Raw genomic sequence first — 144,179 nt, forward strand, 5'->3', positions numbered from 1 at the left:
GTATTAGAGTTAGGGCTAGGTTTAGGGTTAGTGTTAGACTTAGTTTTTTCTTACCGTTAGGTTAAGGGTAAAGCTCATGGATTTAGTGTTAGGGCTAGGTTGAGGGTTCAGGTTAGAATCAGAGCTAGGGATAAAGGTAGATTTAAAGTTATTAGAGCTAGGGTTAGCATTAGATTTAAAGTTATGGTTAGGGTAATTGATAGAGTTAGAGCTATGGTTTGGGCTATGGTTATGGTTAGGATCAGGGCTAGGATTAGGGTTAGGGTTTGGGCTATGGTTTGTTTACCATAAGAATTAGGGTTTGAGCTAGAGTTAGTGCAAGGGCTAAGTTTTAGGTTAGGTTCAGTGTTAGGTCTAGGGATAAGATTATGGTAGGTTTAGGGTTAGGGTTAGGGTTAGCGCTACATTTATCATTAGGGTTAGGATAAAGGTTAGGGTAATGGATATGGTTAGATGTAGGTTTAGGTTTAGGTTTAGGGTTAAATTTAGTTTTAGGGTTAAGGTTAAGGCTAAATCCTAAATCCTGTATGTTTCTACTACAGGATAGGGTTTGAGCTAGAGTTAGGGTTATGGCAAGTGTTAGGTTTAGTGTTAGGTCTAGGGTTACTAATCTGGTTAGGGTTAGGGTTAGGGTTAAGGTTATGTTCAGAGCTAGTTTTAGGGATAGGGTTAAGTTTATGGTTAAGGATAGGGTTAGTGTTATAGTTAGGTGTCGCGACCCCTCGCCGGCAAGGGAAACACGACACAGGATTCTTCTTTCAACAGTTTATTCAGGCCTTGAGTCATCTATCATCTTCTAGCGCCCGCCCGCGACACACCCAAGCACAGCTTAATAAAGCCCCCTGCATCCCAATCCCAAGCCGCCACGTGCAGCTCTCTCATAGGGTGGTAAGGGATTGCGCGCCAACTCTCCATAAAAGGAGTTGTTTATCACAGGCCACAGTGGAAGCCGGCGCCATCTTCTAATGGCGGCCACGGTTTATAAGAATGGCTTACCACAGTTAGGGATAAGTCTAAGTTTATATTTATGGCAAGAGTTAGGCATTGAGTAAATTTGGACTAAGGCTACAGTTAGGTTTCGGATTAGGGCTAGGGTTAGGGTGAGCGTTACACCTAGGGCTAGGTTTAGGCCTAGGATTCACTCTAGGTTTTGTTAGGTTAAGGTGTAGGGTTAGGGCTATGGGTAATGTAAGAGCTAGGATTATGATTAGGGCTAGTTGGAGGGTTAGGGTTATGGCTAGGTCTAGTGTTAGGTTTAGATTTTCAGTTAGGGTCAGGTTTAGAGTTAGCTTAGTGTTAAATGCAGGGTATGTGTTCAGGTTAGTGTTAGGGTTAAGGTTAAAGACAGAATTGGGACTAGGATTATGTCTAGGGGTAGAGTTAGACTTTGCATTAGGTTAAGGGTTATTGTTAGGGCTAGAGCTAGGTTTATGTTTAGGTCTAGGGCTAGAGTTAAGGCTACATTTAGGATTAGGTTTAGGTCTAGGGCTTGTGGTAGAGTCAGGTTTAGTATAAGTTTACTGGTAGGGCTAGTGTTAAGGTTTGGTCTAGGGTTAGAATCAGATTTATACCTAGGGTTAGTGTTATGGTCAGAATAAAGGTCAGGGTTAGGGTCAGGGTTTGGGATAGGTTAGAGCTAGAATGAGGGCTAGGTTTAGGACTATTAATAGGGTTAGGGTTTTGATTAGCCTAAGGATTAGGGATAGGTCTAGGATTACCATTAGGGTTAGGGTTTTGCTTAGGTTTAGGGATAGATTTAGAGCTAGTGTTAGGGGTAGGGTTAGGATTAGGGTTAGTGTTAAAGCTAGGTTTAGGGCTCAGATCATGCCTAGTTTTTGTATTAGCATTAGGGCTAGGGTTAGGGCAATGAATAATGTAAGAATCAGGATTACAATTTAGTCAGATTTAGGGTTAGTGTTTAAGATTAGTGTTTATGGTTAGGTTTAAGGTTAGGATGAATTTAGAGTTAGGGTTACTGTTAGGTAGGAGTCAGGTACAGGGTTAGTTTTAGGATGAGGACTCAAATTAGGGCTAGATTTACTGTTAGGGTTTGGTTTAAGTTAAGAGTGGTGTTTTAGAGCTAGGGTGAGTGTTAGGGTATAAGTCAGGGTCAGGGTTACTTTTAAGATGAGGGTTAGGACTCGAATTAGGTCTAGGATTTGTTCTAGGTGTAATTTAGGGTTTGTTTTAAGTTAAGGTTTAGGGTTATGTCTATTGCTCAGTTTTGTTTGAGTTCCAGGGCTAGGGTTAGCACTAGTTTTATGATGAGTATTAGGGTTATGTCTACTTTTAGTGTTAGGCTTAGGATTATGGTTACAGTTATATTTAGAATTAGGCTTAGATCTAGGGATAGACTAGGACTTAGGATAGTGCAAGGGTTAGGGATAAGGTTAGGGCTACGTTTAGAGTTACGGTAAGGTATAGGGTTAGAACTAGGACTAGGGCTAGTGTGAGAGTTAGAGTTTGTCTTAGGGCTAGGATTAGGGTTAGGGTTTGGATAAGGGTTAAGTTAAGGCCAGGATTAGGGCTAGAGTTAGTGTTCAGTTTAGGCCTAACAAAAGGGTATGGTTAGGTTTATGTTTAGGATAAGGGCTGGTGTTACAGCTAGGTTTATAGGTAGGGTTAGGGCTAGAGTAGGGATTGGGATAGGTGTAGAGTTAGGGTTATGATTCAGTCTAGGTTTAGGGCTAGGATGAGGGCTAGGTTTTTATTGTTTTTCTTTGTTGTTGTTTGTTTTATTAGGACTAGGATTAGGGCTAGGAATAATATCAGGGCTAGGGTTATGGTTAAAGATAATTTTAGGGTTAAGTTTAGGTCTACATCTAGTGTAAGGGTTAGGCTTAGTGTAAGGGTCAGGTTTAGAGCTAGGGAAAATTTTAAGGTTAGGGTCAAGGTTAAGGCTTTGCTTAAGTTAGGATTTAGGTTTAGGGCTCGAATTAGCATTAGGGTTAGAGTTAGGGTAATGAAAGAGTTTAGTTTAGGTTCAGGTTAGGTTTAGGGTAATTGATAGGGTTAGCATTAACAATAGGGTTAGGATTAGGCTTAGGGTTAGCATTAGGGTAAGAGTTATGGTTATGGTAGTGGGTCAGATTAGAGCTTAGGTTAGAACTAGGGTTAAGCTTAAGAATAGGTCTTGAGTTATGGTTAGGGTTAGGTTACCCTAAACCTAATGATAACCTTAGCTCTAACTTTAACTGTAAACCTAATCCTAGACCTAACCCTAAACCTAACCCCCAACATAGCCCTAACCCTTGGTCAAATCTTAAACTATACTCTAACTAAACCTAGCCCAAACCCTAACACTAACCCTAAACCTAAAACTATCCCTAACCCTAAATTCACATCTAATCCTATCCATTAACCTAACTTTAAAGGTAACCTTAGCCCTAACCCTGAAGCTGATCTTAAAAAACACCTAATTCTAAAGTTAATCCCTACCCTAAACCTAACCCTTATAAAAGACCTAGCCATGAAACTAACCCCATAACTACCCCTAGCCATAACCCTAAACCTGACATTATCCCTATCCCTAAAATTTGCCCTAAACCTAACAAAAGCCTTAGCCCTCATCCTAACACCAAATTCTAGTGTTAATCTTAACCCAATCCTAACCCTATCCCTAAACCTAATTCTAATCATCGCCCTAGCTCTAAACCTAGCTGTAACCTTATCTCTTCCCCTAAACCTAACCCTAAACATAGCCCTAAAATTAGGCCTAACCCTAACACTAATCCTAGACCTATTCCTAGGCCTTGTTTAGCCCTAACCCTAATTCTAACCCTAGCCTTAAGACTAAACCTAATTCTTGCCTAGCCCTATTTCTAGTTCTAACCCTATCCCTTACCATAACCTTAGCCTTAGCCCTAAAAAATAACCGAGCTATAGCACTAACCCTAATCCTTAACTTAAACCAAATCCTAACCCTACATTTAGTCCTAAGCCTACCCCTAATTCAAGTCCTATCCCTAACCGAAAACTAACCCTGAAACTGAATCTGAACCTAACACTAATTGTATCTCAAACCATCACTCTAAACTTAAACCTAATCCTAAAACTAGACTTAGTCCTAATTGTAATCCTAAAGTAAGCCACGATCATAACCCTAGTTCTTACATTAGCCATATCACTAACACTTGCCCTATGAAAACCCAAAACCTAGCCCTAATCTGGGCCAACACCCTAGATTTAACCCTATCTCTAACCCTAAATGTAGCTCTAACCCTTACCCTAAACCTAACCATAACGTAATTCCTTACACTAACCCTAAACCTAATCCTAACCAAAACCCTAGCCCTAACCCTACCTCTAATCCTATCCAATACCTTAATCGAAACCCTAACCCTAATGCTGACCCTCAGCCTAACCCTAACACATTCCCTAACCCTAACCTACCCATTATCCTAAACATAACCCTAACCCTGAAGCTAACCTAATACTAGACCTAGACATAACAATAACCCTAAAACTTGCCCCCATTGTAACCCTAGTTCTTACATTAGCCATATACCTAAACATAACACCAAACCTAGCCCTAATCTGAGCCTTAACACTACCTTTAACTCTAACCCAAGCCTAGCCCTAAACCTCACCCTAATCCTAGCCCTAACCCTAGCCCTAACCCTAGCACTAACCCTGTCCCTTACCCTAAGCCAAACTCTAACCCTAAATATACCTAGTTTTAACCTAATCCTTAGCCTAACCCAAAACCTAACCCTATTACTAGTCCTAACACTAGTTCTCAATCTAGCTCTATCCCTATCCAAAACCCTAAATCTAAACCTGACCCTTATTCTGACCCTAATACTAACCATAGGTCTAAACCTGACCCTAACCATAACTGACCCCTAACATTGGTGCTACCTGTAACCCTATACCTATACCTAACACTAACACTATACCTAGATCTACACCTAATTCTTCATCTAGCGATAACTTTAGCCCTAGCCCTAAACAAAAACCTAGCCCTAGCCCTAAAAATAACCCTAAACCTCACCCAAACACTAAATCTACCCCTAGATCTAACCCTAGTCCTAATGCTGGACCTAATCATAAACCTAACCCTAACCCAAACACTGATCCTTACCCTAACACAAACCCTAGCTCAAAACCTTTTTCTAACAGAAAACCTAACCCTAAACTAGACCTAGCCATATCACTAATGCTAAAACCAGACATAACCATAAGCCAAAGCCTACTTCTAACTCTATACATTACTCTAACCATAACCATAACCCTAATGCTAAACCTAGCCTTAACCCTAACCCTGACTCTAACCCTAAACCTTTGCCTAGTGTAAATCTTAGCTCAATCCTGAACCCTTAAATATAACTTATGCTAACACTAACCCTTGGCCTAAACCTAACCCTCACCTTAACCCTAGACCTAATCCTAACCTTAACCCTAGCCAAAACTCTAGCTCTAACCCTACCCATTACCCTAACCCTAAACCTAACCCTAATGATAACCCAAGCCCTAACCCTAAATCTACCCTAACCCTAACCCTAGACATAGCCAGACACCTAAACCTTGTCATAGACCTAACCCTAGCTCAGACCCTAAACATTAGACAAAACATAACACTGCACCTCTCCCTAACACTACCTTAAGCCAAAAACTAATACTAACCTTAACCCTAACCCAACATCAAACCCCTATCCAATACCCTAAACCTAATGATAACCCTAGCGCTAATCCTAACACTAACATTGACCCTAACCGTATCTATAACCTACACCTAACCCTAAACCTAACATTCTCCCTAGTGCTAACCCTAGCTCAAACCCTAAATCGTACCTTAAACCTAAACCTAATGCTATCCCTGGGTGTAACCCTAACCCTAACCCTAACCCTAATATTAACCATAACCCTTGCCCTAACCCTAGTTCTAACACTCTCCATTACCCTAAACATAACCCTTACTCTAATGCTAACCCTAGGCCTAAACATAACCATTTCACTAACTCTAACCCTATCTATTACCCTACACCTAACCTGAACCCTAAACCTAACCCTATCATACCATATCCCTAACCCTAATGCTAATTTGAGCCCTAATCCTAAACCCTAACCTAAATCAAAACCAAAACCTGATTCTAACCCTAATCATTCCCCCAGCTCTAAACCTAACCCTTATCCTAGACCTAGCCATAAATCTAACACTGAATCTTTCCCTAACTGTAACCCTAGACCTGACACTAGCCCTAGACCTAATTCTTGCCATAACCCTAAAACAAACCCTAACCCTCATTCTAGCCCTAAACCTATCCTTATTACTAACCCAAAACATAATCCTAGCCCTAACCATAATTCTAATCTTCGACCTAGCCCTAACACTAGCAATAACCCCATCCTTTCCCCTAAACCTAACTCTATCCCTAAACCTAAACCTAAGCCTATAACTAGGCCTAAACCTAGCACAAAGCCCAGATGTAATCTTAGCCCTAATTTAGCCCTAAACCTAACCTAACCCTAGTCCGAAGACTAACTCTAACTCTCACCCTAGTCCTATTCCTAGTTCAATCCACAACCCTTACAATAACCCTAAAGCTTGCCCAAAACCTTAGCCCTAACCAAAGCTCTAGCCCTAATCCTACATCTAATCCTAACTCTAAATGTAACTCTAAACCTAAGCCTAAATCTCTCACTAACACATGCTGTAACACTAACACGAATCCTAGAACTAGTCCTAACCTAACCCAAGCCCTACAACACAACAGAGCCATAGCCCTAACCCTAATATTTAACCTAAACCAAACCCTAAACCTATACCTAGCCCTAAACTTAGCTCTAATTTGAGTCCTATCCCTAACCCTAGAACTAACCCTGACCCTTACTCTGACCCTACACTAACTCTAGCGCTAATCATCACCCAAAACCTAAACCGAACCCAAACACTAGACTTAGCCCTAACCCTAACCCTAAAACTAGCCCTAATCGTAACCCTACTTCTTACATAAGCTGTAGCCCAAACCCTAGAAGTACCCTAACCCAAACCTATCCTAATCAGAGCCCTAACACTAGCTTTAACACTAACAATAACTGTAAACCTAGATCTAACACCCTAAATCTAATGCTAACCCTAACCCTTGAAATAACCCCAAACCTAACACTAACCCTACTTCTAATCCTAAATATAACCCCAGCCCTAAACCTAGCTCTAATCCTATCTTTACCTTAACCCTAACCCTAAACCTAATGCTAACCCTAGGATAACACTATTCCTAAGTCTAAACCTATCCATTACACTAAAACTAACCTGAACACTAAACCTAACCATATCCATAAACCTAATCCTAACCCTAACTCTAACGCTAATTTGAGCCCTAACCTTAAACATTAACCTAATCCAACCCGGAACCCTGTACCTTACCCTAATAATGCCCCTAGCTCTAAACCTTACCCTAAACCTTAACCTAACCCTTACACTATACCTAACCATAACCCTAACCCTCAAAGTATCTCTAACCATAATCCTAAAGTTAACCCCAGACATAACCCTAGCTCGAATCCTAACCATTAACCTAACCCTAAACTTTACCCTAATGATAACACTAGACCTAAAGCTAAACATACCTTAAACATAAACATAAACCTAACCCTAGATCTAGCAGTGAACCTAACCCTAAACCTAATCTAAGCTAGCTAAAATCCTAACCCTAACCCTGAACCTAACCAAAACTCTAACCTAAACATTTTCTTAACTCTAACCTGACATCTAAATCTATTACCCTAACCCTAATGATAACCCTAGACCTAACCCTAACCCTAACACTAACCATGACCATAACCCTAGCAGTAACCTTACCCTAGCACTAACCCTAGCTCAATTTCTAAACCATTTCCAAAACATAATCCTAACACTAACCCTCGCCCTAACCCTGAACCTAACCCTAACTCTAGCCCTAATCCTAACCATAAACCTAGCCCTAACCCTGGTTCTAACCCTATAAATTACCCTAAAGATAACATAATGCTAATGCTAAATCTAGTCCTAACCCTAAACCTATCACAAACCAAAACCATATCTATTACTCTAAACCTAACCTGAACCCTAATCTTAACCCTATCCATTACCCTAACCCTAACTCTAACATTAATGCTAATTGAGCCCTAAACCTAAACTTTATCCTAACCCAAACTCGAAGCCTGACCATGACCCTAATAATACACCTAGCTTTAAACCTGACCCTTTCCCTAAACGTAACACTTAAAGTTGACCTAGCCATAAACCTAACCCTGAGACTCTCCCTAACGGTAAACCTAGACCTGACATGAGCCATAACCCTAATTGTTGCCCTAAAACTAACACAAAACCTATCCCTAATCCTAGTGTTAAACCTAGCCTTAATCCTAACCCAAACCATAACCCTAGCCCTAACTCTAAAGCTAATCATAAAACTAGCCGTATCCCTAACCATAGCACTAAAACAAAACTGAGCAACATGCCTAACACTAAACCGTAACTTAAACCAAACACTAGAACTACACCTAGAACTAACCCTAGCCTTAATTCAAGTCCTAATCCTAACCTTAAAAATAACCTGGAACCTGACTCATATCCTAATACTCATCCTAGCTCTAAACAGCACCCTAAAATTAAACCAAACCCTAGCAGTAACCCTAGCCCTAATTTGAGTCCTAACCCTAACCGTAAAATTAACTCTGACCTGACTCATATCCTAACACTACCTCTAGCTATAAATATCAATCTAACTTTAAACATAACCCTAACACTGACCTATCCCTTACCTAACCCTAAAATTAACCCTAATTGTAACCCTAGTTCTTATATTTGTCATTACCCTAACCCCAGTCTTAAACCTCACACAAGAACTAGCCCTAATATGAGCCCTAAACCTAGCTTTAACTCTAACCATAACCATAAACCTAGCCATAAGCCTATTCCTTACCCTAAGCAAAACCCTAAACTTAATGGTAACCCTAGACCTATTCCTAATTCTTAGGCTAAACAAATATTAACCTTATTAATAGTCCTAACCCTAGATCTAATTCTAGCTCTAACCCTATCCGAAACCCTAAACCTAACCCTGACACTTTTTGTGATTATAACAAAATCCAGAGGTCTAAAACTGACCGTAACCCTAAACCAAATCCTAACACTAGCCCTACTGGTAACCTTATACCTAAACCTAACCCTACCATTATCCCTATATCTAAACCTAATTCAAAATTTAGCCTTAACTTTAGCTCTAGACCTAAACAAAAACGTAGCCTTAGCCCTCACAATAACCCATAAACTAACCCAAACACTACCTCTATCTTTAGACATAAACCTGATCTAATTCTGGCCATAATCTTAACCCAAACACTGCCCCTTTCTGTAACACAAATCCTAGCTCTAAATTTTATGCTAACCCGAAATCTAGCCATAACCCTAACAATAGACCTAGCCATAACCCTAACTCTAGGTCTTACATTACATATAGCCCTAATGTTAGCCCCAAACCTCACACAAAACCTAGTTCTAAGTGTAACATTAACCCTAACCCTAGACCTAACCCTAACCCTAACACTTGCCTTGACCCTAATCCTAGCTAAAACACTAACCCTTACCCAAATATAAATGTAGAACTAACCCTAATCCTAACCCTAACCCTAAACCTAGTCCTAATCCTAACCATAACCAAGGCCAAACCCTAGTTCTAACTCTATCCATTACTCTAAACATAACCCTAACCCTAAAGCTAAACCTAGCAATAAACTTAATCCTATCCCTAAACCTAGATGTCACACTAACCCTAACCATTGTCCTAGCCCTAACCATAGCTCAAACCCTAAAACTTACCCTAAACCTAACACTAACACTAACCCTAGGCTTAAACGTAACCCTAATCCTAGCCCTAATTCTAACCCTAACCCTAGCCCTAAACCTATCCATTACCCTAAACATAAGCCTAATCCAAATGGTAACCCTAGGTCTAACTCTAAACCTATCTCTAACACTAACCCTATCCATTTCCTAAACCTACCCTGACCACTAAACCTAACCTTATTAATTACTCTAACCCAATCCCTAACCCTAATGCTAAATCAAGCCCTAAACCTAAACCATAACCTAAACCAAACCCTAAACAAGACACTTACCCTAACAATACACCTAGGTTTTACCCAGACCCTTTCCCGAAACCTAACCCTTACAATAGACCTAGCCATAAATCTAACCTTAACACTAGCCCTAAGAGTAACCAAAACTGACATTAGCCATAGACCTAATTCTCGCCCAAAACCTAACACAAACCCAAGCCCTCAGCCTAGCTCTAAACCTAGCCTTCATCCTAACCTGAACCCTAACCCTAGCCCAATCCCTAATTTCAACCCTCGCCCTAGTTCTAAACCTAGGTTTAACCACATTACTTCCCCTAACCCTAACCCTAACCCTAATCCTAATCCAACACTGACACTAATGCTAACCCTAACCCTAACACTAACCCTAGATCTAATCCTAGCCCTGATTTAGTGCTAATTGTAACCCTAACTCTAACCCTACCTGTAAGACTAACTCTAGCTCTTGCCTAGACCTATTTCTAGTACTAACTCTATCTGTTACCATAACCCTAACACTAGCCCTAACCTAAACTCTAAACATAGCACAAATCCTAACCATAGATCTAACCATAATTCTAAGTAAAACACTAACCCTAAGCCTGAACCTCACCCTACCACTAGCTCTAACATTATCGCTAATCCTAAAACTAGTTCTAAACTAGCTGTAGTTCTAAAACAAAACTGAGCCCTAGCCCTAACCCTAATACTAACCTAACTGTAACCGGAGACCAGACATTAGACCTAGCCCTAATTCTTGCCATAACCCTAACACAAAACCTAACCCTACACCTACCCATAACTCTAGCCTTATTTCTAGAATTATCTCTAACCCTAAAACTAACACTGACCTTGACTCTGACCCTAACACTAACCCTATTTCAAATCATCACTCTAATCATAACCTAAACCTAACACTAGACCTATCCCTAACTCTATCCCTAAAACTAGCCTTAATAGTAACCCTAGTTCTTATATTAGCCATAGCCTTACCCTAACCCTAACCTAACATAAAACCTAGCCCTAACCCTAAACCTAACACCAGCTTTAACCCTAACCCAACTCTAAACCTAATCCTAACCGTAGCCTTAATCCTAACCATAACCCTAGCCCTAACTCTAGCTCTAATCCTAAAAATTACCTTAACCCTAACCCTAACCCTAATACTAATCCTAGGATAACCCTAACTCTATCCATAACCCTAATCCTCTTCATTACCATATACCTAACCTGAATCCTAAACGTAACCATATCCATTAACCTAACCCTAAACATAATCCTAACCTAATTTGAGCCCTAACCCTAAACCTTAACCTAAACAAACCCTAACTGTTACACTGAGCCTAATAACACCCCTATCTCCAATAGTGACCCTAACCCTCAACCTAAACCTTACATTATACATAGCCATAAACCTAATCCTGAAATATCCCTAACCATAACCTTAGACCAAACATTAGTACTAGCCCAAATGTTAGCCCTTATGCTAAAAAAAAAGCCCTAATCCTGGCCTAAAAGCTAGCCTTAATCCGAACCCTAACCTTATTTCTAGGCCTAACCCTAAAGTGAACCCTCACCCTAGCCCTTAACCTAGCTATAATATTATATCGTACCCTAACCCTAATTCTAACCCTAGCCCTAAACCAAGGCCTAGACCTAATACTAAACCTAGCTCTAATCCTAGACCTAATTTAGCCCTAAACTTAAATCTAATCATATCCCTAGCCATAAGACTAACTCTAACTCTTGCCCTAGCCCTAGCCCTAGTTCTAACATTATCCCTTACCATGACCCAAAGCCTAGCCCTAACCTTAACCCCAAACTTAGCCCTAGCCCCAAACCTAGATCTAACCCTCACTCTAAATCTAAACCTAACCTAAAACCTAAACCTCACCCTAACACTAGCCCTAATCCTAATGCTAATTTGAAAATTATCCCTCACCATAGACATAGCATTCAAGAAAAAACTGAGCTAGAGCTCTAATCTAATCCTAAACGTTAACCTAAACCAAAACCTAACACCACACCTAGCCCTTATCCTAGCCCTAATTTGAGTCCTAGTCCTAATCCTAACACAAAACCTAGCCTTCATCTGAATCTTAACCCTAGCTTTTGCCTAACCCTAACACTAACCCTAACCCTAACCCTAGCTCTAACCCTATCCCGTATCCTATGCCAACCCTCACCCTAATGCTACCCTAGTTCTAACCCTAATCCTTAGCCTACCCCAAACACTCACTCTATTACTACTCCTAACCCTAGGCCTCATTCTACCTCTAACCCTAATCCAAACCCTAAGCCAATCCCTAACCCTTATTCTGACCCTAACACTAACCCTAGGTCTAAGCCTGACCCTAACCCTAACCCTAACCCTAACACTAGCCCTACGGGTAAACCTATACCTAAACCTAACCATAACATTAACACTAGACCTAAACTTAATCCTAAATATAGCCATAAATCTAGCCATAGCCCTAAACATATACCTAGTTCCAGCACTAACCATAACCATTAGTCTAATGCAATAACTAACAATACCCCTAGAATTAACCCTAGTAAAATTGTGCTCCTAAAAGTAAATCCAATATAACCTGAACACTGACCCTTACCCTAACACAAACCCTAGCTCTAAACCTTATCCTAACCCAAAACCTACCATAACACTAGACCTATCTATAACACTAAACTTACAACTAGCCATAAACATAATACTAGTTCTTACATTACCCATAGTCCTAACACTAGCCATTAACCTCCTCCCAAAACCTAGCCATAGATGTAGTACTAAAACTAGCTGTAAGCCTAATCCTAACCTTAGCCCTAGCCCTAACTCTCACACTTGCCTAGCCCTAACCTTAGCTCAAACTGTAACTCTTACCCGAAATGTAAACCTAACCCTAATCCTAACCCTAACACTTGCCCTAATCTTAACTGTAACCATAGCACAACTCCTACCTCAAAATCTATCCATTACCTTAAATATAACCCTAACACTAATGCTCACCCTAGCCCTAACTCTAACCCTAATTCTAACCATAGCCCTGACTGTAATGCTAAACCTCACCCTAGCCTTAACCATAAACACTTAACCTAAACCTAACCCTAACACTAACCCTAGGCCTAACCCTAACACTAGTCCTAATCCTAACTTTAACCCAATCCCTAACACTAGCACTAACACTATCAATTACCCTACACATAAGCCTATCCCAAATGCTAAGCCTAGGCCTAAACCTAGCACTAACCCTAAAACTAACAATATACATTACTCTATACCTAACCTGAACCCTAAACCTAATCCTATTCATTACTCTAACACTAACCCTAATACTAATTTGAGCCCTAACCCTAATCCTTAACCTAAAGTAAACCCTAACCTGGAATTTGACCCTAATAATACACCCAGCTCTAAACCTGACCCTTACCCTAAACCTAACCCTTACACTAGACCTAGCCATAAACCTAACCCTAACCATAACCCTAGACCTGACATTAGTCCTAGCCCTAATTCTAGCCCTTACCCTAACACAAAACCTAGCCCTCATCCTACCCCTAAACCTAGCCTTAATCCTAATCCAAACCCTCACCCTGGCTCTATCCCTAATTTTAACGGTCGACTGAGCCCTGAACTTAACTATAAGCCCATCACATCCCCTAAAACTAACCCTAAAAATGACACAAACACTAACCCTAGCCTTAACCACAGGCCTAACAAACACTAACTCTAACGCTAATCTTAGCCCTAATTTAGCCCTAACCTAACCCTACCCCTAACCCTAGTCCTAAGACTAACTCACTCTCAACCTAGCCCTATTTTTATTTCTAACCCTATCCGTTACCTTAGCCCTAACCTTAGCCCTCATCATAGCCATAGACCTCACCCTAGATCTAACCATAACTCTAAATCTAAACCTAAACTTAAGCCTAAACCTTACCCTACCACTAGCCCTAATACCATTGCTAATCCTAAAACTAGCCCTAACCCTAGTCCTAGCCCTAAAACAAAATCAAGCCATTGCTCCAACAAAAACCTTAACCTAAACCAAACCCTAATCCTACAACTAGCAATAACCCTAGCTCTAATTCAAGTCCGAGGCCTAAAACTAATCATAGCTCTAAATATTGCCCTAACCCTAAAGCTAATGCTGGCACTAGACCAGCCCAAATCCCATCCCTAAAACTAACCCTAATCATAAACATAGTTCTTACATTGGCCTGAGCCCTAACTCTAGCCCTAACCCTAACACAAAATAGCCCTAATCTGAGCCCTAACATTAGATTTAACACTAACCCTAACCCTATCCTAAACCTAGCCCTAACCGTATCCCTTACCCTTAGCCAAACCATATCAATAATGCTAACCCTAGTCCTAATCCTAATCCTTAGCCTAACCCTATTTCTAGTCCTAACACAAGCACTCATTCTAGATCTAATTCTAACCCCAAACCTAACCCTAACCTTCACCCTTATTCTGACACTAACACTAATTATAGGTCTAAACCTGAACCTAACCCTAAACCAAACCCTGAAACAAGACTTATAGTAACCTTATACCTAAACCTCCCCTAACACTAGCACTAAACCTAAACCAAATCCTAAATCTAGCAATAACTCTAGCCCTAGACCTAAACAAATCTTAGTCCTAGCCCTAACAATAACCCTTAACCTAAAACAAACACTAACCCTACCCCTAAAACTAACCTTGTCCTAATTCTGGCTTTCACCCTAACCCTAACTCTAACCTGAACACTGACCTTGCCTTTAACAGTAAACCTATCTCTAAGCCTAACCAACATCTAAACCTAACACTAGACCTAGCCATAACTCTAACCCTAATACTAGCCCTAATCATAACCCTATCTCTTATATTACCCATAGCCTTAACCCTAGATCTAAACCTAACACAAAACCTAGATCTTATCCTAGGCCTTAACCTAGCCATAGGCATAACCCTAACACAAACCGTAGCCCTAACCCTACCCTAACCCTCGTCTTAGTTTGAACCCTGGCTCAAAACCTAATCCTTACCCTAAATATAAACCTACACCTATCCCTAAATCTAACTCTAACCCTAGCCCTAATCCTAACCTTAACTCTAGCACTAAACCTAGGTCTAAAGATACCCATTACCCTAAATATAACCCTAACTTTATTGATAACCCTAGGCCGAACCCTAATCCTAAACCTAACCAAAAAACTAATCCTAGACCTCACCCTAAACCTCACCCTTACTATAGACCTAACCCTAGCTCAAAACCTAACCCTTATCATAAAACTAACCATAACCTTAGCCCTAACCCTAAGCCTAAACCTCAATCTAACTCTAACCATAAACCTAAACCTACATCTAATACTATCCATTACCCTAACCCTAACACTACCCCTAAAAGATGACCATAGCCCTAATCCTAACCCTAACCCTAATCATACTGTAATCTTATCCCTAGATCTAACCCTAAACCTAACTCAAAACTCAACTCTTTCACTAAACATAACCCAAACCCTAACCCTGGATCTAACCCTAACCCTAACCCTAACTCAAGACTTATTTCTAACCATAAACCTAGCCCTAAGCTTATCTCTAACCCTATCCATTATCCTAACCATAACCCTGACCCTAATGCTAACTCTAACCTTATCAATTACCCTAAACCTAAACTGAACCCTTAACAAAAACCTATCATTACCTTAACCCTGACCCTAAAGCTAATTAGAGCCCTAACCCTAAACCCTAACCTCAAACAAACTCTAACCCTGAACCTTACCCTAATAATTCCCCTAGCTCTAAACCTGACCCTTACCCTAAACCTAACCATTACACTAGACCTAGCCATAAAACATTCTAAATCTATCCCCAACCGTAACTTTAGACCTGACATTAGCACTAGCCCTAATCCTAACTCTAACCCTAACACAAACCCCAGGACTTATTCTAGCCCTAAACCTAGCCTTAATCCTAACCCTGACCCTATCCTTAGGCCTAACTCTAACATTAACCCTAGCCCTAATCTTATCCCTAACCTAGCCCTAAGCTTACCCCTAATTTACACCTATCCCTAACCTTAGCCCTAACCCTAGACCTAAGACTAACTCTAACTCTCACCCTTGCCCTATCCCTAGTTTTAAACCTATAACTTACCGGGAATAATAATCCTAGCCCTAACCCTAGCCGTATCCTTAGTCCTAGCCCTAACATAAATCTAACTCTAACTCTAAATCTAACTTTAACCCTAAGCCTAAACCTAAACCTAAAACTAGCCTAACCTTAATGCTAATCCTAAAAGTAGGCCTAATCCTAGCCCTAGCCCTAAAACAAATCCCAGATATAGCACTAAATCTAACCTTTAACTTAAAGCAAACTCTAAGCCTAATCCTAAACTTGGCTCTAATTAGAGTTTTAAGCTGAACCAAAAACTAACCCTGACCCTGAATCCGACCATAACACTAACCCACCTCTAAAGATCACCCTAACCCTAAACCTAAACCTAACACTAGACCTAGCCCCAACTCTAAACCTAAATTTAGCTTTAAATGTAACCCTGGTACTTACAATAACTGTAACCTAAACCTAGCACTAACTTAACAAAAAACCTAGCCCTAGTTCAAGACCTAACCCAAACTTTTACCCTAACACTAACCCTAACCCTAGTCCTAATCAGAACCATAACCCTAGCCCTAACCCTAGCTCTAACCCTATCTATCGCCATAACTATAACCCTAACACTAATGATAACCTTAGGCCTAAACCTAACCCTATCCCTAATCCTAACCCTATCCATTACCCTAAACCAAACCTAAACCCTAAACCTCACCTATCATTAACCTAACCCTAATCTTAAGCTAATTCAAGCCCTAAATTCATACCATAGCCTATCCCAAACCCTAACCAAGGCCCTAATCCTAATAATACCCCTAGCTCTAAACCTTACCTAAAACTAAACATAGCCCTTACACTACCTATATCCATAAACCTCACCCTAATTCTATCTTTAACCATAACCCTAGACCTGATATTAGTCCTAGCCCTAATCCTAGCCCTACCCTGAAACAAAACCTAGCCCTCATCCTAGACCTAATACCAGCCTTAATCATAACCCTAACCCTAACCATAGGGCTAACCCTAATTCTAACCCTCACCCAACATCTAAACCTAGCTATAATGCCAATCCTTACCCTAAACTTAACCCTAACCCTAAACCTAATGCTAGGCCTAAGCTGAACAATAACCCTAGCCCTAATTCTAGCCCTAATTTATCCCTGTCCCTAACCCTAACCCTACCCTAAGACTAACTCTAAATTTCACACTAGCCCTATCCCTAGTTCTAACCCTATCTATTACCGTAACCATAAACCTAGCTCTAACCCTAGCCATAAACCTTGCCCTTTCCTTATTCCTAGCCATAACCCTAGATCTATCCCTAACTCTAAATCTAACACTAACCTTAAGCCTAAGCCTAACATAAACACTAGACCTAACCCTAACACTACTCATAAAACTAGCCCTAATCCTGACCCTAGAAGTAAATCAAAACCAAGCAATAGCCCTAATACTAAACCTTAACTGAAATCAAATCCTAATACTACACCTAGACTTAACCCTACCCCTAATTCGAGTCCAACCTTAACCTGAATACTAACCTTGACTCTGACTCATATCCTTACACTCACCCTAGCTCTAAACAGCATCCTAACCTTAAACCAAACACTTACAGAAATGCTAGCCATAATTTGAGTCCTAACCTTAACCTTAAAACTAACCCTGACCCTGACTACTAACCTAACACTACCACTAGCTCTAAATATCGCCCTAGCCTTAAACATAATCCTAACACTAGAGGTCTAACTCGTAACCATAACCCTAAAATTAACCCTAATTGTAACCCTAGTTCTTATATTAGCTGTTACTCTAACCCTAGCCTTAATCCAAACACAAAAACTAGCCCTACTCTGAGTTCTAAACCTAGCTTTCACCCTAACCCTAGCCCTAAACTTAGCTCTACCTCTATCCCTTACCCTAAACCAAACCCTAACTCTAATTCTAATCTTAATTCTAACCCTAACACTTAACCTAACCCCAAAATTACTCCTATTACTAGTCCTAACTCTAGCCCTCATTCTAGCTCTAACCATAACCCAAACCCTAACCCTAACCCTGAACCTTATTCTGACCCTAACACTAATCATAGGTCTAAACCTGAACCTAACCCTAAACCAAACTCTAACACTAGCCCTAGACCTAAACCTAATCCTAAATCTAGCCATAACTCTAGCCCTAGACCTAAAGAAAAACCTAGACCTGGCCCTAATAACAACCCTTAGCCTAAGTCAAACACTAACTCTTCCCCTAGACCTAACCCTAGTCCTAATTCTGGCTTTAATTCTAACCATAATCCTAATCTGAACACTGACCATGACATTAACCCTAGCTCTAAACATCACCCTAGCCCTGAAACTATACCTAGCCGTAACATTAACCCTAAAACTAGCCCTAACCATAACACGATCTTAATTTAGCCATAGCCCTAACCTATTGCAAAACTTAGCCCTAATTCAATCCCTACCCTATCTTTCTCTCTAAAGCTAACCCTAATGCTAATCATAGCCCTAACCCTAAGCCTAAGCCTAACCTTAGATCCAATCCTAAGCATAAACCTAGCCCTAACCCTAGCTCTAACCCTATGCATTTCCCTAAGGATAACCCTAACCCTTATGCTAACCCTAGGCCAAACCCTAATCCTATGCCCATCCCTAACCCTATCTATTACCCTACACCTAACTTGAACCCTAAACCTAAAACTATTGTTAACCTATCAGTAAACCTAATGTTAATTCAAGCCCTAAAAATAAACCATAACCTAACCTAAACCCTTACCCTGACCCTAATAATACCCCTAGCTCTAAACCTGACCCTAACCATAAACCTAACCCTTACAATAGACCTAGATATAAACCAACCCTAAAACTATCCCTAACTCTAACCGTAGACCTGATATTAGCCCTAGCTCTAATCCTAGTCCTAACCCTAACACAAACCTTAACCCACATCCTAGACATAATCCTCGCCTTCATCATAACCCTAACCCTAACCCTAACCCTAACCTTCACCCTACACTAAAACTAGGTATAAACTCATCCCTTATCCTAAACCTAACCTTAATCCAAACCCTAACACTAAACCTAGCCCTAACCCTAGGCCTAACTCTAACATTAACACTTGCCATAATCCCAGACCTAACTTAGCCCTATCCCTAACACTAAACATAACCCTAGCCCTAAGACTAACTATAACTCTTATTTTAGACTTATAGGGTAGTTCTAACATTTTCCCTTACCATTAGCCTAAACCTAGCCCTAATCTTAACCCTTAACCTAAACCAAACCCTAACCTTACAACTACCCTAACCCTATCCATAACCCTATCCCTAATTCTACTCCTAACCTGAAAACTAACCCTCACCCTGACTCTGACCCTAACATTAAACCTAGCTCTAAAATCATTGTAACTGTAAATCTAACCCTAACACTAGACCTAGCCTTAACCCTAACCTTATAACCAGTGCTAATCATAACCTTACTTTGTACATTAGCCATAGTCTTAACCCTAGCCCTAACCCTAACTGAAAACCTAGCCTTAATCAGAGTCCTTATCCTAGCTTTAACCCTTAACTTAAACCTAACACTAACCCAAACAAAATCCCTAATTCTATACATAACCCTAGACCTAAAGTTAGGTCTAACTCTATCCAATACCCTAATGATAAACCTAACCCTTATGCTAACCATAGGCCTAACCCTAACCCTACCCATTACACTAAACCACAACTAAACCCTAAACCTAACCCTGTCATTACCCTAACACTAAATCTAATGCTAATTTGAGCCCTAAACGTAAACACTAACCTAACCCAAACCCTAACCTTGATTCTGACCCTAATAATATCCTTAGCTCTAAAACTGACCCTTACCCTAAACCTAACCCTTACACTGAACCAAGCCATAAACCTAACACTAAATGTATCCCTAATTGCAACCCTAGACCTGACATTAGACCTAGACCTAATACTAGCCCTAAACATTATACAAACACTAGCCCTCATCCTAGCCGTAAACCCTAGCCTTTATCATAACCTTAACCATAACCCTGGGCCTAACCCTAACCCTAACCCAAGCCCTCAATATTGCTATAACCCATTCCTTTAAACTAAACATAACCCTAACTCTAACCCTAAACCTAGGCCTAAACCTAACACTAACACTAGCCCTAATTTAGCCCTATCCCTAACCATAACCCTAAACCTAGGATAAGATGAGCTAACTCTGACACTAGCCCTATCACTAGTTCTAACCCTATTGCTTACCATAAACATAATCCTAGCCCTAACCATTGTCCTAACAATTGCCCTATACTTAGCCCTAGCACTAACCTTAGATCAACACCTATCTCTAAATCTAACCCTAATCTGAAACCTAAGCCTAACCTAAACACTATCCCTAAGCCTAACACTAATCCTAAAACTAGCCCTAACCCTAGCCCTAGCCTAAAACAAAACTGAGCAATAGCTCTAACACTAATCCTTAAACTAAACGAAACCCTAACTATACACCTACCCCAACCCTAGACCTAATTTGAGTTTTAATCAAACCTTAAAACTAACTCTGACCCTGGCTCAGACACTAATATTAACCCTAGCTCTAAACATCACCCTGACCTTAAACCTAACCCTAACACTCAATCTAGCCCTAACCTTAACCGTAAAATTAGCCCTAAATGTAACTCTAGTACTTACATTAACCATAACCCTAATCCTAGCACTAACTTAACCTGAAACCTAGCTATAATCTGAGCCCTATCCTGAGCTTTAAACCTAACCCAAGCCCTAATCATAACCCTAGACCTAATCATAACCATAACCCTAGCCCCAACCCTAGTTTAACCCTATCCATTATCATAAACATAACCCTAACCCTAATGCTAACCCTAGGTCTAAACCTAAAGCTATCTCTAATCCTATTTCTATCCATAACTCTAAACCTAACCTGGGCCCTAATACTGACCCTATCATTACTCTCACCCTAAATCTAACGCTAATTCAATCCCTAACTTTAGACCTTAACCTATCCCAAACCTTAACCTAGACCTTGTCCATAAAAATACCCCTAGCCCTAATCCTGGCCCTACCCCTAAACCTAACCCCTACACTAGACGTAGCCATAATTCTAAACATAAAATTATCTTTAAACATAATTCTAGACCTGAAATTAGCCGTACCCCAAATCCTAGCCCTAAATCTAAACCAAACACTAGCCCTCATCCCAGCATTAAACCTAGCCTTAATCATAACCCTAACCATATCCCAAGTTCTAACCCTAATTCTAAATATCACCCTACCACTAAACCTAGCTATAACATTCTCTCTTTAACTAAACTTAATACTAACTCAGACCCTACTCTATATTTAAGCTGAACACTAATCATAGATCTAATCCTAGCCCTAATTTATCCATTTCCCTAACACAAGCCCTAAGACTAACTCTAAATCACACTAGCTCTATCCCTAGTTCTAATCCTATTACATACCATAATCTGACTCTAGCCCTAACCCTTGCCCTGACCTCAGTCCTAACCCTAAACCTACATGTAACCCTAACTCTAAATCTAACCTTAAACCTAAGCTTAAGCCTAACACTAACATTAGCCCTAACCATAACACTAATCATAAAATTAGCACTAACCCTAACCCTAGAAGTAAAACAAAACCAAGCAATAGCCCTAACCCTAAACATTAACATAAGACACAGTAACACTACATCTAGACCTAACCCTAGCCCTAAATTCGATTCCTAACCCATACCTTAAAAGTAACCCTGACACAGACTCATATCCTAATGCTCACCCTATCTCTAGACCCCATCCTAAACTTAAACAAAATCCTAACAGTAACCCTATCGCTAACTCGAGTCCTAAACCTAACCCTGACCATGATTCATATCCTAACACTAAACCTAGCTCTAAATATCATCCTAACCTTAAACCTAACCCTAACACTAGACCTACCCCTAAAACTAACCCTAATTGTAACCCTAGTTCTAACATTAGCAAATGCCCTAACCCTAGCCCTAACCCTTCCACAAAACAAGCCCTAATCCAAGCTTTAAACCTAGCTTTAACCCTAATCCTAACTGTAACCCTAACCCTAGCTCTAACCTTATCCCTTACCCTAAGCAAAACCCTAACCCTAATGGTAACCGTAGACCTATCCCTAATCCTTAGGCTAACTGAAATCATAACCCCATTAGTAGTTCTAAACTTAGGCCTCATTTTAGCTCTAATCCTATCCCAAACTCTAACGCTAACCCTGACACTTATTCTGACCCTAACGCTAAACTTAGGTCTAAACCTGACTCTAACCCTAGACCAAACTCTAACACTGGCACTACCGATAAACTTATTCCTAAACCTAACTCTACCACTAGCCTTAGATCTAAATCTAATCCTAAATCTAGCCTTAACTCTAGACCTAGACCTAAACAAAAACCTAGTCCTAGCCCTAACAATAACCCTTACCCTAACCCAAACACTACCCCTACACCTAGACCTAAACCTAGTCCTAATTCTGGCTATAACCCTAACTCTAACTCTAACTCTAACCTGAACACTGACCAGCCTTTAACAGTAAACCTACCTCTAAACCTGACCCTAACCAAAAATATAAACCTAACACTAGACCTAGCCATAACCCTAACCCTAAAACTAGCCCTACTCATATCCCTAGTTCTTACATTACTCACAGCCCTAACCCTAGGCCTAAACCTAACACAAAACCTACAGCTAATCCTAGGCCTTAACCTAGCCCTAAGCATAACCCTAACCCTAACCCTAGCCCTAATCCTAATTTAACCCTAGCCTTACTCCCAACCCGAGCTCAAAGCCTAACACTTACCATAAACATAAACCTAGAAATATCCATAAATCTAACCCTAACCCTAGCCCTAATCCTAACCTTAACCCTAGCCCTAACCCTGGCTCTAAATCTACAAAATACACTAAACCTAACCCTAAACCTATTGGTAACCCTAGCCTTAACCCTAACCATAACCCTAACCAGAAAACTAAACCTAGACCTAACCCTAAAACTAACACTCGCTATAACCCTAACCCTAGCTCAAAACCTAACCCTTACCATAAACCTAAACATAACCATAGCCCTAACCTTAAACCTAAACTTAAATCTAACCCTAACCCTAATGATAATCCTAGCCCTAACCCTAACTCTAACCCTAAAACTACCGTAATTCTATCCCAAAGCTGAAGCATTCAAAAACATATTTATCCGAAAGTACTGTTGGAGACAACAGGGAAATATACATGTACTGAACTACCTCCCCAAATTATTTGGTCAGATTTCTTTGATACTGCACAGGATTCATCTGTTAGCTTGCCTCACTAGGCTCACTTAATTTGGGACTTCTATGATAACAGTTTCTCTAAACAGATTAGGGTTTTTTTATGTTTAGGGTAAGGGCTATGTTTAAACCTAGCATTAGGGTTAGAGTCATGTATCTTTGATACTGGGCAGGATTTATATTTTACCTAGCCTCACAATGTTCCTTGGTTTGGGCCTTCTCGGTTCAATGGTTTGCTGTCAGGAACAGATTGTATTTTAAGGTTTCACTTAATTTTGAACTATTTTGTTGAAGAGAAACGGAGCATGAAATCAAACAGGGTTGGTGCTAGCTGCTTGAAACTGCACACAATCAATTCTCTATGGGCACTCTCTGGTTTGTTCCTTGTGAATGTTGCCCCCTTCAGCTGAAACATGCAAAGCAACTTTATTTCAGAGCACTTTGGGAGAAATAAAGGAAATATGCATATACTGAAACACTTCTCCCAATTATTTGCTTAGATTTCATTGATATTGTGAAGGATTCATCTGTTAGCTTGCCCCACTAGGCTCCATTAGTTTGGGACTTCTATGATCAAAGGTTCTCTAAACAGGCTAGGGTGAGCTGTAGGGTTAGGAATAAGGATAGATCTAGTGTTAGGTTTACAGTAGTTCAAATTTCTTTGATACTAGGCAGGATTTATCTTTTACCTATCCTTAATATCTTCCTCTGGTTTGGGCCTTCTATGTTCACTGGTTTGCTTCAGTATTTCAGTTTTTTTTTTTTTTTTTTAAGATTTCACTTCATTTTGACCTATATGAGTAAATGGAAATGGAGCTGGAAATCTAGTTTCAAGCTAGCTGCTTGAAACTTCACACCCTCAATCAGTTCTCTGTGAGGACACTCTGGTTTTATCCTTGTGAAAGTATCCCAACTATGAGGCATGCAAAAACAACACTATGCGAGGGCATTTTAGGAGACGAGAGGAAAAAATGCATGTACTGAACTACCTCCCACAATCATTTGGTCAGAATTCTTTCATACTGGGCAGGGTTCATCTGTTAGCTTGCCCCACTAGGCTCCTCATCTTTGAGACTTCTATGATCAAAGGTTCTCTAAAGAGGTTAGGTTAGAGTTAGGTCTAGTGTTAGGGTTTGAGTTTGTCTTGTTCAATCTTTTTTGATACTGGGCAGGATACATTTTTACCTAGCCTTACTTTGTTCCCCAGATTTCGGCCTTCTCAGTTCAATTCTTTGCTGACAGGAACAATTTGTATTTGTATAAAGTTAGGGTTAGGGATTGGGTTAGGGTTAGAGTTTAGTTTAGCCCTAAACTTTACCCTAACTCTAGCCAGAATTCTAACCATAACCCTAGCCCTATCACTAGCTGTAACCCTATCCATTACCCTAATTATAACCATAACTCTAATGGTAACCCTAGGCCTAACCCTAAACTTATCCCTAACCCTAACCAATTTCATTAACCAAAACCTAACCTGAATTCTAAACCTAACCCTATCATTGCCCCCTAACTCTAACCTTAATGCTAATTCAAGCCCTAACCCTAAACTTTAACCCAACCTAAATTCTAACTCTGCCCCTCCCCATGATAATATACCTAACTCCAATCCTGACCCTATCCCTAAACCTAACCCTTACACTATACGTAGCCATAAACCTAACCCTAAAACTATCCCTAGCCATAATCCTAGACCTGACATTTGCCCTAGCCATAATTCTAGCCATAAACTTAACACAAAACAAACCCATAACCCTAATCCTAACCCTAGCCATAATCCTATCCATACCCTAGACATAAATTTAGCTCTAACCCTATCAATTACCCTAAACATAACCCTAATTATAATGCTAACCCTAGGCCTAAATTTAACCCTATCCCTAACTGTAACCCTATCCATTATGCTAAATATAACCTGAACACTAAACCAAACCCTATCATTACCCTAATCCAAATCCTTCTAATTCGAAGTCTACCCTAAACCATAACCTAAACAAAACCTTAAACCTGACCTTGACCCTAATAATACACCTAGCTCTACATTTGACAACTATCTAAAAACCTAACACTTACACTAAACATAGCCATAAACCTAATCCTAAAACTATCTCTAACCATAACCCTAGACCTGACATTGACTCTAACACTAATCCTAGTACTAACCCTAACACAAACCCTATCCCTCATCCTAGCCCTAAACCTAGCCTTAATCATAACTCTAATGAACCCCTAGCCCTAAACCCTAGCCTTTATCATAACCTTAACCATAACCCTGGTCCTAACCCTAATACTAACCCAAGCCCTCAATCTTGCTATAACCCATTCCTTTAAACTAAACATAACCCTAACTCTAACCCTAAACCTAGGCCTAAACCTAACACTAACCCTAGCCCTGACACTTATTCTGACCCTAACACTAATCGCAGTTATAAACCTGACCCTAATCCAAAACCGAACCCTAACATTAGACCTACCAGTAATCATATACTTAATCCTAAACCTAACACTAGCCCTAGACTTAAACCTAATCCTTAATCTAGCCATATCTCTAGCCCTAGAGCTGAACACCAACCTAACAATATTGTTAGGCCTAACAATAACCCTTAACCTAACCCAAACACTAACCCTACACCTAGACCTAACCCTAGTCCTAATTCTGGCATTAAACCCAACACTAACTCTAACCTGAACACTGGCCCTGACCCTAACATAATCCTAGCTCCAAAGCTCACACTAAACAAAAATCTCACTCTAACACTAGACCTAGCCATAACCCTAACCCTAAAACTAGAGCTAATCATAACCCTAGCTCTTACATTACCCATGGCCCTAACCCTAGGCCTAAACTAACACAAAACCTAGACCGAATTTTAGGCCTGAACATAGCCCTAAGTGTAACCCTAAACCTAAGCCTAGCCCTAACCCTTACCCTAAGCCTCACTTTAGACACAACCCTAGCTCAAAGCCTCACCTTTATCCTTAACATAACCCTAGCCCTGTCCCAAAACCAAACCTAACACTAGGCCTAATCCTAAGATTAATCATAGCCCTAACCATAGCTCTAATTATATAAACTACCCTAATCCTAGCCCTAACCCTAATGTTAACCCTAGCCATAACCCTAGCTCTAATTCTATCCATTACCCTAACCATGATCCTAATCCTAATGCTAACCCTAGGCTTAACCCTAACCCTATCACAATCCCTAAACCATTCCATTGCCCTAAAACCAACTTGAACCCTAAACCTAAGCCTATTCATTACTCTAACCCTAACTCTAACCCTAATGCTAATTCAAGCCCTAAACCTAAACCTTAACCTAAACCAAACCTTAAGCTGTACAGTTACCCTATTAATACACATAGCTGTAAACTTGACCCTTACCCTAAATCTAACCATTAAACGAGACCTAATCATAAACCTAAACTGAAACGTATCTCTAACTGTAACCCTAGACCTGACATTAGCCCTAGCCCTAATCCTAGCCCTAACCCTAACATGAACACTAGCTCTCATCCTAGCCCAAAACCTAGCCTTAATCATATACCAAACCCTAATTCTAACCCTTTTCCTAGCCCTAAACCTAGTTATAACCCCATTGTTTACCCTAAACCTAACCCTAACCCTAACCCTAACACTAAACCTAGCCCTAACCTTAACCCTAGGACTAACCCTAACACAAAGCCTAGCTCAAATCCTAAACCTAACCCTAATCCTAGCTTTAAGACTAAGTATAACTGTTGCTCTAGACCTAACCCTAATTTTAACCCTGTCACTTACTGTAACCTTATTCTTAGACATAGCCTAGAATAACACTAGCCCTAAACTTACACCTTCCCCTAACCCTAGATCTAACCCTAACTGTAAATCTAACCCTAATTCTACATCTAAACCTAATACTAACACTAGCCCTAATCCTAACGCTAATCCTAAAACTAGCCCTAAACATAGGCTTAGCCCTAAAACAAACCTGAGCCATTACACTAACCCTAAACTTTTACCTAAACCAAGCCATAACCTTATATCTAGCCCTAAGCCTAGCCCTAATTTGAGTCCTAATCTTAACCCTAAATCTACTCCTAAACCTGTCTCTGACATTAACACTGACCCTACCTCTAAACATCACCTTAAAACTAAACCTTAACCTAACACTAGACCTGGTCATAACTCTAATTCTAAAATCAGTTCTAATCATAACCCTAGATCATATATTAGCCATAAACTTAAAACTAATGCTAACCAAAACTAGCCAAATTCTGATAACTAACCCTAGCTTTCACCCTAACCCTAACATAGTCATAACCCTAACCTGAACCCTAGCTCTAACCCTAGCTCTAACCTTATACATTTCCATAGTCAAACCCCAACCATAATGCTAACCCTAGTCCTAAAACTAATCCTTAGTCTAACCCAAACCCTAACCCTATAACTAGTCCTAACCCTAGCCCTCATTCTTGTTATAACCATAACCCAAATTCTAACCCCAACCCTCACCCTTATTCTGATCCTGAACCTAAACCAAACCCTAACACTAGCCCTACTATAACCGTATATCTAAACCTAACCCTAACACTAGCCCTAGAATAAACCTAATCATAAATCTAGCCATATCTTTAACCAAGACCTAAACACAAAACTAGCCCTAGCTCTAATGATAACCCTTAGCCAAAGCCAAACACTAACCTTACCTCTAGACCTAACCAATCCTAATTCTGGCTCTAGCCGTAACCCTAACCCTAATCCAAACACAGACCCTGACACTAACACTAACTCTAGCTATAAAACTGACCCTAACCAAAACCTAAACCTAACACTAGACCTAGCCATAACTGTAAACATAACCCTTACATTACCATAGCACTAAAAGTAGCTCTAAACCTAACACAAAACCTAGCCATAATCCTAGGCCTAAATCTAGCCCAAAGCGTAACCCTAACCCTAACCTAACCTTATCCCTTACCTTATGTCTAACTTTCAAGCTAACCTTAACCCTCGCCTTAAACCTAACCAAAGATAAAACCCAAAACCGAACCCTAAACATAACCCTAGCCTAGTCTTAAACCTAATGCTAACCCTAGCCCTAATCATAATGTTAACACTAGCACTCCTACTATCTCTAAAATTATCCATTACCCTAAACCGAACTTTAACCCTAATGATAACCCTAGCTCTAATCCTAATTGTAAACCTAATCCTAGACCTAACCCTAAAACTAACCCTCATCATAGCCTTAACCCTAGGTAAAACCCTAACCCTGTCTCTAACACTAACCCTAGCCCAAACCCTAACACTAACCCTAAACATAAAACTATTCTTTACCCTAACCTGACATCTAACCCTATATATTTCCCTAACTCAAAAGATAATCTTAGCCCTAACCTTAACACTAACCCTAAACCTAAAGCTACCACTAACCCTAATCCGACATCTAACCCTATCCATTAACCTAATTCTAAAGATAACCTTAGCTCTAACCCTAAAACTAACACTAACCTTAACCGTAAATCTAACCCCAGACATAATCCAAAACTTAACACTCACCCTAGCACTAACCCTAGCTCAAAACCTAACCTGTACCCTAAACCTAATCCAAACCCTAACCCTAGCCCTATCCCTAACTATAACTCTAGCCCTAATAGTATTCTAAATCCTAGCCCTAACACTAGCTCTAATGCTATTCATTACCCTAACAATATCCTTAACCTAAATGCTAACCCTAGGCCTAACCCTAATCCCACCAATTATTCTAATCTTACCCTGAATCCTAAACACAAACCTACCCATAAACCTAACCCTAATTCTAACCCTAACACTAATTTGAGCCTTAACCCTAATATTTAACCTAACACAAACCTGAAACCTGAACCTGCCCCTAAAAACACACCTTACTCTTAACCTGGGCCTTACCCTAAACCTAATATTAGACCTAGCCATGAACCTAACCCAATAACTATCCCTAGCTCTAACCCTAAACCTGACATTAACCCTATACCTAAAACTTGCCCTATCCCTAACACAAACCCTAGCCCTCATCCTAACCCCAAATCTAGCCTTAATTCTAACACAAACCTAACCCTAGACCTAAACCTAATTCTAATCATCACCCTAACCCTAAACCTAGCTATAACCCCATCCCTTCTCCTAAACTTATTAGTAAACCTAATCTTAAACATAGCCCTTACCCTAGGCCTAACCCTAACACCAATCCTAGACATATTCCTAGCCCTAATTTAGCCCTAAACTTAACACTAACCCTAGCCTTAATACTAACTCTAACTATCGCCCTAGCTCTATTACTACTTCTAACCCTATCCCTTACCATAACCCCAAAACTAGACATAACCTTAGCCCTAACCCTAGCCATAGCCCTAGCCCTAGAATTAACCATAACTCGAAATGTACCCCTAAGCCTATACTCACCATATCACTAGCAATAACACTAACATTAATCGTAAAACTACCCTTAACTTTAGCCTTAGCCCTAAAACATAATGAGCCATAGAACTAACCTTAAACCTTAACCTAAACCAAATCCTAACCCTACATTTAGCCCTAAGCCTACCCATATTTTTAGTCCTATCCCCAACCCTAAAACTAACCCTGACCCTGACTCTGAACCTAACACTAACCCTAGCTCAAAATATCACCCTGAACTTAAACCTAACCATAAAACTAGACTTAGCCAGAACCGTAACCCTAAAATTAGCCTTAATCATAACCCTAGTTCTTACATTAGCTGTATCCCTAACACTATCCCTAATGTAACCCAAAATCTAGCCCTAATGCGAGCCCAAACCCTAGCATTAACCCTAACTCTAAACCTCAACCAAGTCCTAATGCTTACCCTAAACCTAACCCTAACTTTAATCCTTGCAATAACCCTGAATCTAACACTAACCCTAACACTAACATTAACCATAAACCTAGCCCTAACCCTAGCTCTATCCCTATCCATTACCCTAACCCTAACCATAATCCTAACCCTAATTCTAACCCTCGGCCTAACCCTAACACATTCACTAATCCTAAACTATCCATTACCCTAAACATAACCCTAACACTAAACCTAACCAAACACTAAACCTAGATGAAACACTAACCCTAAAACTAGCCCTAATTGTAACCCTAGTTCTTACATTAGCCATAGCCCTAAAGCTAACACCAAACATAGCCTAGCCCTAATCCAAGCTCTAACCCTAGCTTTAACTCTAACCCTAAACCTAATCCTAGCCCTAACCCTAACCCTAACCTTAGCCCTAACACTAATGCTAACCCTATCCCTTACCCTAAGCCAAACTGTAACCCTAAAGCTACCATAGTCCTAAACCTAATTCTTAGCCTAACACAAAACCTAACTCTATTACTAGTTCTAACCCTAATCCTCAACCTAGCTATATCTCTATCCCAAACCCTAACCCTATCCCTGACACTTATTCTGACCATAACACTAACCACAGGTCTAAACCTGACCCTAACCCCAAACCGACCCCTAACATTGGCACTACCTGTAACCCTATAACTAAACCTTACCCTAACACTAGACCTAGACCTACAATTAATCCTTTATCTAGTGATAACTCGAGGCCTAGCCCTAAAAAAAAACTTAGTCCTAGACCTAATAATAACCCTTAACCTAACCCAAACACTAACCCTACCCCTAGACCAAACAATACACCTAACGCTGGCCCCAACAATAAACTTAACCCTATACTGAACACTGACACTTACCCTAACACAAACCCTAGCTCTAAAGCTTATCCTAACAAAATATGTAGCCCTAACACTATACCTAGGCATATCACTAACCCTGAAACTAGCCATCACCATAGGCCAAAACCTACCTCTAACTCTATCCATTACCCTAACCCTAACCCTCACCCTAATGCTAAACCTAGCCCTAACCCTCACACTAACTCTAAACCTAATCCTCGTCCTAGTCCAAACACTAGCTCAATCCCTAATCCTTAAACTTAATCTAACCCTAACACTAACCCATGACCTAAACCTAACCTAAACCCTAGCCCTAATATTTACCTTAACCCTATCCCTTACCCTAGCTCTAAGAGTACATATTACCATAATCTAACCCTAAACTTAATGATAACCCTAGCCTTAACCCTAGCTCTAACATACCCATTACCCTAACCCTAACCCTAACCCTGATGATAACCCTAGCCCTTACACTAAATCTACACTAACCCTAACTCTAGACATAACCATAAACCTAATACTTGCCATAGAGCTAACCCTTGCTCAAACCCTAACCATTACCCGAAACCTAACACTAAAGCTATTTCTAACCCTAACTTTACGCCTAAACCTAACCCTAACCCTAACATGACATCAAACTGTATCCAATACCCTAAACCTAATGATAACTCTAGCCCTAATCTTAACACTAACCTTGACACTAACCATAACTATAACCTAAACCTAACCCTAAACCTAACGCTTGCCCTAGTGCTAACCATAGCTCAAACTCTAAACCATACCCAAAACCTAAGCCTAACGCTAACCCTATGTCTAACCCTAACTCTAGCCCTAATAATAACCATAACGTTAGCCCTATCCCTATCCCTTACCCTAAGCACAACCATAACCCTAAGGCTAACCCTAGGCCTAACCCTAACCCTTTTGCTAACTCTAACCCTATCAATTACCCTATACCTAACATGAATCCTAAACCCAAACCTATCATTTCCCTAACCAAATCCTAATGCTAATTCAAGTATAAACTTAAACCCTAACCTAAACCAAACCTGAAACCTAATTGTAACCCTAATAATAACCCTAGCTCTAACATGACACTCACCCTAACCCAAACCCTTAAACTAATACTAGCCATAAATCTAACCCTCAATGAATCCCTAATGTAAGCCTAGACCTGACACTATCCCTAGCCCTAATTCTTGCCATAACCCTAAAACAAACCCTAGTCCTCATTCTAGCCCTAAACCTATCCTTATTACTAAATCAAACCATAACCCTAGTCCTAACAGAAATTGTAACCTTTGACCTAGCCCTAAAACTAGCTTTGAACCCATCCCTTCCCCTAATCCCAACCCTATCCTGAATCCTAAACCTAAGCCTAAACTAGGCCTAACCCTAATACAAACACTAGACCTAATCCTATCCCTAATTTAGCCCTAAACCTAACCTAACCATAGCCCTAAGACTACCTCTAACTCTCGTCGTAGCCCTGTTTCTAGTTCTAACCCTATCCCTTACCATAATCCTATCACTTGTCTTTACATTAGCCCTAAACGTAGCTCTAGCCCTAATCATATATCAAACGTAACTATAAATCTAACCCTAACCTTAAGTTAAACCTCTCACTAACACAGGCTGTAACACTAATGCTAGTGCTAAAACTAGCCCTAGCCCAAAAAACAACCCAGCTATAGCCCTAACCCTAACCTTTAACATAAACCAAACCCTAGGCCTACACCTAGCCCTCAACCTAGCTTTAATTCGAGTCCTATCCCTAACCCTAAAACAAACCCTGACCCTGACTCTGACCCTAACACTAACCCTAGCTCTAAACATCACTCAAAACATAAACCTAAACCTAACCCTAGACCTAGCCCTAACCCTAACCCTAAAACTAGTTCTAATCATAACCCTAGTTCTTACATTGGCTGTAACTTAAAACTTACCCTAACCTAAACCAAATCCTATCTGTAATTGGAGCCATAACACTACTTTTAACCCTAAACATAACCCTAATTCTAGCCCTAACCCTTACCCAAAATCTAACCCTAACCCTAACCCTAACCCCTGACATAACCCAAAACCTAACCCTAAACCTACCTTAATCCTAACCATAAACCCAGCCCTAACCCCAGCTATAACCCTAACCATTACCCTAATCCATACCCTAACCCTAGTGCTAACCCAAGATTAACCCTTAACCTATTCCTAACCCTAAACTTATACATTACCCTAAACCTACCCTGAACCCTAAACCTAATCATATCCATTAACCTAATCCTAACCCTAATGATCTTAACACTAAAACTATCTCTAACCATAACCCTAGACCTAACATTAGCCATAGCCCTAATGAAGCCCTAACCCAAAAACAAACTCTAGCCCTAATCCTAGCCATAATCTTAGCCTTATTGCTAAACCTAACCCTAACCATAGACCTAAAACTAATTTTAACCCTCGCCCTAGTTCTAAAGCTAGCTATAACATCATACCTAACCATAACCATAACCATAACCCTAGCCATTAACCTAGGCTCAGCCTTAATACTAAGCCTAGCTCTAATTCTAGCTCTAATTAAGCCCTAATTCTAACCCTAAATATAATACTTACACTAACTCTAACTCTTGCCCTATCCCTATCCCTACTTCTAACTCTATCCCTTATAATAACTCAAATCTTATCCCTAAACCTAGCCCTGACCTTCGCTCTTGCCTTAAACCTAGTTCTAACCCTAACTATAAATCTAACCCTAACTCTAAGCCTAAACCACACCCTAACACTAGCTCTAACCCAAATGCTAATTTGAAAACTAGCTCCAACCCAAGCCCTAGCTCTCAAGGAAAACCGAGCCATTTCACTGACCCTAAACCTTATCCTCAATGAAACCCTAATCTTACAACTCACCCTAACCCTATCCCTAATTCGAGTCCTAACCCTAACCCTAGAACTAATACTAACCCTGACTCTGACCTTAACACTAACCCTAGCTCTACAAATCACCCTAAACCTAATCCTAACACTAGACCTTGCCCTAAACCTAACCATAAAACTAGCCCTAATTGTAATGCCAGTTCTTAAATTAGCCATAGCCCTAAACCTAACACAAAACCTAGCCCTAATCCAAAGCCTAACCCTAGTTTTAACCCTAATCATAACCCTGGCCCTAACCCTAACCCTATCCCTAGTCCTAATCCTAGTTCTAACTCTATTTCTTACACCCTATTGCTACCCTAGTCCTAACCCTAATTCTATGCCTACCCCAAACCCTAACTCTATTACTAGTCCTAATCCTAATCGTCATTCTAGCTCTAAATTTAACCCAAACCCTAACACTAACGCTGACCCTTATTCTGACCCTAACACTAAACCTAGGTTTAAACCTGACCCTAACCCTTATCCATAAACTAACACTAGCCCTAACATTAACCCTACATTGAAACCTAACAATAACACTAGCCCTAAACCTAAACCTAATCCTAAATATAGCCATAACTCTAGCCTTAGCCATAACAATAAACCTTAACTTAAACCAAACACTAACTCTACCCCTAGACCTAACCCTAGTCCTCATTCTGGACCTAACCCTAAACCTAATCCTAACCTGAACCCTGACATTTACCCTAACAAAAACCCTAGCTCTAAACCTTATCTTATGCCAAAAACTAACCCTAACACTCCTAAAACAAACCCTGACCCTGACTATATAGCCATAACCATAACTCTAGGTCTTACATTACCCATATACCTAACAGTAGCCCTAAACCTCACACAAAACCCAGCCCTAATTACAGCCCTAAACCTAACCTTGAGCATAACTCTATCCCTAAACTTAGCCCTAACCCTAACACTAACCCTCATTCTAGCCTTAACCCTAGCTCAAACACTAAACCTTACCATAAAATAACCCTAGCCCAAATTCTAAACCTCACTCTAATTCTAGCCCTAATTCTAACTGTAACCATAGCCCAAACCCTAGCTCTAATTCTATCAATTATACTGACAATATTCCTAAAAATAATACTAACCCTAGCCCTAAACCTAACCATAAACCTACCCTAGCCCAGACTGTAAACCTAACCTTCATCCTAGCCCTAAATCTAGATCCATCACTAACCCTTACACTTAATCTAATCCTAACACTAACCCAAGGTCAAACCCTAAACCTAGCCCCAGGACTAATCCTAACCTTAACCCAAGCACTAATTCTAGCTTGAACCATACCCATTACTCTAACCCTAAGTTTAACCCTAATGATTACATTAGACCTTAAACTAAACCTACCCTAACCCTAAACATAAACCTAACCCTAGAACTAACAGTGAACCTAACCCTAACCCTAAACCAAAGCTAGGTCAAATGCTAACCCTAATCCTAAACCTAAACCTAACACTAACCTAAACCTAAAACTATCTTTAACCTGACATCTAATCCTATTACCCTAACCCTAATGATAACACTAGCCCTAATTGTTACACTAACCATGACCATAACCCTAGACCAAACCATAAATTAATCTTAGCCATAGCAAAAATCCTAGCCCAAACCCTAAACTGTACCCTAAATCTAATACTAAGTGTAACCCTCGTCTTAACCCTGACCCTAACGCTAACTCTAGCCCTAATCCTAACCATTATCATAGCCCTAAACCTAGGTCTAAACCTATAAATTACCCTAACGATAACTATAACCATAATGCTATCCCTAGGCCTAACCCTAAACCTATCACAAACCCTAACCATATCCATTACCTTAAACCAAACCTAACCCTAAACCTAACACTATCCATTACTCTAACCCTAATTCTAAACTTATTGCTAATTTGAGCCTTAACACTAAAACTTAACCTAACCCAATCCCACAGCCTGACCCTGACCCTAATAATACCTCAGCTCTTAATGTGACCCTTTCCCTAAACATAACACTTTAATTTGACCTTGCCATAAACATAACCTAAAATTAACACTAACTATAAACCTAGACCTGACATTATTCCTAGCCCTAATTGTTGCCCTAAACCTAACACAAAACCTAGCCTGCTGTAGCCCGGCTGGCTGGGCAAAATAACCGGAGGGTGATGAACAACTTGTGTACATTGATACAGCAGGAGTAGGAGCCGTTTATTGTAGGACAGGAGGAGTATTTATACATTCCACACAGCTTATCTAATTAACATAAACTCGATATAGCAGTCAACCAATAAGGAATCTCCACACTTAATGGCTTGCTTTTGTTACTTCACAAACCACTCGCTCTGGCATTTTGCCAGGCACTATCCTGACTTGTTTACAGACTCTAACACTAGCCCTAATCCTAGCTTTAAATCTAGACTTAATCCTAAACCTAACCATAGCACTAGACCTAACCCTAAAGCTAATCATAAAGCTAGCCCTAACTCTAATCATAGCACTAAAATAAAATCGAGCAACAGGACTAACACTAACCTTAAGTTAAACCAAACCCTAGCACTACACCTAGATCTAAACCTAGCCCTAATTCAAGTCCTAATCATAATCTTAAAAATAACCCTGTACCTGACTTATATCCTAACACTCATCCTAGTTCAAAACACCACCCTAACCCTAAACATAACATAATCCTATCCGTAGACTAACCCTAAAACTAGCCCTAACCCTAGCTCAAAAACCTAAACTTTATGCTAAACATAACCCTAATCCTAACCCTAAACCTAGTTCTAACAAACTCTAACCCTAACTCAAGGCATATTCCTAACCATAACTCTACTTCTAACCATATCAATTACCATAACCATAACCCTTACCCTAATGCTAACACTAAGCCTAACCCTAGCCCTATCTCTAACACTAACCCTATCAATTACCCTAAACCAAAACTGAACCTTAAAACAAACCCTAACTATATCCTAACCCTAACCCTAATGCTAATTTGAGCCATAAACTTAAATCCTTACCTAAGCCAAATCCTAATCCTAATAATTCCTCGAGCTCTAAACCTGACCCTTAGCCTAAACCTAACCCTCACACAAGACTTAGCCATAAGCCTAAACCTAAAAGTATTTTTAACCATAAGCCTAGACCTGATATTAGCCCTAGTACTAATCCTAGCCCTTAATCTAAATTGAACACTATCCCTCACCCTAGCCCTAAACCTAGCCTTAATCATTACCCTAACTCTAACCCTAGCCCTAACGCTAACTCTAACCCTCACCCTACATCTAAACCTAGCTATAACACCATTCTTTATCCTAAATTTAATCCTAACCCTATCCCTATCGCTAGGCCTTAGCTAAACACTAACCCTAGCCCTAATCCTAGCCCTAATTTAACACTATCCCAAACGCTAAGTCTAATTTTATCACTAACTCTAACTCTCACACTACCCATAACCCTGATGCTAATCCTAAAACCAGCCCTAACCCTACCCTAACCCTAAAACAAAACTGAACCATAGCCCTAACCCTAACCCTTAACCTAAACCAAACTCTAACCCTAAACCTAGCCCTAATTTGAGGTTTAATCTGAATACTAAAACTAACCCTGACCCTCACTCTGACCATAACACTAACCCTAGCTCTAAACATAACCCTAATCCTAAACCTAAGCCTAACACTATATATAGCCCAAACCCTAAACCTAAATTTAGCCCTATACATAACGCTGGTACTTACATTAGCCATAACCCTAACTCTTTCACTAACTTAACACAAAAAATAGCCCTAATCCGAGCCGTAACTCAAGTTTTAACCCTAATCCTACACTAACCATAGCCCTAATCATAAACATAACCCTAGCAATAACCCTAGCTCTAACCCTTTCCATTTCCATAAATGTAACTCTAAGTATAATGTAAACATAGTCCTAAGCATAACTCTATCCCTAATCCTAACAAATTCCATTACCCTAACCCAAACCTAGACTCTAAACTTCACCCTATCATTAACCTAACACTAAACCTAATGCTAATTTGAGCCCTAAATTTAAAACTTAACCTATCCCAAACCCTAACCCAGGCCCTGACTGTAAAAATAGTCCTAGCTCTAAACCTGACCCTAACCCTAAAACTAACCCTTACACTTCATGTAGCCATAAATCTAACACTAAAACTATCTTTAACCATAACCCAAGACCTGATTTTAGCCCTAGCCCTAATCCTAGCTTTAAACCTAAAACAAAACCTAGCACTCATCCTAGTGCTAAACCTAGCCCTAATCATAACCCTAACCTTAACCATAGCCCTAACCTAATTCTAACCCTCACCCTCCCACTAAACCTAGCTATAACATCATCCCTTACACTAAACTTAATCCTAACCCTAACCCTAACACTAGACTAAGCTGAACACTAACCCTAGCCCCAATCCTAGGCCTAGTTTAACCTTATCCCTAATTCTAACACTAACCATAGCCCTAAGACTAACTCTAACTCTCACATTCTCCCTATCCCTAGTTCTAACCATATCCCTTAACTTAACCCTAACCCTAGCCCTAAACATAGCCATAATCCTAGCCATAACACTTGCCTAATCCTTATTTCTAGTCCTAACCCTAGATCTAACTCTAACTCCAACTCTAACACTGACCCTAAGCCTAAGCCTAACATTAATACTAGCACTAACCCTAACACTATTCATGAAACTAGCCCAAACCCTAACCCTAGCAGTAAAACAAAACCGAGTAATAGCCCTATTACTAAACCTTAACTTAAAGCAAATCCGAATACTACACCTAGACCTAACTCTAGCCCTAATTCGAGTCCGAACCTTAACCTTAATACTAACCCTGACCCTCACTCATATCCTAACACTCACCCTAGCTCAGAACACCACTCTAACCTTAAACCAAACCCTTACAGTAACCCTAGCCTTATTTGGAGTCCTAACCCTAACTCTAAAACTAACTCTGACCCTGACTATTAACCTAACACTAAAACTTGCTCTAAATATCACCCTAACCTTAAACCTAATCCTAACACTAGAGGTTTAACCCCTAACCATGACCAAAAAATTCACCCTAATTGTAACCCTAGTTGCCTAGCCCTAAACCTAACACAAAACTAGCCCTACTCTGAGACCTAAACCCAGCTTTAACCTAACCATTGCCCTATTCCAAGCCCTAACCCTAGTTCTAAACCTATCCCTAACCCTAATGCTAACCCTAATCCTCAACCTAACACAAACCCTAACCCTATTACTAGTCCTAACACTAACACTCATTCTAGTTCTAACCATAACCCAAATCCTAACCCTAACCCTGACCCTTATTCTGACCCTAAAACTAATCATAGGTCTAAACCTGAACCTAACCCAATACTGAATCCTAACAGTAGCCCTTCAAGTAAACTTATACCTAAACCTAACCCTAACAGTAGCCCTAGACCTAAACCTAATCCTAAATCTAGCCATAACTCAAACCCTAGTCCTAATGAAAAACCTAGACATAGCCCTAACAATAACCCTTAGCCTAAGCCAAACACTAACTCTTCCCCTAGACCTAATTCTGGCTTTAATTCTAACCATAATACTAACCTGAACACTGACCCTGACACTAACAGTAACCCTAGCTCTAAACACCACCCCAACACTAAATCTAACCCTAAAACTACACCTAGCCATAATATTAACCCTAAAACTAGCCAGAATCATAACAAGTTCTTACATTAGCTGTACCCCTAACCTATTGCAAAACCTAGCCCTAATCCAAGGTCTACCCTAGCTTTAACCCTAAAGCTAAACCTAATCCTAACCATAGCCCTAACCCTAAGCCTAAGCCTAAGCCTAGACTTAATCCTTAGCATAACCCTAGCCCTAACCCTAGCTCTAAACTATCCATTATTCTAATGATAACCCTAACCCTTATGCTAACCCTAGGCCAAATCCTAATCCTATACCTAACCTTAATCCTATAAATTACCCTACACTTAACCTGAACCCTAAACCTAATACTATCATTACCCTATTTTTAACAATATTGCTAATTCGAGCCCTAAACCTTTACCTTAACCTAACAAAAACCCTAAACCTGACCCTAACCATAATAATAACCCTAGCTCGAAACTTGACCCTAACCATAAACCTAACTCTTAAAATACACATAGCTATAAACCTAACAATAAACTACCCCTTACTGTAACCCTAGACCTGACTTTTGCCCTAGCTCTAATCCTAATCCTAACCCTAACACAAACCTTAGCCCACATCCTATATATAAACTTCACCATAATCATAAACCTAACCCTTACACTAATTATAACCCTCACCCTAGCCATAAAACTAGCTGTAATCCCAACACTTATCCTAAACCTAACCCTAATCCTAAACCTAACATTAACCCTAGCCCTAACCCTAGGTCTAACCATAACACTAACCCTTGCCCTAAGACTAACTCTAACTCTCTCCCTAGCCCTATACCGAGTTCTAAACCAATCCTTACCATCACCCTAAACCTAGCCCTAAACTTAGCCCTAACCCTAGCCCTATCCTTCACCCTAGCTCAAACCCTAGATCTAAACCTAACTCTAAATCTAACCCTAAACCTAAGCCTAAACCTCACACTAACACTAGCCGTAACCCCAACACTAATCTTAAAACTAGCCCTAACCCTACCCCTAGCCCTAAAACAAAACCGAGTCATAGTCCTAATCCTAACCCTTCGCCTAAACCAAACCCTAACCTTACACCTAGCCCTACACCTATCTCTAATTCCAGTCCTAAATCTAACCTGAAAAGTAATATGGACACTGACTCTGACCCTAACACTAAATCTAGCTCTTAATATTGTCATAACCATAAACCTAACCCTAACACTAGACCCAGCCGTAACCCTAACCCTATAACTAGCGCTAATCATAACCCTTCTTCATACATTACCTGTAGCCTTAACCCTAGACCTAACCTAACCCAAAACCTAGCCTTAATCAGAGTCCTAAATCTAGCTTTAACCCTAAACTTAAACCTAACCCTAACCTAAAACAAAACAAAACAAAACAAAAACCCTAAATCCTATACATATCCCTAGCACTAATCTTAGGTCTAACCCTATCCACTAACCTAATGATAACCCTAACCCTTATGCTAAACATTAGGCCTAACCTTAACTCTATCCATTAAACTAAACCACATCTAAACCCTAAACCTAACAGTCATTAACCCTAACCCTAAACTTAATGCTAATTTGAGCCCTAAACCTCACCTCTAACATAAACCAAACCCTAAAATTGAACCTGACCCTAATAATAACCCTAGCTCTAAACGTAACCCTTACCCTAACCCTAACCCTTACTCTGGAACAAGCCATAAACCTAACACTAAATCTATCCCTAACTGTAACCCTGGACCGGGCATTAGCCCTAGCCCTAATACTAGCCCTAAACATAACACAAACACTAGCCTTCATTCTAGGCCTAAGCCTAGCCTTAATCATAACCCTAAACCTAACCCTAGCCTAACCCTAATACTAAACCTAGCCTTAGCCCAAAACCTACCTATAACCCACTCCCTTTCCCTACATGTAACCCTAATTTTAACCCTAACCTGAGGTCTAAACCTAACACTAAGCCTAGCCCTAATTTAGCCCTATCCCTAAACATAACACTAGCCCCAGCCCTACAATTAACTCTAACTCTCACACTAGCCTATCACTAGTTCTAACCCTATACTTTACCACAATCCTAACCCTAACCCTAAACCTAGTCCTAACCCTTGTCCTATCCTTAGTCCTAGCCCTAACCATAGATTAAATCCTAACTCTAAATCTAACCCTAACCTGAAGCCTAAGCCTAACCATTATACATACATTTATATTTAGATTCTATGTCTACAGATGTTGGCTTCAATTATTATTTAGAATATAGTCATTAGTTTCATAAAAGCCATACCATTTCTGATGGTGTATAGAGAACTGAGGGTCAGGGGTAGGATGCTATGTTAAGGCAGAAAAGAGTGAGGGTATGAGATTAATCTATCTTAGCAAATTGGAGGAGAACTGTAATGAATAGACAGGGGTAATTTATGGAAGAATGTATAAATTCAAATTCCTTATCTGTATTCATAAAATTACCCTATGTATAAATAGTAAAAGTTTGGAGGTTGCAAGTGGAATAGAGGGAAGAATAAAAAAGAAGAAAAAAAACAAGAAAGAAAAGAGGGAGAATGAAAATAATATAAAAATAAATGGGGGGTGAGATGGGCCTATGCAATTCCTCTATATTAAATAATTTTGGTGATTCAGTTCTTAAAGTCCAATTTCATGCAAAGTCCTTGGTTTCATGTATGTTGAGATTGTGATGGCAAGAGGGGGAAGGGTAGAGGAGAAGAGATGAGAAGAGGGAGAATAGAAAAGTCTCTCAGAACTCTGTTTTCTTCCAGTAGGTGGAGTTGTCTATTCCTAGCTTGAGTCTCTGTGCTAAGGGTGGTAGAGGTAGCCAGTTTGAGAGGGCTTGAGCTTCTACCTGGAGTCTCCCTACTCTTAGTCTCTGAGTTGGAAACCAGGTACCTGTACAGTTGATGTTCTGCATTGATAGCTACAACCTCCCAAAAATAAGATTGTGAGAAAAATCTTGAGTTATCACAGCTGGAGGTAGGGGAGTTGGAAACCAGGTACCTGAGCAGCTGCAGAACTGAGCTGGTAGCCACGGCCACTGATAGATGGTGAGCAAGGTTTTCCAAGAGGATTCCATCTGTTACCTGTGTAGGGTGTTTGGTGAGGTAGGTGGTTCTGGAGTGACCTTTGACCGTGTCCAGAGCTTGGCCTGGTGACCCACAAGCAAAGCCTCTGTGTTCTGTGCCACCTATCCTCTGTGCCGAGAGCGCCTCCATGGCCAAGACTTCTGAGCCAGGAGTGAAACCGCAGCCAAGACTTCCCTCTGCACCAAGAGGTCACACGCTGCTGAGTCTTCCGTCTGAGCTGAGAGCACATGCACAGCCGAGACTTCCATCTTTTCAGAGAGCTCATGCTCTGCCAAGACTTCCGACTTCCGACTGAGTGGAGAGCAACCACAAAGCCGAGACTTCCATCTGAATAGAGAGCTCCAGCGTGGCCCTAGTTTTCTTCAAATTTCTATGATATTGGGCAAGATTCATCTTTTACTTAGCCTTACTATGCTCCACAGGTTTGGGCCTTCTTGGTTCAGTGGTTCGCTGTCAGGAATAGTTTGTATTTTAAGATTGTCCTTCATTATAGCTTATTGATGTGAATGAAAATTGAGCTGGAAATCAAACAGGGTTGGTAATAGGTGCTTGAAACTTCACAAATCAGTTCTCAGTGGGCACACTCAATCAGTTCTCTATGGGCATTATCTGGTTTATTCTTTGTGAAAGTAGCCCTAAGTGGAAGCATGCAAAGCAACTTTATGTGAGAGCACTTTAGGAGAAAATGGAAATATACATGTGCTGGGGCTGGGGATGTGGCTCAAGTGGTAGCGCGCTCGCCTGGAATGTGTGCGGCCCGGGTTCGATCCTCAGCACCACATACAAACAAAGATGTTGTGTCCTCTGAAAACAGAAAAAAAAATCTTTAAATTCTCTCTCTCTCTCTCTCTCTCTCTCTCTCTCTCTCTCTCTCTCTCTCTTTAAAAAAAAGAAAGAAAAAGAAATATACATGTGCTGAACTACCTCCCCTATTATTTGGTCAGATTTCTTTGATACTGTGAAAGCTTCATCTGTTAGCCTGCCCCACTTGGCTCCACAAGTGTGGGACTTCTAGGATCAAAGGGACACTAAACAGGTTAAGGTTAGTGTTAGGGTTAGTGTTAGGACTAGAATTAGACCTAGTGTTAGGGTTAGAGGTAGTTTTGTTTTCAAATTTCTATGATACTGTGCAGGATTCATCTTTTTCCTATTTTGACTGTACTCCAAATGTTTGGGTCTCCTACATAAATGGTTTGCTTTCAGGAACAGTTTCATTTTTCATGTTTTTATTATTTTTGCCCTGTAGAGGTGAATGGAAATGAAGCTGGAAATCGAACAGGGTTTGGATTAGCTGCTTGAATCATCACACACTCAATCAGTTCTCAGTGAGGATTGTCTGGTTTGTTTCCTGTGAAGTATCCCTACGTTGAAGTACAAAGAAACAGCTTTATCTCTGAGTGATTTAGGAGCAAGATGAATACACATGTACTGAAAGAGCTTCAAATTTTTTTGGTCAGATTACTTTGATAATGTACCAGATTCATCCTTGACCCATCCTTAGTAGGCTCCCCAAGTTTGGGCCTTCAAGATTCAATGGTTCACTTTCAGGAACAGTTTCTATTTTAAGGTTTCACTTCATTTTGACCTAAATGGAATTGGAGCTAGAAATCAAACAGGGTTGGTGCTAGCTGCTTCAAACTTCACACACTCAATCAGTTCTCTGTGGGCACTCTCTGGTTTATTCTTTGTGAATATAGCTCTAAGCTGAAGTATGAAAAGCAAGTTTATCCGAGAGCACTTTAGGAGAAAGAGGGAAATATAAACATATTGAAATACCTTCCCCAATTATTTGGTAATATTTCTTTGATACTGTGGAGGATTCATCTACTAGCTTGACCCACTAGGGTCCCCAATTTTGGGACATCTATGATCATAAGTTTTCTAAACAGCTTAGCATTAGTGTTGGGGATAGAGTCAAATCTAGCATTAGAGTTACAGTTATATTTGTTCAAATTTATTTGATACTGGGCAATATTCATATTTTAATTACCCTTGTTAAGTTCCCCAGTTTTGGACCTTCTCAGTTCAAGTGTTCACTGTCAGGAACACTGTATATTTTAAGGGTTCACTTCATTTTGATCTCTATGGGTAAATGGAAATGGAGCTCAAAATCAAAAAGTGTTGGTGCTAGCTGTTTGACACTTCACATACTCAATCAATTCCCTATCGGTACTCTCTGATTCCTTCCTTGTGAAAGTATCCCAAAGCTGAAGCATGCAAAACAATAAAAATAAAAAAAAATCTTTATCTGAGAGCACTTTAGTAGACAACAGGAAAATATTCATGTACTGATCTACGTCCCCCAGTCATTTGGTTAGATTTCTTTCATACTTCATAGGATTCATCTGTTAGCTTGCCCCACTAGTCTCCACAAGTTTGGAACTTCTGTGATCAAAGGTTCTCTAATCAGGTTAGGGTTAGGGTTAGGGCTAGTGTTAGAGCAAGTGTTAGGGTTAGAGTTAGTTTTGTTCAAATTTCTTTGATATTGGGCAGGAGTCATCTTTTACCTAGCCTTACTATGTTCACCAGTTTGGGGCTTTCTTGGTTCAAGGCTCACTGTCAGGAACAGTTTGGGTTTTAAGGTTTTACTTCATTTGAACCTATACAGATAAATAGAAATGGAGCTAGAAATCAAACAGGGTTTGTGCTAGCTGCTTGAAACTTCACACACTCAATCTGTTCTCTGTGAGCACTCTGTGGTTTCTTCCTTGTATAAGTAGCTCTAAGAGCAGTATGCAAAAACAACTTTATCCAAGAGCACTTTATGAGAAATCAGGGAAATATGCTTGTCCTGAACTACCTCCCCCCAATTATTTGGTCAGATTTGTTAGATACTGCACAGGATTCATCTGCTAGCTTGCTGCCCTGGGTTCCCCAAGTTTGGGACTTGTATGATCAAAGCTCTATGAACAGGATAGGTTTAGGGTTAGTGTTAGATTTAGGACTAGAATGAGAACTAGTGTTATGGTTAGAGTTATTTTTGTTCAAATTTCTTTGATACTGGGTAGGATTTCTCTTTTACCTAGCCTTATTATGTCCTCCAATTTTGGGCCTTCTAATTTTAATTGTTCACTGTGAGGAACAGTTTGTATTTTAAAGTTTCATTTCAAGTTGTCCTATATGGGTAAATGGAAATGGAGCTGGTAATCAAACAGGGTTGGTGCTAGCTGCTTGAAATTTCACACACTCAATCAGTTCTCTGTGCGCACTCTCTGGTTTCTTCCTAGTGAAAGTTTCCTAAAGCCATGGCAATGAAAAGAACATTATCCAAGAGCACTTTAGGAAAAATACAGGGGAAATAGGCATGTACTGAAACACCTCCCCCAATTATTTTGTCAGATTTTTTTTTATTCTTGGCAGGATTCATCTGTTACCTTTCCCTACTAGGCACCCCAAGTTTGGGTCTTCTATGATCAAAGGTTCTCTAAACAGGTTAGGGTTAGAGTTAGGGTTAGGTTTAGGGCTAGGGTTAGAATTAGTATTGGGGTTAAAGTAAGTTTTGTTCAAATTTCTTTGATGCCAAAGAGTATTCTTCTTTTACCTAGCCTTACTCTATTCCCCATGTTTGGGCTTTCTCGGTTCATGGTTTGCTGTCAGAACAGTTTGTGATTTAAGGTTTCACTTCACCTTGACTTATATGTATAATTGGAAATGGAGCTGGATAACAAACAGGGTTGGTGTTAGCTCCTTGAAATTTCACACACTCAATCAGTTCTCTGTGTGCACTCTCTGATTTGTTTCTTGTGAATGTAGCGCTATGCTGAAGCATGCAAAGCATAGGTTTAGGGTGAGGGTGATGTATAGGGCTAGGTTTAGTGTTAGGGTCAGAGTCACTGTAAAGGTTAGTTTTAGAGTTAGGGCTAAAGTTAGGGCTAGGTGTAGGGTTAGGGTTTTGTTTAAGTTAAGTTTTAGAGTTTGGGCTATGGCTCGGTTTTGTTTTAGGGGTAGGGCTAGGGCTAGGCCTAGATTTTGGATTAGTGTTAGCATTAGGGCTAGTGTTAGGATGAGGCTTAGGATTAGGGTTAGGGTTAGATTTAGATTTAGGTTTATATCTAGGACTAGGGTTAGGGTTAGGTTAGCGTTCCAGAAGGGATTGGGTTATAACTAGGGATACGGCTAGGAAGAGAGTTAGTTTTAGACTTAGTACCAGGTTTAGGTTAGGGTTAGGTTTACAGCTAAATTATGGCTAGGATTAGGGCTAGGATTATTGTTAGTTTAGGCCTAGGGGTAGGGCTAGGTTTAGGGTTAGCTTTGGGGTCAAGGTTAAGTTTAGGGGAATGTGTGGTGTTATAGCTAGCTTTAGGTCTAGGATGAGGTTTAGAATTAGGATTAGGGTTAGGGTTAGTGTTCAGGGTAGGATTAAGGTAGTTTTAGGGCTAGAAGGATGGCTAGGGTTTCTGTTAGGTTTAGGGCTAGGGCTAGGGCTAGGACTAATGTCAGATCTAGGTTTATGATTAGGGATAGTTTTAGGATTAGGTTATGCCTAGTTCTAGTGAGTTAAGTTTAGTGTAAGGGTCAGGTTTAGAGCTAGGGATTTTATTAGGGTTAGAGTCAGGGTTGGCATTTGGTTTAGGTTAAAGTTTATGGTTAAGGCTTGAGCTAATGGTTGATTTAGGTTTAGGTTTAGGATAATGGATATGGTTAGGTTTAGGTTTCAGTTAAGGTTTAGGGTAAAGAATGGGTTAGGTTTATTGATAGGTTTAGGATTAGCATTAGGGTTAGGGTTATGTTTATTGTAATGTATAGGTTTAGAGCTCAGGTTAGGGCTTGGTTATGGTTTGGATTAAGTTTAGGATTAGGGATAGGGATAGGGTTTGATTTAGGATAAGTATTAAGGTTAGGGAAAGTGTTTGGGTTACGGCTAGGGTGATGGTTAGGTTAGAGTAAAGATTAGGGTTTGAGCTAAGGTTAGAGCCAGGGCGTGGGTTAGGTTTAAGTTTAACTGTAGGGTTATGTTTAAGGTTATGATTTGGTTTAGGGTTAGGGTTATGGCTAGGGTTTTATTTAGGGTTAGGGTTAAGTTTATGGTAGTGGATAATATTAGAAATAGGGTTAGGGTATGGGTTAGGGCTAGCGTTAGAATTAGGTTTAGTGTAAGGCTTAATGTTTCACCTAAGTTTAGGGCTATTGAAAACGTTAGGTTTCGCGTTAGGTCTAGGGTTACATTTATGTTTAAGGTTAGGTTTAGTGTTAGGGATAGGGTTATATTTAGGGTTAGTGTATGGGTAATGGATAGGGTTAGAGCTAAAGTTTGGGTTAGGATTAAAGTTAGGGTTCGAGGCATGGGATAGGTTAGGGTTAGTGGTAGGGCTATGATTAGGTTTAGGGTTATACTTAGGACTAAGTTTAGGCCTAGGATTAGGGCTAAGTTTTATGTTATTTTTTGGGATAGTGTGAGAACTATGGGTAACATAAGAGCTAGGGTTATGTTTAGGGCTAGTTTTAGGATTAGGGTTATGTCTGGGTCTAGTGTTAGGTCAAGGTTTTTTTTTGATAGGGTCAGGTTTTGAGCTAGATTTAGTGTTAGGGTAAGGGTCAGTGTTTGAGATAGGGTTAGGTTTAGGGTTATAGCCCAAATTAGGACTAGTTTTAGGTCTAGACGTAGGGTTAGTGTTTGGTTTAGGATAAAGGTTATTGTGAGGGCTGTAGCGAGGTTTTTGTTTAGGTCTAGGGCTAGAGTTATAGCTATTTTTTCAGATTAGCTTTAGGTCTACAGCTAGTGTTAGGGTTAAATATAGATATAGGGTTACAGGTAGGGCTAATGTTAGGGTTTGGTTTATGTGGTGAGCCGTTCTAATTAGACCGTGGTCGCCATTACAAGATGGTGCTGGCTCCGCTGTGGTCTGTATCAAACAACTCCTTATTTGGGAGAGTTGGCGCATGGTTTTTCACCACCCTATGAGAAAGCTCCACGTGGCAGCTTTGCATTGGGGCTTGAGATGCTTTATTAAGGCTGGGAGGGGCATCCGAGGGTTAGAAGAAGAAATATCAAGGACCTGAATAAACTGCTGAAAGAAGATTCCTGAGTTGCGTCTTCCTTGCGGGCAAGGGGTCGCGACAAGTGGTGCCGAAACCCGGGAATCAGAACTTTCAACAGTCAGGGGTGGTGCACCGGTTAGTCCCAGGTAAGTGGGATCCGCGATCAAAGCGGGGATAGTCCCTGGTAAGTGGGATCCGCGACCAAAGCGGGGATAGTCCCTGGTAAGTGGGATCCGCGACCAAAGCGGGGCAGCTCCTCTGTAAAGAAAGAGAGAGCCTTACATTATATTGCAGCTGCACTGTGTACTTTCGCTTTTGTTTTCTGTGTTTTTCTTGTTGTATTTTGCTTTTGTTTTTGTGCTTCTTTTGTTCTTGTGTCATGGGTGCCGCATCTTCAAGTCCGCTTCTCCTGGCCCTAGATGGCCTGTTATGTTCCAAGGGCCTGGAAGTGAAACATAGTACTTTACAGAGATTTTTACAGAAGATAGATATCGCTGCACCGTGGTTTGCATTTTCGGGCAGCCTCACTATACCTAGTTGGGATAAATTAGGCAAAAATCTTGACTTTGCTTCTGAGCAGGGCATATTAGAGGGTGGGGTGATACCCCTTTGGAAAATGGTCCGTAGTTGCCTTACAGATGGCAGATGTCAGGAAGCACTTACTAAAGGACAGGAAGTTCTAGAGCAATTACATGAGGAGAAATCAGAGACGGCAGGAAGTGAGGTGCCTCAGGAGGTTGGGAGTGTGCGGAGTGTGAAGCAGGGGAGGAGACGATTGTCTCCGGCAAGAAGTGAGATATCTCAGAAGGATGGGAGTGTGCAGAGCGTGAAGCAGGGGAGGAGACGATTGTATCCAGATCTTAGTACACTGCGCACACCCCCATGCGAAAGTGGGTCAGAGGAGGAGGTAGATGAGGAGGAAGAGCTCGGGAGGCTGTCTCGTCAGCTAGAGAGTTTGGCTGTAGGAGAAGGGTACAAAAACAAACAGGGGCTCAAGAAAAACGATCCCCCGGATCCACCGCCGTATGGTGGGGGTGTTTCGGGGAGAGCTTTCCATGCCCAAACATGGAGGGCTGTTAACACTGAGATGGGTCTTGCTTATCCAGTTTTTCAGGATAACAACAGGGGAAGATTCCATGAACCCTTAGATTTTAAAATTGTGAAGACCCTGGCGGAGTCCATGCGCACTTATGGGGTGGATGCCGCCTTCACACTAACTCAGGTGGAGAGTCTGTCTAGATACTGCATGACTCCCTCTGATTGGGCTAGCCTTGTTCGGGCTTGTGTTTCCCCGGGTAAATATTTGGACTGGAGAGCATTTGTGCTAGAGGGCACAATAGAGCAGGCCGCCCAAAACCATGCGGTGGGACACCCCCATTGGGACAAGGATATGCTTTTGGGGCAGGGTAGATTTGCAAATAAACAGACAGGATTTCCTCCTGAGGTATATGATCAAATTAACAGCATTTGCATTCGGGCATGGAAGTCACTTCCAAATAGAGGAGAGGTGTCTGGTAATTTGACCAAGATTCTACAAGGCCCTACAGAACCCTTTTTAGATTTTGTAGCAAGGATGGTGGATGCCGCTGGAAAGATTTTTGGGGATCCTGATAGAGCCATGCCCTTTATCAAGCAATTGGTTTTTGAGCAATGTACCAAGGAATGTAAAGCAGCAATCACTCCTTATAAAAATAAGGGCATAGAAGCATGGATGAAAGTGTGTAGGGAGATTGGAGGACCTTTAACTAATGCAGGTCTTGCAGCCGCTGTCCTTCGGATTGCAAAAGGGGGCAGTCCTGGTGCTGGAACATGCTTCCATTGTGGTCAACCCGGTCATTTCAGACGTGAATGTCCCCCAAAAGACAAGTTTACTAGACCTCCTTACGGTGGCCCTTCCAATGGCCCTCGTCAACCGGGGCTATGTCCAAAATGTAAAAAGGGGAGGCATTGGGCAAAAGAGTGTAGATCAGTGAAGGACATCCATGGACAGCCTATTTCAGCTGGGCCAAAAAACGGCCGAAGGGGCCCCCGACCCCAGGGCCCACAAATATATGGGGCAGTGGAGAATGTCACACCCGAACCCGAGACATGGCCATCTCTACGCCATCCCATGAGACGCAGAGAGCCACTACAGGTGCCGCAGGATTGGACCTCTGTTCCACCTCCAGACTCGTATTAACACCTAAGATGGGAGTCCAATTAGTGGAAACTGAGTTCAAAGGGCCTTTACCACCTGGCACTGTAGGTTTGCTGATTGGACGTGCATCCTCTATTTTACAAGGTCTTCATGTCTTTCCTGGAGTCATTAGCCCTGATACTGTAGGGGCAGTAAAGGTTATGGTGGAGGCTCCAAAGGGCATTGTGTCTATCTCCCCAGGGGATCGGATTGCTCAATTATTAATTTTGCCTAGTTTACATAATCACTTCCCTGCTGACTCAAGGTCACGGATGGGAAGTGAGATTGGAACCACCGGAGGGAATTGTGCCTATTTGTCACTAGATATGAGCAATCGCCCCACTTTGGAATTAAGCATAGAAGGTAAATCTATTGTGGGATTGCTGGATACAGGAGCAGACCATAGTATCATAGCCTTTAAGGACTGGTCTAAGGGACGGCCAGTGCAGACTTCTGATCAATCCCTGAGAGGACTTGGATATGCCCAAGCCCCTCAAATCAGCTGTAGACATCTATCTTGGAAGGACCCGGAAGGGCACAATGGCACCTTTCAACCTTATGTACTTGATTTACCTATCTCTTTATGGGGCCGTGATCTGATGAAAGACATGGGGTTCACTCTTAGTAATGACTATTCCCCAGTGTCTCAACAAATTATGCAAAATATGGGGTATAGGCCAGGTCTAGGACTAGGAAAACACTTCCAGGGGCGTAGGCATCCTGTGCAAGGTCATCAAAAGCTTAACAGATTTGGTCTGGGTTTTTCCTAGGGGCCACTGGGGCTCAAATACCCATAACATGGCTCACCGAGGAGCCTGTTTGGGTGCCTCAGTGGCCTCTTCCCTCGGTTAAATTGGCAGCAGCCCATAATTTAGTCAAAGAACAACTTGACTTGGGTCACATCCAACCTTCTACTTCTCCATGGAATACTCCCATATTTGTTATTAAGAAAAAATCAGGAAAGTGGCGCCTACTGCATGATTTACGAGCAGTTAATGCTCAAATGCAACTTATGGGGCCCATTCAAAGAGGGCTGCCTCTGCTCTCCTCTGTTCCTCAGGGCTGGCATATTATTGCTATTGACATTAAAGACTGTTTCTTTTCTATTCCTTTGCATCCTAAAGACTCACAGCGTTTTGCCTTCACCCTTCCCTCGTGTAACCACGAGGAACCAGATCTAAGGTTTGAGTGGGTAGTGTTGCCGCAGGGAATGGCTAATAGTCCCACGATGTGCCAGATGTATGTGGGGAAGGCACTCGCACCTCTCAGACATAAGTATTCCTCCATCAAGATCATTCATTATATGGATGATGTGTTATTGGCCGCTAAGCTAGAACAGACAGTTAATGAGGCCTATAAAGAATTAGTAAAGCTGTTAGCTCAATATGGGCTATATATTGCACCTGAAAAGGTTCAAACGGGGAATTCTATTGAGTATTTGGGAGCGATAATTGGGTATGACAAATTAAAACCACAAAAAATCACCATAAGAACTCAAGATCTCCAAACTCTAAATGATTTTCAAAAACTGCTGGGAGATATTAATTGGATAAGGGGATATTTACATATTCCTAATAGTGTGCTCCAGCCTTTGTATGCTACCCTTAAGGGTGATCCAGATCTTTCTTCTCCTCGTAGCCTCACTAAATAGGCTAGAGCGGCCCTTATAACAGTAGAAGAAGCCATACAACATGCTACTTTATGCAGGCTCCAGAGTGATAAACCTTTCCAGTTATGTGTGCTTGCCACTATGCGGCAGCCTACTGGAGTACTGTGGCAAGATGGGCCCTTATTATGGATCCACCCACATGTATCCCCAGGAAAATCCTTAGAATACTATCCTGATGCTGTTGCAGCGTTAGCACTTAAAGGGATTCAACAAAGCATTCAATTTTTCGGACAATCACCTTCTTCTCTTATTATACCCTATACTAAAGCTCAACTTAATGTTTTGTGTGCTACTCTTGACAACTGGGCTATTTTATATTGCTCGTTTCAAGGGGATATTGATAATCATTACCCTTCCCATCCATTACTCCATTTTGTTAAAGAACATCCCATCATTTTCCCTAAGGTAACTTCACCCGATCCAATTCCGGGGGCTGTTAATATTTTTACTGATGGTTCCAAGTCTGGAATGGGAGCTTATGTAATTAATGATTCTCCCCCTGTTCAGCATCAATTTGCTCCTGGAAATCCACAATGGGTGGAACTGCAAATTGTTATTGAGGTTTTTAAACAGTGTTCTTTTCCTTTTAATCTTATTTCAGACTCCATCTTTGTGGTACAAGCACTAAAAGTCCTGGAGGCCGTGGGAGCTATTAGTAATGCCCATAATGTATCTGCTTATTTTAATCAGCTTCAACAGCTTATCTGTAACCGCACTGCTCCTTTTTATCCAATGCACATCCGGGCTCATACCTCTCTTCCTGGTCCGTTATCACAGGGTAATGCCTGTGCGGACTCAGCCACTAGAGGTCAGTTGATATGCTTGGCTTCCTCCTTAGAGGGGGCTAAATTATTTCACCAGAATTTCCATGTTAATGCTTTAACGCTGCGCAGGCGTTTTTCTATTTCAAGAGCGGATGCTCGTCAGATAGTATTACAATGTCCCCATTGTGTCACATTTCTTCATCCCCCTACTTATGGAGTGAACCCACGGGGATTGAAGCCATTGGTTGTCTGGCAAATGGATGTGACGCACATACCTGACTTTGGTAACCTCAAGTATGTACATGTTTCTGTTGATACGTGCTCTGGAGTTATTCATGCTTCTGCTTTATCGGGAGAAAAGGCACGTAATGTTATTACTCATTGCCTAGAAGCATGGGCAGCATGGGGTGCTCCTGCATCCCTTAAGACTGATAATGGACCTGCTTATACTGGCAGACAATTTACATCCTTTTGCTCTACCATGGGAGTGCAACTTACTCATGGTCTGCCTTACAATCCTCAAGGACAAGGCATTGTTGAGCGTGCTCATCGCACCTTAAAGGAAACTTTACAAAAACAAAAAGGGGGAATAGGAGCTGAACACACTCCTAAAGAACGCCTGTCCTTAGCTCTCTTTACCATTAATTTTTTGAATTTGGATATTCATGGCCGCTCTGTGGCCGATAGACATGTGTCCCCTCAGCCCTCTGTGATTGGCTATGTTAAGTGGAAAGATGTTCTTACGGGCCAATGGAATGGCCCCGACCCCGTGCTGACATGGGCGCGAGGATCTGTATGTGTTTTTCCCCAGGATCGCACAGAACCGTTGTGGGTCCCTGAACGCCTGACAAGAAGAGTTTTGACATCAACCGACCAGCAACAAGAGATACCACAGCAATCCCGTGATGAGGATCTTCACTCTGCTACGTGCTCTGGTTCTGGTTCTGGTGCCGATGGCACAGACGACACCAATGCAGTGGTGGGCAGTGGCACGGGCTTGGCCAATGCCGATGCCGGTTCATAGTAATTCTAGTGTCCTCCCCACTCTTTTCTCTACCTCATGTGAGATGTCTGCTCCCTGTGCCTCTCCTAGAGGGGACATGGAGAGCATTTTTAATCAATCTCAAGTTAATCTCACAGGAGTTTTTTGTTTCAGCCTTGGAAACGCTAATTGCATCAGCCTTAAGACCAAAAATTTGACTAACTGGGAGGACCCATTGTGGTCCAGTCAGGTCTCAGGGAGCATTATCAGTGCTGTACTGAGCCAAGTAGTTTCGGGGAAGCAATCAGGCTCAGGGACCCCCGCAAATAGCTCTGCTTTAAACATAACTACCTTGGCTATTATCTCCAAGGTACTAATCCCAGTTCCTCCTTCTTCTAATAGTACTTACAATGCCACCCATTTCAAGGCCTCCCCTTACTGTACCCCTAATCTTGGTTTCCCCCCAACATTTATGCCTTGTCAGGATCATTCTTGGGAGAAACATCAAGTTGCTAAAGGTTTCTCCCTTTCCCCCTCTCTTAAGAGGCATGTTTATAACTTTAATAACAGTGCCAACTCCTCTACAGGAGTAGGTTGGTCCTGGTTTCAATGGCTGATTTCCAATGAGAAGGGGGCTTCAGCTGATATTTCTGCATTGGCTCAATTGCTGGGAGCCAAAAGCTGGCTAGCTAATGTTTCTGGTACTGTTAGGGAGAGTGATAGAGGTAATAGACTTACATCTGTTTCATTCAACTCTCTGCTATATAATGCCACATTGCCCCCTGCAATGGTCTGTGTCCAATCCCCGTTCTTGCTCCTTTTGGCTAATGACACTTCGTCGGGGATGCTGGATTGTTCTAATGTTACCTGTCTCTTATCTGAGTGTTGGAATGGTTCTTGGACTGTAGCAGTGGTTATGAAAATTCCAACTTTTGTCCCAATCCCAGTCACTGCGGACCCAGATAAATTCCCCATTGTTGAGCTACTTAGAGTCTGCAGGGATTTTGGAGTTATGGCAGCTATAGTGACAGCTGTGGCAGTGTCTGCTGCTGCAGCGGTCACGGCTGGAGTGGCCATGGCCAGTCAAGTACAAACTGCTGCCACCATTAATCAAGTTGTTCAACAAACTTCCACCATACTTGAATCCCAAAATACAATTAATCAACATATTTTGTCAGGGATTTTAGCTGCCAACCAAAGAATAGATTTACTCCAAGCTCAGGTAGAAGAATTGGCTGACTTGGTGCTTTTGGGTTGTGTTGACCAACGTGCACATTTATGCATAACCTCTGTCAGATTTAATGATTCCAGGAATGCCTCCCGCATCATTGGCGAATATTTGGCTGGAAATTGGTCCATGGCAGCGGAAGACTTGATCCAGTCTCAACTAACCCAGATAGCTGTCTTGAACAGTACCCGTGTCGATCCCGTGACTTTGGGTCAATTCACCGATTGGATATCTTCTGCTTTTTCCTTCTTCAAAGAGTGGGTGGGGGTAGGCATTTTTGGTGCAATGTGTTGCTTCGGTATGTTCCTCTGTTTGTGGTTTCTCTGTTGCCTTAAGGCCCGCAGTACTCACGATAAGGCTATGATCATACAAGCTCTTGCAGCTTTAGAAAATGGCAACTCACCTCAAGTCTGGCTTGCGCATCTTAAACAGTAAACCTTTGTCATGGTCGTTGCACCCCAAGTTATTATAACATTGCACTGGGATCGACATGACTTTCCTTGTTATTCTCTTAGGTTGGAAAGCCCTTGCACTCTGCCGGTTTTACTGCCATTGCACGTAGATGGGTTTTCACACTAGTGCTTTTCTATCGCCTTAAAGTCCGTGCCTTTCTTTCAGGGTGCTGTCAACTTGTTTGTTGTTATTAACAGCCACAGTTCGGCCTCAGCTACCCCCCTTCGTCCACCATCGTCACGATACAGGATGCGAGGCAAGGCACTGCACTTGAGTGATCCTTGACGTGGACCTCAAGGAGAGCATGTCCTATTGCATCCGGGTTAGACGCGTCCACGCCCCGCCCCATGAAAAAAGGCGTCGGCTGATATGGCCTCGGATCTGGGGAAGGGCCCTCCTTAGGACTGAGCCATACTATGCAGCCACTTCTGCACAGTGGGATAGGACCTCTACTCTCGCCTGTATTGTTTTAAGAAAACAGAAAGGGGGAACTGTGGTGAGCCGTTCTAATTAGACCGTGGTCGCCATTACAAGATGGCGCTGGCTCCGCTGTGGTCTGTAACAAACAACTCCTTATTTGGGAGAGTTGGCGCATGGTTTTTCACCACCCTATGAGAAAGCTCCACGTGGCAGCTTTGCATTGGGGCTTGAGATGCTTTATTAAGGCTGGGAGGGGCATCCGAGGGTTAGAAGAAGAAATATCAAGGACCTGAATAAACTGCTGAAAGAAGATTCCTGAGTTGCGTCTTCCTTGCGGGCAAGGGGTCGCGACAGGTTTAGGGATAGGGTCAGGTTTAGACCCAGGGTTAGTGTTAGGGTCGAAATAATGATCAGGGTTAGGGTTGGAGCAAGAATGAGGGCTAGGTTTAGGACTAGTAATATGGTTGAGTATAAGTTGGGCTAAGGATTAGGGTTAGTATTAGGTTTGCATTTTGGTTAGGGTTTGGCTTTGGGTAAGGGAAAGAGTTAGGCCTAGAGTTAGGGTAAGGGCTAGTATGAGGGTTCAGATTTGGGTTAAATCTAGGGTTAGGGCTTAAATTACGGGTAGGATTTGTGTTAGGGTTAGGAGTAGGGTTAGGATAATGAGTAATGTATGAACTAGGGTTATGATTAGGGCTAGTTTTATGGTTAGGGTTAAAGTTAGGTCTAGTGCTAGGCTAAATTTAAGGTTAGGGTAATATTTAGAGCTAGGATGAGTATTAGGGTCAGTGTCAGGTTCAGGGTAAGTTTTAGAGTTAGGGTTAGGGCTAATTGTAGGGTTAGATTTTGGTTTAGAACAAGGGTTAGTGTTAGGGCTATGGCTTGGTTTTGTTTTATGACTAGGGCTAGGCATAGTTCAAATTTTAGGATTAGCATTATTGTTAGGAGTATGTTAGAGGTTGGTTTAGGCTTTTGTTTGCAGTTAAATTTAGAGTTAGGTTTATATTTAGAGTTAGGATTAGGGCTAGGACTAAGGATAGAACTAGTGTTAGGGCTAGGACAAGAGTTAGTCTTAGGGCTAAGGCTAGGGTTTGGATAGGAATAAATTAGGGCTAGGATTAGTGCTAGGCTTAGTGTTATTGTAAGGCCTAGGGTTAGGGCGATTGGTTAGGTTTAGGCTTAGGGTAAGGGATGGGGTTATAGCTAGATTTAGGGCTAGGGCAAGGGTTAGAATTCGGGATAAAACTTGGGTTATGGTTTGAGTTAGGGCTAGGGCTAATTTCAAGTCCAGCATTATGGTTAAAGATAGTTTTAGGGTTAGGTTTATGGCTACATCTAGTGTAATGGTAGGTTTAAAGTTAGAGTCAGGTTTAGAGCTAAGAGTATTATTAGGGTCAGGGTCACTATTAGTGTTTGGGATAGGTTAAGGTTTTAAGTTAAGGCTCGAATTAGCATTAGGGTTAAAATTAGGGTAATGATAGGTTTAGGTTTAGGTTTCAAGTTAGGTTTAGGGTAATGAATAGGGTTATGAGTAGGGATAGGTTTAGGTTTAAGCCTAGGGTTAGCATTAGGTTTTTGGTTATGGTTAGGGTAATGGATAGGGTTAGAGCTAAGGTTATGGCTAGGTTTATGGTTACAATTAGTGGCAGTGTTATGGTTAAGGTTAGGGTTAGGGTTAAAGCTACAGTGAGGGCAGAGATTCTGGCTAGGTTTTGGGTTAAATTAAGGCTAGGGTTAGGGTTATGTCTAATATAAGTACTAGGGTCATGATTAAGGCTAGTTTTATGGTTAGGGTTAGGGCTAAGTCTAGTGTTAGATTTAGGGTTAGGGTTAGAGTGATGTTTAGAGCTAGGTTTAGGGTTAGGTCAGGGTCACGGATAGTTTTAGTTTTTGGTTTAAAACTCAAATTAGGGCTAAGGTTAGGGCTAGGTGTAGGGTTAAGGTTTGATTTAGGTTAAGGGTCAGAGTTAGGGCTATAGCTTGGTTTTGTATTAGGGCTAAGGATAGAGTTAGGACTGGTTTTAGGATTAGCATTGGGTTTAGCATTAGGGCTAGTGTTAGGTTTAGTTTTAGGCTTATGGTTAGGGTTAGATTTAGATTTAAAGTTACATCTAGGGTTAGGGCTAGGGCTAAGAAAAGGTGTAGGGTTAGGCCTAGGGTTAGAGCTAGGATTAGGGTTCTAGTAAGTGATAGGGTTAGAACTAGTTTTAAGGAAAGGGTGAGAGTTAGACTTAGTCTTAGGGCTAGGTTAGGATTAGGATTAGGGATATGGCTAAATTAGGGCTAAGATTAGGGCTAGGGTTAGTGTTAGGTTTAGGCCCAGGTTTAGGGTTAGGGTTATGATTAAGACTAGGTTTAGGGCTAAGAGCTAGGGTTTGTTCTATGGTTAGGGCTAGGAATATGGCTAGGGCTAATATCAGGTCTAGGGTTACCTTTAGGGATAATTTCAAGCTTAGATTTTTGGCTAGTTCTACTGTAAGTGTTAGGTTTAGGGAAAGGGTAAGTTTTAGAGCTAGGGGTATTATTAGGATCATGTTCAGAGTTAGAGTTTGGTTTAGGTTTGAGTTTAGGGTTAGTGATCGAATTGGCATTAGGGTTAGGTTTATTGTAATAATAGGGTTAGGATTAGGTTTCAGGTCAGGTTTAAGATAATTGATAGGGTTGGGGTTAGTGATAGGGTTAGTGTTAGGCGTAGGGTTAGCATTAGGGTAAGGTTATGTTTAGGGTAATGGATACAGTTAGAGTTTAGTTTAGGGCTAGGGTTATGGTTAGCATTAGGTCTTGAGTTTGGGTTAGGTTGAGGGTTAGAACTAGTTTTATGATTAGGGTTATGTTTAGCATAAGTGTTAGGTTATGAGCTATGGGTAGGGCTATAGCAAGGGTTAGGTTAAAGGTTAGGTGTAGGGATAGAATTACGGTAGTTTTAGGGTTAGAGTTAGGGTTAGGGCTAGGATTATCATTAGGGTTAGGGTTAGGTTTAGTGTAATGGATACGTTTTGATTTAGGTTTAGGTTTAGGGTTAGGGTAAGATTTAAGTTTAGGGTAAAGGTTATGGCTATGGCTATGTTTAGGTTTATGGTAAGGGTTAGGTTTTGAGCTAGGGTTAGGTTTATAGTGAGTGTTAGGTTTAGGGTTAGGTCTAGGTTTAATTTTCTGGTTAGGGTTAGGGTTAGGGTTAAGGCTAGGGTTACCAATAGGTTTAGGGTTAGGTTTATTGTATTTTGTAGGTTTACAGCTAGGGTTAGGGCTAGGGTTAAGGTACCGATTAGGGCTAGGGTTATGGTTAGATTTATGGATATTTCTAGGTTTATCTTTATGGTAAGTGTTAGGCTTTGAGTTAGGTTTGGGACTAAGGCTAGTGTTAAGTTAGGATTAGGGCAAGGGTTAGGGTTAGGGTTATGCTTAGGGCTATGTTAAGGCCTAGGATTAGCTCTAGATTTTGTGTTAGGTTTAGGCCTAGGGTTAGTGCTATGGGTAATGTAAGAACAAGGGATATGATTAGGGCTAGTTTGAGGGTTAGGGTTATGGTTAGGCCTAGTGTTAGGGTTATACTTTTGGTTAGGGTAAGGTTTAGAGTTAGGTTTACTTTTAAAGCCTGGTTAGTGTTCAGGTTAGAGTTAGAGTTAGGGTTATAGCCAGAATTAGGCCTAGGTTTATGTCTAGGGGTAGGGGTAGTGTTTGGGTTAGGTTAAGGGTTATCGTTAGGGTTAGGACTATGTTTTTTTTTTTTTTTTTGGCCTAGGGCTAGAGTTAAGGCTAGATTTCGAATTAGATTTAGGTCTAAGGCTAGTGGTAGAGTTAGGTTTAGGAATAAGTTTATTGGTAGTGCCAGTGTTAGAGTTTGGTCTAGGGTTAGGGTCAGGTTTAGACCTAAGTTGAGTGTTAGGGTCAGAATAAGGGTCAGGGTTAGCATTAGAGTTTGGGATAGGATTAGAGCTAAAATGAGGGCTAGGGTCAGAACTATTAATGGGGTTAGGATTTTGGTAGCCTAAGGATTAGGGATAGGTCTAGGGTTACCATTAGGGTTAGGGTTTTGCTTTGGGTAAGGGATAAGTTTAGAGCTAGAGGTAGGGTTAGAGTTAGGGTTAGGGTTTAAGCTAGGGTTAGAGCTTGGATTGGGGCTTGTTTTTGTTGTAGGGTTAGGGCTAGGGTTAGGGCATTGGCTAATGTTAGAAATAGGGTTACAATTAGGGTTAGTTTTAGGGTTAGGGTTAGGGGTAGGTCTAGTGTTAGGGTTAGGTTTAAGGTTAGGGTGATATTTAGAGCTAAGGTTAGTGTTAGGATATGAATCAGGGTCAGGGTTAGGGTTAGGATTCGAATTAGCAATAGGGTTACTGTTAGATTTTGGTTTAAGGTTAGGATGGGTTCTAGAGCTATGGTGAGCGTTAGGATATGAGTCTGTTTCAAGGTTTGATTTAAGGTTAGGGTTAGGAGTGGTATTTATGGCTAGGGTTATGTCTTGATGTAGTTTTAGAGTGGTTTAAGTTAAGGTTTATGGTTTAGGCCATTGCTCAGTTTTGTTTTACTTCTAGGGTTAGGGTTAGGTAGGGCTAGTTTTAGGATTAACATTAGAATTAAGGCTAGTGTTAGTGTTAGGTTTATTGTTAGATTTAGAGTTAGGGTTAGAAATAAGGTTAGGGCAAGCATTAGTGCTAGGTTTGGGGCTAGGTTTTGTGTTATGGTAAGGAATAGCATTAGAAATAGGGATAGGGCTAGTGTGAGAGTTAGAGTTAGTCTTGGTGCTAGGGTTATGGTTAGGTTTATTTATAAGGTTACCGGTAGGGCCAGTGTTAGGGTTTGCTCTATGCTTAGGTTCAGGTTTAGACTTGGGTTATTGTTTGTGTCAGAATAAGTGTCATTGTTAGCGTTAGGGTTTGGGATAAGATTAGAGCTAGAATGAGGGCTAATCATGACTATTAAAAGGGTTCCGATTTTGGTTAGCCTAATAATTAGGAATAGTTCTAGGGTTACTATTAGGGTTAGAGTTTTGCTTAGAATAAAGGATAGGGATAGAGCTAGGATTAGGTTTAGGTTTAGGGTTAAAGCTAGGTTTAGAGCTTTAATTAGGGCAAGTTTTGTTGTAGGGTTAGGGCAATGGCTAATGTAAGAACTAGGGTTACCATTAGGGTTAGATTTAGGGTTAGGGTTAAGAGTAGGTCTAGTTTTAGGGTTAGGTTAAAGGTTAGAGTGATATTTAGAGCTAGGGTTAGTGTTAGGATATGAATGAGTGTCAGAGTTAGGGTTAGGACTCGAATTAGGGATAGGGTTACTGATAGGTTTCTGTTTAAGATTAGGATGGTGTCTAGAGCTAGGGTGAGCTTTAGGATACAAGTCTCTGTCCGGTTTACTTTTAAGGTTAGGTTTAGGAGTCGAATTTAAATATAGGGTTAGGTCTAGATGTAGAGTTACTTTGGTTTAAGTTAAGGTTTACGGTTAGGGCTATTGCTTGGTTTGGTTTTAGATAAGATTAGGGTTAGTGCTAATTTTATGATTACCATTAGGGTTAGGGCTAGTGTAGTGTTAGGCTAAACCTTAGGTTTAGGGTTAGATTTAGATTTAAGGTTATATCTAAGTTTAGGGTTAGAACTGAGGATAGGGAAAGGGTAGGGATAGGGTTAGATTATGGTATGTAATAGGGTTAGAACTAGGGATAGAGCTAGTGTGAGTTAGAGTTAGTCTTAGGGCTTGGGTTAGGGAAATGGATAAATTAGGACTAGGATTAGGGCTATGGTTAGTGTTCAGCTTAAATATAGAGTAGGTTCTGAGTTAGTATTAAGTTTAGTTTAAGGGATAATGTTATTGCTACGTTTAGAGGTATGGTGATATTTAGAATTTGGGTTAGAGCTTTTTATGGTTAGGGTTATGAATAAGGCTATGTTTAGTGCTGGATGAGGGCTAGTGTTTGTTTTATGTTTAGGGCTAGAATTTGGTTTATGACTAATTTCAGGTCTAGAGTTATGTTTAAAGATAATTTTATGTTTAGGATTATGGCTATGTCTAGTGTAAGGGTGAGGTCTAGGGGTAGGGTCAGGCTTAGGTTTAGGGATATTTTTATGGACAAGGTCTGGGTTAAGGTTTGGCATACGTTAAGGTCTAAATTTAGGGATTAAATTAGCGTTAGGGTTAGGGTTAGAGTAATGATAGGGTTAGCATTAGGGCCCAGGTTAGGTTTAAGTTTATGGATAGAAATAGGGTTAGAGATAGCCTTAGGTTTAGACCTAGGGTTAGCATTAGGGTTAGGGTTATATTTATGGTAATTGATAGTTTTAAACTAGGGTTGGGGCTAGGGTTATGATTATGATTAGGGCTTGGGTTGTGATTAGGCTTGGGTTAGGTTTAAAGCTCAGGATAGGGCTCAGATTATGGCTTGGTTTCATGTTAAGTTAGTGCTATGATTAGGGTTATGGCTAATGTATGTACTAGAGTTTGATTTAGGGCTAATTTTAAGGTTAAGGTTAGGGCTAGGTTGAAGTTCGGGTTAGGTTTAAGGTCAGAGTGATGTTTAGACCTAGGGTTAATATTAGTGTCAGAGTCAGGATCAGAGTTGGTTTTAGGGTTCAGTTTAAAACTCGAATTATGTCTAGGGTTAGGGGTAGGTGTATGGTTAGGTTTTTGTTTAGTTTAAGGATTAGTATTAGAGCTATGGCTCAGTTTTGTTTTAGGCTAGGGCTAGGGTTAGGGCTAGTTTTAGGATTAGTGTTTGGCTTAGGGCTAGTGTTTGGGTTAGGCTTAGGCTTCAGATTAGGGTTAGATTTAGAGATAGGTGTTGATCTAATGTTAGTGCTATGGATAAGGATAAGGCAAGGGTTAGGACAATGGTTAGGACTAGGGTTATGTTAATGGTAAGGAATCGTATTAGAACTAGTTATAGAGCTAGTGTGAGAGTTAGAGTTCTTCTTATGGCTAGGTTTAGGGTTATGGTTAGGGATAGGGCTAAATTAGGGCTAGGGTTAGTGTTAGGTTTAGGCCTAGGTTTAGGGTAAGAGTTAGGGTTATGTTTAGTTTAAAGGAATGGGTTATAGCAAGATTCAGGGCTTGGTGAGATTTAGTATTAAGGTTAGGGCCAGGGTTACGAATAAGGTTATGATTAAGGGTAGGGTTTAGGGCTAGGATGAGGGCTAGTGTTTGTATTAGGTTTAGGGCTAGTATGAGGTCTAGGGTTAATGTCAGGTCTAGGTCTAGGGTTACAATTAGGGATACATTTAGTGTTAGGTTTATGGCTTGCTCCAGTGTAAGGGTAGGTTTAAGGTAAGGGTCAGTTATAGAGCTAGGGTTATTATTAGGGTCATAATAAATGTTAGGGTTTAGGTTAGGTTAGGGTTTAAGTTTACGGCTCAAATTACCATTAGATTTAAGTTTAGGGTAATGACAGGGCTAGGTTTAGAATTTAGTTGTGGTTTAGTGTAATGTAAGGGTTAGGGTTAGGCCTAGTGTTAGCATAAGGGTTAGGGTTATCATTAGAGTAATGGATAGAGTTAGACCTAAGATTAGGGCTAGGGTTATGTATAGAATTAAGGCTTTTGTTTGGGTTAGTGTTAGGTTTAAGTTAAGGGTTAAAGCTAGGATAAGGACTCTGATTAAGGCTAGGTTTTGGGTTAGGTTAGGGCTAGGGTTAAGACTATGGCTAATGTACAAAGTAAGTTTATGATTAGCGCTAGGTATAAGGTTAGGATTATTGCTAAGTCTAGTGTTAGGGTTAGATTTATGGTTACAATGATTTTAGAGCTAGGTTTAGTGTTAGGGTCAGAATCAGGGTCAGGGTTAGTTTTCAGGTTAGGACTAGAGCTAGGACTAAGGAAAAGGCAAGGTTTATGACTAGGTTTAAGGTTATGGTAATGGATAGGCTTAGAAGTAGGGACAAGGATAGTGTGAGAGTTAGAGTTAGTCTTAGGGATAGGGTTAGGGTTAGGTTTAAGTATAAGTTAGCAGTATGGCCAGTGTTAGGGTTTCCTCTAGGTTTAGGGTCAGTTTTAGAACTAGGGTTTGTGTTAGAGTCTGAATAAGGGTCAGGATTAGTGAAAGGGTTTGGGATAGGATTAGAGCTAGAATGAGGACTAGGGTCAGTACTATTAATAGTGTTAAAATTTGGTTAACCTAAGGATTAGGGATACATCTAGGTTAACAATTAGTGTTAGGGTTTCACTTAGGGTAAGGGATAGGTTTAGAGCTATGTTTAGGGCTAAAGTTAGGGTAGGGTTAGGGTTAAAGTTAGGTTTAGGTTTTGGATTAGGGCTTGTTTTGTGTTAGGGTTAGGACTAGGGTTAGGTCAATCGCTAATATAAGAACTAGGGTTACAATTAGGGTTAGTTTTAGGGTTAGAGGTAGGGGTAGGGGTAGGCTTAGTTTTAGTGTTAGGGTTAAGTTTAAGTTTAGGGTGATATTTAGAGCTAGGGTTAATTTTAGGATATGAGTCAGGGTCTGGTGTTAGGTTTAGGACTCAAATAAGGGCTAGGGTAACTGTTAAGTTTAGGTTTAAGTTTAGGATGGTGTTTCAAGCTAGGGTGAGTTTAGTATATGTGTCAGTGTCAGGTATACTTTTAAGGTTATGTTTAGTACTCGAATTAAGGCTATGGTTAGGTCTAGGTGTAGTGTTAGGGTTTGGTTTATGTTAGGTTTAGGGTTAGGACTATTGCTCATTTTTGTTTTACTGGTAGTGGTAGGGTTAGGGCTAGTTTTATGAATAGAGTTAGGGTTAGGGTTAATGTTAGTGTGAGGCTTAGGATTAGGGTTAGGGCTAGGACTAAGGATTGGGCAAGGGTTAGGGTTAGGGTTATGGTTATAAGAGGTAGGATTAGAACAAGTGATAGGGCTAGTATGAGAATTATTGTTAGTCTTAGGGCTAAGGTTAGGGTTAGGGATAGGGCTAAATTAGGGCTTGGATTAGGTCTATGGTTAGTATTCAGTTTAAGCATAGAACTAGGGTTAGTTTTAGGATTTAGTTTAGGGTGAGGGAAGGTTTTATGCTAGTTTTAGAGGTAGGGTGATGTTTAGAATAAGGGTTAGGATTAGGTTTATGATTAAGGCTAGGTTTAGGGCTAGGATGAGGTCTCAGGTTTGTTTTAGGGTTAAGGCTAGGATTAGGAGTATGGCTAATTTCATGTCTACAATTATGTTTAAAAATAGTTTTAGGGTTAGGATTATGGGTACGTCTAGTGTAAGGTTCAGGTTTAGGGTTAGGGTCAGGTTTAGGGCTAGGGGTATTATTAAGGTGAAGGTCTAGGTTAGGGTTTGGAATAGGTTCAGGCTTAAAAGTAGGGATTGAATTAGCATTAGGGTAAGGGTTAGGGTAATGAGAGGCTTAGAATTGGGGTTCATGTTTGGTTTAGGTTAATGGATAGGGATAGGATTAGTGATAGGGTTAGGTTTAGGCCTAGGGTTAGCATTAGGGTTAGGGTTATTGTTATGGTAATGTATAGGGTAAGGCTAGGGTTATGGTTATGATTAGGGCTAGGGCTAGGGTTAGGGTTAGGGTTAGGGTTAGGGTTAAAGCTCAGGTTAGGGCTCAGATTAGGGCTAGGATTTGGGCTAAGTTAGTGATAGGGTTAGGATTATGGCTAATGTAAGTACAAGGGTTATGATTAGGACTAATTTTAGGGTTAAGTTTAGGGCTATCTTTAGTGTTAGGGTTAGTGTTAGGATTAGGGTGATGTTTAGAGGTAGGATAAGTGTTAGTGTCAGAGTCAGTGTCAGGGTTAGTTTTAGGGTTCGGCTTAAAACTCGAATTAGGGCTAGGGTTAGGTGTAGGTGTATGATTAGGTTTTGGTTTAGTTTAAGGGTTAGGAATAGAGCTTATGGCTCAGGTTTGTTTTAGGGCTAGGGCTAGGGTTAGGGTTAGTTTTAGATTTAGTGTTAGGATTAGGGCTAGTTTTAGGGTTAGGCTTAGGCTTCCAGATAGGGTTAGATTTAGAGATAGATTATGATCTAATATTAGTGATTGGGCTATGGATAGGGCACGGGTTAGGACTAAGTTTAGAGCTAGGGTTAGGGTTACATTAAGGGATAGGGTTAGAACTAGTGATAGGGTTAGTGTGAGAGTTATATTTATTCTTAGATCTAGGGTTAGGGTTAGGTTTAAAGATGGGGTGAAATTAGGGCTAAGATTAGGGCTAGGGTTAGTATTGGTTGTAGAGCTAGGGTTAGGATTAGGGTTAAGATTAATCTAGGTTTAGGGCTAGGATAAGGGTTGGGGTTTTTGTTTAGGTTAGGGCTAGAATTAGGGCTAAGGCTAATATCAGGTGCGGGGTTACAGTTGGGGAGAGGACAGTTTTAGGATTAAGTTTATGGCTACATCTAATGTAAGGGTCAGGTTTAGGGCTAAGGGTCAGGTTTAGAGCTAAGGGAATTATTAGGGTCAGGATAAGGTTATAGTTTGGTTGTGGTTAGTGTTTAGTGTTAGGGCTCAAATAGGCATTAGGCAGGGTTAGGGTAATGATAGGTTTTTGTTTAGGGTTCAGGTTAGGTTTACGGTAATTGATAAGGTTAGTTTTAGCGATAGTGTTTTTGTTAGGCCTATGGTTAGCATTAGGGTAAGGGTGATCATTAGGGTAATGGATAGGGTTAGAGGTAAGTTTAGGGCTAGGGTTATGGTTAGGAATAGGTCTTGATTTAGGGTTAGGGTTATAACTAGGGTTAGTGTTAGGTTTATGTTTAGCATAAGGGATAGGTTTTGAGCTAGGGTTAGGGCTACAGCGAGGGTTAGATTTAGAGTTAGGTCTAGGGATAAGATTAGAGTATGATTATGGTTAGGGTTAGAGTAATGGATATGGTTAGATGTAAGCATAGGTTATCGTTAGTGATAGATTGAGGTTTAGGTTTAGGTTTAGGGCTATGGTTATGTTTAGGTTTATGGTAAGGGTTAGGGTTTGAGCTAGAGTTAGGTCTATGGTGATTGTGAGGTTTAGGGTTAGGTCTAGTTTTAGTTTTCTGGTTAGGTTTAGGGTTAGGGTTAGGCCTAGGGTTATCAATAGGTTTAGGGTTACTTTTATGGTAATGGGTAGGTTTTAGAGCAAGGTTTAGGACTAGGGTTAAGTTTAGGATTAGGGCTAGTGTTAGTGGTATATTTAGGGATAGGTGTAGGTTTATGTTTAGGATAAGGGTTAGGCTTTGAGCTATGGTTAGGACTAATCAAGTGTTAGGTTAGTGTTAGGGTTATGCTTAGGCTTAGGATTAGCTCTAGATTTTGTGTTAGGTTTAGGCCTAGGGTTAGAGCTGTGGATAATGTAAGAGCTAGGGTTAAGATTAGGGCTAGGTTTAGGGTTAGGATTTTGGCTAGGTCTAGTGTTAGGTTTAGATTTTTGTTAGGGTCAAGTTTAGAGGTAGGTTTACTCTTGAAGGCAGGGTTAGTGTTTGGGTTAGAATTAGAGTTAGGGTTACAGCCAGGTTTAGGTCTAGGGGTAGGGTTAGTGTTTGTGTTAAGTTAAGGGTTACTTTAAGGGCTAGGGATAGGTTTTTGTTTAAGTCTATGGCTAGAGTTAAGGATAGATTTAGGATTTGGTTTATGTCTGGGTTTAATGTTAGGGTTTGGTCTAGGGTTAGGGCCAGGTTTAGACCTAAGATTACTGTTAGGGTGAAAAAAATGGTCAAGGTTAACATTAGGGTTTGGAATAGGGTTAGAGCTAGAGTGAGGATAGGGTTATGACTATTAAAGGGTTAGGGTTTTGGTTAACTTAAGGATTAGGGATAGGTTTAGGGTTACCATTAAGGTTAGAGTTTCACTTTGGGTAAGGGATAGGTTTAGAGCTAGGGTTAGGGCTAGAGTTAGGGTTAGGGTTAGGGTTAAATCTAAGTTTAGGGCTCAGATTAGGGTTAATTTTTGTGTTAGGGTTAGGGCTAATGTTATGGCAATGGATAATATAAGAACTAGGGTTACAATTAGGGTTAGGGGTAGGTGTAGTTCTAGTGTTAGGGTTCAGTTTAATGTTAGGGTGATATTTATAGCTAGGTTAGTATTAGGATATGATTCAGAGACAGTGTTAGTATTAGCGTTAGTATTAGGACTCAAATAAGATCTAGGATTACTGTTAGGGTTCAGTTTAAGGTTAGGGTGGTCTTTAAAGCTAGGGTGACTGTTAGGATATGAGTCAGTGTCAAGGTTAGTTTTAAGGTTAGGGTTATGACTCAAATTAAGGCTAGGGTTCCTGTTAGGGTTCGGTTTAAGTTTAGGGTGGTGTTTAGACCTAGGGTGAGTGTTAGGATATGATTCGGTGTCAGGGTTAATTTAAGGTTATGGTAAGGTCTTGAATTAGGGCTTGGGTTAGGTCTACGTGTAGTGTTAGGGTTTGGATTATGTTAAGGTTTAAGGTTAGGAGTATTTTTCAGGTTTTTTTTTTTTTTTTTTTTTTTTTTTTTTTTTAGACAGAGAGAAAGAGAGAGAGAGGGAGAATTTTTTAATATTTTTATTTTTTTTAGTTTTTGGAGGACACAACATCTTTTTTTTTTAATTACATTTTTATTGTTGTTGAGGATCAAACCCAGCACCCCACGCATGCCAGGTGAATGTGCTACTGCTTGAGCCACATATTCAGCCTCTATTGCTCAGTTTTGTTTTAGTCCTAGGTTATATGATTAGCGTTAGTGTCAGGGCTAGTGTTTGTGTTAGGCTTAGGCTGAGGGTTATGTTAAGACTTGGAGTTAGGGTTAGATCTAGGGTTAGGGCTAGGTCTAATGATAGGGAAAGGGTTAGGGCTAGGTTTAGGGTTATGGTAAATGATAAGGATAGAACTAAGGACAAGGCTAGGGCGAGAGTTAGAGTTAGTCTTAGGGCTAGGGTTATGGTTAGTTTTAAGGATAAAGCTCAATCAGGGCAAGGATTAGAACTAGGGTTAGTGTTCAGCTTACTCCTAGCATTAGGAATAGGTTTAGGGATTAGCTTAAGGGATGTGTTGTAGCTAGGATTAGAGGTAGAGTGAGGATTAGAATTAGGATTAGGGCTAGGATTAAGGTTACAGTTGTGATTAAGTCTAGGTTTAGGACTAGGATGAGGGCTAGGGTTTGTTGTAGGGTGAGGTCTAGAATTAGGGCTAGGGATAATGTCAGGTTTAGTGTTACATTTAGGAGTAGATTTGGAATTAGGTCTATGTCTTAGTCTAAGTGTTAAGTTTAGCGTAAGGGTCAGTTTTAGATCTAGGGGTATTTTTAAGTTCAGGTTCAGGGTTACGGTTTGTATTAGGTTAAGATTTAGGGATAGGGCTCAAATAAGCATTAGGGTTAGAGTTAGGTTTAGGGTAATGAATATGGTTAGGTTTAGGGGTCAGGGTAGGTTTAGGGTAATGGAGAGATTAAAGGTTTGTGATAGGGTTAGGGTTAGGCCTAGGGTTAGCATTAGGAATAGGGTTATTATAAGGGTAATGTATAGGGTTAGGGTTAGAGTTAGGGTTAGGGTTAGATCTAGGGTTAGGGTTATTGTTAGGGATAAGGCTAGGGTTATGTTTAGGCCAAAGGTTAGGCTTTGAGCTATGCTTAGGTCTAAGGTGAGGTTTAGGCTTATGGTTAGGGTTCGGTTTAGGATTAAGTTTATGCTTAGGGTAGGTTTAGGCCTTGGATTAGGGCTAGGTTTGTCTTAGGTTTAGGTCTAATTTTAGTGCTATGGGTAATGTAAGATCTAGTGTTCTAATTAGGGATAGTTTTAGGGTTAGCGTTATGGCTAGGTCTAGTGTTAGGTTTAGATTTTGGTTGAGAGTCAGTTTTAGAGGTAGGTTTAGTATTAGTGTCAGGGTCAGTGTTCTGATTAGAGTTAGGGTGAAAGCCAGAATCAGGAGTAGTGTTAGGTCTAGGGGTAGTTTTATTGTTTGTTTTAAGTAAAGTGTTATTGTTAGGGTTAGGACTAAGTTTTTATTTAGGTCTAGGGCTAGAGTTATCAGTAGATTTAGGATTAGGTTTAGGTCTAGGGGTAGTGTTAGGGTTAGGTTTAGGTAAAATTTACTGGTAGGGCTATTTTCTGGTTTCAGTTTAGTGTTAGAGTCAGGTTTAGACCTATAAGTAATGTTATGGTCAGAATAAGGGTGAAGATTAGGGTTAGGTTTGGGGTTACGTTTAGAGATAGAATTAGAGCTAGGGTTTGGACTAGTAATAAAATTAGTGTTTGATTTAGGCTAAGAATTACTATTAGGACTAGGGTTAGCATTATGGATAGGTTTTGGCTTAGGATAAGGGATAGGGTTACAGCTAGGTTTAGATGTAGGGTTAGGGTTAGGTTGAGGGCTAGGGCTAGGGTTAGGTTTAAATCTAGTTTTAGGGCTCAGATTACTGCTATTTTTGATTTTGGGTTAGGCCTAGGGTTAGGACTATAGCTAATGTAAGAACTAGGATTATTATTAGGGTTAGTTTTAGGGTTAGGTTTTGGGCTAGGGATGGTGTTAGAATTTGCTTTATGGTTAGGGTGATATATAGAGCTAGGGTTAGTGTTTGGATATGAGTCATTTTACCAGTTAGTTTTAGTTCTAGGACACAAATTTGAGCTAGGGTTATGGCTAGTTGTAGGGTTAGGGTTTGGTTTAGGTTAGGTTTAGGGTTAGGGTAATGGCTCGGTTTTGTTTTAGGGCTAGGGCTAGGATTAGGGTTAGTTTTATGATTAGCGATAGTGTTCAGCTAGTGGTAGAGTGAGGTTTAGGCTTAAGGTTAGGGTTCGATTTAGAGTTATGGTTTGATTTAAGGTTAGGGCTAAGGTTAGGGCTAGTGTTAGGGTTATGGTAATGGACAGGTTTAGAAATAAAAAATAGGGCTAGGTTGAGAGTTAGAGGTATTCTTAAGGCTAGAGTTAGGGATTTGCTTAGGGTTCAAGCTAAATTAGGGCTAGATTAGCACTAGGTTTAGTGTTAGGGTTAGACTAGGGTTAGTGGTAGTGTTAGGGTTATGGTTAGTTTTAAGGGAAAGGATGAGGTTATGGCTAGGTTCAGGGCTATAGAGAGGGTTAAAATAAGGTATAGGAATAGGGTGAGTATTCAGGTTAGGATTAAGGCTAGGATGAGGGCTAGGGTTTATGTTAGGGTTAGAGCTAAGATTAGGGCTAGGGCTAATGTCAGGTCTAAGGTTATGGTTAGGAATAGTGTTAACGTTAGGTTTATGGCTAGGTCTAGTGGAAAGTTAAGTTAATAGCAAAGGTCAGGTTTAGAGCTAGGTGTATTATTATGGTCAGAGTCTGGTTTAGGGTTTGGTTTAAGATAAGGTTTAGGGTTAGGGCTCAAATTAGTATTAGGGATAGGGTTAAAGTAATGGATAGTGTTAGGTTTAGAGTTTAGGTTAGGTTTAGAGTAATAGGTAGGGTTAGTGTTAGTGATAGGATTAGGGTTAGGCCTAGGGTTAGCATTTAGTTTAGGTTTATGTTTTTAGGGTAAAGGATAGGGTTAGTGCTAGTGTTAGGGCTTGTGTTAACCTTAGGATTTTGGCTAGGTTTAGAGATAGGCCCAGAGTTAATGTTAGTGTTACGTTTAGCAGAAATGTTAGGGTTTTAGCTAGGGTTAGGGCTTGGGTAATGGTTAAGGTTAGATTCAGGGCTACAGTTAGGGTTAGGGTTAGGGTTATGGCTTGGATTAGCATTAGGGTTAGGGTTATGTTTAAGGTAATGGATAGAGTTTGTGCTAGGATTTGTGCTATTGTTACAGTTAGATTAGGGCTAGGTTTGAGAGTTGGGGCTATTTTTATGTTTAGGGTAAGGATTAGAGTTTGAGTAGGGTTAGGGCCAGAGCCAGTGTTAGGGTTAAGGTTAATGCTAGAGATAGGTTTAGGGTTATGCTTAGGTCTAGGTTTAGGGCAAGGTTTAGGGCTAGGTTTTGTGTGAGGTTTAGGGCTAGTGTTAGGTGTATGAGTAATGTAAGAGTTAGGGTTATGGTTACAGGTAGATTTAGCATTTGTCTAGTGTTAGGGTTAGTTTTTTGGTTAGGATAAGATTTAGAGCTATAGTTTGTCTTAGAGTAAGTGACTAGGGTTAAGTCTAGGGTTACGGTTAGGGTTAGATTTAGGGTTATGTTTATGGTTAGGTCTAGTGTAAGGGTTAGATTAAAGGTAAGGGTCAAGTTAAGAGCTAGATGTATTATTAAAGTCAGCATATGGCTTATGGTTCAGTTTAGGTTAAGGTTTAGGTTTAGGGCTTTAATTAGCATTAGGTTTAGGGTTAGGGTTAGGGTAATGAATAGGCTTAGGATTAGAGTACAGTTTAGTTGTAGCTTAATGGATAGGTTTAGGGACTGTTATAGGGTTAGGGTTAAGCTTAGGGTTAAAATTAGGGTAAGAATTATGGTTAGGGTACTGGATAGGATTAGAGCTAGGGTTAGGGCTAGGGTTATGGTTAGGATTAGGCTAGGGTTAGGGTACTGTATAGAATTAGAGCTATGGTTAGGATGATGGTTAAGGTTAGAATTAGGGCTAGGGTTAAGTTAGGGTTTGGGATAGGGCTAGGGTTATGTTTTGGATAAAGGTGAGGCTTTGAGCTAGGGTTAGGTCTAAGGGGACGGTTAGGGTTAAAGTTAGGGTTAGGGTTAGTATAGGGTTACACTTAGGGCTAGGTTTATGCCTAGGATTAGGGCTAGGTTTTGTGTTAATTTAGGCCTGGGGTTAGGGCCATTGGTAGTTAAGAGTTACGGTAATGATTAGAGCTAGTTTTAGGGTTAGGGTTATGGCTAGGTGTAGTGTTAGGATTAGGTTTTGAGTTAGGGTGAGTTTTGGAGCTAGGTATATGTTAGGGTCAGGGTCAGTGTTCAGGTTAGAGTGATTGTTGGGGTTAGTGCCAGAATGAGGACTAGGTTTAGGTCTAGAAGTAGGGTTAGTGTTTGGGTTATGTATTTTAAAGGTGATTGTTAAGGCTAGGGCAAGGTTGTTGTTCAGGTCTAGGGCTAGAGTTATATCTAGATTTAGGATTAGCTTTAGGACTAGGACTAGTGTTAGGTTTAGATTTCGGTAAAGGTTTACCAGTAGGGCTAATGTTAGGGTTTGGGTTCGCGTTAGGGTCAGGTTTAGACATATGGTTAGTGTTTGGGTCAGTATAAGTTTCCGGGTTAGGATTAGGGTTTGGGTTATGGTTAGAGCTAGAATGAGGGCTAAGGTTAGAACTAGTAATAGGTTTAGGCTTTGGGTTAGGCTATGGATTAGGGTTAGGACTAGGGTTAACATTAGGTTTAGGGTTTGGCTTAAGATAACAAATAGGATAAGAGCTAGTGTTAGGGAAGGGTTAGGGACTGGTTTATGGCTAGGATTAGTGTTAGAGTTAAAGCTAGGGTTAGCGCTCAGATTAGGGCCAGGTTTGGGGTTAGGTTAGGGCTTATGTTAGTGCTACAGCTAATATATAAACTAGGGTTATGATTAGGGCCAGTTTTTGGGTTAGTATTATGGCTAGGTCAAGTGTTAGGATTAGGATTAGTGTTAGTGTGATGTTTAGAGCTAGAGTTAGTTTTAGGGTCAGGATCAGTGTTCAGATTAGAGTTAGCTTTAGGGTTAAAGCCAGAATTATCACTAGGGTTAGGTCTAGGAGTAGGGTTAGTGTTTGGGTTAGGTTAAGGTTTATTATTAGGGCTAGGGCTAGGTTTTTGTTTATATCTAGGGATAGAGATATGGCTAGATTTAAGATTAGGTTTAGGTCTATGGCTAGTGTTAGGGTTAGGTTTAGGAATAGGTTTATATCTAGTGCTAGTGTTAGGGTTCAATATAGGCTTAGGGTCAGGTTTAGACCTACAGTTACCATTAGGGTAAGAATAAGTGTCAGGTTTGAGTTATGGTTAGAGCTAGAGTGATGGCTAGGGTTAGTACTAGTAATAGGATTAACTTTAGGACTAGGGTTAGCATTAGGGTTAGGTTTGGCTTAGGGTAAGGGATAGGGTTAGACCTAGGGTTATGGGTTACATTTCGGGTAGGGTTAGGGCTAGTGTTAGGATTAGGTTTAGGGTTAATGCTAGAGTTAGGTTTCCAAATAGGGCTAAATTTTGGTTAGAGTTAGGGCTAGGTTCAGAGTTATGGCCAATGTTTCCAGTAGAGTTATTATTTGGGCTAGTTATAAGATTGAGGTTAGGACTAATTCTAGTGTTAGGGTTAGGTTTAATATTAGCATGGTGTTTAGAGCTAGGGTTAATATTAGGGTCAAAATTAAGGTCAGGGGTATTTTTATGATTAGGGTTTGGACTCGAATTAGGGCTAGGGTGAGGGCTAGGTGTAGCGTTAGGTTTTGGTTTAGGTTAAGCTTTAAAGTTAGGGCTATCTCGGTTTTGTTTTAGAGCTAGGGCTATGGTTATGGCTAGTTTTAAGATTAGCATTAGGTTTAGGACTAGTGTTAGGGTTAGGTTTAGTCTTAGGTTTAGATTTAGATTTAGAGTTAGGGTTAGATCTAGGGTTAGGTCTAAGGCTAAGGATATGGGTAGCATTAGTTCTAGTTTTATAGCTGGGATTAGGGTTATGATAAAAATAGGATTAGAACTAGGGATAGAGCTAGGGCGAGAGTGAGAGTTCGTCTTAGGTCTAGGCTAAGGGTTTGGTTAGGTACAGGGCTTAATTAGGGCTAGGAGTAGGGCTAGGTTTCTATTTATGTTTAGGTCTAGGGTTACTTTTGGGCTTAGGGTTAGGTTTAGTGTAAATGATGGGGTTAGAACTAGGTTTAGGGCTAGGGCGAAGGTTAAAATTAGGGTTAGGGCTAGGGTTTCATTAGAGTTATGATTAAAGCTAGGTTAAGGGCTAGGACAAGGGTTAAGTTTTGTGTTTTGGATAGGGCTAAGATTAGTGTTAGGGAAAATGTCAGTTCTAGGGCTATGGTTAGGGATAGTTTTAGGGTTAGGTTTATGGTTATGTTCAGTGTAAGTGTTATAATTAGGGTAAAGGTTAAATTTAGAGCTAGGGGTATTATTAGGGTCAGAGTCATGTTTAGAGTTTTGTTTAGGTTAGGTTTTAGGGTTAGGGCTCAAATTAGCATTAGGGTTTGTGTTAGGGTAATGATAGGGTTAGATTTAGGGTTCAGGTTAGGTTTAGCATAATGGATAGGGTTATGGTTAGACACAGGGTTAGATTTAGGCCTATGTTTAGCATTATAATTAGGGCTATGTTTAGGGTAATTTATAGGGTTAGAGCTAAGTTTAGCTCTGAGGTTATGGATAGGATTTAGGCTAGGGTTATGGTTATGGTTAGGGTTAGGGTTATGGTTTGTGTTAAGTTTAGGGCTAGGATTACAGCTAGGGCAATTGTCAGGTCTATGGTTAAGTTAGAAATAGTTTTAGGGTTAGGTTTATGGCTAGGTCTAGTATAAGGTTAAGTTTAGGGGTAGGGTCAGGGTTAGAGCTAGGTATATTATTACGGGAATCATCAGAGTTAGGGTTTGGCTTAGGTTAAGTTTAGGATTAGGGCTCAAATTAGCATTAGCGTTAGGGTTAGGGTAATGATAGGGTTAGGTTTAGGGTTCAAGTTAGGTTTTGGTTAATGAATAAGGTTAGGGTTAGCAATAAGGTTAGAGTTAGGCCTAGGGTTAGTATTAGAGTTATGGTTAGGGTTAGGGTAATGGATAGGGTTAGAGCTACTTATAAGGTTAGGGTTATGTTTAGGATTCTGTCTAGGGTTAGGGTAGGGTTTAGGGCTAGGTTTTGGTTTAGGGTTAGGTTAAAACTAGGTTTAAGTCTCAAATAAGGGCTAGGTTTTGGTTTTGGTTAGGGCTAGGGTTAGGGCTATGGCTAAGTATGAACTAGTGTTACAATTTGTGTCAGTTTTAGAGGTAGGGTTAGGGTGATATTTTTAGCAAGGTTTATAGTTAGGGTCAGTATAAGGGTCAGGGTTAGATTTAGTGGTAGGTTTAGGACACGAATTAGGGCTAAAATTAGTGCTAGGTGTAGGGTTAGGTTTTGGTTTAGGTTAAGGGTTATGGTTAGGGCTATGGCTCAGTTTTGTTTTAGGGATAGGGCTAAGGTTAAGGCTAGATTTTGGATTAGCATCAGGGTTAGGGCTAGTTTTAGAGTGAGGTTTAGGCTTAGTTTTAGGGTTAGATTTAGAGTTAGGGTTGATACAAAGTAAGGGCTCATGCTAGGGTTAGGGTTATCATAAGAAATATGGTTATAACTAGGGATACGTCTAGGGTGAGAATTAGATTTTCTTCTGAGGAGTAGGCTTAGGGTGAGCGTTAGGGTTACTGCTAAATTAGTGCTAGGACTAGGACCTGGGTTAGTGTTAGGATTAAACCTAGGGGTTGTGCTAGGGGTAGGGTTAGCACTGGGGTTAGGGTTAAGTTTAGGGGAATGAGTGGGGTTATAGCTAGTTTTAGGGCTAGGGTGAGGGTTAGAATTAGGATTAGGCCTCGAGTTATGGTTCAGTTTAGGATTAAGGCTAGGATTAGGGCTAGAATAAGGGTTAGGTATTCTGATAGGATTAGGGCTAGGTCTCGGGCTAGGGATAATATCAGGAAAAGGGTTATTGTTAAGGATAGTTTTAGGGTTAGGTTATGGCTAATTCTATTGTAAGGGTTAGGCTTAGGTTAAAGGTCAACTTTAGAGCTATGGTTATTATTAGTGTCACGGTCAGGGTCAGGGTTAGCATTTGGTTTACGTTAAGGTTAAGGGGTTAGGGCTCGAATTAGTGTTAGGGTTATGTATAGAGTAAAGGTAATGGAAGGTTTTACTTTAGGTTTTAGTTAAGATTTAAGGTAACGGATGGGTTAGGTTTCAGCAATCGGGTTAGGGTTAACATTAGGGTTAGGGTTATGTTTAATGTAATGGATAGTTTTAGAGCTAGGGTTAGGGCTAGGTTATGGTTGGTATAAGTCTAGGATTAGGGTTAGGTTTAGAGGTAGGGCTAGGGTTTTGTTTAGGGTAAGTGTTGTGGTTAGGGTAAGTGTTAGTTTAGGGTTAAGGTTATGGTTAGGTTAGGATAATGGTTAGTGTTTGAGCTAGGGTTAGGTCTAGTGTGATGGTTAGGGTTAGGTTTAGTTCTAAGTTCAAATTATGGTTAGAATTAGGTTTAGTGTTAGGGATAGGGTTTTAATTAGGGTTAGGATTTGGGTTAGGGTAATGGATATGGTTACAGCTAAATTTCAGACTAGGGTTAGGTTAGGATTAGGGCTAGGGTTAGGATTAGTATTTAGGATAGGGCTAGGGTTATGTTTAGTGTAAGGGTTAGGCTTTGATCTAGGGTTAGGACTAAAGAGAGGGTTAGGTTTAGAGTTAGATTTTGGGTTAGGGATAGGCTTAGGTTTATGCTTAGAGCTAAGTTTAGGCCTAGGATTAGCTCTAGGTTTTGTGTTAGGTTTAGGTCTAGGGTTAGGACTATGGGTAATGTAAAAGATAGGGTAATATTTATGACTAGTGTTAGGTTTAAGGTTATATCTAGGTCTAGTGTTAGGTCTAGGTTTTGGGTTAGTGTCAGGGTTAAAACTAGTTTAAGTGTTAGGATCAGGGTCAGTGTTCAGGATAGGGTTAGGTTTAGGGTCAAAGCCAGAATTAGCACGAGGCGTAGGTCTAGGGATAGGGTAAGTGTTTGGTTTAGGTTAACGGTTATTATTAGGGCTAGTGCTAGGATTTTGTTTAGATCTAGGGCTAGATTTATAGCTATATTTAGGATTAGCTTTGGGTCTAGGTGTAGTGTTAGGCTTAGGCATAAGTATAGGGTTACTGGTAGGTCTAGTGATAGGTTTTGGTTTAGGTTTAGGGTCAGGTTTAGACCTAGGGTTGCTTTTAGGGTCTGATGAGGATCAGGGTTAGTTAGAGATACATTGAGGGAGAGGGTTAAGACGAGTAATATGGTTAGAGTTGAAGTTAGGCTAAGGATTAGTGTTAGGAATAGGATTAGCATTTGGGTTAGGGTTTGGCTTAGGGTAAGTGATAGGGTTAGAGCTAGGGTTAGGGCTAGGGTTAGGGTTAGGTTTAGGTCTAGTGTTAGAGTTAAGATTAAGGTTAAAGCTACGTTAAGGGCTTGGATCCAGGGTAGGATTTGTGTTAGTGTTAATGCTAGGGTAAGGACAATGACTAATGTAGGAACTAGGGTTACAATTAAGGCTAGTTTTAGTGTTACAGTTAAGGCTAAGTCTAGTATTAGGGTTAATTTAAGTTAGGGTGATGATTAGAGCTAGGATTAGTGTTAGGGTCTGCATCAGGGTCAGAGTAATTTTTAGAGTTAGGGTTAGGGCTAGATGTAAGTTTTGGGTTTGGTTTAGGTTAATGGTTTGTGTTAGGGATATGGCTTGGTTTTGTTTTATGGCTAGGGCTAAGGCAAGTTTTAGGATTAGCATTATGGTTAGGGGTAGTGTTAGGGTTTGGTCTGGCTTATGATTACAGTTAAATTTAGAGTTAGGTTTAGATTTAGAGTTAGGTTTAGATCTAGAGTTAGGATAGGGCTAAGGATAGAACTAGGACTAATGATAGGGCAAGAGTTCTAGTTAGTCTTAGGGCTAGGGTTAGGGTTAGGATAGGATTAAATTAGAGCTAGGATTAGCGCTAGGCTTAGTGTTGTATTAGGCCTAGGGTTAGGGCATGGCACTAGTCCTAATTCTGGTTCTAACTCTAACCCTTATCCTATCCAGAACACTGACCCTGACCCTAACATTAACCAAAAAGAAGAGAAACATGAAAATTGAAACTGTCCTGAGAGAAAAAAACCCTTTTACGTAGGAGGCCCAAACATTTGGAGTATAGTCAAAATAGGAAAAAGGTGAATCCTGCCCTGTATCAGAAAATTTTATAAAAAACTAACTCTAACCCTAACACCTGGTCTAAACCTAGTCCTAACACTAAGTCTAACCCTAAACCTAATCTGTTTAGAGAAACTTTAATCATAGAAGTTTCAAAATTGGGGAGTCTAGTGGGGCAAGCTTACAGATGAGTCATGGGCAGTTTCAAAGAAATCTGACAAAATAATTGGGTGAGCTATTTCAGTACATGGATATTTCCCTGGTTTCTCCTAAAGTGTTCTCAGATAAATTCATATTGCATTCTTCAGCTTATTACTCATTACACAAGGAACAAACCAGAGAGTGCCCACAGAGAACTGATTGAGTGTGCACAATTTCAAGCAGCTAGCACTAACCCTGTTTGATTGCCTGCTCCATTTCTCTTCAACAAAATAGTTTAAAATTAAGTGAAACCTTAAAATACAATCTGTTCCTGACAGCAAACCATTGAACCAAGAAGGCCCAAACCAAGAATATTGTGAGGCTAGGTAAAAGGTGAATCCTGCTCAGTATCAAAGATACCTGACACTAACCCTAACACTAGGTTTAAACCTAGTCATTACCCTAACCATAAACCTAACCCTAATCTATTTAGAACTGTTTATCATAGAAGTCACAGATTAAGGGAGCCTAGTGGGGCAAGCTAACAGATGAATCTTGTGCAGTATCAAAGAAATCTGACCAAATAATTTGGGGAGGTAGTTCAGTACATGTATATTTCCCTGTTGTCTCCAACATTAATTTCGGATATATATGTTTTTGAATGCTTCAGCTTTGGGATAGAATTATGGCAGTTTTAGGGTTAGAGTTAGGGTTAGGGCTAGGATTATCATTAGGGTTGGGGTTAGGTTTAGTGTAATGGATATGGTTAGATTTAGGTTTAGGTTTAGGGTTAGGGTTAGGGTTAGGGCTATTGTTATGTTTAGGTTTATGGTAAGGGTTAGGTTTTGAGCTAGGGTTAGGGTTATAGTGAGTGTTAGGCTTAGGGTTAGGTCTAGGTTTAGTTTTCTGGTTAGGGTTAGGGTTAGGGTTAGGGTTAAGGCTAGGGTTACCAATAGGTTTAGGTTTAGGATTAGTGTATTTTGTAGGTTTAGAGCTAGGGTTAGGGCTAGGGTTAAGGTTAGGATTAGGGCTAGGGTTAGGGTTAGATTTACAGATATTTCTAGGTTTATGTTAATGGTAAGTGTTAAACTTTGAGCTAGGGTTGGGACTAAGGCTAGAATTAAGTTAGGATTAGGGCTAGGGTTAGGGTTAGGGTTATGCTTAGGGATAGGTTAGGGTTAAAGTTAGTGTTAGGGTTAGATTTAGGGTTAGTGTTCGTATTTGATTACAGTTAAGTTAAGGTTTAGGGTTATGATTACTGTTAGTATCACTATTAGAGTTAGGGTTAATTTGAGTGTTAGGTTTAGAGTAAGATTTAGGGTTAAGTTTAGTGTTACGTTTAGTGTTAGTGTTATGGTTAGGGTTACGGTTATGATTAGGATTAGGGTTAGGTTTAGGTTTAGGGTTAGAGTTAGGATAGGATTAGAGTTAGGGTTTGGGGTAGTGTTAAGGTTAGGTTTAGATTGGGGTTATGGTTTGAATTAGGGTTAGGGTTGTTGTTCATGTTAGAGTAGGGTTAGGATTAATATTAGGTTTAGGTTTAGAGTTAGGGTTAGTGTTAGTGTTAGGGTTAGGTTTAGTGCTAGTGTTAGGGTTATGGGTAGGTTTAGGTTTAGTGTTAGCATTAGGGTTAGGTTTAGGATTATTTTAAAATTAGGGTGAGAATCAGGGATCAGGGCAGGGTTAGGGTTAGTTTAAGTGTTAGGATTAGGGTTTGGGTTTGGGTTAGGTTTAGTGTTAGGGTTAGTTTTAGGTTTAGGGTTATGGTTTGTGTTAGGTGGAGGGTTAGGGTTAGGGTTTGGGTTAGGGTTAGGTTTAGGGTTATGTTTGGATTAGGGTTAGAGTTAGGGTTAGTGTTAGGGTGAAGGGTAGGTTTAGGGTTAGTGTTAATGATAGGGTTAGGGTTAGGTTTAGGGTTATTATTAGGTAAGGGTTAGGATTAGGGTTAGGGTACAGTTTTGGGTTAGTTTCAGGTTTAGTTTTAGAATTAGGGTGAGGTTCAGGGATAGGGATCGAGTTAGGGTTAGTTTAAGAGTTAGGATTAGGGTTAGGGTTGTGGTTAGGTTTAGGGTTGGTGTTAGGTTGAGGCTTAGGGTTAGGGTTTGTGTTAGTGTTAGAGTTAGGGTTACATTAGGATTAGTTTTAGAGTTAGGTTAAAGTTAGAGTTAGTGTTAGTGATAAGGTTAAGAATAGGTTTAGGCTAAGGGTTAGAGTTAGGGTTAGGGTAAGGGTTTGGATTAGTGTTAGGGTAAGTGTTAGGGTTAGGGTTAGGGTAGGGTTAAGAGTAGGTTTAGTATTAGTTTTAATATAGGGTTAAAATTAGGGTTAGGGTTAGTGTTAGTGTTAGGTTTAGGGTTAGATTTAGAGTTAGGCTTACTGTTAATGTTAGAGTTAGGTTTACGTTTCAGGTTAGGAATAGTGTTAGGGTTAGGGATAGGTTTAGAGTTAGGGTTAGGGTTAGGGTTAAGTTTAGGTTTAGTGTTGTATTTAGGATTAAGGTTAGGGTTAGTGTTATGCTTAGGTTTAGTGTTAGGTTTAGTTTTATTATATGTGTTAGAGTTAGGGTTAGGTTTAAGGTTTGGGTTAGTGTTAAGGTTAGGGTTAGTTTTTGGTTAGGGTCATGATTAATGTTAGGGTTAGGGTTAGGTTTATGTTTTGTGTTAGGGTTAGGTTTAGGGTTTTTGTTAGGGTTAAGAATAGGGTTGAGGTTAGTGTTAGTGTTAGGGTTAGGTTTAGGGATAGTGTTAGTGTTAGTTTTAGTGTTAAGGTTAGTCTTAGGTTTAGGGTTAGGTTTAAGCTTAGGTTTAGAAATAGGGTTAGGGTTAGTGTTAGGGTTAGAATTAGTGTTAGAGTTAGGGTTAAGTTTAGGGTTAGTTTATGTCAGGGTTAGGGTTACAGTTAGGTTAGGGTTAGAGTTAGTGTTAGTGATAGTGTTATGGTTAGGGTTAGAGTTAGGGTTAGTGTTAGGGTTAGTGTTAAATTTAGGATTAGGGTTTGGTTTAGTGTTAAAGTTAGAATTAGGGTTAGTGTCAGGGTTAAGGTTAGGTTTTGGCTTAATGTTATTGTTATGGTTAGGGTTAGTGTCAGGTTTATGGTTTGGGTTGGTGTTAGGTTTAGGGTTAGGGTTTGTTTTAGGGTTATATTGAGGGTTATGGTGAGGGTTAGGGTTAGAATTATGGTTAGAGGTAGTGTTAAAAATAGTGTTTGGATAAGGGTTAGTGTTGAGTTTAGGCTTAGGGTTAGGTTTAGGGTTAGGGTTAGGGGAAGGGTGAGTTTTAAGTTTATGTTAGGGTTCGATTTATGGTTAGGATTACAGTTAAGGTAAAGATTAGGTTTAAGGTTGGGGTTAGGGTTAGGGGAAGGGTGAGTTTTAAGTTTATGTTAGGGTTCGATTTATGGTTAGGATTACAGTTAAGGTAAAGATTAGGTTTAAGGTTGGGGTTAGGGTTAGTGTTAGGGTACTGTTAGCGTTATGGTTAGGGTTATTGTTAGGGATAGGATTAGGTTTAGTTTTAGGTTTAGTGTTAGGGTTAGGGTTACGGTTAAGGTTAGGGTTAGTGTTAGGATCAGATTTATGGTTCATGTAAGGTTTAGGGTTAGTTAGTGTTAGGGTTATGGTTAGGTTTAGGGTTAGGATTCGTGTTAGCATTAGGGTTAGGGTTAGATTTAGGTTTAAGTTTACATTTCGTGTTAGTGTTTGGGTTAGGGTAGGAATATTGTTAGGTTTAGGTATAGGTTTAGGGTTAGTTTTAGGGTTAGGTCTAGGTTTAGGGCTAGGGTTAGTGTTACAGATAGGGTTAATGTTATCGTTCTTGTTCGTGTTAGGTTTAGGGTTAGGGTTATGGTTAGAGTTAGTTTTAGGAATAGTGTTAGGGTTATTGTTCAGGTTAGGGTTAGGGTCAGTTTTAGAGTTAGGGTTAGGGTTAGGGTTAGTGTTAGGATTAGTGTTAGGGTGAAGGATATGATTTTTGCTAGGGTAAGGGATAGGGTTAGGGTTTGTGTTAGGTTTAGTGATAGGGAAGGTTTATGGTTATGGTTAGTATTAGGGTTAAAGTTAGGCTTAGTGTTAGGTTTAGACTTAGGTTTAGGGTTACCCATAGGTTAGGGTTAGTGTTAGGGTTAGGGTTATGGTTAATTTTAGAGTAAGTGTTAGGTTTCAGGGTAGAGTTTGGTTTATGATTAGTGATAGGTTTGGGGTTGATCTTAGGATTAATGTTAGGATTGGGGTTAGGTTTAGCATTAGGGTTAGTGTTAGGGTTAGGTTAGGGTTTGGTTAGGGTTTGTGTTGGGGTATGGTTTGGGTTAGGATTAGGTTTATGTTAGGCTTAGGGTTAGCGTTACGTTTAGGTTTATTGTTAGGGTTATGGTTAGGTTTAGGGTTAGGGTTAGGTTTAAGGTTTGGGTTTGTGTTACAGTTAGGGTTAGGGTTAAGGTTTGTGGTAGGGTTAGTGTTAGGATTACTGTTAGGTCTGGTTTTATTTTTATGGTTAATATTAGGGTTAGTGTTAGGATTAGTTTTGGAGTTAAGATTTAGGTTCGTGTTAGGGTTAGGGTTAAGCTTAGTGTAAGGGTTAAGTTTAAATTTAGGGTTAGGCTTAGTGTTATTGTTAGGTTTATATTTAGGGTTAGATTTAGGAATACTGTTAGCGTTACGGATAGGTTTAGGTTTAGTGTTTGGATTATGGTTAAAGGTAAGCTTAGTGTTAAGTTTAGGGTTAGGGTTAGGGTTAGCATTATGGTTAGTATTAGGGTTAGAATTAGTGTTAAGGTTATGGTTAGTGTTAGGGTTAATTTTAGGGTTAGGATTAGGTTTAGGGTTAATGTTAGTGTTAGGGATAGTGTTAAGGTAAGTGTTAGGTTTAGGGTTAGGTTTAGGCTTCGGGTTAGTGATAGGGTTATGTTTAGGGTTAGTTAGTTTTAGGATTAGTGTTAGTGATACGGTTAGGGTTAGGGTTAGTTAGTGTTCGGGTTAGGGTTACATTAGGGTTAGGTAAGTGTTAGGGTTAAGGTTAGGTCAAAGTTAGTGTTAGATTAGGGTTAGGGTTAGTGTTAGAGTTAGGTTTAGGTTTAGGTTTTGTGTTAGGGTTAGGGTTATTTTAGGGTTACTGTTAGGGTTAGATTTAGGTTTAGGTGTTGTGTTAGGGTTAGGATTATTTTAGGGTTACTGTTAGGGTTAGGGATAGTTTTAGGATTAGTGTTAGGGTTAGGGTTAGGGTTAGTGTTAGGCTTTGGGTTAGGTTCAGGACTTGGCTTTGTGTTAGGTTTACATTTAGGGATAGTGTTAGGCTTAGTGTTATGGTTAGAGTTACAATTAATGTTAAGGTTAGGATTAGTGTTTGGTTAAGGGTTAGAGTTAGGTTTAGGGTTAGTGTTAGGGTTACAGTTAGGTTTAGTGTTAGGTTTAGGTTTAGGGTGAGTTTTAAAGTTAGGGTTAGGGTTAGGGTTAGTGTTATGGTTATGGTAAGGATTAGGGTTTGGGATAAGGTTAGGGTTAGGATAAGTGTTAGGTTAGTGTTAGGGTAGGGTTAATATTACCGCTGTTTTTTTTTTTTTTTTTTAGAGTTAGGGTTATTTTAAGGTTAGGGTTATGGTTCATGTTAGGGTTAAGTTTAGGGATAATGTTAGGTTTAAGTTAAGATTAGGATTAGGGTTACTCTTAGTTTTAGGGTTAGAGTTAGGATGAGAGTTAGGGTTAGGGTTCAGGTTAAAGTAAGGGTTATTTTCAGCTTTAGGGTTAATGTTATGCTTAGGTAAGGTTTAGAGTTGGTGTTAGGTTTAGGTTTGTGGTTGGGATTAGGGTTAGGGTTAGGATTAGAGTTAGGGTTAATTTTAGGTTTATGGTTAAGTTTAGGGTTAGTGATAGGGTTAGTTCAGGTTTAGGGTTATGGTTAGTGTGAGGGTTAGTGTTAGTATTACATTTAGGTTTAGGGTTAGTGTTAAGGTTAGGGTTAGGGTTAGGGTTAAGTTTGGGTTTAGTGTAAGGTTTAGGTTTAGGTTTCATGCAAGTGTTAGGGTTATGGTGAGTGTTGTGGTTAGGGTTAGGGGCAAGATTAGCATTAGTGTTAGGGTTAGGCCTAGTGATAGGTTCAGAGTTAATATTAGGGTTATATTTAGGGTTAGTTTTATGTTTAGGGTTAGGGTTATGTTGAGCTTTACGGTTACTGTAATGGTAAGGGTTAGAGTTAGTTTTAGTGTTAGGTATAGGGTTCATGTTAGTGTCTGTGTTAGGGTTAGTGTTACGGATAGGATTAGGTTTTGGGTTAGCTTTAGTGTTAGTGTTAGTGTTACGGTTAGGGATAGTGTTAGGGTTAGGAATAGGTTTAGGGTTAGAAATAGGGTTAGTGCTATGGTTAGGGTTAGGGATAGTGTTAGGGTTAGTTTTAGAGTTAGGATTAGGGTTATGGTTAGGGTTAGTTTTAGTGTTAAGGTTAGTGTTAGGGTTCGGGTTAGGTTTAGGGTTAGTTTTAGAGTTAGGTTTAAGGTTAAGGTTAGTGTTAATATTAGTGTTAGGTTCAGGTATATGTTTTGTGTTAGGGTAAGGGTTAGGTTTGGGGTTTCTGTTAGAGTTACTGATAGGGTTAGGGTTAGTTTTATGGTTATGATTAGAGTTAGATTGAGGCTTAAGATTAGGTTTAGGGTTAGTTTAGGGTTACAGGTAGGATAGGGTTTCTGTTAGTATTACGGTTAGTGTTAGGGTTATAGTTAGGGTTAGGCTTTTTTTAGGTTTAGGGTTAGTGTAAGGGTTTGGGTTCAGGTTAGCTTTAGTGTATGTGTTAGTATTAGTGTTAGGCTTAAATTTAGGGATATTGTTAGGGTTAGGTATCTGTTTATGGTTACTTTTACTGTTAGGCTTAGGGCTAGATTTAGTGTTATGGTAAGGTTGGGTTTGGTTAATGTTAGGGTTAGGGTTAGGGTTAACGTTAGTTTTAGGGTTAGGTTTATGGTCACTCTTCGGGTTAGGCTTAGGGTTAGATTTAGAATTAGTGACAATGTTAGGGATATGGTTAGTTTTAGAATAGTGTGAGGGTAAGAATTATGATTTGTGTTAGGGTAAGGTTTAGGTTTAGATTTTCTGTGTTAGGGTAAAAAGATAGGTTTAGTGTTAGTGTTAGGGTTAGGGTTAGTGTTATGTTTAGGATTATGGTTAGGTTTAGGATTAGTGTTTGGGTTAGTGTCATACTTAGTTTTAGTGTTAATGTTAGGGTTAGTGTTAGAGTTATGGTTAGGAAGATGATTAGAGTGAAGCCTAGGTTTAGGGATAGTTTTACAGTTACGGGTAGGATTGGTACAGTGTTAGGATTAGGGTTAGTATTAATGTTAGTTTTAGGGTTAGGGTAAGGGTTAGAGTTAGTGACAGGGTTAGTTTTGGGGTTAGGGTTAGTGTTAGATTAGGGTTAGGGTTAGTGTTAGGATTAGTGTTTGTGTTAGGTTTAGGGTTACAGTTAGGTAAGGGTTAGGGTTCGTGTTAGGTTATGGTTAGGGTTATGTTTTTCTACTTCGTTTGTTAAGTTTATGGTTAGGGTTAGGGATAGGGTAACATTATGTTTATTGTTAGGATTAGGGATAGGTTAGCATTAGAGTTAGGGTTAGGGTAAGTTTAGCTTTAGTCTTAAGATTATGGTTAGTTTTAGGGTTAGTGCTAGGGTTAGGGGTAGGGTTATTGTTAGTGTTAGGTTTAGGTTTAGGGTTAGGTTTACTGTTAGGTTTACGATTCTGGTTAGGATTCATGTTAAGGTTATGGTTAGGGTTAGTGTTTGTGTTAGGGTTAGGGTTAGTGTTACTTTTAGGGTTATGGTTAGGTTTAGGATTAGTTTTGGGGTTAGTGTTAGACGTAGATTTAGGGTTAGTGTAGGGTTACAGTTAGAGTTACTGTTATGGTTAGGGTTATGTTATGTTGAGGCTTAGGGTTAGTGTTAGGTTAGCGATAGGTTTAGGGTTATTGTAAGTGTTAGGTTTAGTTTTAGAGTTAGGTTTAGGGTTATTGTTGGGATTAGGTTTAGGTTTAGGTTTAGGATTAGGTTAGTGTTCTATTTAAAGATACTGTTAGGTATCTTTAAATATGGTTTGTGTTAGGGTTAGTTTTAGGGTTAAGATAAGGGTTAGTGTTAGGTTACGGCTAAGGTTAGTGTTAATGTTAGTCTTAGGTTTAGGGTTAGATTAAGGTAGGGGTTATTGTTAGGGTTAGGGTCAGGGTTGGGTTTAGTTTTAGGGATAGAATTAGGGTGAGTGTTAGTGATACATTAGGGATAGGGTTAGAGTTAGGGTTAGGGATAGGGTTAGGATTAGGGTTATGTTTACAGTTAGAGTTAGTGTTATGGTTAGGATCAGGCTTAGGGTTAGGATTAGGGTTAGTGTTAGGGTTAGGGTTAGGGTAAGGGTTAAGGTAAGGTTTCAAGTAAGGTTTAAGATAAGGTTTAGGTTTACTGTTACTGTAGGTTTAGGGTTAGTGTTAGTGTTAGGGTTAGTGTTAAGGTTAGGTTTAGGATTTGTCTTAGTGTTACGGTTAGGATTATGTTTAAGATTTCAGTTACGATTAGGATTAGGTTTAGGGATAGGGTTAGGTTTTGGTTAGTGCTAGGGTTCAAGATAGGCTTAGGGTTAGTGTTAGGGTTAGGTTTAGGGTTAGGTTTAGGTTAAGGTTAAGTTTAAGTTTAGGGTTCGTGTTAGGATTAAGGTTAGGGTTAGTGTTAGCTTCAGGTTTAAAGTTAAGGTAAGGGTTAGGGTTAGTGTTAGTGTTAGGGTTAAGGTTAGAGTTAGATGTAGGGTTAGTGTTAGGATTAAGGTTAGGTTTAGGGTTAGCTTATGGTTAGAATTAGGGTGTTGGTTAGAGTTAGGCTTAGGATTAGGGTTATTGTTATGGTTAGTAATAGGATTAGGGTTAGTGTTAGTGTTAGGGTTAGGATTAGGGTTAGGGTCACGGTTAGGGTTGCTGTTAGCATTAGGGTTAAGGTTAGGTTTTGTGTTAGGATTAGGGTTACGGTTTGTGTTAGGATTAAGGTTATGTTTAGTGTCACAGTTACAGTTAGGGTTAGGGTAAAATTTTAGTTTAGGATTAAGGTTAAGGTTAGAGTTAGTATTAGTTTTAGGGTTAGGGTTAAGGTTAATGTTAGGGTTACAGTTTAGGATAGTGTTAGCTTTGAGTTAGGGTTTGTGTTGGGGTTACGGTTAGGGTTATGGTTAGGGTTATGATAAAGGTTAGGATTAGGGTTAGAGTTAGGTTTAGGGTTAGGGTTATGTTAGGGTTAGGGTTAGGATTAGGGTTAATGTTAGGGTTAGGGTAAGGTTTGGCCTTAAGATTAGTGTTAGGGTTAGGGTTAGGGTTTTGGTTAAATTAGGGTTAGGGTTAGATTTATGGTTCATGTTAGGATTAAGGTAAGGATTCTTGTTAGCTTTAGGTTTAGGTTTAGGGTTAGGGTTAGTGTTAGGGTTAGGTTTAGAGTTAGGTTTATATATAGTGTTAGGATTAGGGTTAGGTTTAGAGGTAGAGTTAGTGTTAAGTGAGGGTTAGGGTTAGGATTAGGGTTAGTGTTATAGTGCAATGGTTAGGGTAAGGTTTACAGTTAAGATTAATGTTAGAGTTAGAGTTAGGGTTTGGTTTAAAGTAGGGTTAGGGTTAGATTTTTGGTTCGTGTTAGGATTACAGTTAGGGTTTTTGTTAGGTTTAGTTTTAGGGTAAGGGTTAGGTTTAGGATTAGGGTTAGGGTTAGTGTATGGGTTTGGGTTATATTTAGTGTTAGTGTTAGGGTTAGGGTTTGTGTTAGGATTAGGGTTACGATTAGGGTTAGTGTTAGTGTTATGGTTAGGATTAGGTTTAGGGTTAGGTTTAGTGTTTGGGTTAGAGTTAGTGTTAGGTTTAGGGTCGGGGTTAGGGTGAGGCTTATGGTTAGTGTCAGGGTGAGGGTTAGCTTTAGGGTTAGGATTAGGGTTTTGGTTAAGGTTAGGGTTTGGTTAATGTTAGTGTTGAGTTTAGCATTAGTGTTAGCGTTATGGTTAGGGTTAGTGTTATGAAGAGAGTTAGTGTTAAGGTTGTGTTTGGGTTAAGATAAGGGTTAGGTTTCTTGTTAGGCATCTGGTTAGGCTTAGTGTTAGGTTTTGGTTTAGGGTGAGGGTTAGAATAAGGATTAGGATAAGGGGTTAGTATTAGTGTTAGGAAAGAGTTGGGGTTACGGTTAGGGTTAGGATTAGGGTTAGGTTAAAATTTAGTGTTAGGGTTATGGTTAGGTTTAGGGTTAATGTTAGGGATAGTATTAAGGTTAGGTTTAGGGTTAGCTTTAGTGTTTGGGTTTTGGTTATACTTAGGTTTAGGTTTAGTGTTAGTGTTTGAATTAGGGTTAGTATTAGGTTTAGCATTAGGGGTAGGGAGCGGGTTAGCGTAAGGGTTTGGGTGAGATTTAGGGTTATGATTAGGTAAGGGGTATGTTTAGGGTTAGGTTAGGTCTAGGATTAGGGTTTGAGTTAGGGTTTGTGTTACAATTCATGTTAATGTTAGGGTTAACGTTACACTAGGGTCAGTGTTAGGGTAAGGGTGAGGGTTAGGGTTACTGTTAGGGTTAGGGTTAGGGTTATGTTCAGGAAATGGTTAGGTTTAGAGTTAGGGTTAAGGTTATGACCAGAGTTAGGTTTAAATTTGGGTTAGGGTTAGTCTAAGGGTTAGTTTTTGCATTAGAGTTATTGTTAGAATTAGTGTTAGCATTAGGGTTATCGTTTGTGATATCGTTAGGATTAGGTTTAGGGGTTTTTTTAGGTAAGGATTAGGGATAGTATTATGGTTAGTTAGGGTTATTGTGAGACTTAGGGTTAGTTTTAGTGTTAGGGTTAGTGTTAGGGTTAGTGTATAGTTAGGGTTAAGGTTACTGTTAGGTTTCGGGTTACAGGTAGTGTTAAGGTTAGTATAGGGTTAGGTTTGTTGTAAGGGTTAGTGTTAAGATTTGGGTTTAAATTAGTGTTAGGGTTAGGGTTAGGCTTAGGCTTATGCAAGGTTTAGGGTGAAGGTTAGGTTAGGGTTTGAATGATGGTTTGGGTTAGGGTTTTTGTTAGGGTTAGGATTAGGGTTACATTAGGGTTAGGGTTATAGTTAGGGTTAGGGTTAGTGGAAGGGTTAGAATTAGGGTTGATATTATGTTTAATGTTAGGTTATGGTTAGGTTTAGGGTTAGTGTTCTGTTAGTGTGGTAGTTTAAGGGTTAGGGTTAGGGTTAGGGTTGAGGTTAGTGTTAGGCTTAGGGTGAGGGATAAGTTTTGGGTTCGAGTTAGGGTTGGGCTTAATGTTCAGGATAGGTTAGGGGTACTTTTTGAGTAAGGGTTAGTGTTACGGTTAGAGTAACGTTTAGGGTTAGGTTTAAGTTTAGGTTTAGTTTTAGAATTACATTTAGGGTTATCCTTTGGGTTATTTTTTGGGTTAGAATTATAGTTAGAGATAGAATTCAGTTTATGTCTAGGGTTAGTTTTAAAGTTAGGGTTAGGATTAGGGTTAGGGTTAGTTTTAGGGTTAGTATTAGGGTTAGAGTTATGATTTGTGTTAGGGTAAGTGTTATGGTTAGGGTTTGTGTTAGGGTTAAAATTAGATTTAGGTTTTGGGATATGGATATTAAGAGAGGTTAAGTGAAGCATAGGGTTAGGGTTAGGATTAGTTTTATGGTTGTGGGTAGGGTAGGGGTTTTGTTAGGTTTAGGGTTAGGGTTAGTGTTACTGTTAGGGTTAAGGTTAGGGTTCGTGATAAGGATAAGGTAGAGGTTAGGGTTAGTGTTGGGATTAGGGTTAGGGTTAGTGTTAGGTTCAGTGTTAGGGTTAGAGTTAAGGTTAAAGTTAGGAAACAGGATTAGTGTTATGTTAGGGTTAGGTTTGTGTTAGGGTTACAGTTAGGGTTAGAGGTAGGGTTACTTTAGGCTTAGGGTTAGGGTACGGTTTAGGGTTAGTGTTAGGGTTAAATTTCGGGTTAAGGTTAGGGATAGGTTTAGTGTTAGGTTTATGGTTAGTTTTAGGGTTAGTGTTAGGGTTAGGGTAAGGTTTAGAGTTAGTGTTAGGGTTAGGGTAAGGTTTAGGGTTAGTGTTAGGGTTAAGTTTAGTGTTAGGGTTAGGATTATGGTTAGGGTAGGTGTTAGGGTTAGTGTTAGAGTTAGGTTTAGGTTTAGGTTTATGATTACAATTAGTGTTACATTTAGGGTTAGGTTTCGGTTTAGGATTAGTGTTTGGGTTAGTGTTAGAGTTAGGTTTAGACTAGTGTTAGAATTAGGCTTAGGGTTAGTGTTACAGTTAGGGTTATGATTAAGGTGAAACATAGTTAGTGATAGGGTAGGGTTAGGGTTAGAGTTAGTGTTAGGGTTAGGTTTAGGTTTAGGGTTTGGGTTTTGGTTAGCTTTACGGTTAGGATTAGGTTTTATTAATGTTTGGGTTAAGTTTAGGGTTAGGTTTAGTGTTAGAGTTAGGGATAGTTTTAGGGTTCGTATTATCATTAGGTTTAGGGTTATAGTTTTTCTTACTGTTTGAGTTAGGATTAGGGTATTATTAGGGTTATAGGGTTAGGGTTAGTTATAGGGATAGGGTAAGGGTTTGGGTTAATGTTAGGTTTAAGTAGGATAAGGTTTCAGTTATGGTTAGGGTTAGGGTTTGTGTTATGGTTAGGGTTAGTGTTAAGATTGGGGTTAGAATTTTGGATAGGGTTAGGGTTAGGGTTAATGTTAGGGTTAGGGTTAGGTTTAGTGTTAGGGTTAGGGTTAGAATTAGGGTCAGAGTGAGTTTTAGCATTAGGGTTAAGTTTATGGTTACAATTAGTGTTAGTTTTAGGGTTAGGGTTAGTGTTAGGTTTAGGGTTAGCGTTTGTGATGGGGTTATGGTTAGTGTTATAGTTTGGATTATGATAAGGGTTAGAATTAGGTTTAGAGTTAGGTTAGGATTAGGGTTAGGATTTGGATCAGGGTTAGTGTTAGGGTTAGGGATAGGGTTAGGTTTAGGATTAGTGTTTGTGTTAGGGTTAGTGTTAGGGTTAAATGAGGTTAAGGTTAGGGTTCATGTTTTGTTTAGCATTCATGTTAGGTTTAGGTTTAGGGTTCGGGTTAATGTTAGGTTTAGTATTAGGGTTAGGGTTAGGTTTAGGGTTAGGGTTAGTGTTTGGGTTAGGGTTATAGTTAGGTTGGGTTACTGTTAGTGTTATGGTTAGGGTTAGTTATAGGGTTAGGCTTAGGTTAAGGGCTAGTGTTAGGGTCAGGGTTATAGTTAGGGTTAGGGTTAGGGTTAAGGTTAGGATTAGTGTTGGAATTAGTGTTAGGATAGGGTTAGGGTGAGGGTTTGTGTTAGGTTTAGGCTTTGGTTTAGGGTTAGGGTTAGAGTAAGTGTTAGGGTTAGGGTTAAAGTTAAGCTTAGAGTTAGTGTTAGGGATAGGGTAAGGGTTAGTGTTAGGGATAGGGTTAGAATTAGAATTAGGGTTAGGGTTAGGGTTAAGTTAGTGTTAGGGTTAGAGTTAGGAAAGGTTTAGGGTTAGGGTGAGTTTTATTGTCAATGTTAGGGTTAGATTAGCTTTAGGGTTAGGTTAGTATTGGGGTTAGTGTTATGGTTAGGATTAGGTTAAGGTTAGTGTTTGGTTTAGGTTTTGTGTTAGTGATAGGGTTAGGGTTAGGGTTATGGTGAAGGTTAGTGTTAGGGTTATGTTTGGTTATGAATAGGGTTTGGGTTCATGTTAGGGTTTGGATTAGGGTTAGCATTAAATTTAGGTTTAGGGTGAGGGTTAGTGTTAGGGTTAGGGTGATTGTTAGTGTTAGATTAGTTTTATGATTAGTGTTACGGTTAGTCTTAGGGTTAAGGTTAGGGTTAGGTTTAGGTTTAGAGTTAGTGTTAGAGTTATGGTTAGGTTTAGGTTAGGGTTAGGTTAATGTTAGTGAGAGGGTGAGGGTTCCTGTTAGTGTAAGGGTTAGCATCAGTGTTATTATTAGGTTTAGTTTTAGGGTTAGAGTTAGTGTTAGTGTTAGTGTTAGGGTTAGGTTTAGCGTTGGACTTTGGGTTAGGGTTATAGTTAGGTTTAGGTTTAGTGTCAGGGTTTGAGTTAATGTTAGTGTTAGGTTTAGGGTTAAGGTTAGTGTAAGGGTTAGGGTTAGGGATTGGGTTAGGTTTAGGCTTAGGGTTATTGTTATTGTTACCATTAGGGATAGGGTTATGCTTAGGTAAGGTTTAGGTTTAATGTTAGGGTTACGGTATGGATTAGGGTTAGCTTTAGGGTTAGGGTTAGGGTTAGTCGTGGGTTTAGGTTTAGCGTTAGGTTTAGTGTTAAGGTTAGGGTTAAGTTTACAATTAGAATTAGTGTTATAGTGTGGCTTAGGTTTAGTGTTCGTGCCAGTTTTAGGTTTATGGTAAGGGTGAACATTATGGTTAGAGTTAGGGTTATGGTTAGTGGTAACGTTAGTGTTAGGTTTAGTATTAGGTTTAGGATTAGCGTTACTGATAGGGTTAGTGTTGGGGTAAGAGTTTAAACATTTTGGTTAGGGTTACTGTTAGGTTTAGTGTTAGGTTTAGGGTTAGGATTAGGTAAGTTTTAGGGTTAGCATTAGGTAAAATTTAGGGTTATGTTTTAGGTAAGGGTTTGTTTTAGGGTTACAGTTAGGGTTAGGGTTATGTTATGGTTAGGGTTAGGGTTAGTGTTAGGGTTAGGGTTAGGGTTAGGGTTAGGCTTAGGCTTAGTATTAGGTTTTTGTTAGGTTTATGGTTACTGTCAGATTAGAGTTAGTGTTAGTTTTAGGGTGAGGTTTAGGGTTAGGGTTAAGGTTAGTGTTAATGTTAGGTTTAGGGTTAGGTTTAGGGATAGGGTTTGTGTTAGGGTTACGGTTATGGTTATGGTTAGGTTTAGGGTTAGGGTTAGGGTTCGTGTTAGGGTTAGGGTTACGGTTACAGTTACAGTTAGTGTTAGGGTTAGGGTTAGGTTTAGGGTGAGGCTTAGGGTTAGTGTTAGGGTTAGGGTTAGGGTAAGTGTTAGGGTTACATTTAGTGTCAGAGTTAAGATTAGGGTTACTGTTAAGATTAGGGTTAGTGTTAAGATTAGAGTTAGGGTTATAGTTATTGTTATGGTTAGGGATAGGATTAGGGTTAGTGTTACGTTAGGGTTAAAGTTAGGGTTAGGTTAGTGTTTGTTTTAGGTTAGGGTTAGTGTTAGGTTTAGGTTAAGGTTGAGGGTTAGTTTTAGGGTGAGGGTTAGGGTTAAAATTAGGATAAGTGATAGGTATAGGTTTAGGGTTAGTATTAGTGTTAGGGTGAGGTTTAGTGTTAGGGATAGTGTTAGGATTAGGGTTAGGGTTAGTATTTGGTTTAGTTCTACGGTTAGGGTTAGTGTTACATTATGTGATAGGTTTATGTTAGTGTTAGGGTTAGGGTTAGTGTTAAAGATAGGGTGAAGGTTAGAGTTAGGGTTAGTGTGAGGGTTAGGTTTAGGTTTTGTGTTTGGGTTAGGGTTAGTGTTAGTGTTAGGGTTAGGGTTAGGTTTTGTGTTTGGGATAAGTTTAGGGTTAGGATAAGGGTTAGAGTTCGTGATAGGGTTAGGGTTAGGGTTAGTGTTACAGTTATGGTTAGGGTTAGGGTAGAGTTAGTGTTAGTGTTAGGGTTAGGGTTAAGATTAGTGATGAGGTTAGGTTTAGATTAAGTGTTAGTGTTAGTTTAGGGTTCAGGTTAGGGTTAGTGTTAGGTTATATTTCAGGTTTTGGTTAGGTTTGGGGTTTGTGTTACAGTTAGGATTAGGGTTAGGGTTAGTTTTAGGGTTAGGATTAAAGTTGGTGTTAGGGTTAGGGTTAGGTTAAGGTTTAAGTTTAGGTTTAGGGTTATGGTTAGAATTAGTGTTACTGTAAAGTTAGGGTTAGGGTTAGTGTTAGGGATAGGATTAGGGTTAGGCTAAGGGTTAGCATTAGTGTTTGGTTTAGGGTTATAATGAGGTTTAGGGTTAGTGTTAGGATTAGGGTTAGTATTAGGTTTAGGAATAGTGTTATGGTGAGGGTTAGGTTTAGGTTTATTGTTAGGGTTAGGATTACTTTTAGGGTTAGGCTTAGGTTTAAAGTTAGGGTTAGTTTTAGGGTTAGAGTTAAGGTTACACTTAGGGTTAGGGTTTGTGTTAGGGTTAGGGATAGGGTTAGGTTTACGGTTAAGGTTAGGTTTAGGGTTATGGTTTGGGTGAGGTTTAGGCTTAGTGGTGTGGTTAGGTTTAGGGTTCATGTTATTATAGGGGTTAGTGTTAGTGTTAGGGTTATTGTTAGTGTTAGGATGTGTGTTTGGTTAGGTAAGCATTAGCCTTAGGTTTAGGTAAAAGTTAGGTTTATGGTTTGGGTAAGGGTGGTTGTTAGGTTTAGGATTAAATTTAGGGTTAGTGTTAGGGTGAGGCTTAGGGTTATGTTTTGTGTTAGGGTTACCATTAGTTTTATGGTTAGGTTTACGGTTACAGTTAGTGTTAAGGTTCGAGTTAGGGTTAGGGATAGGATTACGTTAGGGTTTGGGTTATGGTTAGGGTTAGAGTTAGGTTAGGTTTAGTGTTAGTGTTAGGGTTAGGGTTAGGAATAGGGTTACTTTTAGTGTTTGGGTTAGGATTATAGTTAGGTTTAGTTTTAGTGTTAGCGTTAGGGTTAGGGTTATTGTTAGGGTTAGGGTGAGTGTTAGGGTTAGGGTGAGGGTTCCGGTTATGCTTAGGGTTATTTTAAGTTTATGGTTAGGATTATGGTTAGCGTTAGGGTTAGGGTTAGGGTTTGGGTTAAGCTTCGTGTTATGGTTAGGTTTAGGTTTAGGGTAAGTGTGAGGGTTAGGATTAGGGTTACGGTTAGAGTTAGTGTTATGGTTAGGATTAGGGTTAGTGTTAAGTTTAGGGTTAGGATTAGGCTTAGGGATAGTTTTAGGGTTTGGTTTAGGGATAGGGTTAGTGTTTGTATTAGGATTGTGTTTAGTGTTAGGTTAGGTTGAGGGTTAGAGTTAGATTACAGTCAGGATTAGGGTTGGGCTATGGTTTGTGTTAGGGTTAGAGATAGAGTTAATGTTAGTGTTAGTGTTAGTGTTAGGGTTAGGGTTAGGATTAGTGTTAGTGTTAAGGTTAGGATTTGTTTTAGAGTTAGTTTTAGTGTTAGGGTTAGGGTTTGGGTTAGTGTCGGGCTTAATGTAATGGTTAGGAATAGTGTTACATTTAGTGTTATGATTATGATTAGGGTTAGGTTTAGTGTTTGGATTAGGGCAAGGTTTAGGTTTAGGGTAAGTGTTAGGGTTAGGTTTAGTGTTAGGTTTATGTTTAGGGTTAGTGATAGGATTAGGGTATGGGTTAAGTTTAGGATTAGGTTTAGTGTTAGTGTTAGGATTAGTGTAAGTGTTAGGGTTTGTGTTAGCGTAAGTGTTAAGATTAGTGTTTAGGGATAGTGTTAGGGTTAGGGTTAGGATTAGGGTTAGAGTTAGTGTTACGGTTAGGGTTAGTGTTCGGATTAGGGTTAGGCTTAGGGTTATGGTTCATCTTAGGGTAAGGGTTAGGGTTAGTGTAATGGCTAGGGTTAGGATTAACATTAGAATTAGTGTTAGTGTTAGGGTTAGGGTAAGGTTTAGGGTTAGGGATCGTGTTAGGATTAGGAATAGGTATGGGTTAGTGTTAGGGTTAGAGTTGTGGTTAGGTTTAAGATTAGTGTTAGGGTTAGGGTTACGGTTAAGGTTATTAATAGGGTATAAGTTAGAATTAGAGTTAAGCATAATATTAGGCTGGTTTTAGGGTTATTTTTAGAATTGGAGTTAGGATTAGTGTTAGGGTTAGTGTTAGCATTAGGGTTGTGGTTAGGATTATGTTAGGATTAGGGTTAGGGTTAGGGTTAGGTTTACGATTAGTGTTAGGTTTAATATTAGGTTAGGGTTAGGGTTAAGTTTAGGGTTAGTGTTAGGGTTAAGGTAAGGTTAGGATTATAACTAATACAGTGTCAGAGTAAGTGTTAGGTTTAGGGTTAGTGTTAGGTTTAATATTAGGTTAGGGTTAAGTTTAGAGTTAGTGTTAGGGTTAATGTAAGGTTAGGATTAGTGGTAGGTTTAGTGTTAGGTTTAGAATTAGGGTTCTTGTTAAGATTAGGGTTAAGGTGTGTGTTAGGTTTAAGGTTAGATTTAGGGTTAGGGTTAGTGTTTGTTTTAGAGTTACAGTTAGGGTTAATTATACTGTTAGGGTTATGGATAGGTTTAGGGTTAGTGTTATGGTTACAGTTAGGTTTAGGGTTAGTGTTATGGCTAGGTTTAGGGTTTAGGTTAAGGTTAGTGATAGGGTTAGTTTTAGAGTTAAGGTTAGTGTTAGGATAAGGGTTAGGATTAGTGTTAGGGTTATGGTTAGGGTTTGAGATAGGATTATGTTTAGAATTATTGTTAGGGATAGGATTACAGTTAGTGTTAGGGTTAGGGTTAAGGTTAGGTTTCAGTTTAGGGTTACTGTTAGGTTTAAGGTAAGGTTTAGGATTAGGGTTAGGATTAATGTTAGTGTTCTAATTAGGGTTTGTGTTAGGATTCGGGTTAGGGTGAGTGTTAGTGTTAGGGTTAGGGTTAGGGTTAGGGTTAGTGTTATTTATAGGGTTAGGGTTAGGTTTATGGTTAGTGTTAGTGTTATGGTTAGTGTTATTGTTAGGGTAAAGTTTATGTTAAGTTTAGTGTTAGGGTTACTGTTAGGGTTTGGGTTGGTTTGGGTTAGGGTTAGTGTTAGGGTTATGGATAAGATTAGGGTAATAATTAGAGTTAGAATTAGGGTTCGGTTTAGTGTTTGGATTATGATTAGTTTTAGAGTTAGAGTTAATGTTCGTGTTAGGGTTATGGGTAGAGTTAGGTTGAGTGTTAGTATTAGGGTTAAGATTATGCTTAGGGTTAGTTTTAGTTTTAGGTTTGCGGTTATGTTTACCGTTAGAATTAGTGATAGGATTAGGTTTGTGTTTATTTTTATTGTTAGGGTTATGGTTAGGGTTAGGGTTAGTGTTATGGTTGGTGTTAGTGTTAGGGTTAGAGTTAGGGTTAGTGTTAGGGTTAATGTTAGTGTTAGGGTTAGACTTAGGGTTCGTGTTAGAGTTAGGGTTATGGTTTGGATTAGGGTTAGTGTTAGGGTTAGGGTTAGATTTAGGTTTTGGGTTGCGTTTAGGGTTATGTTTCAGGTTAGGGTTAGTTTTAGATTTAGGGTTAGCATTAAGTTTAAGGTTCTTATTAGGGTTAAGTTTAGTGTTAGGGCTAGTGTTAGGGTTAGATTTAGTGTTTGTGTTAGGATTAGTGTTAAGGTGAATGTTAGGGTTAGGTTTAGATTTAGTGTTTGTGTTACGGTTAGGGTTAATGTTTATTATACTCTTAGGATTAGGGAAAGGTTTACAGTTAGTTTTAGGTTTAGGTTTACGTTTACGGTTAGTGTTATAATTATTGTTAGGGATAGGGTTAAGATTAGTGATAGGGTTAGGTTTAGTTTAAGGTTAATTTAAGGTAAGGATTAGGGTTAGGATTAGGATTAGAGTTAGTTTTATGATTGTGGTTAATGTTAAGTTTAGTGTTAGTGTTAGAGTAAAGGTAAGGTTAGGGTTAGTCTTAGTGTTAGAGTTTGTGTTAGGCTTTGGGTTAGGGTTAGTGTTAGTGTTAAGTTTGTGTTAGGGTTAGGGTTAGGGTTAATTATACTGTTAGGGTTAGAGATAGTTTTAGAGTTAGTGTTAGGATTAGGGTTAGGGTTAGGGTTCTGGTTATATTTAGGGTTAGGTTTATGGTTAGGGTTAGTGTTAGAGTAAGTGTTAGGTTTAGGGTTAGTGTTAGGTTTAATATTAGGTTAGTGTTAGGGTTAAAGTTAGATAGAGTTAGGGTTAGGGTTAGGGTTACATTTAGGCTTAGGGTTATGGTTTGTGTTAGGTTAGGGTTAGGGTTAAAGTTACGGATAAGACAAGGGTTATATTCAGGGTTCTAATTAGGGTTAGGTTTAGTTTTAGGAGTATGATTAGGTTTAGAGATAGAGTTAATGTTAGTGTTAGGGTTAGGGGTAGAGTTAGGGTTAGTGTTAGAGTTAGGGTTAGCGTTATGTTTAGGATTAGGGTTAGTGATCATTTTGGGGATATGGTTAGGGTTAGGTTATTGTTAGGATTAGGGTTAGGGTTACAGTTAGTGTTAGTGTTAGGGTTAGGGTTAGGGTTAGGTTTAGGGTTAGGGTTAGACGTAGGGTTCTTGTTAGAGTTAAGGTTACGGTTTGGATTAGTGTTAGGGTTAGGGTTAGCAGTAGGTTTACCATTGGGTTTAGGGTTAGGGTTAGTGTTAGGGTTAGGGATAGGGTTAGGATTAGTTTTAGGGTTAAATTTAGGGTTAAGTTTAAGTTTTGTGTTAGGGTTAAGTTAAGGGTTAGGATTAGGGTTAGTTTAGTGATAGGGTTAGAATTAGTGTTTCTGTTAGTGTTAGGGTTATGGTGACTGTTAGGATTAGGGTGAAAGATAGAATTAAGGTTAGGTTTAGTATTAGTGTTTGTGTTAGGGGTAGGGTTAAGTCTTATTATAGTGTATGCTTTAGGGATACGTTTAGAGTTAGTGTTAGGCTTAGGGTTAGGTTTAGGGTTTGTGTTATGATTAGTGTTAGGGTTATGGTTAAAGTTAGTGATAGGATTAGGGTTAAGGTTAGTGTTAGATTAAGGGTCAGGGTTAGTGTTAGTGTTAGGGTTAGGGTTAGTGTTAGGGTTAAGTTTAGGTTTTGAGTTAGGATTTGGGTTAAGTTTATTGTTAGGGATAGGGATACAGTAAGGATTAGGATAGGGTTAGGGTTAATGTTAGTGTTAAATTTTGTGTTGGGTTTAGGGTTAAGTTTAGGTTTAGGGTTAGGGTTTGAATTAGGGTTAGAGTTAGGGTTAAGATTAGTTTTAGTGTTAAGGTTAAGGTAATAGTTAGGATAAGGTTTAGGATTAGTGTTAGGGTTAGAGATAGTGTTAGTGTTAGGGTTAAGGCTAGGGTGAGTATTAGGGATAGGATTAGGGTTAGGTTTATGTTTGTGTAAGTATTTATGTTAGGGTTAGTGTTAGGTTTAATTAGAATGTTAGGGTTAGGGATAGGTTTAGAGTTAGTGTTAGGGTTAGGATTAGGGTTAATGTTAGGGTAAGGGTTATATTTAGCGTTAGGTTTAGGGTTAGTTTTAAAGATAGTATTAGGATTAGGGTTAGGGTTTGTGATAGGATTAAGTTTAGGGGTAGGGTTTTGTTAGTGTTAGGTTTAGGGTTAGTGTTAGGATTACGAATAAAAATAGGGTTATATTTAGGGTTAGAATTAGGGTTAATTTTAGTGTTAGGGTTAGAGTAAGATTCAGAGTTAGAGTTAGTGTTAGTGTTAGGGTTGGGGAAGGGTTTTGGCTAGTGTTAGGGTTTGGGTTAGGGTTATTGTTAGGGTTAGGATTAGGGTTAGGCTTAGTGTTATGGTTAGTGTTACTGTTAGGGTAAAATTAAAGTTTAGTTTTAGGGTTAGGGTTAGACTAGGGTTCTTGTTAGGTTTAGGGTTACGTTTAGGATTAGGGTTAGTGTTATGGTTAGGGTTAGGTTCAGTGTTAGGGTTAGGGGTAGGGGTAGGGTTATGGTTAGGCTTAGGTTTAGTATTATGGTTAGAGTTAGGATTAGGGTTTGGTTTAGGGTTAGTGTTAATGTTAGTGATAGGGTTAGGTTTAGGGTTTGAATTAGGTTTAGGATTTGGTTTAGGATTAGGGCTACGGTTATGGTTAGGATTAGGGTTTGGGTCAGGGTTAGTGTTTGTGTTAAACTTTGCATTAGAATTAGTGTTAGGGTGAGTTGTAGAGTTAAGTTTATGGTTTCGGTTAGTGTTAGGCTTAGGGTTAGTGATAAGTTTAGGGTTAGTGTTACAATAAGGGTGAGGGTTTTGTTTATGGTTAGAATTAGAGTTAGGGTTAGGGTTTACCTTAAGGTTAGGTTTAGCATGAGTGTTAGGGTTAGGGTTAGGTTTAGGTTTGGCATTAGAGTTTGGGTTAGGGTTAAGGCTAGTGTTAAGGATAGTGTTAGTGTTAGTGATAGGTTTAGAATTAGTGTTAGGTTTAGGGTTATGGTTAGTGTTATGTTTAGGGATAGGGTTAGGTTTAGGGTTAGTGTTAGTGTTAGGTTTAGGGTTATGGTTAGCCTAAGGGTTAGGTTTAGGGTTAGGTTTAGGAATAGGGTTGGGATTAGGGTTAGGATTAGGGTTAGTTTTAAAGTTAAGGTTGGAAATCTGAGAGGGGAGAAGATGGCGGTGAGGGGAGTGCATTGCCCCCGTGTGCCGCATCACTGTGTGGGAGTATGATGAGTCAGGACGGCTAAAGGCTATCTTGTTAGGAATTTCCAGCAATAGTGGGGTGCTCCGGAACCTGGGGGAAGGATTTCCATCGCACGAGGATCGGCTACGGGGACTCAAATGCTAGAGATTTGTCGCACGGAGGGTAACACTGCTTATTCAGCAAATCGCCCCGCGGCTAGAGTCTGCAGAGCGTGCTGGGAAACGAGGAGGAGATAGTGGTGCAGGGATACAGCGCTATAGTTTCTGCCAGCCGTGCAAGCACCATACTCAGTGCTGAATTCTGGGTTCAAGACGGGGGAAGGAAGCGGTCCATTTCAGTTCTCCACACCTGTCAGACCACAGAGGAGGCCAGCGGCCACCATCTTGGAGAGCTGACATCACCATTCCTGTTTTTGAGTGAAGGCAGCTCATTCAGCCATAGAACAGGTAATTTCAGGCTGCCATTCGCCTGTGGCTTGCAGACAGATTACTCAGGCTCAGTGCCTGAGTGCTTCTTGGAGCCTGCTCTTATCAGAGCATACACCGAGCATGGAGTGGCCAAGTTCTGGCTCCCGGAACTGCCCTGGCCCAGGGATAAGGAGCCCGCAGAAACTGCTTCTTGGATCCTGCTCTTATCAGAGCATACACGGAGCATGGAGCGGCCGAGTTCCGGCTCCCAGAATTGCCCTGGCCCAGGGCTAAGGAGCCTGTGGAAACTGCTTCTTGGAGCCTGCTCTTATCAGAGCATACACCAAGCACGGAGCGGCCGAGTTCTGGCTCCTGGAACTGCTCTGGATCAGGGCTAAGTAGCCCGCAGAAACTGCTTCTCAGTCCGGGTCCTGCTGAGGGCCGGTCAGGACTCACTCGTTGCTTTGGTTACCCGGCAAAGGGAACGAAATGCTGCCATTCGCATAGGATACCAACATGGCAGAGATCTGATGTCATCAGAAAGCGACGGACGAGAGAACTTCATCAGTACCAGCGGTGACAGAAACAGTTGTTCTCCTGGTAGGGAGGGTGAGGCACAGACACTCGAGTTTCTCTCGATTTGTCATCGAGCCAGAGGGGAGGAGCCGGGCCGCCGCCTGCACCCAGAGCAGGCCCAGAGGCTCGCCATTGTGGTGATTGCGTGACCCCAATTGGAGAGGGGTCGGAGCCGAGCCGCCTGCCGTGCCCGCAAGGTGGGCAGACCCACGACAGACTGGCGGGTCAGGCCCAGCGGGGCCTGCCAGCATGGAACACGCATCACCCCAACTGGAGTAGGGGCAGAGCAGAGCCTTCACCCGCACCCGGATCAGGCCCCGCCGGTGGGGTGGTCACGTGACCCCAATTGGAGTGGGGGAGGAGCGGAACTGCCACCCATGTCCGTAGGGTGAGCAGACCTAAGACAAACCTGCAGATCAGGTCCAGTGGATGGCAGGTGTGGTAGGAGGGTAAGGGCAGAGCCACCGCCCGTGCCTGCAAGGTAGGCAGACCTGCGACAGACCGGCGGATCAGCCCCAGGAGCCTGCCAGCGTGGTACACACGTCACCCTAATTGGAGTAGGGGCAGAGCAGAGTCACCACCCGTGCCAGGAACAGGCCCAGCGACCTGCTGGCATGGTAGTCACGACAACCCAATTGGAGTAGGGGCAGAGCAGAGCCACCACCCGTGCCCGAAAGGTGGGCAGACCTGCAACCAACCAGCGGGACAGGCCCAGTGGCCTGCTGGCATGGTACACTCATCACCCCAATTGGAGTAGGGGCAGAACAGAGCCGCCGCCCATGCCCGGAACAGGCCCAGTGACCTGCCAGCGTGGTAGTCATGACACCCCAATTGGAGTAAGGAGAGAGCAGAGCCGCTGCCCGCACCTTCAAGGTAGGCAGACCACCACCCAACCCTGCAAGGGAGACTTTTCAACTATACAAGAGCTATATAAATATATAGGGGAAAAATCATTTCAAAAACACAACAGTTTCACCAAGCAGAAAGAAATGCAAGCAGTATGAAAAGACAAGGAAAGAAAGGACCACAGCAATGCAGGTCAACTCAACTTTAGAAGAGGTAACAGCTGCAGCAGATGGAATGTCAGATAAAGAATTCAGGATATACATGCTTCAGATGATCTGGAGTATCAAAGAAGACATTAGACAGCAAAATTAAACAATGAAAGATCACTTCGACAATGAATTACACAAACAAATCCAGGAAGCAAAAAATCAACTATACAGGGAGATAGAGGTTATAAAAAACAAACAGAAATCCTAGAAATGCAGGAAGCAATAAACCAACTTAAAAACTCAATGGAGAATACTACCAGCAGAGTAGAACACTTAGAAGATAGAACATCAGACAATGAAGACAAAGTATTTCAACTTGAAAAGAACATAGACAGCTCAGCAAGACTGTTAAGAAACCATGAGCAGAACATCCAAGAAATATGGGATAACATTAAGAGACCAAATTTAAGAGTCATTGGGATACAGGAAGGGACAGAGCTCCAAACCAAAGGAATGAGCAATCTATTCAATGAAATAATACGAGAAAACTTCCCAGACTTGAAGAATGAGACAGAATCCCAAATCCTAGAAGCCTACAGGACGCCGAATGTGCAAAATCATAAGAGATCCACACCTAGACATTATAATGAAGATGCCTAACATACAGAATAAGGAGAGAATTTTAAAAGCTACAAGAAAAGGAAGCAGATTACATTTAGGGGTAAGCCAATCAGGATAACAGCTGATCTTTCAACACAGACTCTGAAAGCTAGAAGATCCTGGAATAACATATATCAAACACTGAAAGAAAATGGGTTCCAACCAAGAATTGTGTATCCAGTGAAATTATGCTTCAGGATGGAAGATGAAATTAAAACCTTCCACGATAAACAAAAGTTTAAAGAATTTGCAGCTAGAAAACCATCTCTTCAAAACATCCTTGGCAAAACATTACAGGAAGAGGAAATGGAAAATAACAATGAAAACCAAAAGTGGGAGGTAGGACAGTAAAGGGGGGGAAATAATCAAAGAGGAAAATAAACCATGTTTAGTAACAGAAATAAACAAATATGGCTGGAAGAACAACCCATATCTCAATAATAACCCTAAAAGTTAATGGCTTAAACTCACCAATTAAGAGACAAAGGCTAGTAGAATGGATCACAAAACAAGACCCAACAATATGCTGCCTACAGGAGACACATTTGATAGGAAAAGACATACATAGGCTGAAGGTGAAAGGTTGGGAAAAATCATATCACTCATATGGACTTCGGAAACAAGCAGGAGTGTCCATACTCATATCAAATAAAATAGATTTCAAGCCAAAGTTAATCAAAAGGGATAAAGAGGGACACTACATAATGCTTAAGGGAACCATACACCAACAAGACATAATAATCATAAATATATATGCCCCAAACAATGGTGCAGCTATGTTCATCAAACAAACTCTTCTCAAGTTCAAGAGTCTAATAGACCACCATACAATAATCATGGGAGACTTCAACACACCTCTCTGGCCACTGGACAGATCTTCCAAACAAAAGTTGAATAAGGAAACTATAGAACTCAATAAGACAATAACCTAGACTTAATTGACATATATAGAATATACCACCCAACATCAAGCAGTTACACTTTTTTCTCAGCAGCACATGGATCCTTCTCAAAAATAGATCATATATTATGTCACAGGGCAACTCTTAGACAATATAAAGGAGTAGAGATAATACCATGCATCTTATCTGATCATAATGGAATGAAACTGAAAATCAACAATAAAAGAAGGAAGGAAAAAGCATACATCACTTGGAGAATGAACAATAGGTTACTGAATGATCAATGGGTTATAGAAGACATCAAGGAGGAAATTAAAAAATTCTTAAAGATTAATGAAAACACAGACACAACATATCGGAATCTATGGGACACATTGAAAGCAGTTCTAAGAGGAAAATTCATTGCTTGGAGTTCATTCCTTAAAAAAAGAAAAAAAAAAAACAACAAATAAATGATCTCATACTTCATCTCAAAATCCTAGAAAAAGAAGAGCAAAACAACAGCACAAGAAGTAGAAGGCAAGAAATAATTAAAATCAGAGCTGAAATTAATGAAATCGAAACAAAAGAAACAATTGAAAAAATTGACAAAACTAAAAGTTGGTTCTTTGAAAAAATAAACAAAATCGACAGACCTTAGCCATGCTAGCAAAGAGAAGAAGAGAGAGAACTCAAATTACTAGCATACTGGATGAAAAAGGCAATATCACAACAGACAATTCAGAAATACAGAAGATAATCAAAAATTATTTTGAATCCGTATACTCCAATAAATTAGAAGACAGTGAAGGCATCGATAAATTTCTTAAGTCATATGATCTGCCCAGATTGAGTCAGGAGGATATAGACAACCTAAACAGACCAATATCAATTGAGGAAATAGAAGAAACCATCAAAAGACTACCAACTAAGAAAAGTCCAAGACCGGATGGGTATACAGCAGAGTTTTACAAAATCTTTAAAGAGGAACTAATACCAATACTTTTCAAGCTACTTCAGGAAATAGAAAAAGAGGGAGAACTTCCAAATTCATTCTTCGAGGCCAACATCACCCTGATACCTAAACCAGACAAAGACACTTCAAAGAAAGAAAACTACAGACCAATATCTCTAATGAACCTAGGTGCAAAAATCCCGAATAAAATTCTGGCGAATCGGATACAAAAACATATAAAAAAAAATTGTGCACCATGATCAAGTAGGATTCATCCTTGGGATGCAAGGCTGGTTCAATATACGGAAATCAATAAATGTTATTCACCACATCAATAGACTTAAAAATAAGAACCATATGATCATCTCTATAGATGAGGAAAAAGCATTTGACAAAGTACAGCATCCCTTTATGTTCAAAACTCTAGAAAAACTAGGGATAACAGGAACATACCTCAATATTTTAAAAGCAATTTATGCTAAGCCTCAGGCTAGCATCAATCTGAATGGAGAAAAATTGAAGGCATTCCCTCTAAAATCTGGAAAAAGACAGGGATGCCCTCTCTCTCCACTTCTGTTCAACATAGTTCTCGAAACACTGGCCAGAGCAATTAGACAGACGAAAGAAATTAAAGGCATAAAAATAGGAAAAGAAGAACTTAAATTATCACTATTTGCAGGTGACATGATTCTATACCTAGCAGACCAAAAAGGGTCTACAAAGAAACTATTAGAGCTAATAAATGAATTCAGCAAAGTGGCAGGATATAAAATCAACACGCATAAATCAAAGGCATTCCTGTATATCAGCAACAAATCCTCTGAAATGGAAATGAGGACAACCACTCCATTCACAATATCTTCAAAAAAAATAAAATACTTGGGAATCAACCTAACAAAAGAGGTGAAAGACTTATAAAATGAAAACTACAGAACCCTAAAGAGAGAAATAGAAGAAGATCTTAGAAGATGGAAAAATATACAATGTTCATGGATAGGCAGAACTAACATCAACAAAATGGTGATATTACCAAAAGTTCTCTATAGGTTTAATGCAATGCCAATCAAAATCTCAAAGGCATTTCTTGTAGAAATAGAGAAAGCAATTATGAAATTCATATGGAAAAAAAAAAGACCCAGAATAGCAAAAACAATGCTAAGCAGGAAGTGTGAATCAGGCGGTATAGTGATACCAGACTTCAAACTATATTACAGAGCAATAGTAACAAAAACAGCATGGTACTGGTACCAAAACAGGTGGGTGGACCAATGGTACAGAATAGAGGACACAGAAACCAACCCACAAAAGTACAACTATCTTATATTTGATAAAGGGGCTAAAAGCATGCAATGGAGGAAGGATAGCATCTTCAACAAATGGTGCTGGGAAAACTGGAAATCCATATGCAACAAAATGAAACTGAATCCCTTTCTCTCGCCATGCACAAAAGTGAATTCAAAATGGATCAAGGAGCTTGATATCAAATCAGAGACACACCGTCTGATAGAAAAAAAGTTGGCTACGATCTACATTCGGTGGGGTCGGGCTCCAAATTCCTCAATAGGACACCCATAGCACAAAAGTTAATAACTAGAATCAACAAATGGGACTTACTCAAACTAAAAAGTTTTTTCTCAGCTAAAGAAACAATAAGAGAGGTAAATAGAGAGCCTACATCCTGGGAACAAATCTTTACTCCTCACACTTCAGATAGAGCCCTAATATCCAGAGTATACAAAGAACTCAAAAAAATTAGACAATAAGAAAACAAACAACCCAATCAACAAATGGGCCAAGGACCTGAACAGACACTTCTCAGAGGAGGACATACAGTCAATCAATAAGTATATGAAAAAATGCTCACCATCTCTAGCTGTCAGAGAAATGCAAATCAAAACCACCCTAAGATACCATCTCACTCCAGTAAGATTGGCAGCCATTATGAAGTCAAACAACAACAAGTGCTGGCGAGGATGTGGGGAAAAGGGTACACTTGTACATTGCTGGTGGGACTGCAAATTGGTGCAGACAATTTGGAAAGCAGTATGGAGATTTCTTGGAAAGCTGTGAATGGAGCCACCATTTGACCCAGCTATTCCCCTTCTCGGTCTATTCCCTAAAGACCTAAAAAGAGCATGCTACAGGGACACTGCTACATCGATGTTCATAGCAGCTCAATTCACAATAGCAAGACTGTGGAACCAACCTAGATGCCCTTCAATAGACGAATGGATAAAAAAAAATGTGGCATTTGTACACAATGGAGTATTACTCTGCATTAAAAAATGACAAAATCATAGAATTTGCAGGGAAATGGATGGTATTAGAGCAGATTATGCTAAGTGAAGCTAGCCAATCCCTAAAAAAACAAATGCCAAATGTCTTCTTTGATATAAGGAGAGTAACTAAGAACATAGTAGGGACGAAGAGCAGGAGAAGAAGATTAACATTAAACAGGGATGAGAGGTGGGAGGGAAAGGGAGAGAGAAGGGAAATTGCATGGAAATGGAAGGAGACCCTCAGGGTTATACAAAAGTACATACAAGAGGAAGTGAGGGTAAAGGGAAAAATAATACAAGAGGGAGAAATGAATGACAGTAGAGGGGGTAGAGAGTGAAGAGGGGAGGGGAGGGGAGGGGAGGGTAGGGGGGATAGTAGAGGATAGGAAAGGCAGCAGAACACAAAAGACACTAGTATGGCAATATGTAAATCAGTGGATGTGTAACTGATGTAATTCTGCAATCTGTATATGGGGTAAAAATGGGAGTTCATAACCCACTTGAATCAAAGTGTAAAGTATGATATATCAAGAAATTTGTAATGTTTTGAACAACCAACAATAAAAAAAAATTTAAAAAAATAAAGTTTAGGTTGTATTTATGTTTAGGGTTAGGGTTAAGTTTAGTGTTAGTGTTAAGGTTAGTGATTTTTTAGGGTCAGAGTTAGGATTTAAGTAAAGGATAGTGTTAGGGTTAGTGTTAGGTTTACAGATAGGATTAGGGTTAAATTTAGGGTTAGGGTTAGTTTTAGAGTCAGTGTCAGGTTTGGTTTAACTGTAGGATTAGGGTTAGTGTTAGGGTTAGTGGTAGTGTTAAGGTTTGCGTTAGGATTAGTGATAGGGTTAATTTGAGGGTTAGGGTAAGGGTTGGGTTAGGGTGAGTGTTAGGGTTAGGGTTTGGGTTTGTGTTAGGGTTAGTGTTAGGGTTATGGCTAGGTTTAAAATTAGGGTTTGGATTAGAGTTAGTGTTATATTTAGGGTTTGGATTAAGGACAGGGTTAGTGTTAGGGCTAGCTTTAGCACTAGGTTTAAGGTTCAAGTTAAGGTTAGCATTAGGCTTAGGGTTAGGGTTAGTTTTGGGTTTAGTGTTATGATTAGGGTTAATGTTGGTGTTAGGTTTATGATTAGGGTTAGTTTGGTGTTAGCATTAGGGTTATTGTTAGGTTTAGGGATAGGTTTATATTTCGCGTTAGGGTAAGGTATAGGGTTAGGTAAGATTTAGGGTTGGGTTAGGGTTAGGGTTATTGTTAGTGTTAGGCTTTGCATTAGAGTTAGGGTTAGGGTTAGTGATAGGGTTAGTGTTAGGGTTAGGGTTAGTAGTAGGGTTAGGGTTAGGGTTAGGATTAGTGTTAGGGTTAGTGTTAGGTTTAGAGTTAGGGTTAGCTTTAGTGTTAGGTTTAGGGTTACAGTTTGTGTTTGGGTTAGAGTTAGGGTTAGTGTTAGTGTTAGGGTTATGGTTAGGTTTAGAATTAGTGTTAGGTTTAGTGTTAGTGTTAGGCTTTGCATTGGGGTTTGTGTTAGGGTTAGGGTTAGTGTTAAGGTTAGTGTTAGATTTTGGGATAGGGTAAGTGTTAGTGTTAGTGTTAGATTTTGAGTTAGGGATAATGTTAGGTTTAGGGATATTTTTAAGTTAGTGTTAGGATTACGATTAGTGTTAAGGATGTTGTTACTTTTAGGGTTAGGGTTAGGGTTAGTGTTAGGGTAAGTGTTAGTGTTAGGGTTTAGTTTAGGGTTAGTGTTAGGATTTAGTTTAGGGTTAGTGTTAGGGTTGGTTTTAGGTTAGGGTTAGGTTTATAGTTCGTACTAGGGATAGGGTTAGAGTTATTCTTAGGGATAGGGTTAGGGTTAGAGTTAGGGTTAGGATTAGTGTTTGGGTTGGGTTAGGGTTACTGTTAGGGTAAGTGTTCAGTTAAGGGTTACGGTGACAGTTAGAGATAGTTTTACAGTTAGTCTTAGTGTTAGATTTATGTTTAGTATTAGGCTTACAATTAGTGTTAGGGTAAGGTTTAGGGTTTGTGTTTGTGTTAGGGTTCGGGTTTCGGTTAGGTTTAAAGTTACTGTTAGGATTTGGGTTAGGGTTAGTTTTAGGGTAGGGTAAGGTTAGGGTAAGGATTAGGGTTAGGGTTTGTATTAGATTTAGATTTAGGTTTAGGGTTAGGGTTAGGGTTCAGGTTAAGGTTATTTTTCAGGTTAGGGTTAAGTTAGTGTTAGGTTAGGATAAGGGTTGTGTTACGGTTATATTTAGGGTTAGGGTTAGGGTTAGGGTAAATGTTAGTGTTAGTGTTACAGTTAGGGTTAAGTTTAATTTTAGCATTAGGGTAGTGTTAGGTTTAGGTTAGGGATAGAGTAGGGTTAGGCTTAGGGATTGGATAGGGTTACGGTTATGGTTAGGGTTATGGTTTCTGTTAGGTTTAGGGTTACATTTAAGGTTAGGGTTAGGGTTATTGTTGTGATTAATATTAGGGTTAGTGTTCGGTTTAGGGTTTGTCTTACAGTTAGGGTTAGGGTTTGGATTAGAGTTAGAATTAGGATTAGGTTTAGGGTTAGGGTTTTTGTTAGGGTTAGGGTTAAGTTTAGGGTTAGGGTTTGTGTTACAATTAGTGTTAGAGTTAGGTTTAGGCTTATGGTTATGATTAGGGTTAAAGTTAAATTTAGGTTTAGGGTTTGGGTTAGTGTTAGGATTAGTGTTAGGTTTAGGGTTAGGGTTACAGTGAGTGTAAGGGTTAGGGTTATGTTTATTGAACGGTTAAGGTTTGAGTTTGGGTTAGGATTAGAGTTAGTCTTAGCATTAGGTTTAGTGTTAATGTTAGGTTAAAGGTTGGAGTAAGGGTTCTGGTTAGTGTTAGGGTTAGGGTTATTGTTAGGGTTAAGGATAGGGTTTGGGTTAGGGTTAGGTTTAGTTTTAGTTTTAGGTTTAGAGTAAGGGTTAGGTTTATGGTTAGTGTTCGGGTAAGAATTAGGGTTAGCATTATGGTTAGTGTAAGGTTTAGCATCAGGGTTAGTGTTAGCATTGGGGTTAGGGTTAGGGTTAGGATTATAGTTAGGGTTAGGGTTAGAGTTAGGGTTAGAATTAGTGTTATGATTAAGATTACATTTAGGTTTAGGGTTTGTATTAGTGTTTCAGATAGGGTTAGTGTTTAGGTTATGTTAGGATTCAGGTTACATTTCGGGTTAGGGTTAGGTTAGAGTTATGGTTATTGTTAGGGTTAGGGTTAGGGTTTGAGTTAGGGTTAGGGTTATGGTTTGGGATAGGTTAGTGTTACTTTTTGTGTTAGAATTAGGGATAGGGTTAGTGTTACATTTAGGCTTAGGGTTAAGTTTAGGGTTAGTTTTAGGATTACATTTAGGGTTATGTTTAGGGTTAGGGTTAGTGTGAGGGGCAGGGTTAGGTTTTGGGTTAGGTTTAGGTTTCGGGTTATTGTTACAGTTACAGGTAGGGATAGGGTTATGTTTAGGTAAGTTTTAGGTTTAGGGTTAGGGTTACAATTAGAATTAGGGTTAGGTTTAGTGTTAGGTTTTGGGTTAGTTGTGGGTTTAGGTTTAGCATTAGGTTTAGTGTTAGGGTTAGGGTTGCAGTTAGGATTAGGGTTATAGTGAGGCTTAGGGTTATTGTTAGGGTTAGTTTTAGCATTACATTTAGGGTTAGGGTTAGGGTTAGGTTTACGGATAGGGTTAGTGTTAGATTTAGAGTTAGGTTTAGGGTTAGGGTTAGTGATAAGGTTAGCGTTGGAGTACGAGTTAGTGTGAGGTTTAGGGTTAGTGTTAGGTTTAGTGTTAGGTTGATGTAAGGGTTGGGGTTAAGTTTAGGGAGAATCTTTGGGTTAGTGTTAGGGTTAGGGTTAGAGATAGTGTTAGGGTTGGTTTAGGGTTAGGGTTAGTGTTAGGGGTAGGTTTAGGGTTATAGTTAGTGTTAGGGTTAGGGTTAGCATAAGGATTAGGTTTTGAATTAGGGTTATGGTTACAATTTGTATTACTGTTAGGGTAAGGATTAAAGTTAGGTTTAGAGTTAGGGTTAGGGTAAGGGTTAGGGTTAGTGTTAGGGTTAGGGTTAGGTTTAGGGTTAGGTTTAGGGTTAGAGTTAGTGCTAGGGTTAGGTTTAGTTTTATGAATAGTGTTAGGGTTAGAGTTAGTTATAGGTTAGGGTTTGGATTAGGATTACGGTTACAAATTGTGTTAGATTTAGTGTTAGGGTTAGGATTAGGGTTAGTGTTAGGGTTATGTTTAGTGTTAGGGTTAAGGTTAGGGTTAGGGTTAGGGTTACAGTTAGAGTTATGGTTACGATTACAATTATGCTTAAAGTTCGGATTAGGGTTAGGGATAGGGTTAGGACTAGTGTTGCATTACTGTTAGTGTTATGGATAGGTTTAGTATTAGTTTTAGGTTAGGGTTAGTGTTAGGTTTAGGTTTAGGTTTAGGTTGAGGTTTGGTGTTAGGATTAGTGTTAGTGTTAGGGATAGGGTTAGGGTTAGGTTTAGGGTTAGGTTTAAAGTTTGTTTTAGAATTACGGTGAGGATCAGGATTAGGTATCAGGTTAGGGTTAGTGTTAGTTTAATAGATAGGGTTAGGGATGGGTTAGGGTTAGTGTTAGGGATACTGTTAGGGTTATAGTTATGGTTTGTGATAGGTAGAGGGTTTGAGTTAGGGTTACGGTTGGATTAGAGTTAGAGTTACAGTTAAGGTTAGGGTTAGGGTTAGGGTTAGGGTTAAAAATAGGATTAAGCTTATGGTTAGGGTTAGAGTTAGTATTAGGGTAAGGATTAGGGTTAGGGTTAGGAGTAGGTTTAGGATTAGTGTTACTGATATAGGCTTAGGTTTATGGTTAGGTTTAGGATTAGTTATAGGGTTAGGGTTCGTGTAAGTTTTAGGGTTCATTGTAGGTTTTGGGTTAGGGTTTGTGTTAGGGTTAGGGTCAGAGTTAGGATTGGGTTTTTGTTAGATTAAGGGTAAGGGTTAATACTAGTGTTAGTGTTACAGTTAGGGTTAGGGTTAGTGTTAGGGTGAGAATTAGGGTTAGGTTTAGGGTTAGTGTTAGTGTTAGTGTTAGTTATAGGATTAAGGATAGGTTTAGGGTTAGTGATAGGGTTAGAGTTAGTGTTACGGTTAGGGGTAGGGTTAAATTTAAGTTTAGTGTTAGGTTTAGGGTTAGGGTTAGTGTTAGGGTAAGGGTTAGGATTAGGGTTAGGTAAGAGAGTTAATGTTAGGTTTGGGTTAGGGTTGTGGTTTGGGTTATGATTTGTGTTAAGATTAGGCTTAGGTTTGTGTTAGGTTTAGGGTTAGGTTGTGCGTTTGTGTTAGAGTTACTGTTAGAATTAGTGTTAGGTTTTGTGTTAGGGTTAGGTTAGGGTTAGATTTAATGTTAGGTTTAGGTGTAAGTTTTTGGTTAGGGTTAGGGTTCGTGTAAGTTTTAGGGTTCATTGTAGTGTTTGGGTTAGGTTTTGTGTTAGGGTTGGGTTAGAGATAATGTTAGGGATAGGGTTAGAATTATGGTGAGTTTTAGATTAAAAGTTAGGGTTAGAGTTAATGTTAGGATTAGAGTTATGTTTATAGTGTTAGGATTAGGATTAGGTATAGGTTTGTGGTAAGGGTTAGGGTTAGTATTAGGGTTAGGTTAGAGTTAGGGTTCATGTTAGATTTAGGGTTAGAGTTAGGGTTATTGTTAGAATAAGGATTAGGGTTAGGGTAGTGTTAGGGTTTGGGTTTGGGTTAGGTATCCAGTTAGGGTTAGGTTTAGTGTCAGAGTTATGGTTAGGTTTAGTTTTAAGGATAGTGTTATAGTTAGTGTTAGGGTTAGGGTTTGTGTTAGGTTTAGGATTATGGTTAGGATTTGTGTTAAAGTTAGGTTTAAGGTTACGGTTGGATTATGGTTAGAGTTAGGGTTAGGGTTAGTTATAGTGTTAGGGTTACACTTAGTGTTAGTGTTAATGTTAAGGTTTGGGTTACAGTTAGTGTTAGTGTTAAAATTAGTGTTAGTGTTGGGTTTAGGGTTAGGGTTAGTGATACAGTTATGATTATTGTTAGGATTACAATTAGGGTTAGGGTTAGGTTTAGTGTTTGGGTTAGTATTAAATTTAGGGTTAGGATTAGGTAAGTTAGGGTTAGGTTAGGGTTGGGATTTTGGTTTGGGTTAGGGTTTGGGTTAGGGTTATGGTTAGGATTAGGGATAGGGTTAAGCTTGGTGTTAGGGTTACAGTTAGGGTTAGTGTTGGGTTCTTGTTAGGTTTAGAGATAGTTTTAGTGTAATGGATAGGGTTAGGGTTAGTGTTAAGCTTAGGGTTAGTGTTAGGGTTAAAATTAGTGTTTGGTTTATGGTTAGAATTAGGATTAGTGTTAGTGTTAAGGGTTAGGGTTAGTGCTATGGATAGTGTTAGCTTTAGGTTAGGGTTAGGGTTAGGGTTTGGTTTAGTTTTCAGTTTAGGGTAACGGTTGATGTTATGGTCAGGTGTAGGGTTACTGTTAGGGTTAGGTAAGGGTTGGGGTTAGTGTTAGGTTTAGTGATAAGTTTAGGATGAGGTTTAGGTTTAGGATTAGGATTATGGTTAGCATTATGTTTGGGGTTAGGTTTGGGGTTAGGGTTAGGTTTAGGTTTAGGCTTAGGGTAAGGGTTAGGGTTACTGTTAGGGTTAGAGTTAGAGTTCGTGTTAGAGTTAGGGTTAGGGTTTGTGTAAGATTCAGGGATAGGGTTAGGGTTAGTTTTAGGGTTAGAGTTAGTGTTTGGGTTAGGTTTAGAGTTAGGGTTATGGTTATAGTTAGGGTTATGGTTAGGATTAGGGTTAGTGTTAATTTTAAGGTAAGTTTGGGGTTAGGATTATGGTTAGGGTTTGTATTATGGTTTGAGTTAGGTTATGGTTAGGGTTAGTTTTAGGGTTAGTGTTAGGGTTAATGTTAGTGTTAGGGTTAAGGTTAAGTTAAGGTTTAAGGTTACAGTTAGGGTTATGATTAGATTTAGACTTTAAGGGTTAGGGTTGGGGTGAATGTTAGGTTTAAAGTTAGGGTTAGGGTTATGGTTAGTGTTAGTGTTATGATTAGGATTATGGTTAGGGTTTGGTTTAGGGTTAGGATTAAGATAGGTTACTTTTAGTTTTAGGTTTAGGGTTAGGTTTAGTGTTAGTGTTACTGTTCGGGTTAGGGTTAATTTAGGATTGGATTAGGTTATGGTTAGTGTTAGCGATAGGGTAAGTGTTATTGTTAGTGTTAGTGTTAGGATTATGTGCTTTGTGTTAGGATTAGGTTTAGGGTTAGTTTTAGGGTTAGGGTTAGGGTTAGGGATAGGTTACGTTTAGGCTTATTGTTAGTGTTAGTGTAAGAGTTAGGGTTAGGAATAGTGTTAGGGTTAGGGATAGGTTTAGGGATAGGGTTAGGGTTAAGGTTAGGGTTAGTGTTACATTTAGGATTAAGTTTAGGTTTAGTGTTATGGTTAGGTTTAGGTTTAGGTTTAACTCAAATGTAAGGGTTAGGGTTAGGTTTAGGGTTAGAGTTAGGGTTAGGGTTTGTGTTATTGTTAGGGTTAGGGTTAAGTTTCGGGTTAGGGTTAGGATTAGTGTTAGGGTTAGGTTTAGGGTTAGTGTTATGGCTAGTATTAGGATTAGAGTTAGTGTTAGTTTAGGGTTATTGTTAGGCTTAAGGTTAGGGTTGTGGTTAGTGTTAGGGTTAGGGTTAGTTTTAGGGTTAGGGTTAGTGTTAGGGTTAGGGTTAGGGTTAGGGCTAGGTTTAAGCTTAGGGTAAGAAATATGGTTAGGATTAGTGTTAGTGATAGGACTAAGTTTGGGGTTAGCTTTAGTGTTAGTGTTAGGGTTAGGGTTAGGGATAGTGTTAGGATTAGGCATAGGGTTAGGTTTATGGCTAGGGTTAGTTTTAGGGTTAGTGTTAGGGTTAGGGCTTGGTTTAGGATTAGAGTTAGATTTAGAGTTAGGTTAAGGGTTAAGGTTAGTGTTTATATTAGTGTTAGGTTCAGATATTTGCTTTGTGTTAAGGTAAGAGTTTTAAGGTTTCTGTTGGGGTTAGTGATAGGGTTAGTGTTAGATTTATGGTTATGATTAGTGTTAGAATGAGGCTTATGATTAGGTTTAGGGTTAGTTTTAGGGTTACAGGTAGAATAGGGTTAGTGTTAGTGTTATGTTAGTGTTAGGGTTATAGTTAGGGTTAGGGTTTTTGTTATGGTTAGGGTTAGTGTGAGGTTTAGGGTTAGAGTTAGGTTTAGTGTAGGTGTTAGTGTTAATGTTAGGGTTAAAGTTAGGAATAGTGTTAGGGTTAGGGATATGTTTAGGCTTGCTCTTACGGTTAGGATTAGGGCTATAATTAGTGTTACAGTAGGGTTAGGGTTTGGTTAATGTTAGGGTTAGTGTTAGAATTAGGGTTAAGGTTAGTTTTGGCGTTAGGATTAGGGTTAGGTTTAGTTTTAGAATTAGCGAGAGTGTTAGGGATATGGTTAGTGTTAGGTTAGTGTTAGGGTAAGAATTATAGTTTGTGTTAGGGTAAGGTTTAGATTTAGGTTTTCTGTTAGGGTTAAGGTTGAAAGATAGGTTTATTGTTAGGGTTAGGGTTAGCATTAGTGTTACTTTTAAGGTTATGTTTAAATTTAGGTTTAGTGTTTGGATTAGTGTTATACTTACATTTAGGATTAGTGTTAGGGTTAGAGTTAGGGTTTGTGTTACACTTAGGGTTATGGTTATTAAGAGAGATAGAGTGAGGTGTAGGGTTAAGTTTAGTTTTACAGTTACAGGTGGATAGGTATAGTGTTAGGGTTAGCGTTAGTGTTACTGTTAGTGTTAGGGTTATCCTTAGTGACAGCATTAGTGTTGGGGTTAGGGTTAGTGTTAAATTAGGTTTAGGGTTGGTTTTAGTGTGTTTGTGTTAGGGTTAGGGTTACAGTTAGTTAAGGGTTAGCATTAGTGTTAGGTTATGGTTAGGGTTATGTTTTGCTATACAGTTTGTGTTAGGTTTATGTTTAGGGTTAGGGTTAGGGTTACATTATGTTTATGGTTATGGTTATGGTTAGGGTTAGGATAGCATTAGGGTTACTGTTAGGGTTAGGGTTAGGGTTAGTTTTACTGTTAGGATTAAGGTTAGGGTTATGTTTACTGTTAGTGTTATGTTTAGAGTTAGGATTAGTGTTAGGTTTACAGTTATGGTTAGGATTTTGGTTAGGTTTAGGATTAGGTTTGGTGTTTGTGTTAGGCTTAGATTTAGGGTTACTCTAGGGTTACAGTCAGGGTTAGTGTTACGGTTAGGGTTACAGTTACAGTGAGGCTTAGGATTACTCTTAGGTTAGGGTTAGAGTAAGGTTTAGAGTTAGGTTTAGGGTTATTGTTAGGTTTAAAGTTAGGTTTAGGGTTATTGTTAGGATTAGGTTTAGGTTTAGGTTTAAGTTTAGGATTAGGGTTAGTGTTTGAGTTAAAGTTACTGTTAGGGTTAGGGTTTGTGTTAGAGTTAGTTATAGGATTTGTGTTAGGGTTAGGTTTAGGATTAGGGTTAGGTTAAGGTTAGAGTTATTGTTAGGGTGAGGTAAGGGTTGGGTTTAGGTTTAGTGATAGATTTAGGTTTAGTGTTAGTGATACATTAGGGATAGGATTAGAGTTAGGGTTAGGGATAGGGTTAGGATTAGGGTTAGGTTTACAGTTAGGGTTAGAGTTATAGTTAGGATTAGGTTTAGGGTTAGGATTATGGTTAGTGTTAGAGTTAGGGTTAGTGTAAGTGTTAAGGTAAGCTATAGGGTAAGGGTTAGAGTTAGGGCTAGGTTACATTTAAAATTAGTGTTAGTGTAGGTTTGGGTTTGGTTTACTGTTAGGGTTAATGTTAGGGATTAGGGTTAGGATTTGTCTTAGGGTTACAGTTAGGATTATGCTTAAGCTTCCGATTACAGTTAAAATTAGGGTGAAGGTTAGGGTTAGGGTTAGTTTAGTGTTAAGGTTCAAGTTAGGGTTAGGGTTAGTGTTAGGGTTAGGATTAGGGTTAGGGTTAGGTTTAGGTTAGGGTTAGGGTTAGGGTTAGGGTTCGTGTTAGGTTTAAGTTTAGGGTTAGTGTCAGCTTTAGGTTTAAAATTAGGGTTAGGGTTATAGCTAGGTTTAGGGTTAGTGTTAGGATTAGGGTTAGGTTTAGGGTTACCTCATGTTTAGAATTAGGGTGAGGGTTAGAGTTAGGCTTAGGATTAGGGTTATTGTTAGGTTTAGTGGTAGGCTTAGGGTTAGGGTTAGTTTTAGGGTAATGGTTAGGGTTAGAGTTAAAGTTTTTTTTTTTTAATTTTTTATTGTTGGCTGTTCAAAACATTACATAATTCTTGATATATCATATTTCACACTTTGATTCAAGTGGGTTATGAGCTCCCATTTTTACCCCAAATACAGATTGCAGAATCACATCAGTTACACATCCATTGATTTACATATTGCCATACTAGTGTCTGTTGTGTTCTGCTGCCTTTCCTATCCTCTACTATCCCCCTCCCCTCCCCTCCCCTCGCCTCTTCTCTCTCTGCCCCTTCTACTGACATTCATTTGTCCCCCTTGTATTATTTTTCCCTTTCCCCTCACTTCCTCTTGTATCTACTTTTGTATAACTCTGAGGGTCTCCTTCCATTTCCATGCAATTTCCCTTCTCTCTCCCTTTCCCTCCCATCTCTCATCCCTATTTAATGTTAATCTTCTTCTCATGCTCTTCGACCCTACTCTGTTCTTAGTTACTCTCCTTATATCAAAGAAGACATTTGGCATTTGTTTTTTAGGGATTGACTAGCTTCACTTAGCATAATCTGCTCTAATGCCATCCATTTCCCTGTAAATTCTATGATTTTGTCATTTTTTAATGCAGAGTAATACTCCATTGTGTATAAATGCCACATTTTTTTATCCATTCATCTATTGAAGGGCATCTAGGTAAAGTTATGGTTAGTGTTAGTGTTAGGGTTAGTGTTAGGGTAAGGGTTAGGGTTGCTGTTAGGGTTAGAGTTAGGGTTAGGGTTATGGTTTGTGTCAGGATTAGAGTTATGCTTAGTGTTAGGGTTATGGCTAGGGTTAGGGTTAGTGTTAGGGTTAAATTTTGGTTTAGGATTAGGGTTCAGTTTAAAGTTAGTATTAGTTTTAGGGTTAGGGTTAGTGTTAGTGTTAGAGTTAGGGCTAAATTCAGGCTAGGATTAGGTCTAGCATTTGTATTAGGGTTAGGCCTAGTTTTAGTTTTAGGAGTAGGTTTAGGGTTAGGGTTAGTTTTAGAGGAAGACATGGGGATAGAGCTTGTTTTGGGGCTAGGTCAAAGGTTAGAATTTGGTTAGGGCTAGTGTTATGATTTTGTTTATTAATAAATAAGGCTAGTTTTAGGTCTAGGGTGAGGGCTAGTGTTTGTTTTATGGTTATGGCAAGAATTAGTGCTAGGGCTAGTCTCAGCTCTAGGCTTATGTTAGGGATACATTGAGGGTTAGATTTATGGCTAGGTCTATTGTAAGGGTTCGGTTTAGGATAAGGGTCACTTTTAGAGCTAGGTGTATTATTAGGGTAAGAATTAGGTTTCAGGTTTGGTTTAGGTTAGTGTTTAGGTTTAGAGTTTGAATTAGCATTAGGGTTTGGTTAGGGTTATGATATGTTTTGGTTTAGGGTTCATGTGATGTGTAGGGTAATTGATAGGGTTAGAGTTAGCAAAAGGGTTAGGGTTAGGCCTAGGGTTAGCCTTAGGGTTATGGTTGTGCTTAGGATAATGGATAGGGTTATGGCTAGGGTTATGGTTTGTATTAGGGCTAGAGTTAGGGTTAGGTCTAGGGTTAGGTTTAGGTTCAGGTTTAGGATATGGTTTAGAGTTTGAGCTAGGGTTAGCTCTAGGGCAAGGGTTAGGTCTAGATTATAGTTACAGTTAGGGTCAAGGTAAGTGTTAAGGTTAGGGCTAGGGTTATCATTAGGTTTATTATATTGAATAGGGTTTGATTTCATGTTATCATTAGGTTTTGGCTTAAGTTTAGGATTAGGGATAGGCTTATGGTTAGGTTTAGGTAATGGTTAGGGTTTGAACAGGGGTTAGCTCTATGGCAAGGGTTAGGTTGGTGGCTATGTCTAGGGTTAGGGTTAGGGTAGATTTAGGGTAATGGCTAGGGTTATCATCAGGGTTAAGGTTAGGGTTAGGGTAATGGGTAGGGTTAGAGCTAGGGTTAGGGCCAGGGTTAATATTAAGGTTAGGGTTAGAGTTAGGGTAATATGTAGGCGTAGAGCTAGGGTTAGGGATAGCGTTAAGGTTAGGATTAGGGCTAGGGTTTAGGTTAGGCTTAGGTTTAGGCCATGGGTTAGTGTTAGGTTTAGGTTAAGTTTAAGGGTTAGGGATTGAGCCAATGTTTGGACTAGGATGAGGATTAGGGTTAGAGTCAGTGTGAGGGTTAGGGCTAGGGTTAGCAATAGCATTAGGGTTAGGGTTAGGGTAATGGATAGAGTTAGAGGTAGGTTTTGGCCTATGGTGATGTTTAGTTTCAGGGTAAGTGATATGACTAGGTCTAGTGTTAGGGTTATGTGTTTTGTTAGGATAAGGTTTAGAGCTAGGCTTTGTGTTAGGGTAAGGGTCAGTGTTCAGTTTAGTTTTAGGTTTATTGTTAGGGCCAACATTAGGAGTAGGGTTTGGTCTAGGGTTAGGTTTAGTGTTTGGGTTCGGTTAAGGATTATTATTAGGGCTAGGACTAAGTTTTTGTTTAGGGCTAGGCCTAGAGTTATCACTAGATAATAGATTAAGTGTAGGTCTAGGTCTAGTGTTAGTGTAAGTTTTAGTTATAGAAATAGAGGTAGTGCCAATGTTAAGACTCGGTTTAGAGTTAGGGTCAGGTTTAGACCTATTGTTAATTTTAGGGTCAAAATAAGGGTCAGGGTTAGTGTTAGGGTTTTGGATAGTGATAGAGCTAGATTGAGGATTAGGGTTAAGACTAGTAATAGAGTTAGGTTTGGGGTTTGGCTAAGAATAAAGTTTAGGACAATGGTAGCTTTAGGGTTAGAGTTTGGCTTAGGGTAAGGGATAGGTTTAGGATTAGTATTAGGGCTAGGTTTAGGGTTAGGGTTATGGCTAGGGTTAGAATTAGGATTAGGGTAAAAGCTAGGGTTAGAGCTTGGATTAAGGCAAGGGTAGGTTTTGTGTTAGCTTTAGGGCTATGGCGAATGTAAGAACTAGGATTTCAACTAGGGCCAATGTTAGTTTAGTGTTATGTCTAGGTTTAGTGTTTGGTTAGGTTTAGGGTTAGTGTTATGTTTAGGGTAATGGATAGGTTAGGGTTAGCGAATGTGTTAGGGTTAGGCCAAGTGTTAGCATTAGGTTTAGGATTAGGGTTAGGGTTAGGATTGCATTCTTCAGCTTATTACTCATTACACAAGGAACAAACCAGAGAGTTCCCACAGAGAACTGATTGAGTGTGTGAAATTTTAAGCAGTTAGCACCAACCTTGTTTGATTTCCAGTTCCATGTCTATTTACCCAGGTAGGTCAAAATGAAGTGAATCCATAAAATACAAATTGTTCCTGTCAGCAAAGAATTGAAGCGAGAAGGCTGAAATCTGGGGAACATAGTCAGGCTAGGTAAAAATGTATCCTGCTCAGTATCAAAGAAATTTGAACAAGACAAACTCTAACCCTAACGCTACACCTAACTCTAACCTAACCTGTTTAGAGAAACTTTGATCATAGAAGTCTCAAAGATGAGGAGCCTAGTGGGGCAAGCTAAGAGATGAACCCTGCCCAGTATGAAAGAAATCTGACTAACTGTTTGTGGAGGTAGTTCAGTACATGCATTTTTTCCTGTCATCTCCTAAAATGCCCTCACATAGTGTTGTTTTTGCATGCCTCATCTTTGGGATACTTTCACAAGGATAAAACCAGAGTGTCTTCACAGAGAACTGATTGAGTATGTGAAGTTTCAAACAGCTAGCAAAAACCCTGTTTGATTTCCTGCTCCATTTCCATTTACACATATAGGTCAAAATGAAGTGAAACCTAAAAATAAAAACTGAAATACTGACAGCAAACCAGTGAACCTAGAAGGCCCAAACCTGGGGAACATAGTAAGGCTAGGTAAATATAAATCTTGCCTAGTATCAAAGAAATTTGAACAAAACTACTCTAAACCTAATATTAGATCTATCCTTAATCCTAACCCTACAGCTCACCCTAGGCTATTTAGAGAACCTTTGATCATAGACGTCTCAAACTAAGGGAGCCTAGTGGGGCAAGCTAACATTGAATCCTTCACAATATCAAAGAAATCTGAGCAAATAATTAGGGGAAGTGTTTCAGTTTTATGCATATTTCCTTTATTTCTCCAAAAGTGCTCTGGGATAAAGTTGCTTTGCATGTTTCAGCTGAGGGCAACATTCACAAGGAACAAACCAGAGAGTGCCCACAGAGAACTGATTGAGTGTGTGCAGGTTCAAGCAGCTGGCACCAACCTGTTTGATTTCATGCTCCATTTCTCTTCAACAAAATAGTTCAAAATTAAGTGAAACCTTAAAATACAAACTTTTCCTGACATCAAACCATTGAACCGAGAAGGCCCAAACCAGGGAACATTGTGAGGCTAGGTAAAAGATGAATCCTGCCCAGTATCAAAGATACATGACTCTAACCCTAACACTAGGTTTAAACCTAGCCCTTACCCTAACCACAAACCTAATCCTAATCTGTTTAGAGAACTTTTATCATAGAAGTCCCAAATTAAGGGAGCCTAGTGGGGAAAGCTAATAGATGAATCTTGTACAGTATCAAAGAAATCTGACCAAATAATTTCGGGAGGTAGTTCAGTATATGTATATTTCCCTGTTGTCTCCAACAGTACTTTTGGATAAATATGTTTTTGAATGGTTCAGCTTTGGGATAGAATTATGGTAGTTTTAGGGTTAGAGTTAGGGTTAGAGCTAGGATTATCATTAGGGTTAGGGTTAGGTTTAGTGTAATGGATATGGTTACATTTAGGTTGAGGTTTAGGGGTAGGGTTTGATTTATGTTTAGGATTAAGGTTAGGGCTATGGTTATGTTTAATTTTATGGTAAGGGTTAGGATTTGAGCTAGGGTTAGGGTTATAGCGAGTGTTAGGTTTAAGGTTAGGTCTAGGTTTAGTTTTCTGGTTAGGGTTAGGGTTATGGTTAGCATTAAGGCTAGGGTGGCCAAAAAGTTTAGGTTTAGGTTTAGTGTATTTTGTAGGTTTAGAGCTAGGGTTAGGGCTAGGGTTAAGGTTAGGCTTAGGGCTAGGGTTAGGGTTAAGTTTACAGATATTGCAAGGTTGATGTTTATGGTAAGTGTTAGGCTTTGAGCTCAGGTTGGGAGTAAGGCTAGGGTTAAGTTAGGATTAGGGCTATGTTAGGGTTAGGGTTATGCTTAGGGCTGTGTTAAGGTCTAAAATTAGCTCTAGGTTTTGTGTTAGGTTTAGGCCTAGGGTTAGGGCTGTGGGTAATGTAAAAACTAGGGATATGAGTAGGGCTAGTTTGAAGGTTAGGGTTATGGCTAGGTCTAGTGTTAGGATTATATTTTCAGTTAGGGTCAGGTTTAGAGTTAGGTTTACTGTTAAAGGCTGGTCCTTGTTCAGGTTAAAGTTTGAGTTAGGGTTATAGCCAGAATTAGGACTAGGTTTAGGTCTAGTGGTAGGGGTAGTGTTTGGGTTAGGTTAAGGGTTATTGTTAGGGCTAGGACTAGGTTTTTGTTTAGGTCTAGGGCTAGAGTTAAGGTTAGATTTCGAATTAGATTTAGGTCTAAGGCTAGAGGTAGATTTAGGTTGAGGAATAAGTTTATCGGTAGTGCCAGTGTTAAAGTTTGGTCTAGGGTTAGGGTCAGGTTTATTCCTAAGTTGAGTGTTAGGGTCAGAATAAGGGTCAGGGTTAGCATTAGAGTTTGGGATAGGATTAGAGCTAAATTGAGGGCTAGGGTCAGAACTATTAAAGGGGTTAGGATTTTGGTCAGACTAAGGATTAGGGATAGGTCTAGGGTTACCATTAGGGTTAGGGTTTTGCTTCGGGTAAGGGATAAGTTTAGAGCTAGGGTTAGGGTTAGAGTTAGGGTTAGGGTTAAAGCTAGGTTTAAAGCTTGGATTGGGGCTTGTTTTGTGGTAGGGTTAGGGCTAGGGTTAGGGCATGGGCTAATGTTAGAACTAGGGTTACAATTAGGGTTAGTTTTAGGGTTAGGGTTAGGGGTAGGTCTTTTATAAGGTTTAGGTTTAAGGTAGAGTGATATTTAGAGCTAGGGTTAGTGTTAGGATATGAATCAGTGTCAGTTTAGGGTTAGGACTCAAATCAGCGATAGGGTTACTGTTAGGTTTTTGTTTAGGTTAGGAAGGGGTCTAGAGCTAGGGTGAGTGTTAGGATATGAGTTTGTTTCAGCGTTAGATTTAAGGATAGGGTTAGGAGTCTAATTTAGGGCTAGGGTTAGGTCTAGATGTAGTTTTCGCGTGTTTTAAGTTAAGATTTAGGGTTAGGGCCATTGCTCAGTTTTGTTTTACTTCTAGGGTTAGGGTTAGGACTAGTTTTATGATTAATATTAGAGTTAGGTCTAGTGTTAGTGTTAGGCTTAGGCTTAGGTTTAGGGTTAGATTTAGAGTTTGGGTTAGAAATAGGGTTAGGGCAAAGACTAAATATAGGGCAAGCATTAGTGCTAGTTTTACGGTTAGGTTTTGGGTTATGGTAAGGAATAAGGTTAGAACTCATTATCGGGCTAGTGTGACAGAGTTAGTCTTAGTGCTGGGTTAGGGTTAGGTTTAATTATAAGGTTACTGGTAGGGCCAGTGTTAGGGATTGCTCTATGCTTAGGTTCATGTTTAGACCTAGGGTTAATGTTTATATCACAATAAGTGTCAGGGTTAGCGTTAGGGTTTGGGATAAAATTAGAGCTAGAATGAGGGCTAGTCAGGACTATTGAAAGGGTACAGATTCTGGTTAGCCTAATGATTACGAATAGTTCTTGGGTTACCATTAGGATTAGTGTTTTGCTTAAGGTATACAATAGGGATAGAGCTAGGGTTACTGTTAGGTTCAGGGTTAAAGCTAGGTATAGTGCTTTAATTAGGGCAAGTTTTGCTGTAGGGTTAGGGCTAGGGTTAGGGCAATGTCTAATATAAGAACTAGGGTTACCGTTAGGGTTAGTTTTAGGATTAGGGTTAAGGGTAGGTCTAGTGTTAGGGTTAAGTTTAATTTAGACTGATATTTAGAGCTAGGGTTAGTGTTAGGATATGAATGAGGGTCAGAGTTAGAATTAGGAATCGAATTAAGGATAGGGTTTCTGGCAGGTTTCAGTTTAAGGTTAGGATGGGGTCTAGAACTAGCGTGAGATTTAGCCAACGAGTCTGTGTAAGGTTTACTTTTAAGGTTTGGGTTAGGAGTCAAATTTAGGGCTAGAGTTAAGTCTAGATATATTGTTACTGTGGTTTAAGTTAAGGTTTAGTGTTAGGGCTATTGCTTGGTTTGGTTTTACTGCTAGTGTTAGGATTATTGCTAATTTTATAATTAGCATTAGGGTTAGGGCTAGTGTTAGTGTTAGGCTTAAGCTTAGGTTTAGGGTTAGATTTAGATTGAGGGTTATATATAGGTTTAGGGTTAGGACTGAGCATAGGGAAAGTGTTAGGGCTAGGGTTAGATTATGGTATGTAATAGGGTTAGAACTAGGGATAGGGCTAGTTTGAGTTAGTCTCAGGGCTTGGGTTAGGGAAATGGATAAATTAGGGCTAGGATTAGGGCTATAGTTAGTGTTCAGATAAATATAGAGTAGGGTCTGAGTTACTATTAAGTTTGGGGATAATGTTATAGCTATGTTTAGAGGTAGGGTGATATTTAGAATTATGGTTAGAGCTTTGGTTATGGTTAGGGTTATGATTAAGGCTAGGTTTAGTGCTGGGATGAGGGCTAGTGTTTGTTTTAGGTTTAGGGCTAGGATTTGGGGTATGGCTAATTTCAGGTCTAGAATTATGTTTAAAGATAATTTTATGTTAGGATTATGGCTACATCTAGTGTAAGGGTTAGCTTTAGGGGTAGGGTCAGGTTTATGGCTAGGGGTGTTTTTATGGACAAGGTCTGGGTTAAGGTTTGGAATAGGTTAAGGTCTAAAGTTAGAGATTTAATTAGCATTAGGGTTAGGGTTAGAGTAATGATAGGGTTAGTATTAGCCCCCAGGTTAGGTTTAGGTTTATGGATAGAAATAGGTTTAGAAATCTCAATAGGTTTAGACTTAGTGTAAGCATTAGGGTTAGGGTTATGTTTATGGTAATGGATAGGGTTAAACTAGGGTTGGGCTTAGGGTTATGGTTATGATTAGGACTAGAGTTATGACTAGGGCTTGGGTTAGGTTTAAAGCTTAGGATAGGGCTCAGATTATGGCTAGGTTTCAGGTTAAGTTAGTGGTTTGTGCTATGGTTAGGGTTATGGCTAATGTAAGTACTAGAGTTACGTTTAGGGCTAATTTTAAGGTTAATGTTAGGGCTAGGTTGAAATTTCGGTTTAGATTTAAGTTCAGTGTGATGCTTAGAGCTAGGGTCAATATTAGTGTCATAGTCAGGGTTAGAGTTAGTTTTAGGGTTCAGCTTAAAACTCAAATTAGGTCTAGGGTTAGGGTAGGTGTATGGTTAGGGTTTCGTTTAGTTTAAGGATTAGTGTTAGAGGTATGGCTCATTTTGTTTTAGGCTAGGGCTAGGGTTAGGGCTAGTTTTAGGATTAGTGTTAGGCTTAGGGCTAGTGTTTGGGTTAGGCTTAGGCTTCATATTAGGGTTAGATTTAGAGATAGGTGTTGATCTAAGGTTAATGCTTGGGCTAAGGATAGGGCAAGGGTTAGGACAACGGTTAGGGCTAGGGTTATGTTTATGGTAAGCAATAGGGTTAGAACTAGTGATAGGGCTAGTGTCAGAGTTAGAGTTCGTCTTATGGCTAGGTTCAGGGTTATGGTTAGGGATAGGGCTAAATTAGGGCTATGGTTAGTGTTAGGTTTAGTTCTATGTTTAGGATAAGAATTAGGGTTAGGTTTAGTTTAAAGAAATGGGTTATAGCAAGATTCAGGGCTTGGCGAGGGTTAGTATTAGGATTAGGGCCAGGGTTAGTGTTCAGGTTATGATTAAGTCTAGGGTTTAGGGCTAGGATTAGGACTAGTGTTTGCATTAGGTTTAGGGCTAGCTTTAGGTCTAGGGCTAATGTCAAGTCTAGGGTTAAATTTAGGGATACATTTAGTGTTCGGTTTATGGCTTGGTCCAGTGTAAGGGTTAGGTTTAGGGTAAGGGTCAGTTTTAGAGCTAGGGTTATTATAGAGTCAGAATCAAGGTTAGGGTTTGGGTTAGGTTTATGATGAAGGCGAGAATTATGTCTAGGATGTGGGTTAAGCTTTGCATTAGGTTTAGGACTAGGATTAGATCTAGGGCTAATGTCAGGTCTAGGGTTAGAGTTAGGGATCGTTTTAGGGTTAGGTTTATATCTAGGTCTATTGTAAGGGTTAGGTTTATAGTTAGGGTCAGATTTAGAGCTAGGGGTATTATTAGTGTCAGGGTTAGGGTTTAGGTTAGGTTATGGTTTATGTTTAGTTCTCAAATTAGCATTAGGTTTAGTGATAGGTTAATGATAGTTTTAAGTTTAGGGTTCAAATTAGGTGTAGTATAATGGATAGGGTTAGGAATGGGCATAGGATTAGGATTTGATCTAGGATTAGCATAAGGTTTAGGGTTATAGTTAGTGTAGTGGATAGGGTTAGAGCTAGGGTTAGGGCCAGGGTTTTGCATAGGATTTGATCTAAGGTTACGCTTAGGCTTAGGGTTAGGGCTATGGTTAGTGTTAGGGTTAGCTTTAGGTTTAAAGATATTGTAGGGATTGGATTAGGGCAAAGTTTTGTAATAGGTTAGGGCTATGGCTAGATTAAGAACTTGTTATGATTAGGGCTAGTTTAGGGTTAATGTTAGGGCTAGGTATAGTTTTCAGGGTTAGGGTGATGTTTAGAGCTAGGGTTAATGTCAGGGTCAGTGTTCAGATTAGGATTATGGTTAGAATTAAAGCCAGAATTAGGAATAGGGTTAGGTGTCGGGGAAGAATTAGTGTCTGGCCTAGGCTAAGGGTTATTATTAGGGCTAGGTCTAGGTTTTTCTTTAGGTCTAGGGCTAGAGTTATGGCTAGATTTAGGATTAAGTTTAGGTGTAGGGCTAGTGTTAGAGTTTGGTTTAGGGTTAGGTTAAGGTTTAGACCTACGATTACTATTAGGGTCAGAGTAAGGTTCAGGGTTAGGGTTAGGGTTTGGGTTATGGTTAGAACTAGAATTAGGGCTAGAGTTAGGACTAGTAGTAGGATTAAGTTTTGGGTTAAGTTAAGGATTAGGGTTAGAATTAGGATTAAAATTAGTGTTAGGGTTTGGCTCAGGGTAAGGTATAGAGTTAGAGCTAGGGTTAGGGTTAGGTTTAAAGCTAGGTTTAGAGCTCAGATTAGGGCTAATTTTTGTATTAGGATTAGGGTTAGGGTAGAGTAACATGTAATGTAAGAACTAGGGTTACAATTAGGGTTAATTTTTGGGTTATGGTTAGGTGTTAGACCTCTAATGTTAGGATTAGGTTTAAGGCTGGGGTGATATTTAGAGCTAGTGTTAGTGTTAGGTTAGTAGTCAGGGTCAGGTTTAGTTTTAAGGTTAAGGTTGGGACTCAAATTACGGCTAGGGTTACTGTAAGTGTTTGGTTTAAGGTTAGGATGGTGTTTAGAGCTAGGGTGAGTGTTGGGATATGAGTCAGAGTCAGGGTTAGTATCAAGGTTAAGGTTAGGATTCAAATTAGGGCTAGGGTTAGGTCTAGGTGTAGTATTAGGATTTGGTTTAGGGTAAGGTTTAGTATTAGGGCTATTGCTTGGTTTGATTTACTTCTAGGGTCAGGGTTAGGGCTAGTTTTACGAGTAGTGTTAGGGTTAGGGCTAGTGTTTATGTTAGGCTTAGGCTAAGGGTTACTGTTAGATTTAGAGTTAGGGATAGATGTAGGATTAAGGCTAGGAAGGGCAAGGTTTATGGCTATGGTTAGGGCTAGGGTTAGGGTTACAGTAATGGATAGGGTTAGAACTAGGGATAGGGCTAGTGTGAATGTTAGAGTTAGTCTTAGAGCTAGGGTTAGGGATAGGGATATGGTTAAATTAGGGATAGAATTAGGGCTAGGGTTATTGTTCAGCTTAGGTCTAGCATTAGGTTTAGGTTTAGGGTTAAGTTTAGGGTAAGGATTGGCATAATAACTAGGTTTAGAGGTTGGGTGAGGGTTAGAATTAGGGTTAGGCCTATGGTTAGGGTTAGGGTTTTGACTAAGGCTGGTTTTAGGGCTAGGATGAGGGCTAGGGTTTGTTTTAGGGTAGGGCTAGGATTAGGGCTAGGAATAATATCAGGTCTAGGGTTATGGTTAAAGATAGAATTAGGGTTAGGTTTATGGATACAGGTAGTGTAAGGGTTATATTTAGTTTCAGGTCAGGTTTAGAGCTAGGGTTATTCTTAGGGTCAGGGCCTTTTTTAGGGTTTGGAATAGGCTATGGTTTAAATTTAGGGGTTGAATTAGCATGAAGATTAGTGTTAGGGTAATGATAGGGTGAGGTTTAGTGTTTAGGTTTGGTTTAGGGTAATGGATTAGTTAGGATTAGGCATGGGGTTAGGTTTAGGCCTAGGGTTAACATTAGTGTTAGGGTTATACTAATGGCAATAGATAGGTTTAGAGCTAGGGTTAGGGCTAGGGTTATGGTTGTGATTAGGACTAGGGTTAGGGTTAGTGTTAGGGTTAAAGCTTGGGTTAGGTCTTGAATTAGGGCTAGGTTTTGTGTTAAGTTAGTGCTAGGGTTAGGGTTATGGCTAATGTAAGTACCAGGGTTACATTTAAGACTAAATTTAGGTTTAGGGTTTGGGCTAGGTCTAGTGTTAGGTTTATGTTTAGGGTTAGGGTGATCTTTAGAGGTAGGGTTAGTGTTATTGTCGGATTCAGGGTCAGGATTAGTTTTTAACTCAAATTAGGGCTAAGTTTAGGGTTAGGCTTAGGGTTTGGTTTAGGTTTAGGGCTATGTCTGGGATTTGTTTTAGGGCTAGGGCTAGGATTAGGACTAGTTTAAGTATTAGCATTAAGGTTAGGTCTAGTGTTAGTTTTAGGTTTATGCTTAGGGTTAAAGTTCGATTTAGAGTTAGAGTTAGATCTAGGTTAGGGCTACGGCTAAGGATAGGGCTAAGGTTAGGGCTAGGATTGTTGTTCCAGTAAGGTATAGGGTTAGAACTAGGTATGGGGCAAGGGTGAGAGTTAGAGTAAGTCTTAGTGTTAGGGTTAGGACTAACGTTATGGATAGGTGTAAATTAGGGGTAAGATTAGGGCTAGGGTTAGGGCTAAGATTATGTCCAGGGTTAGTGTTAGGGTTAGGCCTAATGTTAGGGTTAGGGTTAGGATTAAGGCTAGGTTTAGGGCTAGCATAAGCCCTGGGTTTTGTGTTAGGGTTAGAGCTAGGATTAGGGCTAGTGCTAATGTCATGCTTAGGATTACAGTTGGGGATAGATTTAGAATGTTTTATGGCTAGGTCTAGTGTAATGGTTAGGTTTAGGGTAAAGGTCAGGTTTAGGGGTAAAGGAATTATTAGGATACGGTTCTAGGTTAGAGTTTGTTTGAGGTTAGGGTTTAGGGTTAGGGATCTTTAGCTTTAGGGTCAGGGTTATGGTAATGATAGTTTTTTGTTTAGGGTCCAGTTTAGGTTTAGGGTAATTTGTAAGTTTAGCATTAGCAATATGTCTAGAGTTAGCATTAGGGTCAGTGTTATGGTTAGGATAATGGATAGGGTTAGAGCTAAGCTTAGGGCTAGGTTTATGGTTAGAAATAGGCCTTGAGTTAGGGTTAGGGTTAGGGTGAGATCTAGGGTTAGGGTTAAAGTTATGTTTAGTGTAAGAGTTGGGTTTTGAGCTAGGTTTAGGGCTAGGGCGAAGGTTAGGTTTAGGGTTAGGTCTAGGGATAAGATTACAGTACGGTTAGGGTTAGGGTTAGGGCTATGGTCATCATTAGGGGTAGTGTTAGGGTTAGGGTAATGGATACGATTAGATGTAGGTTTAGGTTTATGGTTAGAGTTAGATTGAGGTTTAGGCTTAGGGTTAGGGATAAGGTTATGGTTAGGTTTACGATAAGGGTTAGGGTTTGAGCTAGGGTTTGTTCTATGCTGAGTTTGAGGTTTAGGGTAGGTCTAGGATTAATTTTCTTGTTAGGTTTAGAGTAAGTGTTAGGCCTAGGTTTATCAATAGAGTTATGGTTATGTTTAGGGTCATGGGTATCTTTAGAGCTAGGTTTAGTGCTAGAGTTAAGGTTAGGATTAGGGCTAGGTTTAGGGTAAGATTTAGGGTAAGGGTTAGGTTTTGAGCCAGGGTTAGGAGTAACCTGAGTGTTAGGGTAGGGTTAGGGCTATGGTTTATGTTAGGGTTACGCCTAAGGCTAGGTTAAGGCCTAGGATAAGATCTAGGTTTTGTGTTAGGTTTAGAAATAGGGTTAGGGCTATGGATAATATAAGAGCTAGGGTCAGAATTAGGGCTAGTATTAGGGTTAGAGTTTTGGCTAGGTCTAGTGTTAGGTTTAGATGTTGGTTAGGCTCAGGTTTAGAGATAGGTGTACTCTTAAAGGCAAGGTCACTGTTCAGGTCCTAACTCTAGATAGGGTTAGGGTGAAAGCCAGAATTAGGACAAGGTTAGGTTTAGGGGTAGGGTTAGTGTTTGTTTTAAGTTAAGGGTTATTGATAGGGCTAGGACTAAGTTTTGTTTAGGTCTAGGGCTAGAGTTATTGCTAGATTTAGGATTTGGTTTAGGTTTAGGGCTAGTGTTAGGGTGAGGTTTAGGTATAAGGTTACTATAAGTCTTGTTTCAGAGTTCAGTTTAGGGTTAGGTTCAGGTTTAGACCTATAATTAGTGTTAGTGTTAGAATAAGGGTGAAGGTTAGGGTTAGGTTTGGGGTTCAAATTAGAGCTAGAATGAGTGCTTGTGTTAGGACTAGAAATAGGGTTAGGCTAAGGATTAGGATTAGGACTAGGGTTAGCATTATGGATAGGGTTTGGCTTAGAGTAAGGGATAAGGTTAGGGCTAGAGTTAGGGTTAGGTTTAGGACTAGGGTTAGGGTTAAGGTTAAATCTAGTGTTAGGGCTCAGATTAGGGCTATTTTTGTGTTAGGGTTAAGACTAGAGTTAGGGCTAAGGCCAATGTAAGAACTATGTTTACGATTCGGGTTAGTTTTAGGGATGGGATTTGGGCTGGTCTAGTGTCAGCATTAGCTTTAGAGTTAGGGTGATATTTAGAGCTATTGTTAGTTTTAGGCCTAGGACTTGAATTAGAGCTAGGGTTATGGCTAGTTGTAGGATTAGGGTTTGGTTTAGGTTAAGGTTTATTGTTAGAGCAATGGCTCGGTTTTGTTTTAGGGCTAGGACTAGGTTTATGGCTAGTTTTAGGATTAGCAATGGTATTAAGGCTAGTGGTAGGGTGAGGTTTAGACTTAAGTTTAGGGTTAGATTTAGAGTTATGGTTATATCTAGGGTGAAGGCTAATGCTACGTTGAGGGCTAAGGTTAGGGCTAAGGTAATGGATAGAGTTAGAAATAAAAATAGGGCTAGGGTGAGTGTTAGTCTTAGGACTAGGGTTAGGGTTGGGTTAGGGTTAGGGCTAAATTAGGGCTAGGGTTAGTGGTAGAGTTAGTGTTAGTGTAAGGCCTATGGTTAAGGCTAGGGTTAGTGTTTGTATAAGTGTTAGAGTTAGGGTTAGATTTAGGGGATGTTATGGGCTTATATTTAGGTTCAGGGCTCAATCGAGTGTTAAAATTAGTGATAGAGCCAGGTTGAGGGTTTGGATTAGGATTAAGGCTAGGTTTAGGGCTAGGATGAAGGCTAGGTTTTGTGTTAGGGTAAGGGCTAGAATTAGGGCTAGGACTAATGTCAGATCTAGGGTTATGGTAGGGTTAGGTTTATGGCTAGGTCTAGTGTAAAGGTTAGGTTTAGGGTAAGGGTCAGGTTTAGAGCTGGGTGTATGATTAGGGTCAAATTCCAGGTTAGGGTTTACTTTAGGTTAAGGTTTAGGGTTAGGGCTCAAATTAGCATTAGGGTTAAAGTTAGAGTAATGAATAGGATTAGGTTTAGGGTTCAGTTTAGGTATAGAGTAATGTATAGGGTTAGTTTTAGGGATAGTGCTAGGTTTAGGCCTAGGGTGAGCATTTGGGATAGGCTTATGTGTAGGGTAATGGATAGAGTTAGTGCTAGTGTTAGGGATTGGGTTAAAGTTAGGATTAGGACTAGGGTTAGGGTTAGGCCTAGGGTTAGTGTTAGGGTTAGGTTTAGGTTATTTGTTTATGGTTAGGGCGAGGGCAAGTTTTAGAGTTACATTCAGGGCTATTGTTAGAATTAGAATTAGAGTTAGGGCTAGGGTTAGCATTAGGGGTACTATTTAAGGTAATGGATAGAATTTGAGGTAGGATTTGTGCTATGGTTACAGTTAGGATTAGGGCAAGGGTTAGGGTTAGGTTAGGGTAAGGGTTACATTTAGGGTAAGAGTTAGAGTTTGAGCTAAGTTTAGGGCTAGGCAATTGTGAGGGTTAGGGCTAGGGCTAAAGTTAGGATTAGGTTGAAACCTAGTTTTAGTGCTACGTTTAGGGCTAAGTTTTGGAGGGAGGTTTATGGCTATTTTTAGGACTATGTGTAACGTAAGAACTAGGATTATGGTTATGGCTAGTTTTAATGTTAGGGTTATTGATAGGTCTTCTGTAAGGGTATGTTTTGGGTTAGGATAAGGTTTAGAGCTAGGGTTTGTGTTAGGGTAACTGTCAGTGTTCAGGTTAGCATTGGATTTATGGTTATGAGCACAATTTTACTAGGGTTAGTACTAGGGGTATTGTTAGTCATTGCATTAAACTAATGATTATTTTTAGTGCTGGAGCTAGGTTTTTGTTTAGGGCTATGGCTAGAGTTATGGCTATATTTAGGAATAAGTTTAGTTCTAATGTTAATGTTATGATTAAGTTTAGGTATAGGTTTACTTATAGGGCTAGTGTTAGTATTTGGTTTAGGGTTAGGTTCAGGCTTAGACCTAGGGTTAGTGTTAGGGTCAGAATAAGGGTCAGGGATAGGCTTAGGGTTTGGGTTAGGGTTAGAGATAGAATGAGGCCTAGGGTTAGAACTAGTAATAGAGTTAGGGTTTGGGGTAGGCTAAGGATAAGGGTTAGGTCTAGGGTAGCATTAGGATGAGGGTTGGCATAGGGTAAGGGATGGGGTTAGAGCTAGGGTTAGGGTTAGTGTTAGCATTAGGGTTCTAGCTAGGGTTAGGGTTCAGATTAAGGCTAGGTTTTGTGTTAGGGTTAGGGCTATTGCTAATGTTAGACCTGGCATTACGATTAGGGCTAGTTTTAGGATTAGGGTTAGGGCTAGGTTCTGTGTTCACATTAGGTTTAGGGTTAGGGTGATGTTTAGAGCTAAGGTTAGTTTTAAAATCAGTGTCAGGGTTATTTTTAGTTTTACGGTTAGGTTTAGGACACAAATTAGGGCTAGGGTAAGGGCTGGGCATAGTGTTAGTTTTTGGTTTAGGTTAAGGTTTAGGATTAGAGCTGTAACTCAGTTTTGCTTGAATGCTATGGCTATGGTGAGGGATAGTTTTCAAATTAGCATTAGAATTAGGGCTAGTGTTAGGTTGAGGTTTAGGTTTTAGGTTAGGGTTAGATTTAGAGTGAGGGCTAGATCTAGGTTTAGGGCTATGGCTAAGTTTGAGGCTAGGGTTAGGGCTAGGCTTTGGGTCATGCTAAGGGATAATGCTAGAACTAGGGTTAGGTCTAGGGCAAGAGTTTGAGTTAGTCTTAGGGCTAGGGATATGATTACATTTAGTGTTAGGGCTAAATTAGGTTTAGGATTAGAGCTAGGTTTAGTATGAGGGCTAGGCCTTGGTTTAGGCAAGGTTAGAATTAGGGTTAGGGTACGGTATGATATTATAGCTAGGTTAAGGGCTAGGGTGAGGTTCACTTTAGGGATAGGCCTAGTATTAGGGTTAGGGTTCAGATTAAGGCTAGTTTTAGGGCCAGGATTAGGGCTATTTTTTTTTAAGCATAAGGGCTAACATTAGGGCTAGGGCTAACATTAGGGTGTGGGCTAATGTTAGGTCTAGGGTTATGGTTAGGGATACTTTCAGGGTTAGGTTTATGGCTATGTATAGTGTAAGGTTTCGGTTGAGGGTTAGGGTCACTTTTGGAGATAAGAGTATTATTATGGTCAGGCTAATGGTTAGGGTTTGTTTAAGTTAAGGTTTAGGGTTAGGGCTCAAATTAGGTTAGGATTATGTTTAGGGTTAGGATAATGGATATGGTTAGGTTTAGGGTTCAGTTTAGGTTTATGGTAATGAATAGGGTTAGGGTTATGGATAGAGTTAGGGTTATCCTAGGATTAGCATTAGGGTTACACTTAGGATTAAGGTTATATATAGGATTAGAGCTAGGGTTATGGTTAGGATTAAGGCTAGGGTTAGGATTAGGTTTAGAGTTAGGTTAGCTTTAAAGCTAGTGTTAGTGTTAGGGTTAGGGTTAGGTTTTAGATTAGGTTAAGGTTAGGGTAGGGTTATGGCTAATATAAGAACTGGGTTAAGTTATGGCTAGTTTTAGGGTTAGGGTTAGGGCTAGGTCTAGTGTTAGGGTTAGGTTATGATTAGAGTGATGATTTGAAATAAGGTTAGTGTTAGGGTCAGAGTCAAGGTCAGTGTTAGTTTTAGGGTTAGGGATAACACTAAAAATAAGGCTAGAGTTTTGGGGAGGTTAGGGATAGGTTTTGTGTTAGGGTTAGGGCAAGAATTAGGGCTAGGTCTAATGTCAGGTCTGAGGTTACAGTTAGCTTAGTGTTAGGGTTAGGGCTAGGGCTCAGTTTTGTTTTAGAGCTACAGCTAGGTTTAGAACTAGTTTTAGGATTAGGGATAGTGTTAGGGCTAGTGGTAGGGTGAGGTTCAGGCTTAGGTTTAGGGTTATATTTAGAGTTATGTTTAGATCTAGGGTTATGACTTGGGCTAGGTTTAGGGGTTAGGTTAGGGCTAGTGTTAGGGTTATGGTAACAGATAGAGTTAGTACTAGAAATAGATGTAGGGCAAAAGTTAGAGTGAGTGTTAGGGGTACGGTTAGAGTTAGGGTTACAATTAGCACAAAATTAGGGCTAGGATTAGAGCTAGGGTTAGTTTTAGGGCTAGGGTTAGGGTTAGCGTTAGTGTTAGTGTTGGATTAGGGTTAGGGGCAGGGATGTGGTTATACATAGGTTCAGAACTAGGGTGAGGGTTGAAATTAGGGATTGGGTTAGGGTTAGGGTTCAGGTTAGGATTAAGGCTAGGTTTTAGGGCTAGGATGAGGGCTTGGGTTCGTGTTAGGTTTGGGGCAAGAATTAGGTCTATGGCTAATGTCAGTTATGGTTACGCTTAGGGATAGTGTTAAGGTTAGGTTTATGGCTAGGTCTATTGTCAGGTTAGTTTCAGGAAAGGGTCCAGTTTAAAGCTATGTGTAATGTTAGGGCAAGTGTCTTGTTTAGGGTTTGGTTTAGGTTATGGTTTAGGTTTAGGGCTTGACTTAGCATTAGGGTTAGGGATTGTGTTAGAGTAATTAATAAGGTTAGCTTTAGTGTTCAGGTTAGTTTTAGGAAATGGATAGGGTTTGTTTTAGAGATAGGTTTAGAGTTAGGCCTAATGTTAGCATTTGGATTAGGCTTACATTTAGGGTAATGGATAGGTTTAGGGCTAGAGTTATGGTTGGGATTAAAGCTAGGGTTAGGTTTAGGGTTAAGCCTAGGGTTAGTGTTAGGGTAAGTGTTAGGGTTTGAGCTATGGTTAGGGCTAGTGAAATGGTTAGGGTTAGTGTGACATCTAGGTTTAAGGTCAGGGTTAAGTTTAGAGCTAGGTTTAGCATTAGGGTTAGGGTTATGTTTAGGGTAATGGATAGAGTTAGAACCAGAGTTTGACCTTGGTTATGGTTAGGATTAGGACTAGGGTTAGGGTTAGGGTTAGGTGTAGATTTATATTTGGGCATGGGTTATTGTTTGAGCTAGTGTTAGGGTTAAGGCAAGGGTTAGGGTTAGGTTTAGGTCTAGGGTTAGGTTTAGGTTTATGCTTAGAGATAGGTTTTGTGTGATGTTTGGGTCCTATATTAGGGCTATATATAATATAAGACCTATAGGTTGATGGCTAGGTCTATTTTTAGGGTTATGGCTAGATTTTGGTTTAGCCTAAAATTTAGAGCTAGGATTTGTGTTACAGAAAGGGACAGTGTTTGGGTTAGGGTTATGGCCAGAATTAGGACTAGGTTGAGGTCTAGAGGTAGAGGTAGTGTTTGGGTTAGGTTAAGGGTTATTGTGAGGGCTAAGGCTAGGTTTTTGTTTAGGTCTAGAGCTAAAGTTAAGCCTAGATTTTGAATTAGGTTTATATCTATTGATAATGGTAGGGTTAGGTTTAGGTATAAGGTTACCATATAAGTAAGGTTACCATATAAGTATAAGTAGGGCTAGTGTTAGGGTTTGGTTTAGGGTTAGGATCAGGTTTAGACCTCTGGTTTATGTTATGGTCAGAATAAGGGTCAGGGTTAGGTTTAAGGTTTTGGATAGGGTTAGAGCTAGAATTAGATCTAGGGTTAGGACAATTAACAGGGTTAATATTTGTTTAGCCTAAGAATTAGGAATAGGTCTTGGGTTACCATTAAAATTAGGGTTTTGCTTAGGGTAAGGGATAGGTTTAGACATAGGTTTAGGGCTAGGGTTAGGGTTATGGTTAGGGTTAAAGCTAGGTTTAGGGCTCAGATTAGGGCTAGTTTTTGTGTGAGGATTAAGACTAGGGTTAGGACAATGACAAATATAAGAACTAAGGTTACAATTAGGGTTAGTTTTAGGGTTAGGTTAGAGGTAGGTCAGTGCTAGGGTTAGGTTAAAAGTTAGATAGATATTTATAGCTAGAGATAGTATTAGGATATGAGTCAGGTCAGGGTTCGTTTTATGGTTAGGGTTACGACTCAAATTAGGGCTAAGGTTACTGTTAGTGTATGGTTTAAGTTTAGGGTGCTGTTTCAAGCTAGGGTGAGTGTTCGGATATGAGTCAGGTTCCGGGTTATTTTTAAGGTTAGGATTAGGAATTGAATTAATAATTTAGGGCTAGGGTTAGTTCTAGGTGTAGTGCTAGTGTTTGGTTTAAGTTAAGGTTTAGTGTTAGGCCTGTTGCTCAGTTTTGTTTTAGTGCTATGGTTAGTATTAGGGCTAGTTTTATGATTAGCTTTAGTGTTAGGGCTAGGGTTATGATTTGGGTTAGGATTAAGGCTGGGTTAGGTTAGGGTTATGCCTTCAGTTAGAGTTATGGTTTGCTTAAGTTTAAAGGTTAGGACTTGAGGTAGGGTTAGGGATGGACTGAGGGTTAGGGTTACAGTCAGGGCTAGGGTAGGGTTAGGATTAAGGTTAGGGCTAGGGTTAGCATTAGGTTTAGTATTATGGTTAAGGTAGTGGATAGAGTTAGAACTAGGGTTTGTGCTATGGTTAAGGTTAGGATTAGGTCTAGGTTTGGGTGAGATTTTGGGTTTGGGCTAGGGTTATGTTAATGGTACGGTTAAGGGTTTGAGCTCTGGTTAGAGCTAGGACGAGGGTTAGGTTTAGATTTAGGGCTAGGTTTAGTGTTAGAGTTATGCTAAGGGTTAGCTTTAGGGCTACAATTAGGGCTAGGTTTTGTGTGAGGTTTAGGGCTAGTGTTAGGTGTATTAGTAATTTAAGAGCTAGAGTTATGGTTATGGCTAGATTTAGGGTTTTTCTAGTGTTAGGGTTAGATTTGGGGTAGGATAAGGTTTTGAGGTAGGGTTTTTGTTAGGGTAAGTGTCAGGGTTCAGGTTAGGATTAGGTTTAGGGTTAGGTCCAGAAGGTGGACTTGGGATAGTTCTAGGGGTAGCATTAGTGTTTGTTTTAGGTTAAGGGTTATTGTTAGAGCTAAGGCTAGGGTTATGGCTATATTTAGAATCGGGTTTAGGTCTAGGGCTAGTGTTGGTGTTAAGTTTAGGTATAGGGTTACTGGTAGGGCTAATGTTATGTTTTGGATAAGGGTCAGGGTCAGTTTTAAACCTAGCTTTTGTTTTAGAGTCAGAATAAGGGTCAGGGTTAGGGTTAGGGATTGGGTTAAGTTTAGAGCTAGAATGAGGGCTAGGTTTAGGTCTAGTAATAAAGTTAGGGTTTGGAGTGGGGTTAAAATTAGGGTTAGGACTAGAGTAGCAATAGGGTGAGGGTTTGTCTTAGGGTAAGGGATAGGGTTAGAGCTAGGGTTAATACTAGGGGTAGGGTTAGGGTTAGGGCTAGGGTTAGGGCTAAAGCTAGGGTTAGGCCTTGGATTAGGGCTAGGTTTTGTGTTAGGTTTAGGGGTATGGCTAATGTAAGAACTGGCATTACAATTAGGGCTAGTTTAGGGTTAGGTTTAGGGCTAGGTGTAGTGTTAGGATTAGGTTTAGGGATAGGGTGATGTATAGAGCTAGGGTCAGTGTTAGGGTCAGAGTCGGGGTTAGTATTAGTTCTAAGGTTAGGGTTAGGACTTGAATTAGGGCTAGTGTTAGGGCTAAGTGTAGGTTTAGGCTATGGTTTAGGTTAAGTGTTAGTGTCAGTACTATGGCTCGGTTTTGCTTGAGCACTAGGGCTAGGGTTAGGGCTTGTTTTCAAATTAGCATTAGGATTAAAGCTAGTGATAGGGTATGGTTTAGGCTTATGGTTAGAGTTAGATTTAGAGTTAGGGTTAAGTCTAGGTTACGGCTAGGGTTTGGGCTAGGGTTTGGGTAATCATAAGGGATAGGATTGGATCTATTGATAGGGCTAGGGCGAGAGTTAGAGTTTGTCTTAGGGTTAGGGTTTGGTGGGGATAGGGTTAGGGCATTATTAGGGCTAGGTTTAGAGCTAGGGTTAGTATTAAGGCTAAGCTTAGGTTTACAGCTAATGTTAGGGTTATGGTTATGGTTAGGCATGGTGTTATCACTAGGTTTAGAACTAGGGTGAGGGTTAAATTTAGGGTTAGGTCTGGTGTTAGGGTTAGGGTTAGGATTAAAGCTAAGTTTATGGCTAGGATTAGGGCTAGGGTTTGTGTTAGGTTTAGGGCTTCATTAGTGCTAGGGCTAATGTCAGGTCTAGGATTATGGTTAGAGATAGTTTTAGGGTTAAGGTTATGCTAGGTAAAGCGTAAGGGTTAGGTTAAGATTTAGGCTAAGGTTTAGAGCTAGGGGCATTATTACGGTAAGGTACAGGGTTCCGGGTGGTATTAGGTTAATGGTTAAGGTTAGGGCTCAAATTAGCATTAGAGTTAGGGTTAGGATTAGGTTTATGGATATGGTTAGGTTTAGGGTTCAGGTTAGTTTTAGTGTAATGGATAGGTTTAGGGTTAGGAATAGGGTTAGGGTTATCCTAGGGTTAGCAATAGGGTTAGGATTAGGGTTAAAGTAATGATAGGATTAGAGCTAGGTTTATGGCTAGGGTTAGTGTTAGGATTAGGGCTAGGGTTAGTGTTAGGTTTTGGGTTAATTCAAGGTTTAGGGTTAGCATTAGATTTAGGGTAAGTGTTAGATCTAGGGTTACAGTTATTGTTAGTGTTAAAGCTAGTGTTAGGGCTCTGATTAGGATAGGTTTTGGCTTAGGGTACTGCTAGGGTTAGGGCTACAGCTAATGTAAGAACTAGGGTTACAATTAGGGCTAGTTTTAGGGTTAGGGTTAGGGCTAGGTCTAGTGTTTGGGTTCGGCTTAGTTTTGGGTTGATGATTAGATCTAGAGTTAGTGTAGGGTCAGAGTAAGGTCAGGGTTAGTTTTAGGCTTAGGGAGAAACTCAAATTAGAGCTAGGTTTAGGGCTAGGTGTAGGCTTAGGGTTTGGTTTAGGTTAAATGTTAGGGTTAGGGCATTGGCTCTGTTTTGTTGTAGGGCTTGGGCTAGGTTAGGGCTAGTTTTAGGATTAGTGTTAGTGCTACAGCCTGTGTTAGTGAGAGATTTAGGCTCAGGTTTAGGGTTACATTTAGAGTTAGGATTAGATGTAGGATTAGGGCTAGGGCTTGGGTTAGGGCTAAGGTATGGACAAGTTTTAGGGTTATGGTAAGTGTTGGGGATAGAACTAGGAATAGGACTAGGTTGAGAGTTAGCGTTAGTCTTAAGGCTAGGGTTAGGTTAGATTTAGAGCTAAATTAGTGCTAGGATTAGGTCTAGGGTTTGTGCGAGGTTTAGGCCTAGTTTTAGGCTTAGGTTTAGGTTTAGGGATAGGGTTAGGTTTAGGGTAAGGGATGGGGTTATAGCTAGTGTTAGGGCTAGGTTGAAGGTTAGAATTATGGTTAGGGCTAGGATTATGTTTTGGGTTAGTAATAAGGCTAGGTTTAGGGCTAGAATGAGGGTTAGGGTTTGTTTTAGGGTTATGGCAAGAATTAGGGCTAGGGCTAGTGTCAGGTCTAAGGTTACGGTTAGGGGTAGATTGAGGGTTAGATTTATGGCAAGGTCTAGGATAAGGGTTAGATTTAGAGCTGGTGGTATGATTAGGATTAGAATCAGGTTTCGGTTTTGGCTTAGGTTAGGGTTTAGGATTAAGGCTCACATTAGCATTAGGATTAGGGATACGGTATGATAGGGTTAGGTTTAGGGTTCAGGTTAGTTGTAGGGTAATAGATAGTGTTAGAGGTAGTGAAAGTGTTAGGTTTAGCTTAGGGTTAGCATTAGAGTAAGGGTTATGTTTAGGGTAATGGAGAGGGTTAGACCTAGGCTTAGGGCAAGGGTTATGGTTAGTATTAGGACTTGAGGTAAGTTTAGGATTAGGGTTAGTCCCAGGGATAGCGTTAGGTTTAGGTTTAGGGTACAGTTTAGGGTTTGAGCTAGGGTTAGCACTAGGGAGAATGTTAGGTATAGGGTTAGGCCTAGGATATAGTTACGGTTAGGTTCAAGGTTAGTGTTAGGATTAGGGCTAGGTTTATCATTAGGTTTAGGGTATTGGATAGGGTTTGATGTCGGGTAAGGGTTAAGGTTAGTATTAGGTTTCGGCTTAAGGGTAGTGTTAGGGATAGGTATAGGGTTAGGTTTAGTGTAATGGTTAGGGTTTCAGCTGGGGTTAGGTCTATGACAAGGTTTAGGTTTATGGCTATGTCTAGGGTTAGGGTTAAGGTAGATTTAGGGTTAGGTCTAGGGTTATCATAAGAGTTAGGGTTAGGGTAATGGGTAGGGTTAGAACCAGAGTTATGGCTAGGGTTAAGGTTAGGATTAGGGCTAGGGTTAAGGTTAGGGTTAGGGTTAGGCCAAGGGTTAGTGTTAGCATTAGGTTATATTTAAGGGTTAGGGATTGAGCTAAGATTTGCACTAGGACGAGGTTTAGGGTAAGATTCAGTGTTAGGGTTAGGGCTAGGATTAGCATTAGGGTTAGGGTTATGGTTAGGGTAATGTAGAGAGTTAGAGGTAGTCTTTGGCTTATGGTTATGGCTAATTTTAGCATTAGTGATATGGCTAGGTCTAGTTAAAACTAGTGTTAGGGCTCAGATTAGTGCTATGATTTGTGTTATCTTTAGGTCTATGGCTAATGTAAGAACTAGGATTACAATTGGGGCTAGTTTTAGGGTTATGGTTACGTCTAGGTCTAGTATTGGGTTAGCTTTAGGGTTAGAGTTATGTTTAGTATAATGGATAGGTTAATGTTAGGGAATGTGTTTGGGTTAGGCTGAGGGTTATCATTAGGGTTAGGGTTAGGGTTAGGGTATTGGATAGGGTTAGAGCTAGGGTTAGGGCTAGGGTTTTAGTTGTGGTTAGGGCTAGGGTTAGGGTTAGGTTTAGGTTTAGTGTAAGGATTAAAATTTGGGTTAGGTTTAGGCTAAGGGTTAGAGCTACATTTAGGGATAGAGATAGGGTTAAAGCTAGGGTTTGGGCTCAGATTAGGGCTAGGTTTTGGGTTTTGTTAGGGCTAGTGTTAGTGATATGGCTAATGTAAGAACTAGGGTTATGATTGGGGCTAATTTTAGGGTTACAGTTAGGACTAAGTCTATTTTTAGGATTAGGTTTAAGTTAAGGTGATGTTTTGAGCTGTGATTAGTGTTAGGTTCAGAGTCAGGTTCAGGGTTAGTTTTAGGTTAGGGATAGGACTTGAATTAGGGGTAGGCTTAGGGCTAGATGTAGGGTTAGGGTTTGGTTTAAATTAAGGATTAGGGTTAGTGCTATAGCTTGGTTATGTTTTAGGGCTAAGGCTAAGGTTATGGTAAGGGATAGGGTTAGAACTAGTAATCGGGCTAGGCACAAATTAGATTTAGTCTTAAGGCTAGGGTTAGGATTAGGGTTAGGGCTAAACTAGGCCTAGGAATAGGTCTAGGATTAGTGTTAGGGTTAGGCCTAATTTTAGGGCTATGTTTAGGGTTAGGTTTAGGGAAAGAGATGGGGTTATAGCTAGGTTTAGGGCTAGGTGATGATTAGAATTAGGCTTAGAAATAGGGTTAGGATTGGATTAGGATTAAGGCTAGATTTGGTGTTCGGATGAGGGCTAGGGCTTTTGTTGGGTTTATTGCAATTTTAGGGATAGTGATAATGTCAGGTTTAGGGTTATGGCTAGGCATAGTTATAGGGTTAGTTTCATGGCCAAGTCTTGTATAAAGGTTAGGTTTTGGGTAAGGATCAAGTTTAGAATTAGGTGGCTTTTTAAGGTCAGCTTCAGGTTTCGGTTATGGGTTTGGTTAAGATTTAGGTTTAGGGCTCAAATTATGCTTTGGGTTAGAGTTAGGTTTAGGGTAATGGATAGGTTTAAATTTAGGATTCAGGTTAAGATTAGGATAATGGGTATGGTTAGTGTTAGTTATAGGGTTAGGCCTAGGGTAAGCATTTGTGTTATGGTTATTGTTAGGGTAATGCATAGCATTAGAGCTAGGGATAGGGCTAGCGTTTTGGTTAGGATTAGGGCTAGATTTAGGGTTAGGATTAGGGCTAGGGTTAGTGTTTGGGTTAGGTTTAGGATATAGGTAAGGTTTTGAGCTAGGGTGCTAGGGTGAGAATTAGGTTTAGTGTTATGTCTAGGGTTAGATTTACAGTTAAGGTTAGGGTTAGAGTTAGGGTTAGGGCTAAGGTTACTTTTAAAGTTAGGTTAATGGATAGG

The sequence above is a fragment of the Marmota flaviventris genome, chromosome 13 (genome assembly GCF_047511675.1).
Source record: "Marmota flaviventris isolate mMarFla1 chromosome 13, mMarFla1.hap1, whole genome shotgun sequence".
NCBI classification, from domain to species: Eukaryota; Metazoa; Chordata; class Mammalia; order Rodentia; family Sciuridae; genus Marmota; species Marmota flaviventris.